General features: G+C 45.3%; 1 protein-coding gene across 4 annotated transcripts; it reads left to right on the top strand.

Moving 5' to 3' along the window:
• Positions 1 to 51,456: 51,456 nt before the first annotated feature.
• On the top strand, positions 51,457 to 143,100 carry VEGFA (vascular endothelial growth factor A). Of its 4 annotated transcripts, none has more exons than XM_069608771.1 (8): positions 51,457 to 52,451; positions 101,354 to 101,405; positions 107,974 to 108,170; positions 110,309 to 110,382; positions 110,592 to 110,624; positions 123,100 to 123,153; positions 126,278 to 126,409; positions 134,637 to 143,100. In XM_069608771.1, the coding sequence occupies exons 1-8, from the start codon at positions 52,386 to 52,388 to the stop codon at positions 134,656 to 134,658; spliced, it is 630 nt and encodes a 209-aa protein (XP_069464872.1). In that variant the 5' UTR covers positions 51,457 to 52,385; the 3' UTR covers positions 134,659 to 143,100. The 4 variants fall into 4 exon arrangements, with proteins under 4 accessions (XP_069464872.1, XP_069464871.1, XP_069464873.1 ...); XM_069608770.1 differs by having other exon boundaries at positions 123,100 to 123,168; XM_069608772.1 differs by lacking the exon at positions 123,100 to 123,153.
• The last annotated feature ends 1,079 nt before the right edge of the window (positions 143,101 to 144,179 follow it).

The raw sequence follows: 144,179 nt of genomic DNA, 5'->3' as shown, positions 1-144,179 counted from the left end.
TCTGAGGGTGGTGACTGGTCGATAGTCTCACATCAATTTGAGCCGACCGACAGCAACTTCGCCAAAAATGAGAAATAAATTGACTACCTCGATCCGAAATTAGAACCGAAGGAAAACCGTGCAGTCGGACGATGTTTTCGAGAAATTCTCGGGCCAGAGTTGCTGCTGTTGGCAAGCCTTTGAGCGGAATGAAATGCGCCATCTTGGAGAATAAGTCCACGATTACTAGAATCGTATTGTATCCGGAGCATGGAGGTAGATCGGTGATGAAGTCCATAGAAAGCGTATGCCAAGGGCGAGGTGGGATGTCAATAGGGCGTAAGAGGCCTGCTGGTCTTTCCTTTTGACTCTTGTTTTGGGCGCATACTCCACAGGACATTATAAAGTCTCTGATATCTTTTTTCCAAGACGGCCACCAGAAGTAGCGCTTGATCTTTTCTGAGGTCTTGGCCATACCGGGATGTCCTTCCATTAAAGAATCGTGATAACAAGAGATTACTTTTTTCTGTAAATCTGTGCTGGGTAGGTATAATCGTTCTTGGAAATACAATAAGTTGTCCTTTACTGCAAAGTCCTTTCCCTGCAGATGCCAATTCTGTATGTCTGCTGGAGTTACAAGTTGCCTGGCTTTATCCTTAACTTCCTCTATGGATTCTGTGGCGATTACACCCAGAATTCTTTGTTCGGGAATGATTGGTACAGGTTTAGGGTTGATCAAGTGTTCTTCCACTCCCATCCGAGAAAGGGCATCAGCTTTACCGTTCTTTGTACCATGTCGATAGGTAATTATGAAGTCAAACTCGGCAAAGAATAATGCCCAACGGAGTTGTCTAGAGGATTGGGCTTTTGCGGTTTTCAAATATTGCAGGTTTCGGTGATCCGTAATCACAGTAACGGTGTGTCGGGCCCCCAGCAGATAATGCCGCCAAGCCTTAAAGGCAGACTTGATAGCCAGAAGTTCCTTGTCAGTAATCGTGTAATTGATTTCAGGAGGCGAGAATTTGCGGGACCAAAATGCCACGGGATGCAACTGATTGGTTACCGGGTCCTTTTGTGATAGAACTGCCCCCATGGCAAGGCTTGAAGCATCAGTTTCCACGATGTAGGGGAGTTCGGGGCGAGGGTGTTTTAAGATTGGTGCAGAGATAAATTTAGTCTTCAAATCCTGGAAAGCTTGTTCCGCCTCGGTAGACCATTCAAAACGTTTGTTTTTCTTTAACAAGGCAGTGATGGGCTGGACTATTCGAGAGAATTCGGGGATAAACCTGCGGTAAAAGTTAGCGAAGCCTAACATGCTTTGCACACCTTTTACGGAGGATGGTGATGGCCATTTGAGAACTGCATCGACCTTCTTTGAATCCATACGCACTCCGCCAGGTGATAATATGAATCCCAAGAATTCAACTTCAGTCACGTTGAAAACACATTTTTCCAACTTAGCGAAAAGTTTGTGTTGACGCAATCTTTCGAGGACCATTTTCACGTGTTTCCGATGTTCAGATTCCGATGAAGAATAAACGAGGATGTCGTCAATGTAAACAACAACACACACATCTATGAGCTCTCTGAGGACATCGTTCATAAAATATTGAAAGGCGGCCGGGGCATTGCAAAGTCCGAAGGGCATGACCTGATATTCAAATAGCCCATACTTGGTGCGGAAGGCCGTCTTCCATTCATCGCCCTCTTTTACTCGTACCAAGTGGTAAGCTCCTCTAAGATCCAGCTTTGTGTATATGCATGCTTTTCTGACTTGGTCCAGGAGTTCAGGGATCAAAGGTAACGGATATCTATTCTTAACGGTGATCTGGTTCAGGGAGCGATAATCTATACAAGTTCTAAGGTCTCCTTCCTTTTTTGGAACGAAGAACAAAGCTGAAGAAGCAGGGGACTTGGAAGGACGAATAAACCCATTTGCCAGGTATTGATCCAGGTATTGTCGAAGGTGAAGGTTCTCAGGCTCGGTGAGGGCATAAATTCTACTACAAGGAGGAGTAGATCCAGGTATCAGGTCTATCTGGCAGTCATAAGACCTATGAGGAGGTAGAGAGTTAGCCTGATCCTTCCGGAAAACATCTTGGTATTCTAGGTATTCGGGAGGTAACTGGGGAGTCTCTGAAGAAATTGCTGCCAGTGCAACACCAGGTGGAGGGTGACAAGTAGAGACACATTCTGGAAACTGGACCGTTCTTGCTCGCCAATCGATCAGAGGATTGTGTTTCTCTAACCAAGGTATTCCTAGAATAATCTGAAACTGAGGGGCCTTGATCACATCGAACACGATCTTCTCATGGTGTCCATCTTGACTTACTAGCGTCACCTCTTGAGTGGTATGCGTTACTGGCCCGGAGGCTATCTCCGTACCATCCACCGTAGTAATGACGTCCTTTACAGCCTTGGGACAAAGAGTTAGATTCATCCTCAAAACCATTTCATGATCCACATAATTGCCGATGGCACCGCTGTCGACGTAAGCTTCAATTGCATGTAATCGATCCGGATTATCAGGGCTAATGAGGACCATAGGTATCACGAAATGCGAGGTCACGGAACTGGTTTTCACGCTCGGCAAGAGGACCTCTATTCTTGTCGGGCGAGGTCGTTTCCCTGCTCAGAGTTTGTAACTTTGGTAACTGCAGCTCCTACTGCCTTCTTGGCAGGTTTCACCGGACAGTCTCGAAGAAAGTGCCCTGAGTTTCCGCAATAGAGGCATAATTGCAACTGTTTTCTCCTTTCCCGCTCCTTTTGTGTTAGAGGACCTTTCAGACCCCCTATTTGCACGGGTTCCCCGGAGTCTACTCCTTTGGAAGGAGTTGGCGGTTTGGAAAATACTCGAGCATCAAACTTGGAACGATCGGCCTTCCTGTTCTGCAGTCTGTGATCTATTTGAACGACTAAGTCTATATAGTCCGAACAATCTTGTGGGGGATTCACTACTTGGGCTAACACATCTTTGAGCTCTCCACGTAGACCTCTATAAAACAGCGTAATCCTTTTGTCCTCAGGCCATTGAGTTTCCACTATCAGTCTGTTGAAAGACGCAATATAAGCCAAAAGGTCTTGATTACCTTGTCGCAACGAAAGAAGCTCATTGTCCAAGGCCTGCCCCTGTGAATGTCTTGCGAACAGTTTTTCCATACTGAGCTGAAAAGCTTGAAAATCATGGAGGACCGGATCATCTTGATTTACTAGAGGGATCGACCAGTCTGCCGCATTGCCACTAAGGTACGAAAGCACGAAAGCTACTTTAGCTTGATCAGTTGGAAAGGCTGCTGGCCGGCATAAGAAATGCAACCGGCACTGATTGATAAATACTGCAAACCTCTTTGGGTCACCAGAAAATCGTTCGGGCAGAGCCAGAGGTACATTCCCAGGTAGGTTGATCTGCACTGGATTCATAGAGGATGTAGAAGGAAGATTTCCCCCAGATGCGGGTAACGGGGTCTGTCCGGCTTGTGACTGTAGCAATTGTCTAGCGAGATCATCTGTTCGCTCCTTGGAAATAATCAGTTCCCTTCTTAGAGCGTTCGTTTCCTGACGGGCTGCATGCACTTCTGCCCTTAGTTCCCCAAGTAACTGGGCTAGCTGGTCGGTATCCGAGGTTTCCATAGCGCCTGGACGGGAGTTTTGTGGTAGGCTTTGCGTTCTGTAACGCTCACCTGATTCCCGTAGAGGCGCCGGTCTTGACTGGGCGTATACCGTATCTTCAAAGGTGATGTGTAACACACGGCTGGCTCTTTGGGCTGGACCTCTGTGCACTGTATGTCTGACTCGAAGGGTAAGATGTCTGCAGATAGAAAATATGGGATTAAGGAACTGGGTTATTGAATGTCTCTCTCTTCTTCCCTTTCTCTTCTCCTGTAGAACCCCAAAGGTTAACGCTCTCACCTTAGGTAAGTGAACGCCGTGCTCTCCATCTGCCTCGGGGCAGGGTGCTGTAACCAGTTTCTTCACTGGATAAGGGGAGCAGGCCTCTTGACTTCAGAGGACTGCTGTCCGTCGTTTACTGCACGAACGGTAAATTTCGAGTAATTCTAATGTCTTTAAAGTCTTTTGTAATGATGTTTCTTGTTTTGCAGGGTTCCGGCGATGGCGGATGACGGGCTGAAGTGAGTTGAAGATGGAGCCCGTGTGATGAATAGAAGCGCCTGGAAGCACGTAAGTAAGCGCTTGTTGCCTGCTTCACGATGCGCTCTAACTGTCTTTTTATTTTGCAGGTACAAGTTCGGAGCGGCTGCAGGGTGCCGGAATACCCACTGGGTTAGATGTGGAAAGGAGAAATGGCACGTGAGTATTAAAGTTCCCCAATGTCTTTAAACGCACCTTGTTTTGTCTTTCAGATGCGGGATGCAGCGCCGAAGGCCTCCGGAGCGTGCGAAGAGTTGGTAAGCTTTTGTCTTTCAGATGCCGGAATGCAGTGTGAAGACCTCCGGAGCGCACGAAGAGTAGGTAAGCCTTTGTCTTTTAGATGCCGGAATGCAGCGCGAGGCGTTGGTGACAGCCGATGGACCAGGTAAGTGAAGAACTGTCACTGAAGACCGTAATGCTAACCTGTTCTTTCTTGTCTTTATAGGTGTTGCTGAAGACTGGATTCAGGATGGTAAGCCTTTTTCCTTAGGCCCAGGATCAGATGCAGAAGACACGATGAGCGTTCTGCTGCAGAGGATGCAGAATAACGCAAAGCAAGATTCATCCATCGGGTGTGGTTTAAATAGCCTCCTGTAGTGCTTAGGTGTCTCCTTCCACAGCCACGCCTAGGTAAGAAAAGAGTTCCTGCTTTCCAGAAGAGTTCCAGTGTTCTGAATCTAGGGAGTGGCTCCTGCCCCACCCAACAGGAAAAGTAGTTCCAAACAGAAGAGGATCAGAGGCTCAACTGGCAGGCAAGTAAGCAGCATGGTCTGCTGCAGGTAAGTCCACCCAAGCATTATGAGCCCGGCGCTTCCAGCGCTGGGACTGGGCATATTTATGAGCCTGGTGCCACTGGCGCCAGGACTGGGTCCAAAAGGTCCCAATTGGGACTGGTTGGCACTCGGAACCTGGGTTATGGATCTGCTTCCAAGGGAGTTGGGAAAACCCTGACCTTTTGGAAGCAGAGATCATGACAAACCACCAGGCCGACATGCTCTCCGACTGTGCAAACATCTGACACGTGGCCAACAGATCCGCCATTCTGTCCCCGGTCAGGTACACTCTGCAGTCGATCGTGTTCCAGCGAAAACCCAGGAAAATCAAGTCCTGCGAGACCGTCATGGAAGATTTCCGCCAGTTCACCGACAGCCCAAGATGGAACAGGAGCTGAAGGAGAGACTGAAGATTGCACATGGCTTTTAGCGGGCAAGGGCTGTGTAAGAGCCAGTCATCCAAATATGGATATACATGGATACCCTGCAGACGAAGATAGGCCGCAATCACCAACATCATCTTCGTGAAGACACGCGACGCCGAGCTGAGGCCAAAAGGAAGCATCCGAAACTGGAAGTGCTCCTCTCCCACAGAGAAACGGAGATATCTCCTGTGTGGATTCCAGATCAGAATATGCATGTATGCATCCTGAATGTCCACCACGCTGAGCCAATCGCCCATCTGCAAAGAGGACCGAATCTGGCTGGGCGTAATCATCTTGAATTTCTCTTGGGGTAGGAAAAGATTGAACTGGGAAAGGTCTAGGATGGTGCGCAGGCCAGCCTGGTTGGGTTTGGGCACCGTAAACAGCCGGGAGTAGAAGCCCTCCCCTCGTTCCCCGAGGAGAACGGGTTCCACAGCTTTGAGGTCCAGCAGTTTCTGAACCTCGGCTATTAGGGAGGACGAACCCAACTGTTGGAAAGGAGGGTTGAAGGGCGGGGTAGGGGGTAAGGGTAAGCGGAAGCCCGCCCGAGCGACTGACAAGACCCACCGGTCCTCGGTGATGGTCTGCCATGCCTCCCAATGAGACGCAGTGCGTCCTCCCACCGGGGTCTCGTGCGAGCGTGGAGAACCCTCATTTGGCAGGCTTTTCAGTGGTGTTACCCCCTGAACCTGAGGAAGAGGCTGAGGAGCAGGAGAAAAACCGAGTCCATTGCTGCCTCCGGCGGTTATTACCCGAAGGGGTATCCGCTCTGCGGGATTTCTGATCTAGAAACCCTCAGAAGCCAGAAGAGGGCCGGCTTTGCGCCAACGGTCTCTGGGTTCTAAAAGGAGTTTTAACCAGGACGGACAAGGACTTAGCTGTCTGGGTGCTGTCCTTCGTTTTGGTCAGTTCCTCATCCGTTGTGGAATGGAAAAGCTCCTTACCATCAAACAGCAGGTCCAACACCTTGTCCTGCACCCCCTTTGAGAACTTGGTGGCATGCAACCACGCTTGTCGAGAGGTATCAACTCCCAGCATAAGGCTGCGAGCCGAAGTGTCGACGTGATGAGCCGCGGCCTCCAGGAGATCCTGGGCCAAGACCCTGGCATCGGACAATCCCGCCTTAAAGTCCTCCAGCTTCTCGACCGGAATGAATTCCTCGAACTCCGACAGACCTTTCCACATTTTTATATTCGCCCTCGCTAACACCAATTCTGCATTGGCCTGCCGGAGCTGCTGTGCCGAGTTAGAAAAAACATTCCTCCGGAGGGAGTCGTGGAGCTCGTCCTCTTTCCCCAGGACCTGAGTAGCCTTTGTAGAAGAGGATGCTGCAGGCCTGGACAGTAAAGTGGCCGCAGCCACCACCGTGGAGGAGGGGGGCGGACAAGTCACTAGGGCCACCTCTTCCGAAGAATGCACCCTGTATCGTGCATCAATTTTCTTATTGACGAAGAGTCCAGAATGTGGCTTCTCCCAGACTCCATGGACCTCGGCCAGAACGTCCTTCTGCAAGAACAGGCCGGTACGCTCCGAAGGAGATAAGGTGAACGCCTCCAAAAGCACACCCTCCTGCGGAGCGGGTGCCTCAGGCACTGGGACATCCAATAGACACATCATATCCAGTACCCGGTCGTGGCAAGCTCCAATAGAGCGTGGCTGGTCTTCGCTGTCCTGATCACCCTGCGCATCATCCGACATGTCAGGGTCTTGCTGAGATGCGTCAGGCACTGTCTTGTCCACCGGGGACAACAGGGGTAAGGGCGGAAGGGTTGGGGAAGAACTGCAGGCAAAGGCGGCGCCGGCGGAACCACTGGGAGCGCGGGTGGAGCCTGAGGCGCAGGCGGGCATATTTCCCTAAAAAGACCCTTAAAATACTAAATCATGGGGTCGGTGCGCATGAGCGTCTGAAACTTGCCGAAAAAAGCGTCCTCCGGAGAAGGCTTTGGAGCTGCCGGAGGAGGCTTCTCATGAGGAGGATAGTTCCAGGGACGCAGAGGGGAGGGTTGCCAAACAGGCCCATCCCCAGAGGTGTCCACATAATTCAAGGGTGCCGAACCCACAGGCAGCGAGATGCTGTGCGGAATAGGCATCCGAGCGTTCCAGTTGTAAACTGGACGAAAAGGATGCGCACAAGGAATCTTATGTTCACCCAAAGGACCAAACCCTACACATGTGGCCGATGGCATAGTTGTAGGGGAAACGCCCAAAATGGCCGCCGTGGTTGTGGCGGGAATGGCCGCCATTTTGCCATCACCTGAGGGGAACTGCGCCACAAGTGGAAGTGAAGCAGGGGTCCCCCCGGATGGATCAGGGGTCTTCATTTTAGCCTTTATACAAGGAAACTCGGCCGAGCCGGTACTATGCGGCCTGGAATGTTTCTGTGACATACCAATAGCCAAACTAGCCTTCACAGGAAGGACCTGCGCACTGCCGGTAAAGGAGGAACTTCGATTCAAAAGCTCACTCCTTGCCCCCTCATCGGTTCTGGTGTCGCCACAAGAGCGGGACCGGTGAGAAAGACCTTTCACCGATAAAGCCTCCTCAGGCTTCTCAGAACTGTTGGTCACCTTAGCCTCTTTATGAGGGACCTCGGACCTGAGTCCAGTAGAAGCCTCTTCACAGCGGCCTCCGAACATACGTTCGGTTTTAGCAAGCCCAGCCGAGGCCTCGGGGTGCACCCCGGTACTTTTGAGGGAAGCCGATAAGGAGGCCACGGAGCAAGCTCTGGTACCCCATGACTCAGTAGAGCTAGGTCTACACACACCCCCCACAGGAGGGGCCTCGGATTGTAATCTGGTGTTCACAGGCCCCTTACGGAGCCACTCAGAGAAAACTCTGGTAAACTTTTTAGGCCCAGAAGGCACCTCAGGGCAAGCCCTGGTGACAGAGCGGTCGACGCTCCTTCCGGTCCGGGAAGACCCCGGGAAGGAGTCCCCCGGCCTGGGTGCTCTGAAAAATAAACTACTCACCGGGCGTTTCTTCTTTTCGTCGATGAAGGATTGAAAGTGCGTAGGAGGAGTGCGTTGAAAAACCTCCTCCCACCGCTCTAACCGACGTTGAAGGGCCCGGACCGAAGGGAATCACAATAGAAACAGGAGTCCCAATGGTGATCGGGACCCAAGCACTCTAAACAGAGAGAATAGGGGTCCGCCCTCGCGAAGTTATAATTTGGAAAATCTAGTTTAAACGACATAGACAGACTACTATGCGATCGCTAGCGAGAGCCAGAGAGGAGGAAAAAAGGGAAGAAATTCTCCCGCAGATGCAATGCGTCCAGTCCCGAACGAGCGGAGAAAAGGACTGATGGGCGATGCGCGGGGCGGAGCTAAGATGGGCGGGGTTAGGGCCGGCGTGCCGTACCCCGCGTAGAAAGAGAGGAAGGACTAAAATGTTTGCAAACATTTTTTTGATGCTTTTACAAAGTGCTCCGGTCCCGTCCCAAAGGACGGAGGAATGTCCCATAAGTATGGAGGAAAGGGGACGGGACGTAAGAGTACTCCAAATTCCAAACATCTCCAGCCTAGCAGATGCATGCTAAAAATGTCCATTGGCGTCAAGATCATAGAACACAATTGTTGGTTTTTGAGCGGTGTCCCCTCCACCTTTTAAATAGGCAGTGGCATTCTCAATTGATTCACAATTAATTTAGACCCAATTAATAACAAACCCTGGTCCCGACTGGGGGAAACCCCATGGGCTTTGACAATACTGTGAAAGCATTTTGGTCAGCTCAGTTGCTGCCGTATGCGGTTAAAGTTCAAGTGAGAGAAGAGGTTACCATCCCAGGAAAGGTGCGACAATTTACAATTCCTCTAAAAATTAAGCAAGAACTGAACCTCCAAAACAAGGACGTCTACATAAATCTGAATTATCATCTCCAACAGCAAGGCTTGTATTTACATCCGACACCACTAGTTGATCTAGAACATGACACCATTAAAATATTGGTAGATAACAGCAACCCTCGAAGTATCACTTTGGGAGCATGCACCTTTATTGGAATGGAGGTTGATGCCCAACATTATTCTATTGATTTAGGCATTGAGATCACTGGACCAATTCCAAATGAATGCTACAATTTTAAAGACGATATTACTCCGGAAAAGATTTTCACCAGGCAAGGGGGAATTTCTTGGTGTACTCTTCCTGCCCTTATGGTGGGGAAGAGGTGACCTGTGCCATCCGGAAGGATGAGATGGTATTCTGAGTCAACGGTGACTACCTCCCATCCTTGGAACCTCACGTCCAGGTCAACACCATAACAAGAGATCTCTCCAGCCCACTGGAGGAAACTGCCGAAATTGCCAAGCCTGAGGTCTTTTCAGGCTTTAAGCAGATGGTCGAAGAACAAATCAATCTCGCTGATGCCTGTGAGACTGAGGAGCAAAAGCAGAAGCTGAAACAGGTGTTCTTGGATTTTCAGGATATCTTTGCAGTAGATTCTTATGATTGGGGACGCACAGAGATACATTCAACCATCATACCCACGCACCCCGAGATGGCTCCAGTGTTTGTGAAGCAATACCAGTTGCCTCTCGCTTCTATGGAGTCCCTCACATAGATTATAAAAAATGTAGAATCCCGTGGGATAATTTGTCCAATCCACAGTACCTTTAACAACCCTGTGCTGGGGATAATCAAACCCAATGGCCAATGGAGACTTTGCGCAGACCTTGAAGAATTAAATAAACGGGTCCACATGTCAAGATGGCCCCTTCCCTACATCAGGGACTGGCCCAGATCCAGGGGCCAAAGGTGTATACCGCCACTGACCTGACCAATGGTTACTGGACAGTACTCGTGAGTAGGGAGGACCAGTACAAGTTTGCCTTTACCTTCGGGGGGCAGCAATACATGTGGACCCGAACCCCCTTTGGATACATAAACTCTGGCAACAAATGTAATATCTTCCAACATAAAGCCAGGCCCTACTTGGGCAAAATAGGAAACCTGGCCTATGTAGATGATGTCTTAATAAAGAGCTCTACTGTGGAGGAACACATATCTGAGATACGCTATGTGCTGATCCAGTTGCGGAAAGCCAAAGTAAAACTGTACTTTCTGAAGGCACAGTGGTGTTAGACCCGTGTGAATTTCTTAGGGCATGAAATCACCCGAGGGTCTGAGTCCCCAGGTGAAAAACATGAAGCATTATTGAAATTGGAAGACTCCACTACTCTGTGAGAACTAAGAAGCATTCTTGGACTCACTAATTATAGTCGAAGGTTCATTGAAGACTACGCAGAGGTCACACGACCCTTGGTCCATTTATTAAAAGTCAGGGTCAAGTGGCAGTGAGGTCCAGAACAATCTGAGGCAGTAAAACAACTAAAGATAAGTTTGGCTTATCCCATAAAAAAAAAGGAATTCTTCTTGGAGACAAGGTTCTCAGATACTTGCTTAATGGCAGTATTATACCAAAAGCATGACAACGTCAACAAAGTAATCTCGTACGCGCAAAACACTTTGTCCTCTGTGGAGAGAAAATTCAATGATTGACAATCACGGGGAAAAAGAACTAGTGGCTGGCATTGGGAATGCCTGGGTGAATGAGGCCCCAGAACCCTCTGCTGGGTACAAATAGGTACACGAAGTAGTAAGGTGGCAGAGTTGATGGCTGTACATCAAACCATCCTCACTGCCATGCAACACCAACTCAAAGAACTGGTCATAATCACTGCTTCAGATTAGGTCAGGAATGGGTTTGTTGAGCACCTGATGAATTGGAAAAGTCAAGGCATGCTGTGTGCAAATAACAAACCGTTCAAGTATGGGAAATTAATTCAATCAGTTGATGATCTGGTAACCTCTAATGAGATGACCATCTATTGGAAAAAGATCAGAGGTTGCTCCAAAATAGAGTTTCCAGACAAAACTGGAAATTACTTGGCTGACCAGTTGGCCAAAACCAGAGGCACTCACAGGGATCTCCTAGAAACCGAATCCCTGTTGGGGAAAATCCAGGTCACTGCTGTCACCAGGTCCCAAACCCATGACAAAAATGAACTCTCAACTGCCCAGTGTTGTAAAGAAACCCCAGATGCAAATTTGATTACTGCAAAAAAAGAGGGCCCACTTATTGGAAAATTCTATCAACATATTGAAGACCATGTGAACTTTCCTCTCACAGAATCCAATCATATCACGAAAGAGGATCTCCTGGTGTTGATGAGGTTTTCCAAAATGTTCCAAATCCAAGACGGTTTGTTGGTAATGAGATCCATACCTGGATGTGACCAGTGGGTGCTACATACCTCATTCCGAAGCCTGATGTTAAGTCATGCCCATGGCATGCCCACTGCTGGTCATAGGGGGTTTCATACAACCTTAGAAATATTATGAGAGGTTGCATACTGGCCACACATGGGACAGGACCTCGACATCTACTTGAAGGGGTGTCTTTTATGTGCTCAGTTCCAGCCAAGTTCCCTTACACGCAGAGCTCCCCTACAGAAAAGGGGAATGACAAGGCCTTGGATGGATTTGCAAGTCAATTTCATTGTGCCAGTGATTCGCTCCTCTAGAGTACATGTTGACTGTGACATGCTTGTTTACCAAGTGGATAGAATGTCTTCCAGCCCCGAATTGTAAGGCGGAGATAGCTGCCTCACTAATGATCAATCACATCTTGTCTCATTTCGGCCTTCCCCAAAGGATTGAGTCGGACAGAGGAAGTCATTTTACCAGTGAGGTAATGACCAAGATGTGGGAGATACTAGGGGTAAAGAGAAAACTCCACATTGCCTACTGTCCAGCCTCCAGCGGGGGAGTTGGGGAAACTTGAAGAAGTTTGTGGCAGACTCTGGACCTAGTTGCTACATCCAACTAATGCTTGTTGTGATGGCCATAAGGTCCACGCTGTTTTCTGCAACCAAAATGTCTCCATTTGAGCTCATGATGGGACAGGAAATGGTGCTACTTCGCATCTGCTCTACCGAACTCAAGAGCAGACCCTGATCAATGTATCAATGAACCATGAGTACATTGAAAATGTACGGAAACACCTTCAGCACGCTTTTGCTTACGCTTAGCGCAATTTAGAAATGTCGCCAGAGAGAATGAAAACCCACTATGACTTAAAGACTACCAAGAAGGAGTACGAAGTAGGACAAAGGGTCTACCTGTACAATTTCCAAAGGAACCAGACCAAAGAGCAGACGTTCCACCCCTCTTGGCACGGTGCTTTTGAAATTGTAGATAAAATCTCACCTGTCGCCTATAAGATCTGCATCCCTAAAGGAGAACAGATGGAATAGAAATGGGTCCATATCAATCAATTGAAGGGCTGTCACCCCAGACAGACTTTATGACTTATTGAAGAACCCAGTGAGGGTAGAGCGCAGGCACCAACTGAAGAATGAAAGGAAAGGATGGAAACCCGGATGGAAAATATCACACATTTACCAGGAGTAAAACAATGTATACTTATAAGGAATGTACCAAAAGTAAAAATCATGTTCGGAATTGTATAGGTCAAGTAAAAAGTAATGTGTGACTTGTTATTTTTTGAAGTCCAGGCCAGACTGGCTGAAGCCTTCCCAGTGACTTTATGTTGTGGGTACACCCTGTGTGTGGGACCTGGGTGAATGGAGTGTGTGACCAATATGCACTTCTTGTTGTGGATGTCTGGTTTCTAGTATGAAACACAATGGCTGAGACAGCCCTGCCCGAAACTGGTATGAATGCAGTGTGTAGTGTTGAATGGCTGGGTACTTGTCCCAATACACATTCCTTGTTGTGAGTGTCTGAGCGGGAGGAGAATGGCCTGAATGCACTGCATGCCGGATTGGCTGACTGACTGCGGAATGCCCTTCTGAGTGATTGGTTGCTTGAGTGTGACCTAGCAGAATGAATGGGAGATCAACTAGTATATTTGGGGGCCTCTCACTGCTAGAATTCGTTCAGAAGCTGGAGTTGAAACTGATATTGAAACTGAAGCTGAGCCCGAAGAAGAAGATTGACTGCTGTTACCTTCACTGCAATCTGAAAGCCACCGTGAGGTTGAGACTGATCCAAGAGAGGACCTGGTTAGGCGACCTCTTCCCAGGCTCCGAGTTACCATCAAGCACCTCTAACCTTCGCCAAAGCTCCCTGGAAGTCAGACCCTCGACAGGCTGCTGACCGGAGACGGGGACCGCCGATGAGAACGAAGAGAAGCACCGGACATTCCGTCCACAGTCGTCGACAAGGGTTCGCAGGTTTGCTATAACCGCTGGAGGTCCATCAAAGCCGTGTTGCCCAGAAGCGGGGACCGTTTGACGCCGTGCCATCGACGACTGGAGCTGCAACGCTCCATTGATTAAGACTTTTCTGATTCCCGGACGCGCTCGGCAACTCTTTGCGGTCCTGAACCCTCGACATTGAGGTGCTACGCACAAATCTTCCTTGCAGGACGTCTCTGACTGTCGCCGACGAGCTGAGCCGGGACCGAAGCTGCCGCCTCAAAGCCGAGTTCACTTTCTTCGAGGGATCTAAGCGATCCATGGCTTCTGCTTTATAGGGAGCCGCTCAAAAAGGATCCGTCGACGACCCTTTAGAGGAGGTCCCAAATATGGCCTGCACACCAGCCACCCCTTTTGAAGTACCAGGAATGTTCACACCGAGATATGTGACGTATGATGAGCAAATAAACGGCAGAGAGCCGCATTAGGACTCTGCCCAGTGCCCATCAGAAGAGCAACACCTATTGAAGTGCCAATAACCAGACAACCACGGACAGTAAGGTATCCATTGAGACAACCCTACCAGCAAATGACACGAAATGAAGGTTGCTTAAATACTGTCCCAGAAGAAACTCAAAAGGCCTTAATTGAAGACGAATGGTGACGACTCAAGGGCCCGGACAGACTCACAGATGAAAGGAACGACAACCAAAAGATGACAAACAAAGACGAAATGTCCTGAATAAGAACATCATAAACTTAGAAGGAGAGACAATGTTGAAATATAAAGAAACTCAAACTGTAAAGCAGGATGAAAATATCCAACCAGTTAACGCCTGTACATATGCTTGAAACGCAAGAAGCTAACAGAACAGTGCGGCTTGCTATGCTTAGTAGGAGAATAGAGCGGCAAGCGCCAACTATATATATCTACCTCAACGAAGCACACTGTATAAGTGCATGTCCACGTTATACAAAAGCAGAATTAACCCAGGTTACTAAGGGTCAAACAGGACAGGATTCTTATTCCAGCTAAAACAAGAAGAGAGACGGCAGAATCGAAACTCAGCAAGGAGCAGGCCGTGCCTGGGAAATCGAGGTAAACCAAGAAGGGGAGGCAGAAAGTAACTTCGGAGAAACAAAACTTAAGAGCAGAGCAGCCTGCCCCTTGAAAGTCGAGATAAGGAGGCCCAGGCAGGTGGCAGGCCGAAATGAGAATCAAATGCACAAATAGAAGGAAAACAAAGCCGATTCACGGTGTACTAACACGTCACCAGCCAAGCACGAAGAGGTACCAACGTCTGATGTCACCCAAAACCAGAAGATACCATAACATTTCCTGACAAGAAGTGTCATGATGCCTACCCCCGGGCATCCAGACCCAGCCCAGCAGCCTCGGGAGCAGGCATCCAGACATTTATTGAGACCCCAGCAGCCCCGGCTGGGGGCTATCTGGTTTCAGTCCTGGCGCCTTAGGCACCAGGCTCATAATGGACATCAGTCCTGGCGCCATAGGCGCCAGGCTCATAAACATTACTTACCTCCTGCAGACCATGCTGCAAATGAATCAAAGCCCACGTGAGGCCTGGATGGGACTATTTTATTACAGGGACTATTTTTTTACTTGGGTGTGGTTCTGGGGAACTTCTTACCTGGGACTACTTTGCAGGCTATTTAAACCACGCCCGAACAGCAGCCCATGCTTCGCGTTATTCTGCACTTCAGCAGCGTGACGCTCACCGTGCCTGCAGCATCCAGTCCTCTGCCACGCCCGCCTCGTACCTGGACACCATCCTAGAAGAAAGAGAAATAAGAACAAGAACTTACCTTTTAATCTTCATCTGTTCCCGAATTCACCGCACTTCAGAATTGGAAAAGACACGTCGGAAAATAGAAGCATTGCATCGCTAGCAGGCGCGCCGCGCCATACTTACCAGGCTGCATATTCCCGGTCCAGTGCTGCAGCCATCATTTCATCGCGGCATCCGTGGAACCTGATAGGGAAAAGAGAACAAGGTGAGCCGGGTGCTAACAAAGACAATCAAAGCAACCATATTATACTCACCAGACCTCTTTAACGCTGCACCTGTGGGAGGAAAGAACACTTGTTAAAGACATTTATTTCGCTTTTACCGGACAACGCTGGGCAATACAGACTTTTACCCACGTGCAACCTGCAGCACTTCAGGTGAACTCTTCTCGGATTAAGCTGCAATACAAAAGGGATAAAAACAAGTGAATTCTATAGACATTATACTTACGGCTCCTAGCCATTTACCACAGAGTACAACACGTCTGGAACTCGCCCAAAATCTTCAAACCAGTGAAGCAACTGGGATTCTACGCACCCCTGCGCTCGGTGCAGGATGGAGAGCTCATCATTATAAACAATAAGGTGAGACAACAAAAGGGGAGTATCGGGGTGCTTAGAGGGAACAAATTAAACAAGTGTTTCCTTGCATCCACTGGGTGGCTAATTCCCCTCCTCCTGCTTTTAGGAAACTACTTTTACGAATCAAGCAGACGAAGCTAGGAAGGCCGGTCCAGTCAGTCGTCTCTCATAATACGAATAACGCTGGTGGAGACCTTAGCAGTCCAGTTCCGATCGACGCCCCCGTGGGAATCAGGTGAGCGTTACAAGAAGCTACAGTTTCGAGGCCAACCACAGCCAAGTAATTGACACATAGCAATAAAGTACTGATTGATGGAAGGGAGGCTGGGTGAATCTTGGGGCATCCTGCATCTGAGCAACCATTCTGCGACCATGCTGCTAATTAAAGTAGAAATTTATGCTTGGGGTTGTAGCCAACCCAATCACAATGGACCAAATAATCTAGGGTCCTATAGCTAGTAGAACCAATGAGACGTTGTACTTTTAGTGACGTTTACATGAGTAATGTTAGAGGGAAGGGCGTAGACGCCCCCCAGATAAGAGTTATCTAATCCTCACACACCATTACCATATACAGATATAGCACCTATACTTAAGTTACCTTTTCCAACCAATAGAATTGTATGACAAACTTATGAGTATTACACATCAATGATGATGAATTTTGGGTATAACTGTTACTATTGAATGAAGATTGTTGGGAGTTGAAGCGAGACGGGCTACCGCATCACTGTTGATCTCCATGTTTCCCTGTTTTTTGTACTTGTCATTAAACGGACTCCCCTTTGCCAAACCATTGAGTTGTTCTTATTGATTGGTGTTGGAGTAAGAGAATCCCGCACCCCTTCCACCTCAAGGTGCAGCTATCTTGTCTTAAAGTACTCAAGGGTGAGCTCTGACTCTATGGGCCGGTCAGGGGTCACTCCCCCTCCCGTACACTTGGTAGCAGAGGATGGTTACAAACCATCTATTATTGATTATTGATTAAAATAAGACACCTATTGACCGTCGACACGAAGTAACTCTAGGTCTTCGGCAATAGCACAAGTCCTTCGCCATTCGGCTGAGTAGACTGTGAAGCTTCCCGTGAACAATGGTAGTGTAATTGACCCAAGACTGCAGTCGGGGCATGAAGGGACCCGTTTTAAAAACATATCCCTTCCCAGTACTACGGGCAGCTGATTGGACGAAAAACCTGAAGGAGGTGGTAACGAAGGCGGTGATCCCGAGGGTCCAGAGACGAACGGTGCAAACGGTAAGTGAAGCAAAAGAAAAAATTGAGTGCTTTGGCAAATGACGAAAGCCTTAGAACAAGTAAAGGGAAAAGATAACAGAGGGAGGAGGAAAAACAAAGTAGTCAGAAGTAGAGAAGACTGTATATATATATATATATTTAAGGGGATAATGACTCGAGAATAATTGAACAAATAGAGAATACCGGGGTGGACACCCGAGAAGAGAGAGGATACCAGGGCGGACACCTGAGAAGTGAGAGGATACGCCTTATTCCTGCGCTTTAATATAGCGGTCAGAAGAAACGTGAAGCCAGAGTCCCACATAATGGGGAACAATTAGGCTACCACCACTTTTAAAGACGTTGTGAACGGGGTTCGTTTAAATTCCATGTAGGGGTAATATTAGAGGCAGAGATATTTGTGTCCAGCTGGTGTCTGTCTAGTATGTTAAGTGTCTGTCCTATATGTTTTATGGGGCATCGTTTTGTGAAATTGTTATTACGAGAATTGGTAGAAAAATTGTTGAGCGATTCGATAATTGAGACTGAATCACAACTGAATTAAATGTTTTTGAGCAACGTGGAGATATAAGAGATTTTTGTTTGGTGGACAATTTGGTTTGGAGCTTGCGGTGTTTGGTGCTCGCTCATATTGTTACAAGGTGTTCCTATCACAAACTATTGACAGGTGTTTACAAGAGGAAAGAAAAAAGATATAAACATGGAAGACATAACTCCATTAGCACACTTATGCAAACAATTGCCGAAACATGGGTCTTTATCCAAAGCCCTCTTACAACACATGACGACATATTTGCACGCCACATATACAGGCACAAAGCTAGAGAAACATCTTGCTGTTCTAGAACTTTGGAAGATGTTTGAACAAGCAAATGAAGAAGAGCCACCTGCAGATTGGATATTAAATGTATGCACAGAGGGGGGTGAGACGCCTACCGCGCCACATGCCCCGCCTGAAACAGAAACCGAAGTAAGTAAGGCTGAGGGACTCTACCCATTAAGAGAGCTTAAAGCAGCCACAGGGTATAGTAACCCCGCATATGAGTCACCTACATATAGTAGTGATGAAAATTAAGGGAAGGATAAGGACAAAAATCTTACCTCCGTAGTCCCGAGGGACAAGGGGAGACAAGATGATGAAAGAAAGGATCAGGCACAGACAAGTGCATCTCTCGACAAGGAGAGAGAGGGAAAGAAGTGGAAAGGAAGTGAAGACAGAACTGATGAGATAGTATTCGCAAAAGACGAATGGATGGGAGGACAAATCTTATTGAAACTCAATGGGAAAAGTGATGATGTACGACCTAAAGAGAGGTTAGATGAGGCACAGAGAAAAGAGAAAGAGAAGGAGTTAAGGGATGAAAGGATAAGAAGGAAAGATAGGCTGAGGAGAGAACAGCTATATCGTGAAGAGCAAGAAAAGCAGCTCGATGGCAAACAGAGAGCAGCCTATGATCAAGACAGACAGAAACAGCAAAGGTTGGAAGAAGAGCAAAGGGTACGTGAAAAAAGGATAAGGAGACGAAGAGATGAGGAAATACGAAAGGCAGATGAACGTAGAAATGAAAAGAGAAGGGAATAAGATAGAGTCAGAGAAGAGGCGAGGAAGCGCAAAGAATTTGATGATGATATTGAACGTAAGCCTAGACAGAGACACGCGATCTCGAATATTTGGAAAGGGAAGTTAAAAAACCCGATCCAGTTGTAGACTGGGAAGACATTGAATCATTCTTTCCTGCGTATGATTCAGTACCAGGCACGTCTAGGGCAAATATTGAAGATGACTTCGACACCAGAAGCATCAGGGAAACGATCAATAAAATATATGATGAAATGGGGCTAGAACAATTACCCAAAGGGAAGGGGGAGGACGAGCGCCTAGAGAGCACTCAGCTGTATGACACAGAGGATGTCACCCGAAGTAGTGGGAGTAGGAAACTGTCCCTGGATAGATTAGAAATCAGTAGAAACAATGATGACATAAGGAGTTGCGTGAATTGGGAACAACCAATGTCCGACTCCGAAGAGAAGGAGCACGAGGCAAATGAAGAAGGGAGACGGCGCGAAAGACGACTCCCAAGGGAAAGAGGGGTACGATGGTCAGATACTAGCGAGTCCGCACCGAGGACATCAGAATCTGCCGCAAAGTCTGACCGGCCTGAAGGAACACCCCATGGCCAGAGGGGGGTGTCGTCACCAGCCTATGTAGACAGATTGAGGACATTGCCAGGTAGACGGCGATGCAGGAATATTACCCCTGCGATAGACAGGAGAGCTATGAGAGAAGAAGAGAAAGAAGGTTGCACATTCCAATTTCCGCTACTAGAAAAGGGGGGAGCAAGACCACAATATATTCCATGGCCACACATGGATCGAGAAAACTTGAAGAAGATGCTTCCGATGCTGACATCGGGAGCCGGAAAATGGATACATGAGTTAGAAAAAATGACAGGAAGAAACACGCTAGCTATAGGGGACATTAAAGGTCTCCTGATCGCCATACTTGGTGAGAGAGCAGACAATGTTTGGACACGGGTAGGCTACCCTGGTGTAACCATAATTAACACTGTGCATGACGGAGAGCCATTTAACAACTGCAGAGCGACAGTATGGAAAGCGCTATGAGTGCTTTACCCAGACACTTCCGATATGGGAGCAATAATGACTCGGAAAATGAAGGAGTCGGAAGATCCGTTAATTCTTATCCAGAATTTCCAAGACGCGTGGGTGTTCGAAACGCATGAATCTTGGACGAAATCAATACCAGTGTTTTTCCACATATTGTGCCAAGGGTTGCTAGAGCCGGTGCAGAAACAGCTCAAGAAATTGGTAGGAGTTGAGGTTAAACCTTGGGCTGAAATACAGTTGACCATCGCACAGTACTGTAGACTGTTGCAAGAAAAGAATCGGAAAAAGAGGCGACTCGAAAGGGTGAGGAAGCGAAGCTGGTGCAAAAGAAATTATCAAAGTATGCTCTTGAAGGAGCCATGCTAACTAACGCAGCTGAACAGAGCATGCAGCAGGTGATTAACCTGCAACAGAATAACCAGGGTAACGTAGGATTTTACCCGAGGGGAAGAGGTTTTAGAGGAAGAGGATGGCAGAGCAATCAGGGAGGTTTCCAAAGTAATCAAGGAGGCTTTCAAAATGTGCAAATTGGTAATCCAGATATGTCAAATGGACAAATAATCCGACCACTGCCAGTATGTTGGCTGTGTGGAATGACACGGTACTTGGCGCACACGTGCAGAAGTCAAGGCATGTTGCAGAATGGCCCAGGAATGGGAGCAGGCACAGCAAATCCACCTGCAACCTCACAACAGGGCGTTGCACAGAATCACACGGTGCAACAGCAAGCGCCAGGAGTGCAGCAAGGTGCGCAACAAGGGGTGCAACCACAGAACATGGGACATTTTCCACAAGGACAATCCCAACAGACACCGTTGCACGTGTCACACACGATGAGCACAGGGCAGGTCCAGAACCCTGGAAGGGGAAGCAACACTGGGAATGGGAAAAAATTGCAAGTGAACAGTGGGCCAAACTTATATATAAACTAGGATAGCTCACTGAGTACCCTGATGTGCTCTATCCTATCAGTGACACCAGACCCTCATAGGGAACCTAGGGTAGATGTTGTTATAGGGGGTAAAGAATATTCCTTCCTGGTGGACACGGGTGCAACATGCTCGTGCATACGTGAAGGCAAGTTTTCCTTGTCCGGCAAGGCCATAGATGCTCAGAGTTTTACAGGAGCTCAGAGTCGAGTTCCCTTTACAGACGCTCTCCCAGTCTCCATAGGAGAGTGCGAAATGAATGTACCCTTATTGTATTCACGTCAGACCCAGTAAACATTTTGGGTCGAGACTTAATGACAAAATTGAACATGACGATTTCGTTCACGGAGGAGGGCATAGTATGCTCCACTCCAGGAATGCACTATTCAAATGTATGCAAAATGATTATAGCATACTCAGGACACATAGCCATGAGGGCCATACCATTGGAGCCAGAAGGTTTCGCATATGGCATGCGTGTGCTTATGGCAGGATTGCCAGGCCTTGCAGATGGAACTATGAGAACCCCTGATGAGTTTTTATTCCGACCAAGAATACCTATGCATGAGGAGGAGGGACAAGTGTTTCCCTTGATGATACTCACAGCTGCAGTGCGAGGAAAAGTAGCATTTGTTGATGGATACGATGATGAAGGCAGACAATGGTGCTCGATTATCACCATCGAGGAAGGATATCGAGTGACTGACGTCACCGATGACGATCTGTTTGAAGAACAATCAGACACGGAAGAGACAAGGGTGGAAGTGAGTCTCATATTTTGTGTAAAAAAGATCAAAAGAGAAGTGCCCCAGAGAATGATGTTGGCACTGAAACGCCCAGAATATTTTGATGAGGATATAGCTAAAATATAGCTAAAGTACCTGTCTCAGTGTGGACTAAAGGACCCTATGACGTAGACCTCTTGAAAGGGGTGGGAGAAGTGAAAATTAAACTAAAACCAGGAGAAATTTTGCCGAGAGTCCAATAACATCCCATATCCAGAGAGGCACACAAAGGGATTTTTAAGACAATCTCTGCGATGACGGACCAGGGCATCCTAGTGATGTCAGAATCGCCATGTAATACGGCGGTTTATCCTGTCAAGAAATCAAAGGGGGGGCCTTGGAGTTTAATCCAGGATTTATGAGCATTAACGATATTGTTGAAGCCGAGTTCCCTTTAGTCCCTAATCCATCTACAATTCTATGTAATATACCCATCGAGGCAAATTATTTCACGGTGATTGACTTGAAAATGCCTTTTTCTCAATCCTGTTGCACCGTGAATCACAAGATCTGACGTCATTCACGCTCAGACAAATACGTCTGAAAAGCACAAGGCTGCCACAGGGGTACTGCGAGTCCCCGTCCATTTTCAATAGAGTCCTGCAGATGGACCTAAGCAATATTGCATTAGAAAGTGTTGTCTTGCAGTATGTGGATGACATTCTAATCTGCAGTACCACAGAAGAGCAATGCAGGCACGATTCTGTTCAGCTCCTGACTATACTGGCTGAGAAAGGCTATAAGGTTGACAAGGAAAAGTTACAATATTGTCGACAGGAAGTGCTGTACATAGGCCAGCGGATCTCTCATGAAGGAAAGAAGGTGACCCCAGAAAGGGCTGAAGTAATATTGAACATGGCCAAGCCACACACGATAAAGCAAATGCAGAGCTTTCTAGGCCTGTGCAACTATGTTAGGGCATGGGTTTTCGATTACAGCTCGTATACTAAGCCTTTACTTCAGGTCCTAAAGAAGGCCCAAGTGACAAAGGAAAGAATTGAATGGTCTGAGACGATGGAGAAAGGGTTCACTGAACTCAAGAGAGCGATTTGTACAGCTTGAGTTCTCGGAGTTCCTAATTATGCAGAGGAATTCTACCTGTTTTCGCACACAGATGGCAGCGTTATGACGGCAGTGCTCGCTCAAAGAACGTCGCTGGGGTACAAACCCTTGCATATTACAGTGGGAACCTGGACCCAGTGATGAAGGGACACTTCCCATGCGAACAAAGTTTAGCTACCGCAGCGTTCGCCAGAGAAAAAGCGACAACCATTGTAATGGGCTGTTCCATGACGTTATACATCGAGCACTCATTATTTGCCATTTTAGAGAAACCAAAGGGCACATTGACATCTCAGAGAGCTTCTGCTTATGAAGTGATCATATCTAATCCATCGATTAAAATAGTCAGATGTAAGATAGTGAACCCAGCTATGTTTATAGCAGAGCCAGTCACTGAAGGAGAGCCGATACATGACTGCACAAATTATGAAGAATTCTATGATGAAATCCCCAGGGCAAAGGAAAATGCCTTGGCGAGAGGAGAGATGGTCTTTATTGACGGATCTTCAAGGATCGACCAAAGTGATGGACAAAGGTACACAGGCGTTGCCGTGATGAAACACAAAGCAAATGGAGAATTTCGAGTACTTGTTAGTGCGCAAATACCATCTCATTACTCAGCACAGGTTGCAGAATTATTAGCGTTGATACTCGCCATTGAGAATCACGCAGACCAGGAAATAACGGTGTATAGAGACTCCGCCTATGTGACGTCAAAAGTGCACGCAGGTTTAGCGCGCTGGAAAAGGAGGGGCTACCTGTTGCGAAGTGACTTGCAGGCGTAACTTAGGTTATATATTAGGTTTATTCAAGACACTTCAGTTACAGTTACAAGAAAGTAAATACAGGATTATGGAGTATAATCAGCACTGGCCCCATCACCCAGGCAGGGGAGCTCTAACTGCCTGCCTCAGTATGGAACCTTCAGATCAGATCAGCATTCCATCATTTACTCAACAACATTCCATATGACATCACACACTCACATATGGCAGACTAACACAGACAGTCACTATATAACACACCTCCTTCCTTTTCCAAAGCCACACACACACAGGAAGTCACAACGTAACACATCTCCTTCCTTTACCAGACCCACACATATACACAAAGCAGTCACAACAAGATATTTTTCTGAACCCGTCTCAAACACGCATTTAATACCAAACCGAAAACAGACACACTCACGACGACACAACACTACTCACCCATTCAAACATCAAATAAACTCATCCTGTGTGTTATGACCTACTTAGCCAATACATTCAAATACTGAGAAAAATCTGAGACACTGGCCAGACATCCCAAACCCATCTGCATACCCGGCAAATGACCACAGGCAACCCAATGCAGTATTGATAGAAACTGACATGCCACACCCCACAAATTTGGATGAAACACAGGCTTTAACACAACTACACATAAGAAAATATCTCTACAGAGGGGCTACCTCCTTTAAACAATTGTGGAAACAATCTGACATGGTACTTATCCACTGAGGTACCTGTCCTACTCTACAAGGGCTGAGGCGCTACCTCACGCACATCACTATGTTCCACAAACCTGAGGCGCTATCTCCCTCATATACACTTGTGTCCATTCACATCAGAGGCGCTACCACTTGCTAACACTAATAGTGACACCTACCGGAGGTGCTACCTCCCTCATATACACTTACGTCCATGGCACATCAGAGGCGCTACCTCTCTCTAATACTATACTTCGCATAAACCCGGAGGCGCTACCTCCCTAAAATAACCTAGTGACACTCACCTCAGAGGCGCTACCTCACAAAAGAAACATATTGTCACCCTAACTGGAGGCTCTACCTACCTAAAATACCCATTGAGCCACACTCATCAGAGGCGCTACCCCATCAAATGTGACCAACATATCAGAGGCGCTACCTCTAAGTACTACCACAGTGTCATTCACCTCAGAGGTGCTACCCCTTGCTAATACTGATGGTGACACATACACATCAGAGACTATCTCTCATTCCTTACACAATGCCATTCACATCAGAAGCGCTACTTCTGCAGTTACTGCCTGATCCATACCATCTTCATGCCCATTATTGTGCATCTATTTCACTTCCAACTTTAACTGAATCAGGCTAAGACATTTTACATTTCACCATACAATGTTATAAGTGTGGTGTAATTAAGTGAACCAACATTTTTGTCCTAGACGTCCATGGTCATCTCTTGACCCTAAGATAGATACTATGCTCCTAAAAGTCCATGTTGCTTGTTAGCAACCTACACCTGAAAATCCTCAACAGGTTATGTTAGCTCAATCTTCCACACTTCATGGAGGCACAAACACACTTCAATCACTTACTACACACTTTTAGCACAACCTAGTTTAAACTACAAGTTACATTGTGTAAAAGAATAACTCTAATAGTCCATGGTTAGTTGACACCCTTAATCTGCAAATCCTCTACATGTTATAGCTAACGCACCGTAATAACACACAGTACTTCACTTAAAAAGGATACATGTCGTCTTGACTTTGCTTGCACCGTCCCCCTTTAACTCTTTTGCTGTGCAACTAACAAAATCCTGCAATGCCCCTTCAAAACGCTGCATCTCCACCATAGGCCTCAAGTCTGCAATGCCTTACCGTGCAGCTCTATAACTTCTTGATTCTTTAGCAGGATGTTGCGTCTTTTGTTATGGTGCTCCATGCCCTCTAGACTCTATTGAAAATGCTGCCAAACCTCACCACGTGACGCCGGCCCAACTTCTTTCTTGCGGCACTTGCGGCACGTCACGCTAGTGCACAACAGTTCCACAGCATCTTCATATCTTGACTAGATTTGATTTCTGCAGATCGAAATGAGGAGAACCTTATTCCCTTTCCGTACCATGTCGAGCTCTGAATATACTCCGTGGATGGCTCTTCATTCCTCTTGCTTGTTCACTCATCCGTGCACTCGCAATTCGCATCCAACGCTCTCCGGGTGCCGCCAGCATCATGTGATACGTTAGATACGTTAGCTGCTCCCAAAAGCCTGTTATTGGCTTGTTCTCCCGTGACAGCTGTTCATATCCGACGCCTTCCGAGGGCTGCAATGCAGCGCTGCCACGTGATACGTCCGACTAAGCAGGTTATTTTTTTAAACTCTGCATTAGCCAACAAATTATCACGTATACGCTGCGTCTCTAATCATTACGCCTCAAAGAACATCCTTGAGCAGTCATTCCTTCAAACGCTACACTTGTGTTCCTTTTCATCGCCAACACCCCAGGGCCTTCAGTGACGTCATCATTTCTACTTCAAGGCCGGCACCTAACAGATCTCTCCGTCACCAACCGCCACACACGCACGGTGAGACTGGTTACTGTTACTTCCAGCAGCGATCAACTTCTACACCATGTGCACAGCGCGTAATAAGCAGCAAAGAGTTATTTAAACATTTCTAAGAAACGGTCAGTTCTTGCTCTCTCATGACCTCCCATTTTCTCCGCCTAATTTTGTAACAAATCTACGCACTTCTAGTGCATTGGGCTTCTCATTGCTTTTCCCCACTCCTGGTATCTGGCGGCCTTTCAGGACAAACAGTCTTCACTTGCTCCCCTTGTTTGATGGGACTGTCAACATTGCCTGGTGGGGCTGTCAATACGCTGAATGTCCCATTACCTCGCCCCTTTTTTTTTCCACAAGACCATTGCACTTAGCTGCTTCTTCCTTCATTTTGTTACGCCTACAGCAGCTGTGGAACATGAGTGGGACCTCTCAACCAGTCTTTCCCATTATAACGATCTTGGCTTAACTCTACCTGGGGTTACTTCATCTTCATGCTGCTTCTTACTTTAACCCCATGGATCCTCCCACTTTTGCTGATCCCTGATGAAGTGGGGCTTCCTTACTCTCACCCTGGGTGATGGGTCTCTTACTTGTTTTGTGGGGGAAGTGCTGATCTCCGCTGTGTCCTCCTGTCTACTGCACCCCCCGCAGCAGGGTCCTTCATCTTCAGTTACTTTTTCAAGTGCGCAGATTCTTTTCAAAAGACCAACTTGTCGCTAATGTTGCGAAGTGACTTGCAGGCTTAACTTAGGTTATATCTTAGGTTTATTCAAGACACTTCAGTTACAGTTACAAGAAAGTAAATACAGGAGTATGGAGTATAATCAGCACTGGCCCCATCACCCAGGCAGGGGAGCTCTAACTGCCTGCCTCAGTATGGAACCCTCAGACCCGCATTCCACCATTTACCCAACAACATCCCATATGACATCACACACTCACATATGGCAGACTAACACAGACAGTCACTATATAACACATCTCCTTCCTTTTCCAAAGCCACACACACACAGGAAGTCACAACGCAACACTACCTCCGAGCAGACGGCACACCAGTACAGCACGTAGCCTTATTGGACAGGCTGATTGAGGCACTACAGCTCCCAGTGGGCATAGCGGTCGTGAAATGCGCCGCCCACACCAAGAGGACAGATTTTGTGTCACGCAGAAACCACGCAGCAGACACGGAAGCCAAGCGTATGGCATCCAAAAGCGAGACGGTTGTGGAAGTGGCGTGCACCCATGAAAGGATGATGGTAGCACGAACCACACCAGAAGCCTACAGCAATCTGGGGCAAACACAACTGATGGAACTCCAAGGGGAGGCACCACAGGAAGAGAAAAACCTGTGGAGACGTCGAGGGTGTTCTTTAAACCCCTCTGATAGCATGTGGTGACAAGACAGCACTGGTAAACCAGTAATGCCTGTAGCCCTACTAAAAATAGTATTGGAACAATTGCATTACCTGATGCACATGACAAAGGAGAATTTAGCAGCAACGCACGCGGAACACTAGTTCATACCGAATTTAGTTGAGCATGTTGCATTGTTTATGGTGAGCTGCATAATCTGTCAGCAATTCACCGCTCGGCACACATTAAAGGTAAGGAGAGGAGTCATCCCCAGGCCAAATGAGCCTTTTCAGCACTTGCATGTCGATTACATCAACATGATTCAAGTATGCAACGGGTACAGGTACTTAATTGTCGTGGTGTGTCCATTCTCTAGATGGATAGAAGCAGGTTCAGGTACACACCCAAACTCTGCCTGTGCGGCCAAATTCCTTGTGAGAGAAATGTTCCCTAGGTGGGGGGGTGTGTGAAGTAATGAGATCAGATAATGGGGCTCATTTTGTAAATGCAGTCTTTGAGCAGGTTAGCTTGTTGCTTGGTATAAAGCACAAGTTCTCGTCGACGTATCATCCAGAAGGTAATGGGATCTGTGAGAGGCTCAATGGCTTGTTAAAGGAAAGGATAGCCAAGGTGAAGCTTACTCTAAAGAGGGGATGGTTTCTCTGCCTTCCACTGGCCCTGTATGCTCTTCGGAACCAACCCGGCTCCGACCATCATCTTACGCCACACGAGATAGCCACAGGAAGACGAAGGCACACTCCCCTGAAACCCCGAGATAGAGCTAGATGTGATGCCCAGTCAACCAGGGAGATTCTGGGAACTGAAATGCAAACCTATCTGAACTGCATGACATCTTGCCTTACTGTAATTTCAGACCAGCTGCAGCGACGACAAACAGGGTGCAAGGCAGCGCAGGAAACAGAAAAAAACAACACTTCAGTCACAGCTCAGGGTCTACGTGTTCCACTCGTCTTCCCTGGAGATACTGTTTTGGTGAGAAATTTCACAAGGAAAAAGTGTGATGAGCCAAGATTCAATGGACCATTCACAGTTGAAGACATTACTCCATCCACAGTCAAGTTACAAGGGAGAAGAGCGTGGATCTTCCTGGACGATATCAAGCCATACGTCAGAGGAATCCCCCTGCCTGCACCCCACCGCGAAGAACCTACAGACAACGGGGAAGAACCACAGCACGTGCAGACGAGATCCATGATGAAGAAGAAGGACGCATGACCAGCAAAGCAAAGACAAAGAAACCTTTTGCAAGTTGTGGTTTAACGTGGACATTTAATCTAAACAGAAGGGGGATAAGGACATTAAAAAAAATGGACACTCTGTGCATCCTAGTTGCAGGGTGAAGAAGACAATTGCGCATATAAGCCACAACACGTTTGATGACGCAAACTTTTTGAACCAAGTCTCACTTAAGCCTTGATGAGGAAAAGACTATAACAAACTTTGATCAAAGATATTTACATTGGAAACAAACACAGCATCCTGATTTATCCAGAACCGAGACTTTGTTTGACAGCAATTATTGTGCCCCACAGTAGAGATATCACAAAGGACGTGGTCACGTACTTCCACTTAGTGTTAAGATCCTACCCATCACTGGTAGGAAGGATCACCAGTGTCACAGACTTTCTTCAAGACCCTGACAACGAAAAAATAATCAGACACCTGCTTACTGTCATTGCGGAAGCGTTCATCGTACTCCCGGAGTACGGTGAGAAGGACATAAAAGCTTCCACCACAGGTGATACTAGATGAACTCATCAATACACTTTTCTTTCGCATAATCGAAGAGTGCCCATCTATTGTCAGACGAACCACGGACACGTTGACCTTTCTTCGAGATCCAGCAAACACTGAACATTTGAGTCACCGGTTAAATAAAATTAGCATTTTGGTCGCACTCCACGCGGCCGGACAGTGCAAACATTGTTCACCTCAAAGAAAGAACACATAATCCCAAATCTCAACAAAGACTGGACGAATGTCCCTATCACTAGAAGACAGCAGAATAGTGCACAGTGTCTTTTTTCACATAGTTCTGACTTTCCTGAATTAGTGGGGAGACCTATCGAAGTTGACGTCCTCACATTCATCCGAGATCCAGCTAATATCGCACAATTGTGAATGCTTCTGCATGGAATAATCCTCCAAGTGGAACTTTCAAATCATCAGAGAGATTATCTGGGGAGATTCTGAAGAAACCTTCTGCCGAGGGACAGATCGAGGGAGCAGAGTCAAGAACCTCATTTGTTATATCTGTTGTCATTTTTCCCATATTTCTTCATACTGACCAGTGTCCAACACATACTCAGGGCTGAAACAGATTAAAAGAGTGAACCGAGAACTCGCACACTTTGGACTTGCACAGTGAAGGTGTCTCACTGAAGTGTTATTTTAATCTATTTTTCCCATACTAGCAAAGGAATTGAATCCTGTATTGAGGGACAATTACCTGCCGCAAGAGGGGGGACACGCGTGAAGCACCAGACACTTTCTGACACTAAAACTGTCCAAAGAACGATATTGTGGTGGGGGATAACAGTGACATTTGGCGAATGATCGAGATGGGGGCCCAGAACAGTAACCTGGTCCTCCCACAAGCAGAGAGGCATCCCCACTTCTCTGGAAGAAAATGCTGTCGCCTTACATATCGAACTATAATGTACTTATGCATTGTATTTATCATTATTTTGCTGCCATTGACGATCAGAACTGCATTTTTTATTGGTGCACGAAGCATTCCAATCTCAGTGCACCCACCTGATGATGTACGCATGAAACCCACAAAAACACCCAGACCGTGTATAGTCATTCCAGTCCCTAGGAGATCTGATGGTAAAGTAAATGAACTCGAAATTAATGTGATTAGCAGTAATACACACACACTTGAGGTAATGAATGAAGAGAAAAGCTGGAGACAGGGTCAGCACGAGATTAATGAAAACAGAGCACTAACAACTACACGCACACACACACTGAGTGCACACGAATCAGGCCAAATGGCAAGAACCACAGAACCTCAAACGAAAGCAGCAGAGAAGAGGAGACTGCCTACCGAAAGAACGTTCGCAGGAGATAGTGAGAAGAAACAAGAAGAATTAAGAGGAGAACCAACAGAAGCAGTCCTGTCAGAAACCCTAAAGAAAACAGAAGCGGCTGCAGAAAGACTCTCTGCAAGCACACAAATGTTAGTAGACCTACTATTCTCGCACCTAACCAGAGCGAGAAAGCGACAAGAGGAACTGAAGAACAGAACGACAGAGGATGTATTACCCAGCACGCATATTCCAACACAATGGACAAGTACCAGGCCTATCATACAGCCATACACTGGGCCAGCTTCGGGCTGGTGGTTGATAAGGGCACTTATAAATGGCAGAAAAAGGATGCAAGAAGAGAAGGAGAGAACTGCAAAACCTCCACCTACCCCATTGATGCAGATAAAGAGACCTGCACCATGGATCAGAATACCTGAGAGTCCTCCAACAAGAAATAGCTATACAGATGCATTTAGGAATGTAGTTATAGCAAACTACAGGAAGACACTAAGAATCAAAAGAAGCCTACATGAAGATAATAATGAACTGAACGATTACCTGGACAGCACAGCACATCTAGGGAACAACATTTGGTACCAGCACATGAAAGAAGTTGGAAGGCAAACTTCCGAAGGAGAATGCTTCGTTTGTGCACTTCTACCGTACAGCATGGGGAAATCCAAGATCTTCGTGGCTGTAGAAATTGATGTCCCAACAGCACATTGTCTGTTACATGTAGCAATGTGCAACACCAGAGGCCAGTTCATGAGAAGGATGCCTCATTGATATGGGCAACCAAGACAGATTACCCAGATGAAGATGATTATGTTCAGGACATTAAGACGAGAAATAGAGCTCATACTAGGAATCAAGTGATCAGGTATGAAAAGCCTGAAGTTAAAGGAGCAGGAACAAAATGGGAAGTAAACTCGAGACTGACCATCCAAGGGAAAACCCCAGAAGAGGCTCAAATTTGGAAAAACAGAGGCCAAATGCAGATTTAGGCAACAGTGCTTTCACCAAACGGATGGGAAGAAGGAGTGGTGATCTGCCGAGCATGGATGGTCCTTGGAGCCTGCAAGGAAGCAATATAAAACTCACAGAGATTGCGCAAACCTTTATGGCCGAAACTCACAAGATTACTGACATGGGTCGAAGACAGAGGAGGACCCCTGCAGATAGTGCCACTGGAAAGCCCAAAATCGTGCTTCAGAAACAATGGCACAAGAAAGATGGGAGAGAATCAGAACTGCAGACAAATTTTTGAAGCTCCAGCAATGACGCATGGAACTGCAGTAATTATGGATCATTATTGGGCGTGTGGATCAAAGGCATACATCAGACTGCCAAAAAATTGGGAAGGCATATGTACAATAGTGAATGTTCACGTTCCAGCACTAGTGATCCCGAAAGGTGACCTGAATATTGATAGTTTCCTGAAAGCAGATGCTCACCTGACGAAGAGGAGATCTGTGGAACTGACAACTCGAGTGAAAAGAGAAAATTACTTTTCTGCCAAATCAGAAGAAGCATTTCATGCAATCCCATATGAACACATGCTGTTCAGCCTCACCTCATCAGTGTTCACGACAATCCTCATGCCAAAATTCCAAGTTGGAGAAAATACCAAATGGTTGCAGATAACCAAATGGGAATTACTGCAAACCATCAACTCAACAATAAAAGGATTCAATGCAATCAAGGAAGAGTTAAAATCAATCCGACTGATGACTCTCCAGAACAGATATGTACTTGACATGATCACAGCTATGGGTGGAGGTGTTTGTGCAAAAATCAGAGAATCATGTTGCACATTTATACCTTCTCATGACGAAGAAAACTGAACTTTTACAGAAGCCATAGGTATGCTGACATACCTACAGAACCAGATGATCAATGAAACTGACGAAGTTGATGATGACAGTTGGTTTGGATCACTATTCTCGTGGGTCCCACAATGGATGGCAGACATATTAAAGTTTCTGGGAGCCCTTCTATTGATGATACTACTAGGATTTTGTGTTATCAAGATAATAATCTTGCAATGCCAGAAAACTGCAAAGAAAGCCATAGGGATGAGGATCATGATTGATGTCAAACCAGGATGGAAGCCCAGAGATCTAACTGATGACAAAATAAGAGACTTTGTGAAAGAAAGCGAGCATGCACCAGAAGGTACGAAGTTTCTGTATCCCAGGAAATGCAGAAATTATGAAGGAAAATGGATCTATTGTAGCCCAAATAGACAATATCAGCTAATGACATGCAACAAGGATGAACACGTAAAGACAGCAGGAAGCCTAAAGGAGTGATAAAAATATGGACTCCAAAGAGACACTCCTTCACACCATCATGTACAAACCCAGAAGAAGAAGAAGAAATGGATACAGAAGAACCAAGTAAGATGAATCCAAAAGAGGAAGCGGAAGTGGTCGATAAACCAACCAGAGGGGGGAGTGTAGAGGAGGTCCCAAATATGGCCTCACTCCAGCCACCCCTTTTGAAGTACCAGGAACGTTCACACCGAGATATGTGACGTATGATGAGCAAATAAACCAGCAGAGAGCCGCATTAGGACTCTGCCCAGTGCCCATCAGAAGAGCAACACCTATTGAAGTGCCAATAACCAGACAACCATGGACAGTAAGTTATCCATTGAGACAACCCTACCAGCAAATGACATGAAATGAAGGTTACTTAAACACTGTCCCAGAAGAAACGCAAAAGGCCTTAATTGAAGACGAATGGTGACGACACAAGGGCCGGACAGACTCACAGATGAAAGGAACGACAACCAAAAGATGACACACAAAGACGAAATGTCCTGAATAAGAACATCATAAACTTAGAAGGAGAGACGATGTTGAAATATAAAGAAACTCAAACTGTAAAGCAGGATGAAAATATCCAACCAGTTAACACCTGTACATATGCTTGAAACGCAAGAAGCCAAGAGAACAGTGCGGCTTGCTATGCTTAGTACGAGAATAGAGCGGCAAGAAGCAACTATATATATCTACCTCAACGAAGCACACTATATAAGTGCACGTCCACGTTATACAAAAGCAGAATTAACCCAGGTTACTAAGGGTCAAACAGGACAGGATTATTATTCCAACTAAAACAAGAAGAGAGATGGCAGAATCGAAACTCAGCAAGAAGCAGGCCGTGCCTGGGAAATCGAGGTCAAACCAAGAAGGGGAGGCGGACAGTAACTTCGGAGAAATGAAACTTAAGAGCAGAGCAGCCTGCCCTGTGAAGGTCGAGATAAGGAGGCCCAGGCAGGATGCAGGCCGAAATGAGAATTAAATGCACAAATAGAAGAAAAACAAAGCCGATTCACGGTGTACCAACACGTGACCAGCCAAGCGCGAAGAGGTACCAACGTCTGATGTCACCCAAAACCAGAAGATACCATAACTTTTCCTGTCAAGAAGCTACAGTTTTGAGGGCAACCACAGCCAACTAATTGACACATAGCAATAAAGTACTGATTGATGGAAGGGAGGCTGGGTGAATCTTGGGGCATCCTGCATCTGGGCGATCATTCTGCATGCTGCTAATTAAAGTGGAGATTTATGCTTGGGGTTGTAGCCAACCCAATCACAATGGACCAAATAATCTAGGGTCCTATAGCTGGTATAACCAATGAGACTTCGTACTTTTAGTGACGTTTACATGAGTAATGTTAGAGGGAAGGGCGTAGACGCCCCCCAGATAAGAGTTATCTAATCCTCCCACACCATTACCATATACAGATATAGCACCTATACTTAAGTTACCTTTTCCAACCAATAGAATTGTATGACAAACTTATGAGTATTACACATCAATGATGATGAATTTTGGGTATAACTGTTACTATTGAATGAAGATTGTTGGGAGTTGAAGCGAGACGGGCTACCGCATCACTGTTGATCTCCATGTTTCCCTGTTTTTTGTACTTGTCATTAAACGGACTCCCCTTTGCCAAACCATTGAGTTGTTCTTATTGATTGGTGTTGGAGTAAGAGAATCCCACACCTCTTCCACCTCAAGGTGCAGCTATCTTGTCTTAAAGTATTCGAGGGCGAGCTCTGACTCTATGGGCCGGTCAGGGGTCACTCCCCCTCCCGTACAACCCGACATTGAACTATGCTATTCCAGGTACATTGGGGTGGTAGAAACATTGTAGAAGGAAATAAGACTAATTGAACAATATATGGACTGGGCTTGTGATATATCTTTATTTTACAGGTTGCCCAGGTGGGGGGGTCTCCACACAGAGTTGTGACTTAGCAGCTAAAGTACTATTCTGCCAATTGTTCTAACCAACTGATTTTCCTCCTATATCAGTAGTTGGTTACCTTTATTAATTGATTTGTGTGACATTTAACTAGAGTACAGTTGATGCACTTTAATGAAATCTGCTAATAATTGTGGTACCACTTAGAACTGTATATATTTGCCATTGTAGATTAACTGAGCACAAATTGAGTTGTTGAGATTGTGTACATAACCGTGAACCTTAATTAAATAAAGACTGTGCTTTAACTAATACAGTGTGTAGACATTCCTTTGTGGGTGCTTGGGGACTACACTGTACTTAAGAACCAGCCTGCATCACCTCCTGAGAAGCTAGGCCTTGATTGCTTGACTACGTTACCAATAATAGAGAATCTTGGCTGGGGTCCTGTGTGCCTCTCCTCTGCCATATTGAGAGCAGGAGTACAGACACGCCCGCCAGTCTTTACAAGAGTGTCGATACTCTTACCTTGTATAGACTTGACATTAATCTACATACTGAATCTGTTGGTTGCCTCCATGATAACCAGTCTGGCTTCATAGCTGCCAGAAGCCTGGAAACTGCTCTCCAGAACACCTGTGCTCAATAATCTTGACTCTAATCTCCCTTCTGTTCTCATTCTCCTTGATCTATCCTCTGCTTTTGACACGGTCAACCATGCCATCCTGCTCAATCGTTTCCTAGGATAGGACCGCCTACCAGTCCTCCCTCCTCCCCCTGGCCAATTGCTTCAGGGGAAATGACATCCTTTATGTGTTTGCTTTCTTTGTCTCTCCAGTCTACTTTTTACCAAAAATTAGTTATAGATCAAAACTTCAAACTTATACTAGCCACCGCCATGAGAAGTAGATATGCGGATTCACTAGGTCACAAGGAATTGGACAATCCGATCGCCAACTCTGTGCGAGGTCGTATCGCCCTTTGGCACATTTTCGCTGTTTTTAAGAAATGCATAGTATTTAAAATTCTGCCAATGACTACACATATTCCTAATAACAATTTGCATCTTCTCACCTAGTTTCATATTTGTCCCATTTATAATTAACCCCGAAATGCCTCTTTCATGGCCATTTCAGTTCATCAAGTGCTAGAAACATGTACTTGGTCTCTTTACATTCACCTAAAAATCACATGGAAAACTGGCATACTGCAAAGTTATTACTTATTCAGGGTGCTGGGAAAATGTCTTAAAATACAGGAGTCCTTTAATGTCAATGGGGTGGATTTGTCACGTGAGTGGGCGGTGCTGCAGACCCCCACAGCAAACTGTCACTGCCAGGTTCGGCTTACAACAAAGGACTTTTATGATGCCCTTTGAAGTTTGACAGCTCCTCTTTCAGAGTGGGTGCTGGAGGAAATCGCACCTCTTGGTCATGCACCAGCCCCATTGCTCCTTCTTCCAGGGCTGCCTACTAGTCTAGCAGGGCAGTAAATCCTCACACCCTCTGTCTTTTCATATGTCATTGTGGGCCGGTTCACTTATGGATGTGACTTTTCTCAGTGGGAGGCAGGGCTGGTTCTTTTAATGCAGTGCCTGGGTCAAAAACCTAGTTTTACTGGTTTCTGAGTCTTTTCTAAGTAACCAAGTTTTGTGGGGACAAATATAATATACATTATGTAGCAAAACCCCCACCTCATATTCAATCACATTTCTGTGCGAGCAAAAGCTGTCATTTGACTTTTAACCTTTAAACAGCATTTATTTTCCTTATTTTCAAAAGAGCAGATTCACACGTGTGTTCATTTCCTTTCATTTCAAGTTTACAAATGCGGTTTCTGCAGACCACAGGATGGTTTCAATTAATCTTCTGGGGGGGGGAGGGTTGCATTTACTGTTGGTTCATGGACACAAAGAATGCTGCACAGAATTTCTTTGATATTGAAATGGAAAAAGAGACACCACGTTATTTCTTTCATTTACTGCAATTTGAGCACGATGGTTCACATAAAAAGGATACAAAAGCTGTGTTGAATGAAAAGTAGACCTCTCTGCCCCTCATGTGATTTCTCAGTAGACAATGCCGTTCTTGGGAGGTATTGCCTAATGTTTTGGCAATCGGATGAAATAAAGCATGCAGGGGTATGTTTCAATGGAGCGCACAACTTTGTGATGTTTTAAATGAGAGAAAGAAAAAATGCAGGGACGTCTTGAATGCTGTGTGCTACTTTAATATTCAGAGGACAGAACAGCAAATATGGTGCCGTTCTGAATGCAGGTAATTTTCTTATGATTCAACTTGAAGTAAAGAAAATGCAGAGCCATTCTTTGGGTGTCACTGTTCAATGCTGACCACACATGCGCCAGAAAGACACAAACACAGCCATTTTTGTGGTACTGTTTCAATGCGGTTTTTGCTTTAAGGGGACTACTGCCAGGGCCTTAAATGTACCCCACAAGGTTCACTTATGAATGCAACTTCCAGTGGAAGGCCAGGCTTTCAATTGAGCCCAAAAACTAGTTTTACTGGTATTCTGAGTCTCAAGGTGATTGAAGTCTTGTGGGGGAGAACATAATGTACATGTGTAGCCAACCCCCACACACAGACTGACATTTCTATGCAAGCAAAAGTTACTGTTTCACATTGGCTTTTAAACGTAATTATTTTTTGTTCTTTCACACATGTGCAAGCCGTATTTCATTTAGTGTTTGAAATGCGGTTCTGTAGGTCATGGGGTTTACTTTTAGTTTGACCTTTAGAATGGGTTTTCAATTACTGTTGTTCATGGACACGGAGGAATACAGCACAGGGTTCTTTGATGTGACATGAAATTAAAAGGAAAACCAAGCTGTTTTTTTTCCATTTGCAGTGTTTTGAGTGCTGCGGTTTACATGAAAGGGAAAACAAAAGCTGTGACGGGTTGCATTTTGATGAAAACCTTGCCCCTCTTGTGAATTAACAGTCGGACAAGGCAGTTTTCTTGATGGAGTACATACTTTTTGACATACAGATGGTATAAAGCAGAGTCAGGGCCATTCTTCAATGCAGTGCATACCTTCTTGTTAAGCAGATGAAAGGGAAGCAAGCATTCAGATGAAATACAGCAAATGCACGGCCATTTTTCAATGCAGGGTTCAAATGCTTGCCACACATATGCCAGGGAACAAAGCACAGACGTTTTTAGTGCCAATGTTTAATGTCGTTTTTCAAGTGACAGGGATTTCTGTTAGGCCCTGTAAATGCACCCCACATGATGCACCTGACTGCTCTGTGCGCTGGTCACTGCTACAGATTTAAAGACACGGCACACTCCAGACCAGGACTCTTTCCACTGGTGAGGGATGTGGCACACAATAAAAATGCTTTTAATTTATTGATTTTGGATTCTGCTTTCAGAAGGCACCCAACCCATCTCACACTAGGGGTGTCACGGTATTAGTTTTATAACGGTACGATAACCTTCTTGCCAAATGACGGTATATCATGGTTATCGCGGTATAGCAAGTGGAGTTAACTAATCTTAACAAATATTTTCTAAAAGGTCATAAATTGACAGATTTATCATCACAAACAAAACCAGGCACCCAGGGCCAGAATTGGGCTTTTCAACATACTTTCCACTGAAATGCCTTGCTTCCACCAAACAAAAACACACGTGTGGAGAGGAGGAGGGGGGGGAGCCCTGCTGCAACTGGCAAAGCAAACTGAATAGCTTTTCTTAAGTGGTCATTTAGGCTTTATGCTCCCCAACTGGCTACTGGTGAAGATGAAAATGTTGCCATCATGATAACCTGCATGCCACCGATGAATGGAGGCTGATGGTAGTATACGCTTGTGCGCATACACACACACACACACACACACGCACTCTCTTTACGTTACAGCCTTTAGTTTACTTGCGGGCCAAAAAGTGTTCAGTAATCACAGACATGTTACCCTTTGGTATGGCAGCAGGGAATATCCACAGAGATGAGTGAATATCGCAGTGTGACTTATTATATGTAAATTCAATGATAGAACCAGGGAAATCCCCCATTGCCATATGTTTAGAGAACATTATCCATTATAAATATATAAACCCCAAAGCCCCCAACCCAAAGTAAACCCTTTTCCTTCTTGGCACTGTATCTATTCTTCCTATTGCTAACATATTGATTTTGTGTCAGGCACGTGTGGTTTATGTAATGGCATTAAAAACTGCTCCAACTGAAACTACTTGGCAGACGGCACATCCAACAGTGCAAGACCAAGACTGCGCAGCACTTGCTTACCGCAGCCTTTCCAAATCAGATTGAAAAGCACACTTTACGGTATGAACGGTATAAAGGTATAAACAATGTGACGGTTATTATTGTTCAATTAAGTGGTTCATGGTATCTTTAACAGTATACCGTTATACCGTTACATCCCTATCTCACACCCCCCTTGACAAACACCCTGTGTCACAATGAACCATGAACCAGGCCGGTGTGTAATAATACAATATTTATTTATTTTTCAATTCAAATTCAAAATCAAACAAATCAAACGTAGGCAGAAATCGCCAGTGTGGTGATAATATACAGCAAAATGTTATGATACACTTAATATAACTTTCTGACATTTGACACATAAGTTTGAATGGATGTGGAAGCAAAGTCACTTTTTGGAAATACTTATAGATGGCACAACTGTTAGGCACTCCCCCTGCAACAATTCCCCAAACACCTGCTGGCTATGTTTTGTGTGGGTGGCAAAGAGTCACAAATAAGAGGGAAAAATCGGATAAAAAATTCGACCTACCAACCCAGAATGGGAGGCCAAAACGACATGAAAAACCCTTGAAAAATGAGAAAAAATGGCACTTGGAAATCACTGGATAGTTAGAGGTCAGTTTACATGTGCGGTAGAATGGATAGGACAAGAATTTGTGTGGCTGTACTAAAAGGCAAGAAAGCTTATAAACTACGAGGCAGGGAACTACAACAACATGAATACAGGTAAGAAAATCGACTTTGGGAAGGAAAGCAAGTCAGCAAAAATCACGCATGGCAGAATTGCAATTTCTTCTTTTTTTCACAGATTTAAACAAGCAAACAGCTAAGGAAGTAAGCTAAACAGTCAAATCGAAAATCGTTTTTTTTCTGATGGGGTACCAAGGCACATAACAGATAAGATACTCAAGTGAAAGGATGACTTTTTATGGGAAGACAATATGGGATTCTTTTTAGGAAAGGTAAATCAGATTTTATAATGAAAACAATTTCACTGGCAACTCGGTTTTGTTAACAGAAATGATTAGTTCTACTGAGGCTGTATTTTAGTGACTAGATCATTAAAGAAAGACACTGCATGGAAGGAGGTTAATTTGCAATTTTAACCAATTCACGCCATGTTCCTCTTTATATGGGAATTAATTACTTTATCTAAAAATGGAACTAAGGAATTTCACAGATTGCTGAAATGATTTGAACATAATTACACTAACACATGGAGACTAACACGGATTAATCTAAGGACAGGATAAACAGAGGATGCTGACAATTTGGGGAAACTACTAGGGTTTCTTATAGGATTTTTATAGGATTTGGACAGAATGCAAGATAACAGAGGGCCTTTCGACAGCGAGGCCAGGGTCTGGTCACTGGCCAGCAGCTGGGCTCTCCTTTATGGGAACAGCTGGGCAAAAGGAGTCAGGTCACTGGATTCTCCCAAAGGGGATGAGCGGCCTCTCCTCTTTTCTCCCTGGATTAGTGGTTCTGCCTGGTTCTAGATCAGGGTAGGTGGTTCTGGATCAGTGGTTCTGCCTGGATCTGGATCAGCTACCTCTGGATCTGGTTCTTGAGTCTTGCAGGGTGAATTTTGAATGTCTGGATTTTTGAATGTCCGGATTCTTGAATGTCCTGAATCTCCCTATGCCTTCTTCTTATATAGGCAGGGTGACATCAAAGGATGTTTACAATGTGGACAGAAGTAATCTGAACATACCCCTTGGAGGGGATAGGTAAGGCTATGGGTGTCCTCTCCTCCCGGCGGGTGGATTGGTTCCAAGGAAGTGACATCAGTTTAAGTGTGGGTGTTTTATGACTGGCTTTGTTTCACCACAGTTACTTTTACCAAAATAATTTAAGGGACAAAACCCTTATATTTACAAATGTCATCATTAGAAAAAAATCAGATAGGCAAATCCAATGTTTCACAAGGAATATGCTGGTTCAAACACCCAGTCTGTGCAATGCTGCTTCGCCCTTTTAGCACTCTTTCACACAATTTTTCATGGAAAACATTTTATCTAAAATTCTACAAATAGCTACACATAAGCCTACCAGTGTAGGGCATATCTTCATCAAGTTTCATAGTTGTGCCATTTACGCTTTCCTCAGAAGAACAAGTTACTTCTTACCTTGTAACGTTCTTTCGACGGGATGTTCCTCCGACGTATTCCTCATCTTAGATATCTCCTTCCAGCTCTGCTGGCCTCGGAAAATGTTTTTCTCTAGAGGGCGCTGCGCGTCGACGTCCTCCGAGTCGATGTCCCTCGACAGCCGCCGTATCGACGTCGACGTCATCCTGGCTATAAAGGCCGCGCGCAGCGCCCGTTGCTCAGTTCCGTTTTGTAGCCCACAATAATGCTTTCTGGACTAAACTAATCACCCTGAAGGAGCGTAAGCTGCAACAACAAGGGAAGTAGAACTGCGGGGATGGATGGGAGGGTCGATGAGGAATACGTCGGAGGAACATCCCGTATAAAGAACGTTACAAGGTAAGAAGTAACTTGTTCTTCGAAGGGATTGTGTCCTCCGACGTATTCCTCATTTTAGATAGGCTCCCATAGCAGTATTCTAATATTGGAGGAGGGAGTACTGACTTCATGCTGTCTTCTATTGATGAATAGAATATAGTACAGCCCTTTCAAACCTAGTCTCTTGACTGGAGGAGGAATCCAAGTTGTAAAATCTTGTAAAGGTATGGACAGACGACCATGTAGCGGCCGCACAGATGTCTTTAACCGGCACACCTCTTTTGAGGGCCGATGAAGCTGCAATACCTCTGGTGGAATGAGCCCTAAGGTTTTGAGGGGGCTCTTTTCCTGCTAGTTTATAACATTCCAGAATGGCTAGAATGATCCATCTGGAAATGGTCTGCTTAGTTATTGGTAACCCCAGCTTGTGACCTGTGTAACCTACAAACAGCTGGTCTGCCTGTCTTATCCTGGCTAGTCTACTGATGTAAAAACTTAAAGCCCTTCTAGGGTCTAGCCTGTGTAACCTCTCTTCCTCTTTCCCCGGGTGAGGAGGAGGATAGAAAGATGGTAGGGTAATCTTCTGAGTGATATGGAATTCAGAAACCACCTTTGGGAGGAAATTAGGCTTCACTTGCAGGACAACTTTGTCTTTGTGAAAGATAGTGTGAGGGGGTTTACAAGAAAGAGCTTGTAATTCGCTCACCCTTCTAGCAGATGTAAGTGCTATTAATAAAACAGTTTTAAGGGTAAGGAATCTTAACGAACAAGAATGGAGTGGTTCGAAAGGTGTGCCCATCAGGAAAGTTAGGACTAAGTTTAAATCCCATAGGGGAACTTGGAATGGTCTTGGGGGATTAACATTGGTTAACCCCTTTAGAAATTGTATTACCAAGGATAACTTGAAAAAGGATGGTTCTTCCGCAGTGCGCTTAAAGAGGGATAGCGCTGCGAGATAGCCCTTAATGGTGCCAACTTGAAGGCCTGAATTTGCCAAATATAGTAGGAAGGACAAAACCATTGGTGTACCACATGAAAAAGGGTCGATATTCTGTTCTCTACACCAGCTGCAAAATCTGTTCCAACGGCAGCGGTATAAAGACTTTGTTGCTGGCCTCCTTGCCGAAAGCAACACCTCCATAACATCATCAGGGAGGTCCCAATCCTTGTACCTCAGCCTTTCAGAAGCCAAGCGTGAAGGTTGAGGGTTTTGATGTCTGGATGGAGAACCTGACCTCCCTTCTGTGAGAGTAGGTTCTCTCTGAGTGGAAGTCGAATTGGAGGGCAGATGGACAAGTCTAGAAGGTCCGGGTACCACGTTCTCCTGGCCCAATCCGGGGCAATTAGGATCATGGTTCTCCGGAATCTTCTCAACCTCCTGATCATTTGAGGAATGACAGGGACCGGTGGGAACGCGTACAGAAGCGGAAACTCCCAGTCCACTATGAACGCGTCTCCCAGAGCTCCTCTCGGGGGAAATTCCCTTGAGCAGAACAGATCGCACTTCCTGTTGAGGCTGGTGGCGAACAGATCTACCTGAGGGGTTCCCCAAAGGGCGAAGATATCTTGAAGGACTTCCTGAGCTAGCTCCCACTTGTGGGAGACTGTGCTCTGCCTGCTCAGAGCGTCCGCTGTCAAGTTCTTCTCTCCGGCTAGGTGAACTGCCGATAGAGAGATTCCTTCTTGGATTGCCCAAAACCAGAGCTGCATCGCCTCTCTGCACAGGGGTAGTGATCCTACGCCTCCTCTTTTGTTGAGGTAATGCATGGCCACCGTGTTGTCCGTCATTATCAGGACGTTTTTCCCCTGTACAGCTGGCAGGAACGCCTTCAGCGCAAGTCTGATGGCTCTCAGCTCTACAGGTTGATATGTAGTCTGGACTCCGATGGAGACCAACGACCGCTGATGGTCAAGTCGTTGGCGTGGGCTCCCCACCCCATGAGTGAGGCATCCGTGACTACTGTTATCTCCGGCCAGGGTTGCCAAAACTGTTCTCCTTTCAGAATGTTCTCCTGACAGGCCCACCACTGAAGGTCTCGAGCCACCCTGTCGGGAACCTGAAGAAGATTTGTCATTCTCCCAGAGAATTGTGACCACTGAGTCCTCAGTGCCCACTGGAGGGATCTCATTCTCAGGCGAGCCTCTGGCACTAGGAAAATGCAGGATGCCATGAGGCCTAGCAACCTCAAAAAGTTGAAGGCTGGGAGACGTTGGGCATGTTGGAACTTGGTAACCATCTGTAGAATATCTTGAGCCCTCACCTCTGGTGGCGAGGCTTTTCCCAGGGAAGTGTCCAGGATCGCTCCTATGAACTGGAGTCTCTGCGATGGTATCATTTGTGACTTCTTTAAATTGAGGGAGAAGCCCAGTCTGTGAAGGGAGTGGCACACGTGATTTAGCTGGATCTGAGCTTGTTCCGAAGAAACAGCCCTGATCAACCAATCGTCCAGGTAGTGGTAGACGTGAATCCCTTCCCTCCTTAGACTTGCCGCCACTACCGACATTAACTTGGTGAAGACCCTCGGGGCGGAGGTCAGCCCAAATGGCAGCACTCGAAATTGATAGTGAGAGTTGCCAATTGCGAACCTCAGGTATTTCCTGTGTTTGAAATGGATAGGCACATGGAAATAAGCATCCTTACGGTCCATAGATACCAACCAGTCCTGGAACTGAAGAGCCTGGAGGATCTGAGAAAGAGAGACCATCTTGAATTTGTCTTTCCTGAGGAATTTGTTCAATTCTCGCAAGTCCAAGATGGGTCTCAGTCCTCCGTCTTTCTTTGGAATGAGAAAGTAAGGGGAGTACCAGCCCTTGTTCCTCTCCGCTACAGGTACCGGTTCTATGGCACCTTTCTCTAGCAGGTCCAAAATTTCCTGCAAGAGGAGCGGATCTGGAGCTTTTTGAGAGCTGATCCCCGTTGGATGACTCTGAGGTATACGTAGGAAAGGCAGGCAGTAACCTTGGGCAACTGTCTCCAATGCCCAAGCATCTGACGTGATAGCCTGCCATACCGCCAGATGTTGACTCAACCTGCCTCCTACAGGTGTCCTGTGAGGGAAGTCCTCAGAGTGGTTTTGGGGCGGCTGATGCAGATGCCGATGGTAAAGAGGCACCTGCTGTTGCTGTGGCTTTTGAGTATCTACCCCGTCCACCTCGGGTAGTTCTTCTTTGTCCCCTTTGAGCCGGTCGTCCTCTACCTCTTCCGAATGCGGAGTAGAAGCTAAAGGACTTGCCCCTCGCAGAGGTTCCTGTGGGACGAAAAGGTGTCTGACGGATTGCAGCGCCTAGGGATTTTGCTGCTGCTTTTGAAGTTTGCAGTTTCTCTAAACTGTCATTCGCCTTTTTCCCGAACAAAGAAGAGCCATCGAATGGCATGTTCAAGAGCCTGGCTTGCACATCTGGGGCAAAACCAGACTTTCTCAACCAAGCGAATCTCCTGGTTGTTGTACTTGCCGCCATTGCTCTTCTGATACTGTCAGCCGAATCAACGCCCGTCTGGAGGGATTCGCACATAGCGTCTTTACCGTCCTGTATAATATTCAGGAACGCATCCCTTTCTTCTCCCTCCGGGATGCAGTCAGCCGCTGTAGAAGCACACTCCCAAAGTGTATGGCTGAATCTAGCAAGGGTGCAAGTAGCATTAACAGATTTTAACGCCATGCTACATGCCGAAAAAACTTTCTTTGCCATAGCATCATATTTTTTATCGTCCCTGTCCTGTGGGATGGTAGGATAAGCCGTCTTGACATCGGTAGAGGATGCTGCCTTTACCACCAGACTTTCTGGGGATGGGTGTTTAGACAAAAACTCCGGGTCTGTAGAGGATACCCTGTACTTTGTAGACAGTTTTTTATTTACTGCCGGTACGACATCTGGGGTTTCCCAGTTCGTCATAATCTTCCTCTGAAGAGCTTTATGAAAAGGCACCACAGGATCCTCCTGTGGGCCTTTGTCAAGAATATCCGTGAGGTCATCTTGTTGGAAAGATTGTGAAGGTGTAGACCACCCCATAAACTCTGTGATCCTGGCCATTAAGGCTCTATAGGGGGTTTCAGCATGTTCCCCCGGGTCTGGCCTAGCAAACTCCACCTCAGGGGAGGTGTCTAATCCACTTGCCTCATGTAAGGAATCATGAAGATCCTTTAACCTGCGTTCTTCAGAGGAAAATTCCTCTCTAATTGGGGTTACAGGTCCCTGCAACTCAAATGTGTCTTCCTGTTCGGACAATTCACCCTCTACCATAATTGAGGACATAGTTCTCAATTGTTCTGAACTCATAAAGGGTGTAAACCCCATTTCCAAGGCAGAGGGTGCCAAACTTGTCATAATCGGCCTCGAAAACGTCAATGTCGTTGACGCCGACGTCGAAGGCTTCGAGCGTGGCGTCGAAAACAAAGGCAGAGGCCTCGAAGACCTCGACAGAATTGGGATTCTGCTCGACAATCTCGAAGCCATCGACGTCGAGGACCTGGGGATAGTCACTGGGTGTGTCGTAACCGTGACACCGGTGTCGAAGCTGGCGTCGAGTCGACAGACTCGTGTGTCGAAGGTCCCTTCGACAACGGCGTCGAAGACATCGACGTCGACGGAACCTTCGTCGACGGCGTCGACGGAACCTTCGAGGAAGGTTTGGAGGTCATAGTCCTACTCGAGGGTTCGTGACGCGCTCGAGAGGTTTCCTTCGCCGGGTACTGCGACTCGCGGCGTTTTTGACCTTCGGGTCTTTCGACCAGAGCATCGCTCTCGGCAGTCTTCGAGGGGGTCGAGGCCGCTTTCTCGAAGACGCTCATCATGTTTTTGCGGAATTCCTCCCATTCAGCCCGGGAACTATGTTTCGTGGGGCACGGGATTCTCTTTGGTGAAACAGAGGAAGAGGAAGATGGAGAAGGGGATCTTCGACGTCTCCTCTTCGAGTGCCTCGATCTCGAGGAGTGATGAGACCCACTCCGAGATCTGGAGCGCGAATGGTGACGAGGAGACGAATGTCTCGACTTCGTCGACGAAGAAGAAGCTTTAAAAGTCTTACCTTTCTCCAGCTTCCCCCTACGCTCCTTCAGGGCCTTAGCTGTCATGGACATACAGTCCTCGCACTCCGAACAATGGTGTTCAGCTCCCAAACACCACAGACAAACTCTGTGAGGGTCAGTCAGCGACATCTTTTTCCCACAATCTCTGCATTTTTTGAAGCCGGATCGAGGAGTTGTCGGTTCCGACGAAGAAGCCATCGAGTACGGATCGAATAACTCGAGGTAAATAGGTTTAACCTGACAAAACTGAGCAACGGTATTCCGAGGCACTGAGTAAGCGCGGAAAAACGGAACTGAGCAACGGGCGCTGCGCGCGGCCTTTATAGCCAGGATGACGTCGACGTCGATACGGCGGCTGTCGAGGGACATCGACTCGGAGGACGTCGACGTGCAGCGCCCTCTAGAGAAAAAATATTTCCGAGGCCAGCAGAGCTGGAAGAAGATATCTAAGATGAGGAATACGTCGGAGGACACAATCCCTTTGAAATACCTTTTTACTGGCTTGTTACTGCCGTTCACATTACTGCTTCTTTAGATTACTGAAATAAATGTCTTAATGTAAAGTTTTTTCAATCAAATGGGCTGGATTTGTCCCCAAATGTGGGCGGTCTTTCCCAACCCCAGCTACATGTCTTCCCCTGGTCAGCTAGCACAGGGCTTGCTATGACTCCCCCTTTGAAGTCCTCCAGTTTGAATGGAAGGGAACTCACACTTCTTTGTGAAGTGCTAATTCCCCTTGGTCCCTTTTCCCTTGCTGGGGAAATGCTGGTCAGTCTGACAAGGTCGCGAATTTCCACACCTTGGCCCTTTCACATTCGTAAAGGGGCTTCCTTTCCCATGGGGCTGGATTTCTTTGAAGTGCCTGTCTTGCCAAATTGGTTCTGGAGTCTTCAAACATTGTTTTTTTCTTTTTCTCTCTTTCTTCCCCAGAACCCAAGTGCTTTTGAAAATAATATAATATACATTTATTTATTTACACATTTAGCAACAAGCTTTGTGTACAGCAGAAAACAATACAAGTTACAGATTAAAATATCCACATAATACATCACATAAATCATTTGCAAATTTTTAAAATTCAGGATTGCAATAAGAGAGCTATAATTAAGAACAATTAAAATTAATATTTTCATAATTTACTTACACTTCCAATAAAATTTTACAATGTAAAAAATCAGATTTAAATCACATCCATTTAAAAAGGCCGGACATATATTAAGATAGTCAGCTGTGTTTAGTTTGTTGTCATATTCTTTGAGGTATTGCCAACGAAATCCAGCCAAACTTTCACATTTGATTAAAAGATGTTCGAGGGTTTCAGGTGTATAAATTACACATAACCTACAATAACGTTTATCACATGGTAACCCCAACTGAGGACCCATGGTTTGTAAGGCAATAGTCACATTAAATTTAAGTCTCATATATTGCCTTGCTATTGCACTATTCGGATATGCAGTTAGATATTGAGGCTTTACTTCTTTGCTTATAATGTATTCACAAAACTCAGTGTGATTTTTTAATGCAAATTAGTTGGTTAGATATTGTTCTTTAATAAGTTCCAGCAACTTATTTTTTATGTGGGGTTGGATCATATAAACTACACCGTCTTGCCTCATACCACAGCATCCTGCTTCCCACTTCATACACGTGCAATGCAACTTCCCTAGGGTGCCCAGTTTTAGGTAATTATCAAGTCCACAAAATGCATCTATGAATTCCCCAATCATGATGTCATTTTGGATTTTCAGCATTTTGTCACAGAAGCACATGATTTTCCTAGTTACATCATATGTTATACCAGCCATTTGTAATTCCAAATATATTAACTCAACAGGTCCAAATATATTAACTCAACTGGTTATACATTTAAACCACCCCAGCCAAACATATATAATACTGTTTCTGTGCGAATATTGGGATGATTTCACATTTAGCTTTCAAAAGAGCAGTTTTCTTGCTTTTGCAAAAGCAGATTTCAAATGTGTTTATTTCAGTTCATTTTGAGATTCCCAATGCGGTTTCTGTAGCAGACATTTTATTTGGCATTCTTTCTAAAAGCTTTTCATAGCTCTGGTCAGTTTCTATATACAGCGATATGCTTGGCAAATGGGTTATTTGAAACTGACACATAGCAAGTGAGAGAGAGCTTCTTTTGAAGTACTTTGTGTGAGTTAATTTGTTTCCAAAAGCAAATTCAAGTCGTGTTTCAGTAGAAATCCGCATTCTTGGCCTTTCAAGTGGTTTCCCAGCACATCAGCTGCTCTGGGAATGCTTTGGCCTCACCTCTTGCTACACAGCGGAAATGGAACATGCCAGGAGGGGTTTCCTTGAAGGTCACAATCTTTGTGGAAAATGAACCAAGCGTAAATTTCAAAGCCGTCTTGGGAGTCATGTGCGCAGTTTTAGTATTCAACATGACAGAGCAGAAAAAGGTGATGCCGTTCTGAGCAGAGGTCATTTTCTGCTGGATTTAGATGAAAGAAGCAAATGCAGCCATTCTGTGTAGTGGCAGTGTTGAAAGCTGGCCACCCCTGTGCCAGGGAAAGAAAGCACAGCCGCTTTGGGGGTGAAATGGGAAATGTGTTTTTTGTTGGAGGGGGGTTTTTGTTGGGGCTGACAAATGTACCCCACATCACCTGGTCGCCCTCTGAAGCCGAGCCCAGGCTCCTGCATGTCCAGTTGCCCTTGCACTGCCTGCGGGCTCCCCAGCACTTAAGGGTCTGTATCTGAAACCCTACGGTCCCCTCTCTCTGCACTTATGAGTTAACTGCACTTCCCCCTGGCACGTCTCCCCTTTCCTCTTCACCGCACTTGCGCGATCTATTTGACACAAGGCCTAGTAAGATTGTTATTTTGTCCTCCCTTGTTTCCTGCCTGCTTGTCTTGTCACGCCTAGAAACACTTGTGTACAGGCGCGTTATAAATGCCACATTATATCAGAAAATAATTCATATGGTTAGTCTAGTATTGCCCCTTGCGAAATACAAGTGAGGTGGTACGAACCGAACACTTGCAACACAGGGTCAGTGGCCAGTGGGACCTCAGACCCAAGCAGGCTGGTCACACCGCAGTGTGCCAGTGTGAACAGTTTGAAACTGCATTCAGGCAAGGCCTTCTCTAAGAACAGATGACAGAAAAACCATTTACTTGGGCAGCAAAGGCTGTGTTTTCACATTAGATGTCTTCGGTGAAGTACTTGAATCACAATGTAATAAACCAGCTTCATGTATATAGCAATTATTTATAGATATTGAGGGGTTTTGTCGCCCGACACAGAGGTGTAGTTTGGGAGTCGTGTGCCAGTCGGGGCGGGGGCCGGGGGCGAATTGTAGTGTTTCGATCTGGACACCAAGTTGTCTACAAACTGCGGTGCTTCAACTCGTAGCACTCAGAGACTAAATGTATATAGTTCAGATGCTTGTGAAATAAAAACCCAGGACTGATAAGATCGTGTCTCTAGTGACATGCGTTCATTCCTCCTACAGCCCTAAACGGCGTGTTACACTAATTACGTGCTTACTAGCACGAGTTTGGGGTTCCTATGAGATCTGAATAGGAGTCCCGCTGCCCTGCTCGGAATAAAGACCCACCACAGCGGAGGGTCCCGGGTCGCCAGCAGAGAGAGCCTTGGAGGCAAACGCAGAGTGAAGGCAGCGAGCCAGTGGAAGTGAAGGTGACTCCCATGGCATGAGAGTGAGCCGAGCAATGGGTCCGCCTCTGCAGTGACGTCACTCGGGTCCGTCCCCTGCCCGCAGACAGGGCGAAGCAATCAGCACGCTTGTAACACTGCCTCCCTGGCAGGGGACTTGCTAGGTCTGGAAAAGACCCGGGGCTACGCTGATGTCGGGACTGGGGGCTAGCCAGTCTTTTGGCTGTAGCTCCTGAGATTCTATCCGGGGCTACAACCAAAAGATCAGGGGCTATAGCCCCCTAGCAACGCCCCTGCTCCCTGGCAGCCCGACCTTACATAGCATGGGGAATGCTGAGCCCGGAGGTTGGATAGTGTCCTCTACGCGCCTCCAGGCTTGGCCGATGAACCTCGTTTTGTATAGTCTTTAAACAGTCAAACGGTTAGTAAGCACCCACCAGTTCGTCAGATAGGGGAACTGAGGAACAGGGACAAAAAGCGAACTGCCTAGGATCACACATGTTTAAGATCAGAACTGTGTTAAGTCGATAATATATACAATGCGCACAAGAGATCAAAAGAAAAGTGAAGAAAGTGGCACACTGTTGGACACATTCAAGTCGTCTCTCATTAGGTTTGAGACTTGGAGCATCCCCCGCCCTCCCTCTGCCTTCGCAAGTAATATGTGATTTAAGCGCCTGCTCTTCCTGCTGCACCACACGACCCATCATTTGCATTGGGCGCTTTATTCGGGGCTGGACCCACTGCAGGTGCTCAGACGAGTGTGAGTCCGCGAAAACCTGTCGGTAGAGTGCGCAGGACCCGGCTAGCCTATGTGGCAATGCCAGAATCTGGCCCAGCGGCATGGAGTGTGTTTGATGGTGGGATTTATAAAAAACACTAGTAACCCAATATGCAGGTAAATCTGCCACACACTTTACTGCTCAAAGGCTTGGTGACAAAAATAACAAACATGATTTCGTGATATGCAGCCGCTTTGTATTGATTACAGAAGCGATTCCTGTCCCAGTCCAACCAGCCACTGGATAGTAGCTACACCCAGCACATTTATTATAGACTAACACTTCCTTTGAGGCCGGCTGAAGAGTGGACTGTATTGGGTTAAGGGGCAAAACCCCTTTGCCCTTTACGGTAACCTACGCTTTCTACAGCGTTAAGTGCCCCTGGGCCTCATTCACTGAGCGTTTTCCAATGGGGTTTGGCCATTATAAAAACCCTAAACTAGGCCCAGGGTTCAAAGCACTGCGGCTAGCGGGTGCAAGTATTTACTGCCTCTAGGTATCATGCCCGAGGCACTATACACGATAGGAGAGTGATGATGATGATATGTAATACCTAGGCTGATACCTAGAGGTTTCAAATCATACATACAAACGTTGTTACATTGAGGCATGTGTGCCTTGTACTGCGTGGCTAGTAGCTTTCTATCAGGCGTCGTACAGCCGAGCGGCGGCTTCGAAGCACTGTAAATGGCAAGTGTTAATATTCTGAGCCCTTGCCCTATGGAGGCGGTTTGTCTGTCGGAGGGGGAGGCGCCGGGGGCGGTACCACAGCGGATTCGCCAGAGTGAAGGCTGAGGGTAGAGTCAGAGCGGGAGAGGCAGCGAGCGAGGCCGCAGCAAAGCAGTGCTCAGTCACCAGGGCCAAGGGATCCGTCCAAAAGGGGGAGAGTGTAACCCGCAGATCATCCACCCACAGATCTCCGGAGCCAGCGCGAAGGCAGGCGACCTCGGCAGAGCAAAGGGAGCGCGGGCAGTGAGCCGAGCCCTGCAGGAACCAGGATCCCCGCAACCTCCCCCTCCAGGATTACAGAGCTCCGAGCAAGAAGAGGGGAACGTGAGCCGGTCTTTACAACTCCAGTACTTCTTCACCCTCCCGGGACCCCTATTTATTTATTTATTCAGGTCGGCAGAGTCCTAGTATACATATATATAGATATATAGATATATATATAATACAAATATATATTCATATATAGATTTATCTGCAGCTACAAGGATCGCGATTTTATTAAACAAAAAGAACCCGTCCGGCAGAGTAAAACATGGATTGAAAACTTTTGGTGTGTGTGTGCGCCAGTTTCCACGAACTTTGTGTCCTTTTTTGGGGGAAATCTGTTACAGCACGGTTTTGAATCCCGCGGATTGTGATTTTTTTTCTTCGCGGGTTTGATTGCATCCAATTGCTTTTCGTCCCTTCGGCGTGCTTTCTCGGCCTTTTTGTGGGATTTCCTTCCGAGCCCATGGAGGGCCACTTGCACCGGCGCAGCTAGAGAAGAGGGCACAAGCGGCCAGAACCCCGAGCTCGGCGGAGAAGCCGGCTGGCCGGTCGAGGGGCCCTACTCGCATCGGATCTTGGCTGTCTAGGGAGCTCGGCCTTTCTCCCAAGGGGGCCGGTAAACCCATCTGTTCCCCGGGGATCGGATCCTTCCCCTCCGAAGCTTTGTTCTTTTTTCCTGCCCGGGATCGGATTTTCTTCCCCGGGAGCAGCCCAGGAATCATGAACTTTCTGCTCACCTTGGTCAACTGGAGCTTAGCCGCGCTGGTGTACTTCGGCAATGCCAAGGTAGGTGGCATGGTGGGGGCCTGTCCATGACAGGGGCTGCGGTGTCTGCTAGACCCGAGAAGCACAGCGCAGGATTAGCTGGGCTAAACCTAGGGGACACGGGACGAGATTAGCAGTCTTGGAGACACATGGCGAATTAAAAGGCATGTGATGGGATTAAAAGGTGTGGACGATACAGACGTTACTGAATTACAGACGCCCGAGGAAACATTAACAGTGCCGAGGATACAGAATACCCACATTTGGGGAGGGAGCAGATTAACGGCTCTGGGTTTGCAGAATGAATGTTTGTAACCAGGGAGAAATATGGAAAGGGGGCGGGGGTGCTCAAGTCTCAGAATACATAATGTGCAGGGATTTCAAAGTGAAAAAAGTGTGTAGTAATGTATAGCAGGAACGTGTTTTACTTGTTAGAGTTGTGTTGCTATCTGGCTACAATATGCTATTTGAATGCTGCTCGGGATGATGTAAGGCTGAGTAACTGGGACCTGGGGGTTGAAGGCAGATCACAGAAGGGAGCGCTCTCTGGCCATCTATATAAGGGAATCCAGACGTGGGATGTTTGGTGAACGCTGGACGTGTTGTGAGCTTCGTCCAGTAGACCTGGCCGAACACACAGGTGCACGCATGCACAGCACATGCACTGCGGGGTCTGGTGGAGAAAGCGCGCCACCTTGGACTCTCTAGTAACCCGAGTGGTGTCATGAAGCATTGGGCCCTTTTACTCATGAGCAGGTTCCCAATTTGGCAGATAAGGAGACTGAACAACAGTGCAATTCAACTGCGTAATCCAGTGGGGAAGCACGAACTAGAACCCATCTCTGCCGCTCCGATCTTGACAGTTGTGGGAATTGAAACACAAGGAGATGGGAAAGGTTTGTCCAGGATCACAAGCGTGGTCAGGCGCCAATTCTGGGATTAAGGGCTCCTGGGTGCACAGTAAACCGACGAATAATAACGGAAAGCCAGACTTTCTTTTTACAAGGACCCAGTGAACTCTCCGCTTTTTACTCCAGGGACTTGACAGACGCCCCTCCCCCACATGGTGCTTTATTAAAAGTTGTGAAGGGTATTGTATTTCGGCTCTGCAGCGGTGTGTGGTTTGTTGGCTCAAGATACTTTGCTTTCTTAATACCCACCTACACCTCCATCTGGGGTGTGGTGTGACGCTTGGGCCACCGTTCTATGTCGACAGCTGCAGCCCTTCGGTATTAAAGAGACAAATGCAAACCGGTATAAGGAGAGAAACTAAACAAACAGCCACACTGGCCAGACACCACAACGCCAGACTTGCTACCCCGGACAGACGGGGATGCACCCTATCGGTCGGGGCCCCATTTTCTCTTGGGCACTTCCGGTGGGTTCATTTCCAGGTCCGTGGGGGTTCGGGGGGGGGGCTGACACGTATTTAAACCCCCTATGAAGACTATTTAGTGCTAAAGCTGAACGTGTCGAGCTATGAGTCAGTTCGACCAGTAAACGCACCTGCTGCATAGAAGTCTACGCAGCCATAGAAAGAACTCTAATCTTGCTGTGGCGAGGTTAGGCGGGAGAGAGGTGGGAATTGAGACTGTGGTCGAGCTGTCTGCATCACATGCAGGGGTGGGAAAATGTGACCCTGCAGAATATGACACTGCCTTGGGAACGAGTGCTGCCAGAAGTGCCTCGGGAGGCAGGTTTAGCTGGTGTGTTAGAGAGGCAGGCTTGCATTGGCTTGTCCGCACGGAGGGGGTGTGAATGAACTTGCAGCCGCAGCCTTGGAGAAGAGTTCAATGAACTCTAGCTGAGAACCCTCGTTGCCCTGCCCCCACCTCTGCTGGCATGTGACCCAGGGAGGAGTGGATCCCTGGCTAGCATGACCCGAGTTGTTGTACCCCTCGGCCTTGTGGGGGTGATATGCCCCCCTTCCACAGTGCGGGTCGCTTTATTCGCCTAAATGTAACATAAGGTCGACCTTTTCAAGGCTAATATAGTTGCACTCTATCAACTGTATCCATCCTGGAGAGGGGAATTGGTCCTTGAGGGATTCCAATCCGCAGAATTATAGTGGCTAAATCGCAAACTGTGTAACTAGGAGGCTCCTTTTCCATTCCGTGCACACTCAGGTTACCAAGATCTGTGGTCCTGGGTAGATGTCACTGAACATTAGTTTTCGTGTCTGTTAAATTTGGGAGCACCTAGATGGCATTACGTGTTCACTGTGTGCGAGACGTAAAAGCCCCAACTGCAAGATCACACACTGCCAAACCCACTGAGTTAATTTACTGAGAGTCCACATGCATGTTTTTGACAGTTTCTAGCTACAGATTGAAGTCCGCAGTTTCAAAGTCTGATCCTCGACACATTTGAAAACTCTGCCCGGCAGAAGCGCCAGGCTTACAGTTGCCTCATGGGAAGGCAGAACTAATCAGTACCGCAGCGGCCATTGGGCAAATCGTGCTTTAGCGTCCGTCCCCCAGGCCCCTGACATTTTGGGTTATGTTGGCTGACCTACAGTGCCGTGAACGATGCCCGCGGCTTCGGTTAACGTTAACTACTAATGTAAATGGTTGCGCCCCTTCATAAGTTAGTAAGTTTGTGTTTTTAGACGTGAAGAAGAGTGTTAAATGCTTGTAACATTAAAGATGCACCACAATAGTCTCATTAGAATGTCTAATGAAGTTACATGCGCCCCAGAAGTGTGTTTGCCCTTCCCTCACCGTCTCTGAAGTTAGGCCCTCTCCCAACATTTAAAGGTTTAGCTCTTCCCTGAAATGCTAGCCCAATTGCACTACTGATGCTGATCGCTCGTGAATGTGTCTTGTCAATCTATGCTGGGTCAACAGATAGGTCGCCTTTGCACTATTGGCTCAACTCCCAGACTTTGATTGCACTAATGCATTCTGGGCGTTGTTATCTTTGTGCATTTTGATTGGCCTAAGGTGTTGGAAAGCAATAATGTGTCAACCGGCAATGCACTCTGTGACCTACAGACACCTGGTCACCTTTCCTTAGTACCATGCCTGCTCTTCATCGAAAAGCGCCTAGAGGCGGTTCGGTTCTCTTTGGTGTGCGGTAGAAGCCTTCTCGTTCATTGGTACACGGAGGGAGAAGGGGCTGGCGCTCATTTATTTATTTCTGCGCTTCAGGAGAACATAGAGGCTTAATTTCTCTGTGGGCACCTGAGGTGTGACGGACAGGCCGCCTAACCTGCTACCAGGCAAATCCTCTGCGAGGTCCGGGGACTCGGCAGGAGTTCTCGCATAGTTCTCACTTTTGCACTGAGTGACCCAGTCTTATGACAGCTTTTAACTTCGAGCCCCTAGATTAGGCTGGTAGGAAATGAGGGGCTTCAGGGCGGGTTTGATGGTCAGTGGGCTCCAGGTTGGAGAGCAGATTTGATCGCTGGGCGCTCTGGGTAATAGTCACGTCGACTCCCGGACTGTCTAGTTTTTACATGATCAGACTTGCATGTCAAATCAATTCAATAGAGGGTTTGCCTCTAATTGGCCATTTCAGATGCATTTGTAATGTCAAGGATGGTCCTCAGTTGGGGTGTTTTAATGAGGCACACGAAGTGTCCTCCTTTTCTATTCTGGTGCTTATCTGGAGCCCAGTTTATGATTAACCTCTTTGGTGGTACAGAAACCGGCTCTGAAATGCTGGGTGAATTAACGAGTGAACGAACGGCTGGCTGCAGGGCAGCGTTAACTACCAGTTCCTTCTTCAGTATAGGCCTAAACTTAGGGAAACTAACTTTCCAGCTGGCTCCTGTAGAACACGTGTCAACTAGAGCGTGAAGACGGGAAGGGCGCTTTAATATGACTTGGGCGAGTTATGCACGTTTTTGTTAAAAGTAATCGTTAGTAATTTTCCTAGGCCTCAAAAAATACACAAAACAAGTTTCCCAGTACTCAGTTGTGATTTGAAGATTTTTATTTTTTTAAGCGGCCTCTCTAGTTCTGTCCATGCCTTTTACTTGATTTCGATTCAGGATATGCAAGCAGTGTGGCTTAATCACCCTTCTATACCGTGACCTTTAGCGGCCGCCACTTTTTCACACGCTAGCCTCCATTTCATCTGTCACTGCCTGTCGCCCCATCTCCCACAACCTTCCCTCCATGTCACCAGTTTCCCCTTAACCTCTTTCACAGCCTGGACTTCCCTTCCACTCTTCCACAACCTGTCCCCATCTCACCTGTCACCCCTCCTCCTGCTTTGTCCATCTCGTAGCCTGTTCTGCTTTTCTTCTCTCCCAGACCCGCCAGTCTCCACTATCTCACTTTCTGCCCTCCATCTCCCCTTGACAACCTGGCATGTACCTCCGTTAGCCTTATAACATGTGCCTACTGTCTCTTTCAGAGCCTTCCCGACACTCTCACAACATAGACTACCTCCCTTGATCTGGTTTGCCTCCACTCCTTCACAATCTGTTTTTGTTTCCTTTTCGGCTGTCCTGTTTGCCTCCCCTCAAAACCTAACACGCCTCTCTTCTCACGGGGCCTAGACGTCCTGAAAGATGGGGCGTGGCGAGCCTGTGCCACCCAGTCCCCATCACAATCTCCTCCCCTGCAGGCAACCTGCCCCCTCCCACCTCCAGCTGTATCCGGGTAGCTAACCCAAATTTCAGCCATGAAAGAGGATCTCTTAGGCCTGGCGGCTCTTGGCGTGTACAAGCAGTGATTCCTCGGGAGGACGGCCGATTGGCCTGCTTCAGGGGGGCAGAGAAGACCGCACGCCCCAGGTTTGTTAACCTTGCGGAGAGGGGGGCGGGGGTTGTAGAAGAAGCAGACTATGCTAATTGCTTCTGCTGACGTTCACAGCTCCAAACTAATGAGTCTGCAGGGAGATTACAGAGTGAGGGTCACTGGTATCAGGTAGGGGAAAAGAGGGAGGTTACAGCTAGCCCAAAGATCCTCTCCAGTCCATAGCGGGGCTAACCCCTACCATGGCCCCCTGCATAATAACAGTAATAACAGTAAATGCATAACATTTCATACCCTGCTTTCCCCCAATGATGAGAGACAGAGACCTTCTGAAAGTCGGAAACATATTACACTTTATTGGAAACATATGGTTGCATTATTAGAGTCATCCTATCGGGCAGCCCCAGCCCCGCTCAGGTCTTATGAATGCCTGGCCCAACACATAGTCCTTTCCCGGGTGGCTCCGGCAATCCCGTCTTACAAAGTCCTGTGTCCAAACACCTGTGAGCCCTCTCACACCAATTCTGTTCTTGCGAGAATGGCCCATCCTGGTAGCTGACTCCCATTCGGACAATGGAGCGAACCCAAGGCCACTGTATCAGTTGTTGAGCAGTCCCAACCGTCCCTAGTGGTATCAGTGCCTTTGTCACCCCATCCTGACTGAAGCAGCCAGGGGTTGTAGCTCACAGACCAGACCGCAGCGTGTCTCCTTCTCTGGGACCGCCCTGAAACTCCGCCTGCGACAGACAAAAATGTTAGAACATTTTACCACCATCACCTATGTGAAGGAATCGGTTAATACGAGATAGCCATGCATCAAAACAAGTACAGTATTTACACCTTCCCTACTCTGCCTTGTCCTCCTGTCCAAACCCTGTCTCTTCCCTTCATGCCCTTGTCTTCAACTAAAGCTTGGGTGGGAGGGTGGTTGCTGCTGCCTGGGCTGGAATAGAGACCTTGCTCTCTCAGCCCAGGCTACGTTTGCCCCTCGAGGTGCTGGCCAGTCCCCTGAGGGCACCTGCACTACGCCCTCCCCGAAGAGGCGAGTCCACGGAGGGGGTGGCCAGAGGGGCGGCCCGCTATGTGAGCTGCACCTCTAGCGCCCCCTGCGTGGGCTGGCGCACCTGCTTAACCCTCAGTGGAGTGACTGGGGGCGTAGCAGAAACCCTGAAGGGTGAAACGGTGGAGAGGGACCCTGCGACTCACAAGACTGACTGTGAGTTAAGTCACCCTTCAAGAAAAGGGTAGCACAGAGTGAGGAAAAAGAGTGGTGCTACGATCCACACCTATCATAGCAGTGTGTGTGTGGGGGGGCGGGGCGGGCGCTGGGGGAGCTTTCATACCCCAAAGAAAAAATGAAAGGACTGTCCAGCCCGGAGAGGTATGTGGAAAATATAGGAAACTTTCAAACAACCCATAGTGGGCTAAGGGGTGATGTGGCGCAGTTGTGCGCCAGGCTTCCCCGTCAACACTGAATGCAAGGATGCTTGAGCATCATGTCTTTTCCTGGTGCAGTGCTAGAGGCTGGGGTTGCATACAGGGTCTTGTAGGGCCTGTAATTACAATTGTTCTTTTATAATGCGTTCAATATCAGAGATTGTTTTTTAGGAACACGATCGGGATTCGAACCTGTGTTGCGCATTGCCCCTGAGCTATCCCCCTCACCAAGGGAAGGTTGCATACTTTATACAATGCTTTTTGGTGCCTCAGGAAAACCCCAAAGGCCACCTACCAATCCTTTTACTCAGTGTGCTCTGCTCCTGTTCACGGACCGGTGGTTGGTGGCTGTGTCCAGAGCCAGGCTGCACTTAAGCAGAGCGAATTGAAGCACGCAGGGAACTTGACTATAGCTGGAGCAGCTAAGAGGAACCGGATTAGTAAAACATAGAAACGTGCATTCAGTACAGACCAATGAAGAGGAAAAGTTAATGCCTGCAGGTCACGATTCTGCTGGAATCACAGAGTGAAAGCAAACATGGCCACTGTGACCGAGATCCTTGCTGGAACATAACGAGGACCCGTCTAGATAATCACCCTGGGCGGCAGACCTAAGGCTCGGAGGCGGTTTATTTAGTGAAGCAGGTATATTATATAAGTATCATTACAGCCAGCAGGTAGGTAGGGTGAGGGTAGGCAGTTGGATGCATAAAGGGCTAATAAAGCACGGATAGAACATATTCATGGATCCGACCGACCGTGCAACCTTTCGTCAGGGAAATTGCCACGCAATGCCCTCCTTCTATCTGCCACCCGAGAGCAGGTGTACAGACACTTGCACATAGGATTCACTGCACAGAGGTGCAATTACATGTTAGATTTAGGGGTGCGTGTACGCAGTCAGGGTTCCGATTAACTTAGGGGCGCGCGCACACACAGTGTAATGTGGTGCAGGAATGGTTTACGGGGGTTAGCACGCTGATTTTTCAGAGTTTTACCTGAGTTACAAAAATCCGTACGCATGTTGTAGGAATGCTGGTAACAGTTACCGGGGACTCTGTGCAGTGGCCAGAGGAGCAGATCTAGTTGCCGGGGACACCACGCACTGTTTGTTGGGTGCATGTGTTTGCATCCGAGGAGCACGCAGAGGTAGCTGTTTCTGGCTGTTTTTGCTTTGTGTGGGTAAAATGGAACGAAATGGCAATTTCTTTCCCCACATTTGACCATATGAAAAAAAAATGGCATTTCTGCCAGTTTGCCTGCTCAGCTCCCCTGTTTCCCGCCTCCCCCTGGATGAGTGGAGGCAACCTGCTGGCCAGAAGGGCAGCCCACTATGCCCACTGCCCCTCTATCGCCCCTTTGGGGGCTGGTGCAGTTACTGAGCCAGAGCACCGGGCACCCCACACCCAAGATGTTAAACTCAAACTGAAAAACAGTCGCACACAGGCAGCAAGACAGGATATGAAAGTCTTCTGCTTCTGCACTTTTCATGTGAGGTAAAGAGAAGTCCTGCAGTGCCACTACAAAGGCTATGGGAGCTACAGTGAGCTCTGCAGTGGCTCAGAGGGAAATCTACACTGCTTATGGACAGTCCATGGAAGGTAGCGTGACGCCATGCAGATTTCATGGGAGGTACAGAGAAGTCCTGCAGTGCCACTGCAAAGGCTATGGGAGATACAGAGACTTCTGTAGTGCCAAAAAGTCTGCACTGCCCCAGGACAGGTCATGGAAGGTAGCCTAACACTCTCAAGTGTACAGAGACACTACTGTGCCACTGTAGAGGCCATGTGAGGCAGTGCCATGTGAAGGGGCACAGAGGGAAAGCCTACATTGCCCCGACAGTGAGTTCTTTGGATCTGTAGTAACCCCTGCTGAAATGGATGGATTGGAAAGTCTGGACTAACTCTGCAGCTAATTCCTGGGAGATACGGTGGCCGCTGTATTAACAGCGTTGCTGCATATAGTGACTCCTGCAGGAACACACAGAGGAGCAGCCTGGCAAGGTTAGAGAATCCTGTATGTATTAGAGGTTGAGCATGCACTCCTTCTACACTGAGTTCCAGGAGGTTGAGACGTTCAGAGACACAGAGGCTCTGCCCTTCCTCTGCAGACATTTGTAGAGGGTCTAGGCATTGCAAGGCCTGCCCCCCCCTCTGAAAAGAGTTCTGTTCAGTAGAGACATGTAGGGGCACAGAGAGGTATGCTGTACTCCGGCACAGAGTTCTGGTGAGTAAAGGTCTACATAGAGAAATAGAGGCCCTGCTCTCCTCCTGCACAGACTTCTGGAGAGTAAAGGCCTGCAGAGAAAGAAAGGACATACCCTCCTCCTGCACAGAGTTCTGACGAGTAAAGGCGAAAGAGAGGACATGCTCTCCCTCTGCACATAGTTCTGAAGAGCGAAGGCCTGCAGAGAGAAAGAGGGGCCATGCTCTCCTCCTGCACAAAGTTCTGGCGAAGAAAGGCCTGCAGAGAGAAAGAGGGGCCCTGCTCTCCTCCTGCAAAGAGTTCTGGCAAGTAAAGGCTTGCAGAGAGAAAGAGAGGTCCTGCTCTCCTCCTGCACCGAATTTTGCCAGGTAGACACACAGAGTGGCCTGTGCTCCCTCTGCACTGTGCTCTAGAGGGCAGAGACCCGTCGTGGCAGCAGGGATATGCTCTCCGTGGGGGCTGGGGGAGTGGGTAAACATAGAGGGACAGAGAAAGGATGCACTTTGTTCCGGCGGGAAGAGTCATGCAAAGACATTGAGAAGGTTGCCTTCCCTCTGTATTGAGTTCTGGGGGTAGAGACCTGTCTGGGCACAGAAAGGCCCTGCCCTACCTCTGTGCAGAGTTCTGGGGGCTAGAGACATGGAGGCTCTACTCCCTCTGCACAGAGTTCTGGAGGGTAAAGACGTGTAGGGACAGGGAGAGGGCAGTCCTCACTCTCCTCAGAGTTCGGGAGGGTAGTGACATAGAGGCTCTACTCTTCCTCTACACAGAGTTCTGGAGGGTTAGAGACATGAAGGCCCTGCTCTTCCTCTCCACAGAGTTCTGGAGGGTAGAGACATGGAGGCTTTGCTACCCCTGAACAGAGTTCCGAGCCATGAGGGGCCGGTCCTCCCTCTGCACAGAGTTCTGCCGAGTAGAGCCATAGAGGCCCTGCTCTTCCTCCAACAGAGGTTCAGAGGGTAAAGACCTGTAGAGACAGGAAGAGGTACTGCTCTCCCTCTGCACAGAGTTCTGGATAGTAGAGACATAGGGGGACAGGAGGCCTGCTGCTCTCCCTCTACACATAGTCCTTGTGGTTGGAAAGAGATAAAAAGGGACTCAGAGAGGACCATCTGTGCTTCTGCTTATAGTTCCTGGAGAGAAGAGACCTGCGGGGACGTATGGAACTGGCTAAGAGGCACTGAGGGCTAGGGCGGTTCATGTAGTAATGCAGAGTTGGCTTGCACTGCTTCTCCACTAATTTCCCTAGCTGTAGAATGACTCGGGCAGGAACACACAGAGGAAAGATGTACTCTAGCTGTAGTGACTCCGGCAGGAACACACACAGGGAAAGTCTGCACTAGCTGTAGAGTGACGCCTGCAGGAACACAGACAGGATCAGTCTGCACTAGCTGTAGAGTGACGCCTGCAGGAACACAGACAGGATCAGTCTGCTCTAGCTGTAGAGTGACAGCCCCAGTGACATACACAGGAAAAGTCTGCCCTAGCTATAGAGTGACTCAAGCAGGAACACACACCTGACAGGTCTGCCCCAGCTGTAGTGACTCCTGCAGGGACACACACACACGGGACACGTTTGTCATAGCTGTAGAGTGATTCCAGCAGGAATGCACACAGGAAGTCTGCCATAGCTGTAAAGTGACGCCCACAGGGAACACACACAAGAAAAAGTCAGCCCTAGCTGTAGTGTGTCCTGCAGGAACACACGCCGGAAAAGTCTGCCCTAGCTGTAGAGTTGACTCCGTCAGGAACACACACACACACACACGAAAAGTCTTGCACAGAACTCCGAAGAGAGACCCTGGGATCGGCATTGCCCTTTCTGCACAGGGTTCTGAAGGGCAGAGACCCACTTTTATGGGAGGGCGGGGGTTACGTTGCCCTCCCTCTGCGAAGCGTTTTGGAGGGTAGAGACCCGCATGGAAGGGGGTGAGTGGTGGAGTTTTGTCCTCTCTCAAGAGTTCTGGAGGTTTGAGAAACTGGAAGGGCCAGCACTGCTTCGAGTACCTGGGAGGTAAACTCATCTGGGCCACAGGGGGGACCTATACTGCCACCGAACAGCGCTCCCGGAAGGTAGCAGGAGGCATGGTGGAGGGCGAGACCTTCATCTGCATTGAGCGACCTTCACAGGCCCAGAAGGTCACACGCTTGTCGCTGTCAGACACCCAGAGGCCCGGCCCCGGTTTTTGTTGACAGTTACTCGTGGACTGTGCCTTGCCAGTCCCTGAACTCTCCTCCTCTCTCGCAACCCTCGCTTTATTAACTGTTTCCACGTCTGTACAAAGTATGTTGTTTGTTCTTGGTTACCCAAGAAGGTGCACAACGGCGGCAGTGGGAAGATGTGCTGACATACAACTTAAATCGACTCATGATCCTTGTACAGCTTAGTGTTCATTTTTATAAAGATAGGTATGCCTTTTTATTAGGTGCATCCGGTCGTTTTTATTTGTCACTCAATCACTTGCTGGTACTTTTTTCTATATATTTCCTGTGTGGGTGAAACTAAGTGTGCGTTTGTGTAACCTTTGTACCATTGCCTTGGGCCCAAGCCAAACGGTGGCATAAATACATTCTGTATGCTTTTACTCCTAAAAAGATGAACTGCAGAGCAACCGCATACAGCCGAGCACTCTCAGAATCTGAGTTTCTCTGGAGGTGGTTCGTGTGATGAGGTGCCCACGAGATACACGTTTTAACAGGGCCATGTCTTTACATCTAGCACTTTAAATCGTTATGTTTTAGCATCTGTGCGGTTACAGATTTTTTTTAATGTGCTTCTTTTTTTATTCGTTCTAAACCCCTTACCTTTTTAACACCTGCTTAGCTTGTTCCTTCAAAACTTTGCAAAACCAGTGTAAATGCAGTAGAGGAGGCCTGTACAACCTTTTTGAATGTGGGGGCGAAGTCAAAAGTCAACCTCACCCAAAGCAGTATGTGTCTGATCTTTGACACAATAGCATCATAGGAAGTGATAGCCATGCAGTCCAAAAGATAGCTTTTGGGGTCAGGGATCAAAGGTTAGTTGCTTATAATTTCTTTCAGTGTGTGTGTGTGTTCATATTTTTCTGAAATAGTGGGGGCGACAGAGGGTAGCGAGGGAGCTACACCGATCTAGGGATGGTTTGTGGGGGTGCTCCCCCTACAAGAATATTTTTTTCAAATATCGGGTTGAAATTGTGCATTTTACAGCAGAAAAAGGGACCAAAAAGCCATAAATTTACAATCAGTTGTAAAGTGTATGTGTTATCTGAAACAGTGGGAGCGACCGAGCATAGCGAGGGAGAAATTAGGATCTTGGGAGGGTTACCAGCCCAAGAATTTTTTTTCAAATATGGGGTTGAAATGGTGCATTTTGCAGCAGAAAAAGTGACCAAAAAGGCATACATTTACAGTCGGTTCTAAAGGGGAACATGAAAAATTCCATGTCACCAACAGCAAACAAGAACATTTTACAACACAACACATGTTAATGATCAATGTGTCCACAGTGTAAGACAGCATTGTCACTGATGTAACACATTGTAATGCTGGTTGTGCCCAAAATATGCCTGTAGCAACATGTCTATGCTGGCTGGTCCCAATTTAGGCCAGCATTGTCCTGTACACAGCATGATTGATGCTGCCTGAGCATGTGCAGTATGCCCAATACATTTGCCAGATTATCTCTGTAATACACATTAATTACTTCTGTGTTAATGATTGATGCAGCCTGTGCAGTGTTGTGCCTAATACACATGGCAGCTTATCTCTGTAATACACATTCATGACTTCTGTGGTAATGAAAGAAGCATAATCCAATTCAACAGAGAAAATGTGGAAAAGCCGTCACCCAAAGGTGAACCTAATTGAGTTACTTCACTATGCAGATAATAGTTTTGACCAGTGTTGCCGAGTAAATATTCGTTAAAATGCACAATTTGCATCCCATTATCCTAAACAAAACCTCCCCCTTGGGTACTATTCAAACCGGGTGATTTCTGTTCTCCATAAGCAATGTTTTCTTTTGAACCATGCTCAGCACAGCTCCTGCAGCTCCCCTCTGAAAGCAGTTGGGTGGCTGCATGTGTGTGATGTTAATATGGGTATTTATTTATTCATGCAATGTTTGTGGGATATAGGTATCCGACAAACATTGCATAAGTAAATAAATAATCCGGGTCCATGTATCCGCCAAACATTGCATACATAAATATTAACCGGGTCCTCCGCCACGAACCCGTCCTCAGCCACGACCCGGTTTATTTATTTATGCAATGTTTGTCGGATACAGGTAACATACAAACATTGCATGAATAAATAAATCTGCCCCGCGTGCCACATAAAATTGCTTGGAGGGCCGCATTGTGGTCCGTGGGCCGTATGTTGTACAACCCTGCAGTAGAGGGACAGTGTGCTTTGCTCCGAGTGGGTCTCAACTTTCACCTTACATGTCCCATGTGTACCTGCCCAAGGAAAGGGGAATTGTTCTCTGCCCTCTGTGTACCTTCCCAGGCAAAGGAGAATTGTGGTAGAAGAAAGCTTGCAAGAAAGATAACTTTTGCCCACAAATTCACATTTTCATATTTCTCTGTTGCAAACCAGTGTGCACTCTTATCCGCCATCAAGAGGCTTGACCTCAGTTTGATGCCACATAGCCCTCTTTCCTATGAGAAGGTGCTAGTCGATAAAATCCTAAGCTTACCAACATGGTGTAGCTATGTGACAATTGTGAAATCCACCTAGCACAAGCTCAAGGGATAGGACCAATTGCTGCAGGGAATAGTTTTTGAGACAAAAACTCTTCTCCAATAATTTCAGTGAAACTTGCAGGGCAATGGACTGCATAATGGGCCAGACGAAGTGGTTGCCACAGACTGCCATACAAAAGCAGATCCACTTGAAAATGTTGCTTTCGTTCTATAAGGTCAACAATGATTTGTAGAAGCTAATCCCAGGTTTGTAATACCAACCCCCCACCCGTGACAAAGAGTTGGCAGCCACCTAAAGTTAAGGTTGCCGTAGCTGGCTTTGCAAATGTTTGTTTGTCTCCATTTATTCCCTTGTGTAGTGTTTGTTGCGAGTGAAGGTTTGCGTGGTCTATTACCACAAGCTAATCATGTGCAAGTGCTACCAAGCAGAAGAGACTGCTCCATCTTTTTGACATAACGCTTCTGTTAATACTTATTCTGTCTGGAAGAGCTCCTAATTTTGGCACGAAAACAGGAAATTAGGCATAAGGAGAAAGCATGACATGCCCAGCAGCAGTAGGTGACGCAGTCAGCAGGGCCCCTTCCCCAAACTGGTGCCCCTCCCTCCTTGGCCCACCTCCACGCCTCCCAATCATTACGTACTTGATCGTGGAGGCGTGTCCATTGGCCTCCCATGCTCTGGGTAGAGCATGAGGGGGACCCTCTCAACATTGCAAGGGCCTGAGAAGCCCGCTCTATGCACCCCTGGCCTTACACCGCACGGTTCCTCGCAGAACCTAGGACCATAACCTGAATCAAGCCCTAAATCTCCCTTCCCGTGCTTACAGCGACCTAAATGGTTGAGCCCATAGCTCAATGCAATGCAATGTGCTCCAACCTACCGCCACAGGGCCAGGGGCACTTCCCTCTTACCGAACAGTACTTATGCTTTTATCCTGAGACAAACTACGACCAACCCCCTGACCTCCGACCCATTGCACCCCGATCGCCATCAGAACCACATAATCTCTACCCTGATACACCCCTCACCTATGAGACGCCGCCAGCGTGGCCCATCATTGTATATATACATGTATAAACACATTTTCACCCATTCTTCAGGAATTCTTGTATGCGCCCCTTGGATTGGGCGGAGCAGTGTATTCCTATTCAAAACTCTGTGCCGACGGCAGATATTCCCCCCACCCGAAGCAGTACCCTTCCTCGCACTGCTGGCAAATCCACCAGCCACGATGCCCAGGGTTTCTCACCCTGTTGTTAGGTGTCATCTGGAGATTAAAAATAAGATGGGTTAAACACATCATCTCAGATGCTAACCGGCCAACCCAGAGACCTAGCACACCAAGGAGCTGGGCGCTCTCGCCCTGGCGCTAACCCGCTGGCCATCCCAGAAGGGAGAGGGGCACACCTGCAGACTGCTCCTCTGACCATGTCCAACAAAGCCTAACACAACGGTCCTCAAGGCCTATGAGAAACCCCAGTCAGTGGGAGATTCCACCACACAGCCACAGTATTTTTCATTTTTTATTGATTAAGTTGAACAAAATCAACCTTTCAATATACACATTTTGACAAACATTAATTTTACAATATATTAGCCACTGTACCAGGGTCTGGCCCCCACACCCAACCCTCAAAAAACCATACCCAGGGATCCTTCCAAGCCCAGGCTGTGACCAGTGGCCTCGATCCCCGTCACCTGACCTTCTCCGACCCCTACTTGCCTGAGTTCCCTATGTCTTTCTTGAAGTGGGACTGCTACGGGGGGGGGTGTCGTATCTTGCCTGTGCGTCCCCCCATGAAACCGCAATGGACACACTTGTCTTTCAGTATGGGCCCAATCCAGCTGAGGGGTGGGATCCCCTCTCCTGCCACACCGTCTGAGAAACGATACCCAGAGAGCCCACTGACCCTCTCTCTGCCTGCATCCAGCACCCTCAGGTCCCGTCCTCCCAGACCCCGCTAACCCTCCCTGTCCAAAAAACCCTCCAGCCCAGCTCGAAGTGGGACCCCACACAACCAATTGGTTCTGGACGCCAGGAATGCCATCCGGGAGCAAACATCAATCACAACAAACCCCCAAGAAACCAGGACGAGCACCTGTCCTCTACCCTAGGCCAGTGCCGATCTGACAGGTGTTGCCAATTACCCAGCACACCCCACGAGCAACGATACCCAGGGAGTCCACAAACCCTCTGGTCACGTCCTCCCGGCCCTCGTAGACCCTAAACGTTCAGGTCCTCCCCATCCAAAGCCCTCCAGCCCTGCTCGAAGTCAGACCGACACATAAATGTTGCTCTGAACGCCAGGACTGCCACCAGGGGGCAATCATCAATCACCATAAACCCCCATGAAACCACAATCAAGCACCCTTAATTTAACCTGGGACAATGCCCATCAGACAGATGTGGCCCCTTACCTGGCACACCCCACGAGCAACGATACCCAGGGAGCCCAAAGACCATCTGCTTGCGTCCAGCACCTTTGGGTCACATCCTCCCAGCCCTCGTAGTCCCTACGGGTCACGTCCTCCCCGTCCAAAACCCTCCAGCCTTGCTCGAAGTGAGCCCGACACAAAAATGTGCCTCTGGACACCAGGACTGCTGCCAGGGGGCAAACATTAATCACCATAAACTCCAACAAAACCACAACCGAGCACCCGTCATTTACCCTGAGCCAATGCCTATCAGAAAGGTGTGGCCCCTCACCCGGCACCCCCCTCAGAGCAATGATACCCAGGGAGCCCGCAGACCCTCTGCCTGCGCCTAGCACCCTCAGGTCCCGTCCTTCTGGCCTGCGCAGATCCTCCCCGTACAACGCCCTCCAGCCTGCTCGAAGTGGGCACCACACAGAAATTTGGTTCTGGACACCAAGACTGCTGCCAGGGGGAAAAATATTAATCACCATAAACCCCCACGACACCACAACCGAGCACCCGTCACTTAGCCTGGGCCAGTGCCCATCAGAAACCTGCAGCCCCTCATCTGGCACAGCCCAAGAGCAACGATACACGGGGGCACACAGACCCTCTGCCTGCGTCCAGCGCCCTCAGATCCTAACTCCCGATCCGTTCAAGCCCCCACCTGCCCAAAATCCTCCAGCCCTGCTTGGAGTGGGACCTCCACCCAATGGCTCCGGACTTCAGGACTGCTGCTAGGTGGCAGGCATCCATCACACCAGCTCTGAGAATGCACAACTGCACCCCTCATCCCTTAGCAAGGGCCAATGCTCAGCAGAAAAGGCGAGACCCCAGCCACCCCACCTGAGAAACGGTACCTGAAGGAGCCCACAGAACCTAGAGCTATGTCCAGCACCCCAAGATCCTGATCCCCTGGCCCCTGCAGACCCTACTTGCCCGAAGCCTGCCGCCCAGCACAAATTGGGACACCCACACCTCAATTGCTCCGGACTCCAGGACTGTCGCCAGGGGGCAAGCATCTGACACACAAGCCCAACCACGATCACCTCTGAAAAAGATTTGCCTCTGCCAATAGGTCCAATGCACTGCAGAAAACAAGATGTGGCCCATCTCCCAGTAACCCAGAAATGATATCCGGGAAACTCCACTGACCCGTTGCCACCAGCAACCCCATGTGAATTCCCAGCACCCACAGACCCGAACTGCCTGAGGCCCTCCAGCCTCACTCCAACTGGGACCCCGGCCAACCAATGGCTTCAGACACCAGGGCTGCTGCCAGGTGGTGAGCATCGAATGCCCTAGCCCCCAAAAACCACCCCCACTGAAAACCAGTAGCAACGACTGGGCGGAAGACCTGCAGAACCGGGTGAGGGTGGGGGGGGCCCACTCCTGCTCCATTCTCCCCTCTCGTGACTCCTTCCTCTCCTGATCCGTAGCGCTTTAAACTACTAGTGGAGGAATACGTGCAACACAGGTAACCCGAAATAATGCGGTCATTGCGACATGAGAAGAGGAAAAGTCTGAGTGCGGAACTAAAATCGTATTAAAGTTAATTTCTGGAAAGCATTAACGAAAATGAAACGATTGTTTCCTGTCTAGTATTTGAGGCTGGGCAAATTCAAGCACTGTACCCGCCAGGTTTGAGAACCGCCACAAAAGCGTGATAATGTTTTATAATTGAAGATGTAACAATACAAATCTGTATATTCGGGCACAGGAGGTTGCAATTTGAGGCTGGCGGGACCAAGCCGAGCTTTGGACAGAAACGGAACTACGATATAACAAGAGTAAGCAAGAGTGACGTTGGAGAACTTGTAGGTCTATGCCACGAACCTAGCAGTTCTTGACTGCTAGCTATTCCTTTATTGACCTTTTCCGGGCCCACTCCCCGGACTAGGCACTGGCTTCCTGGCTCTGATCACCCGAGCTTAATTCATCTATCCGAAAGGGTGAAAGGGCCAGGTTTCGGCGGTGGACTTGCCTGGCCAAAATGGTGTTTTCACATTCCAAGCGTGTGTAAATCAAAGTCACGTATTCTGTTTGGCGAGGAGGCATGCTTGGATACCAAGTGTCTCTCTCAAAGACAATCGCTCCCCGCCTGCGGCGAACTTTGTTGGTGTCATTGTGTCCTGGCTTCACACACACATCATGCTAAAGCAAATTTCGGAGGAGGGGATACTTTGAAGGCGTCAATGGAAAGACAGTTTGTAAACATCAGGCGCCCTCTCGGTGTCACTTCAAAGTACCTGTCACATTTTCAAAGATTAAGCCTTGAGTTTGTTGGGCGTGTCCCACCCAGTCCTTTCTCGCATTAGTTACTGTAATACTGTTGGAGTGGGGGTCAAAGGTTAGCCGCCCCTGGGTTTGAGAGCTCCTCGGACCTTAAGCCTTTCCGGGTTGTGTTTCACGCCTTGATGCACATTCCATGCCATGCTCTTACTCCAGTACTCCTGTAGGCCTCTATTGTCTACCCACCTGTTGTACAGCCCCCTGAGCACCTGTGCTGCGTAGATGTATGGGAATGTTTATATAGTGCATCACTGTCACTCCTGGCACGCCCTGCTTCCGGCTCACATTTCCCTTACTCGCCAGCTCTGATCGCGCGTGGTGGCGTGTGCACTACAATACTTTCGCTGCTTCCCTGTGGGTACTTATTTCTCTTCCGTGGTGGGGCATTGGTAGTAACCGAAAAACCGGCTTCCTGTTCTTGCATGTATACAGGAGTCAATAACGCTTCAACTGCCCTTGTCTAGCTCAACAGATTGGGGACATCCGTTTCTTTCCCCCTTCCACGTGGAAGCAAAAGGACGGGTTTGGTCACTGCGAGTCTAGGATGTCGTCATTTTATTGTGGGTAGATCACCTCAAAGTTTCCCCCTCGGTATAAATCCGCCCCCCTCCCCCTCAAATCCAAATGATTTCGGGCAGAATGTTAAAGGTGGGTTTGGGAGAGGCAGTGACCTGGGATGTTACATGACACATACCGTTAAAGAAAACCAAGCCTGCTCGAAGGCACAGCATTGTGGTTAAGACCAGTCATGAAAGAGGCACGGTGCCACATGACGCTGGTCTAATAGAAGCTATGCCTCCAAGCAGCGAATCATGTTCGAAGCAAGCCTAAAATATAGCGTGCCTGGCAGCACCTGCGTGGAGTTGTCCCTGTGCCAGGTAGAGAAGGCAAGGCTAGCCTAGAATGCACCCCTCCAGTTAGAATCACAATACAATGCTGCCTTGGCGTTCAAGGCAGAGTGCCAGGCCAGGAAGCAAGCAACAAGTAGTTCCCCCACATGTGCCAAAAGGTGCCCTGCCGGAAGGTAAGCGCGAGCCTTCCAACCAGGGCTTGCAGTCCACTATACCGTCATAAAGCACATAGTGGCACACAAGGTGGCACACAGGGAGGCAAATACATTTCTGAGCCAGCACCCTGGAAAGGGAACATGAGATCTTGTGCCCGAAGGACAGACACTTCGTCCAAGACGCCAATCCTTTTAAACCTTTAACTGTGCCATCTCGTGAGTACTGTAATGCCTACTGTTCCCTTATATTTTCTTTGACTTTCCTAGTTTAAAATCAGGACTGCTCTACAGCCCGTTCATATTGCACATTATTAATACTTATGGTAAATAAATGGTTGGCAGAAATTGCTGAAGTACAGCTCTGTTAAGTCTGTGTGTAGTTTTCAAGCGAATAGATGGTCCTGGAGGGTTGTGTGGCCCACTTCCTGTGAGGTACATCTGCCTTAAACCATACAAAACAAAGACTGAGATAATATAGGACTGGCAAACTGGCGTACTGCCCTAACTGTTTAAAGTGATGGAGATATTTTAGCAATTCGGGATTTCCATCCTATACTGCATCCTAATACTAACGGGACATTGTGCCAAAACATGCTCACACATAAGGTCCAATCACCAACAAATAGTCATGTGTGCGGCAGTGGGGAAAGGTTTCTAAACACACGTTTACATTTTTTTTTATTATTTCCTGGTTTTTGGTTGGGTAACCATTCACACCATTAAAGAATATGTTACAGTATATAAAACCTTTACACAACATGTGTAACATTATAAATAATATGAAATACCATGTCAAAAATGCACACAATAACGCATTCAGAATTAAGCCGGTTTATCCTTACTTACGTTTCTCTTTTCCAGTAACTACCAAATATGAAAAACTGCAGCACTCAGAATAGACACTACCCCAGAGTAAATATAAGCCCAAAATTGGCAATTCTGTATACTTTCCGTACTGTGTATTAACTTGTTATAACCTTTTTTGTATTCAGCTTCCAGGGCCTTGCATGAAGTGAACAGATGACAAGTTGTTTCCACCTCAAACCCACAAAACCTGCAGATTCTCAAGTAGCGCTTAATTTTTCTATACGCACCCAAATTAACAACATAGTAGGTTGCTGTTCAAAACGTAGTCTCACAATAGCGCCTCATTTTTGGATTACTTGTTTTAATGACATAACTAAATGGTAGAGTAATAGGAACGTCTTGCAAAACATATTCCTTAAAAGAGAATTTAATTGATAATTAACATTACTTCTATCCCAATCCAAAGGCCTTACAGTTCAATTCCTTAAAAGCGAGGGCTACATGTATTGGGTCGCTTAGTGTAAGATCTATTTCATCATAAAATTGCATACTTACTTTTGTCCATTCATCAAAAACATGCTTCCTCATATCGCTTTTAAAAAGTTTGCTAAAATAGGAATAGAGCTTTGATTCACTCTCCTTCTGTAACATGTTTTAATAATAATATGCCGTAAGCAATTTTCCATCTGGTAAGTAATGAGGTGAAACCCAATTCAATGCGGATGGCCTCGCCAGGGGTTGACCTTAAAAGTCCTAAAGACGAACGCCACAGTATCCCCTCCAAAACATTGAGCCACCTGACCTCTTTGCTTTGGAAGGCCTATAGATTCTTAAAAAACAAAGTAGTGTTTAATTAATCATATATTGTATCCTCAAATAAATATATTTTTGAAGTAGAGAAACTCTTGTGGCCTGTAAGGCCACGGTGTGGCTCTTCGGATATTTAAACGGTGAGCCCGAGGTGCTGTTCTGGTGGCTGAGGACGCCAAGAAGAAGGTGGCTCTAATGTGTATCGATTAGAATTGTTCTATGTTTCTTGGCGCTCACAAGCATTCCTGTTTAATACAGGACTTTGACTTTGTGAAGGGTAGACACTTCTATTGATAAAATCAACTTCTGATTGTAAACCTCTGGTATTTCCGGTGTTCTGTTTTGAGAGACGCCAAACAATCCCCACCCATCTAGAGAGATTTAAAGTTGTCTGGAATCTTTGCCATATAGATGGTTTCCAAAAGAAGGAAAGTATTTAGAAATCATGAGTCCAGAATGGATTTTTTTGGAGGGGTTGGGGCAGGGAAGAAGTACAGGGAATACAATTGCTGCCTTCTTTTTTGTGTTCCCAACAAGCTGGGAAGGAGAGAAAGTCTAATGGGTGTAAGAGTAATAGCAAGGTAAGCGTGATGATACCTTTGCATGACACAGTAGCCCGAAATATTATACTAATCTCCCCCAGCGCCAGTGAGAAGAAGGTTCATAACAGCTTCATCTTGACACTGATCTCTTACGGACTAGCTGGGCAGCACCTCTGATAGCTTGTTCTCAGTTGTAGCAGATTCAGCGTGAGTTATGAAACTCATTTCCCATCTCGACCATACAGTGTGAGCCTTGGCCAATGACTTTACGTCTATGGGTGCCGATTTTCAAAACTATCAACATTGAGAGTGCTTAAAAAGGGTCTTATTGCCGGTATCAAGCACTATACAAGTACCTAGACCGTTGTACAGTGTCCTGTTTGCAGTTTCCACCGATCATGTGAAGCTCCCTATGGGCAATAAGTATTTGCCATCACTCCCCACCCCAAACCCCACATAAATTGAATGTGGCCTGTTTATTATGATCACGGTGACGTTCTGTTATGCCAGCCCGAGAACCTCTACACACAACCCCTGCCCTTTGCTGCTTGAATGTCTTAAATTTAAATACGCACAGCCCGTGCTACCTTTTCTTAGTATGCAACACACTTGTGTTTATGCATCTCAGTTGTAGCTGTCAGTGTGCCTCAGCCACAGCAACTCCTCTATGTTTTAAATGTGGTTTTGTTCCTGGGTGGTCGTCGCCTGTCATTCAAATTCCTGCTGGAATGCTGTGAAGGCTCTCCACCTGACGGGCCAATCGTTGTTTCTGTCGGACGCCCAGCCTGGGGCAGGCCTTGAATGATCTGCGATTGCCGAATCCGACCCTCTGACAAGACAGCTCGGCCTTTCACTGGAGAAGACCCAATGCTAACCCGCTCCCGTCACATGCCAGTGAAGCGGCCGCCATGTTTACAACAGTGTGCGGATATGTGCATTGCCTAGTGGTAGAGCACAAGAAACACGTTCTCGTCCTGATCTATCCTTGTAGAAGACACAAAGTTACCGTGACGCTATAGGGTGAGAGCCAGAAGCCATCTGCCAGAATCTGTCTCCCGAAAAACAAACTGGGTATCTGACGCAGCTCCTGTCTTTGCCAGAGAAAATCACTGCCATTGATCAGGGCAATAATGTAGCGCTCGTACATTCAATATCATGTGCCATTTTTGCCCACTTTAACAGTGTTCAGGATAAAGGGCTAGAATATAACTTGCTGAGGTAAATTTCGGGGATTCCGTCCAATTTCAAGGAATCCCCCAGATCCAAAACTTGGCAGTAAAGCAGCTTCAACACTTAATAGGTGCCCACTAAATTCCTGAACAGGGGTAAAATGTAGCAGCCCCTTGCCATTTAGGTTGATCACCCATAATTCCACCATAGATCTATAAAGCTCCCTAAGGAGCATTCCTTTATTATTTATTGGCCATTTATATAAAACTTATTGCTTCTAATTCACAGGCGGGGATTCAACCTATGTTACATCATCTTCATCTTATTCTGAAGACAAGTACATTGCCCCTGAGCCACCTTCCAGACTTCTTCCTATATTCCTTTATACTGTAGCACCCTCCACCACTGCCCTGTCTCCGCTTACGAGGACATCTCACCCAGACCAATAGCATGTTGTAAAGGTCCAGATCCTAATCCCTAAACAGCCTGAGCATCACAAGAAGGAATCTGTGCTCCTAGACGCCAATGAGCCAGAATGTCTTGTGTCGCGCAAGGGCCAGAGGCTGCGACAAAGACACAAGATCACCTTTTGTTGGTTTAACTTGGGCGCATTTAAGAGCAAAATGCAGCAGGAACAAATTCTGGACTCGGCCATTTTGACTTCTTGGGGATCAAAATCCAGTCGGGTATTCAGAATGACCAACTTCTCCAACTATCTGCCTCGTGCTTCATGAACATAGTGTAGATCCTGAAAACCTAACTGGGTTTTTATTTTTGATAGACATTGGCTATCAGAAGGGCCTACAGACGAGAAGCCGCTAAAGCATTGAAGTGCACGCAAACAGCAATTGGTCACTTGGCCAGGCAATCTTTGGATATGCTCTTTGCGTGATGCCAGGCCGTTTGGCGTTCTGTATTTGGCTCCCTCGATAGTGGACAAAAGAGGGGTTTGAACGTAAGACAAAACTGCTCACAGGACCAGTTGCCACACGTCCTGACTTTGTAGCCAACAGAACATGGTGCTGGGGCTTCTAGTCTAGTTTTGCTTTCTCCATTAGGAGCATGGGCTGGCTGATGGTCAGGGGACTTGTTGGCAGTGCTGTGCCTGTAGGATTCTGCTACTCCTAGTCCACAGAGATTTCGAACACCTATCCTCTTGGGGGCAGATAATGAGGCTCCCCCATTTGTAATGAGGATTGAGGCGTTATGAGCATGTGAGGCTGGGGCCAGTTACGCAGGAATGGCTCACAGAGCCCATTTTCACTAAGTGCCCTGCTATACAGACTTTGAGAGCCGGGGTGCAGTTTCCGGTTGTACCACAAGGTGGCGCAATGATACTAACTGATAACTATACGGAGGAGCAGCAGAATCCTGGTTGTCGGGACTTGCTTCAGTTGCTTCTATTGCTTTAAATAATGTAAAATGTGAAGGCCAGGGTCCCTTTGCAATGTATCAGTAGTTTATCTAGTCCAATTTGTTTCATTCTTTGCATTCTAGCATTTGCAGTTTTACTCAATTTTTAATTTAGAGGTTCGAGAGTCAGAATGCAAAGAAACAAAAAAACAGACCTGAATGACCTATGAATGAGAATGCATGGAAAGAGGAAGAACGAAAGAGCTTTGGGAATGCTTTATTTTCGAGGCGTGTCCAGTTAGGTAATAGCATGCAGAGCTTTCAGTTGACAATGAGTGACTAATAAATGTCCTCACGCCCCTCTGTAGCAGGATACGCTGGGGGTTTCTTACTTCTCAGGATGGGCTGGTTTCACAGGGATTACCTCCGTGCCCCGCCGATGTTGACTGTATCTACGATCGGTTGGATTGGGCAGATGCTGTGCAGGGATCGTGAGCAGCTGGGTCAGTGCATTCCAGTTACCCTGTACAACATCTGCAGAAACTGAAGGAAAACACGTTCTCTGGGGGTCAAAACCACAAGACGAAACATACTTGTCCAGTTCCAGGACTTTTACAATACATTTTTACAGGGGGAGCGAGGGGGTTACCTTGAGTCTTAATGCGCCCAGTTCGGGTAAGTTATAAAACTGTGATCCTCAGCAAGTCTCTACCTCTCCAGATGCCTCAGAGTTTGGTCAAGTGTGAAAGTCGGTATTCAAGCGCGGTTCATCTGCTTCCACAGTGGGTACATTGCTGGTTAGGCCCCATATCTCACCCCACGTCCAAGTCGTGCAGCGGTTTGGCCGTGGGAACAGCAGTGCTATTACCATTGTTCAATGAGAACAAACATATGGATTCTATGTAAAGGATTTCGTGAGCCGTGTAGACAGTTTTACTGACGGCAACTCTGGGACAGGCCAACTTGCTACGCTCTGTAGGTCACTCTGGGAGTTTGTTGGTACGTTACTCTCTTGCTCCATTTCAGTCATTGTATCTGCACTTGGGATGGCCTTTCAAGGACGACATGCAATGCCTTGCACAAGACCCTGCATTGCAAAGTTTTGCAAAACGGAAATCCAAAATAGATTTTGAGTACAATTCTCTTGAGTGACAAATTCATCCAAGATTTGTACATGTCACTGTAGAAAGGAAACCACAAAATAATCTCCACGCTCCACATCCCCAGAAGTACAGGCCACTTACAGTGATATCTTTCCTACCTCACATTATACTATAAAACACAGCGATTTCTTCTCGTAAAAGGATGACATTAGGCACGAGTCAAAGCGGCAGAAATTATTTTCTTATCCTCAGAAAGTGGCTTCTGTGGCACGCTGTTCCATTTCCATACTGGCTCTTTGTAGTCTGCGGTCAGGCATAGGCTGATTAGTCATTGGCAAACATTACTGTCCTGGTAAAGTGATGCATGGTGTCGGTTAAACATGTTTCAGGATACAGTGTTGAAAGGGTTACAAGAGTATGCTATCTCATCATGGTCCTTCCTTTCCAAGCCCATGATTTCTATTCGACAAATTATTGATATCTCATTAGCAGGGTACAATTTGTACCACTGACGTTCATTATGACTACAACCCCTAGAAGGATCCATGTATTTACATTAATGCCCAGACTATCCATGGTCGCTGCATCAGTATAAAGGAAACGCTTTAAAGTATCTTTATTTTTTTGTCCAAAACCGAGTCGGGGAGCAGATGTTATATTGTATATTTTTTCGAATCCCTCTTCATTCAATTTGTTTTTTGTTAAACCCATATTCCCCTTAAAAGAATGATATTCCAACCCTTAAGCAAAAACATAGCAGCAGTTCTGCAGTAATGTAAAAAGACATGTTTGGAATCCTGGAACTGGTGGAGAGGAGTCCTGGTGTCATGATATCAACTGCTCCCTAGACATAGACTAACTAGATGATACCTGCTTGCTGGGATACAATGTTCCCAGACATGTCCCATCCTTTTGGACAACATCCTGAGTGGTTCCATTGAAGTTAACTAGAACTACAACCTCCAGAATGCGAACTGTAATGTTCAGGGTATGATGTATAGACTCTGGTGAAAAGGAATATTCATCAGCATGGAAATTAAGATTAATTTGGTAGAGATGTGGTCAAGCTCTGCCACGCCCACTGTGGACCAAGGAAGCACAGCTTTACATTAAATCCCTGCTTCCATACTTGATCACATTTTGTGTGATCCTGGGAAAATCCCTTACTCTTCCAGTGGCTCAGTTCTCTTATTTACAGGCAAGAGTAGTGCTTAAAAGCTGCTATCAAGTAGTATATACAAAGCCATACTAATGCAGCGTGACAAAATTTGTCCTTTTGAGACCCGTTTACTTCTTGGCAATAGAAAAGGGGTGAGAAGCGCTACTTACGTGTTTTGTGGCACCGCTGACTTCTCACATTCTTTGGGTGGGCCGATGGCGTGCATGTGTGTGTTCCAATACCCTGTATGCACCCTGTATAGGGCTTCAGGGGTTAATTAGGGCTCTTCTTGGCAGGTCCCCAACTCCCCCACTTTGACATCACAAGTGACATGTAAATAAATAGCTGGGAAAAATAAACAAAAAAATACCAATTAGGCCTGCTCTAAATTAAAACATGTGTTGGAACAGCTACTCGACGCCCCACCCTGCTTTGCCCCTAGGTCAGTTTAGAATTGTGACACCTCGCTTTCCAGAACTGTTTTTCTTGGCAATACATTTTCTGTTTTAAATTAAGGTATGTGTGAAAAAAACTGGCGGCTGAGAGGTTGCAGGTTTGTTGATCAGAATGGTGTAGAGTGCAATGTCACAGCATTTAAAGTAAGAAAAGCTGTTCTGCTCCTTAGTGTGTGATTAATATAGTTATGAAAGTGCCTCCCAGTGCCATCCCACAGCTGCGGGTCAGCCTGATTCTATGTTGGACGCCAGAGTTTCCTGTACTTGCTGGTCTTTGTGTCCAGCGAGAAGCTTATGGACTTATCTGGAGGATTTGTCTCCTGAAACACTGGTTGGGTTTGAAGAGTCGCCCACTAAGCCATTGTGGTCATCTTTTATTATCCCGTTTTTCTGACAGGAAGGCCGGTTGCAGGCCCACCATTCATCTTAAGCAGTGGGCCTGGAGATGAGCTTTGTTGCCCAACTTATCCCACATCCAGCATCTGGAGTGAGTCCCAGTCCTGAGTCTTAAGATGTAATTGTGCCGATCAATAGTCCCACCTCAATGATATGCTGACCAAGCCTTTCATTCCACCATGGTGTGCCATTTCTGAGACTGGCATCACTTTATTAAATCGTTTGGTGTTAAAGTAGAAAGATCCAATTATAATGGGTGATCATGTTTGTATAGTATGTTTAGGGGGGGCACTGTGCATAGAGCGAGCAGAGTGCCCTATGTATGAAGCGAGTATAGATCCCTATGTATAAAAAAGCATAGGACCCTGTGTAAAGAGCAAGTATGTTTGTTTTTTTAAAAACATTTTTTATTAGATTAGCATTAAGCAAATGGTACAAGAACAGGTAAACCATTTAAAAACAGTTATATGATCTTAAGTATCAGAACAAATATAGTTGATCAAAAACAAGTTGAGCAAGTTAGGATCGATGAACTTATAAAAGTTGAATAGTAAATAAGACAAAACAGGGGGGACATAGACACAGAAACAGGACATACGACAATAGGAAAGGAAAGGGTAGGGATAATATAACCGAAGGCTGATAATATTTAAGTATGAGTGTTAATGTATTGTACAAACATATTAAATTTTCTGTTAAATGTATGCATACCGTAAAAAAAAAGAAGCATGGCATTTTTCTATTCGATCGGTGGAGCAAATAGAGTTCCACCAAGTACAATAATATAGGCTAGTTGCATTCTTCCAATTATATGTAATATTTTGAAAAGCAATATTTATGAAAAGATTAAACAGAGAAGGGGAATCAATCTGACTAACAGCTGGATTAACAATAGTGCCAATCATTAGGTGAGCGAGTGTTAGAGGTTCTGTTAAATGGAAGATTGATTGTAAGCGTGACCAAATCATAGACCAAAAAGCATGAACATGTTTACATTTGAAAATTAAATGAACAAAGTCTGCATTAGGTTCTTTACATGACCAACAGTTGCTGGATAAATTGTGTACAGCTTTGGTGATAAGCGACGGAGTAAGAAAAGCTCGGTGAAAAATGAAAAAATAGGTTTAGGTGAGATTGGCGGTAGTGAATGTTGAATGACACATTTTCCAAATTTTGGTCCAGTAGTAAAGGGTAGGTTGTAGGTCCCAGTCAATTTCCCATTGTCTAAAAGTAGTAATGTTGAGTAAATTGGGAAAAGGGGGTTCATATAGGAACGTATATAGTTTGGAGGACCTAATAGAGGGACAACTAGTCAAGAAAGGGTGAAGGGGATTTTGTGTTGAAAGTAGGTAGGGATTTAGTAATAGACTTGATGAGGGATGTATGAAAAGGGAGATCTGAAATAGGGATTTTATATTGCAAGCAAATCTGAGGAAAGTGTATTACTTCTGAATTGTGAAAGAGTTGTTTAACACATTTGATGCCAGATGAGTACAATCTGTAAATAGTGACGAGATTGGATTTGGTGGAGTTTTGTTTATTGAACCAGAGGAAAAATGTCATCTAGGTTGACTTTCGAGAAAGAAATGGGGGGAGCTTATTCCAGATAATTTTAAAGAGATGTAGAGTTGGGAAAGTAGTGATATTGGGCCATGAAGAGGTCATTAAGAAGTGGTAGAGGGAGAGCGGAGAATTAATGCTAGCTGCAATATTAATCCAAAGGGGAGCACTATCAAGGTGCGGTTCATGATGTTGGAAGATGATTAGTTGTTTTAGGACAAAAGCTTTATGATATAATTGGAAGTTAGGGAATCTGACTCCTCCCGAGTACTTGGGAAGTCTTAATTTATTGATGGCAATGCACAGTACTTTGTGATTCCATGGGAATTTAAGAAGAAGGGAATCAAGATTTTGTAAAAAGAGGTGTAAATTATAGTGGGAATCTTGGATAATGAGTAGAGGATAATGGGACTGATCATCATTTTAATAGTATCGAGGCGTCCCCACCAAGATTGGAAAAGACGTGACCATTATGGAGTCATTTCTGTAACTCTTTCAATTAGAATGTTAGTGTTAAGGTCCATAGTAGTGTTAATATCCTTAGCAACTAGAAGTCCTAAATATTTTATGTGAGAGGGTTGCCAAGACAAGCCAGACAAGGGGGTATTGGAAAGATTGCAAGCATTAGTGAAAGGCACAAATTCAACTTGTATCCAGAAACGATGGAAATGTTTTTTATGGTAGATATTAAATGTTGGATGGAGGAGGCAGGATTAGAAAGGCAATGTATGATGCGTCTGCATAAGCAGATCATTTAATTTCTATATTATTTATAAAAATACCTTTGATGCTAGTGATCGTTCTAATATTTTGAAGAAGGGTTTCTAAAGCAAGATTGACTAGTAAGGGAGAAAGGGGACAACCAGGGCGAGTTCCTCTTTCTATTTGGCAGGAGGAGGAGAGAGAATTATTGATAAGAATATGAGTGGTAGAAGAAGTGTAAATAATTTTGACTAGATTAATAAAGTATGGATGGAGGACATGCCAGGATAAGGAGTGGAACATGAAAGACCAAGATACACTGTCAAATGCTTTCTCAGCGCCGAGGACAAAGGGGGTTAAAGAGTCATGAGTATCTTGAGAATGAAAGAGTGTGTTAAATAAGAGTCTGTAATTAGATGAAGCGTAACAATTTTTGATAAAACCAGATTTATCAGGGTGTATATGTTTGGGAAGTTATAGTTCTAGACATTTTGCAAGAATTTTATTAATAAGAGAAATAGGTCTGTAGTTTTTAAGAATTTTATTAATAAGAGAAATAGGTCTGTAGTTTTTAATTAAAAAGGCGTCTTTGTCAGGCATGGAAAACAGTAAAAGAAGAGCCTCACCAAAAGAGCCAGGGCTTTGACCAATTTCAGCGTAGTAAGAATACAATTCTAAAGGTTTTGGTGCAACGGAGTCAATGAACGTTTTGTAAAAATCTGTGGTGAACCCATCGGGGCCAGGGGCTTTATTTGGTTTGTGGCCAAGTATGGCTTGTTTGATTTCAGTAAGGGAGATAGGTATATCTAGGGGAGGTAGGTCAATCGGATTGGAGAGATTTTCCTTTTCATTTTTTTCAAAGGAAGAATAGATTTCTGAATTGTTAACAGAAGGATCAGAGGCATAAAGATTGGAATACAAATCACAAAAGGCATCGTTTGTCTTTTGGTTAAGTTAATCTGTTCCCATCAGAGGAAATTATATGGGTAATACAGGATTTTTCTTTTTTCTTTTTAGATAAGCATTTTACCAGCTTTGTTGGATTCACAGTGGAGTATAGTTTTGTTGAACTCGATACGTTTAGTCATAAGAGTTTTCATGGTGATAGGATCTGGGTTTGCGTAGTAAGATTGTTCAAGTTTTTTAATTGAGGCTAACAGATTGTTGTGAGTTCAGTTTGCCATTTTTTTATGGCAACAAACTGAATTATGAATCTATGAAGGGTTGCTTTGAAAGCATCCCAGTTGTTGTTCATGGAGGTGTGCTCAGGGCGGTTATTAAAAAATAATTCTTTAATAAAGGAGTTAATTTTGTCGACAAAGGATTTGTCTTTAAGCAAAAACAAATTATATCTTCATCTTGGAGAAAGTTTAGTAATGGGTATCCATTCAAGGGTGGTGGAAACAGGTGCATGATCTGAAATAGTAATGGGACGAATGTCAGAGTTTAAAATGGTAGAAGTTAGAGGAATTAACAAAAATATAATCTAATCTGGAGAAGGATTGAAGGGGAGGAGAATAGAACTAACAGCTTCAGTGTCAGAATGACAGAAACACCAGGAATAAATTAGATTTAGATTTTGTAATAAATTTAGGAAACTGTTCCAAGATCTGGAATTGATAAAGTTCAAGGAGGATTTACGTTCAAGGGCGAAGTCAATACTTTGGTTCATGTCACCACAAAAAATAAGTTTGTCTGGGCTCTTTTGAGAGAGCTTTGTAATAAAATTGGACCGAAAAGGGGGTTGAGTGCATTGGGGCCATAGACATTAACAATGGTAGCAGGTAGGTTGTTAATGATTGCGTCCACAATGATCCATAGGCCTTCAGGGTATTTTTCTTCTTCAACTAATGAAAAGTTCAAATGTTTATTAATGAATATAGAGACTGCACCCTTCTTATCCAAAGCAGTCGAAAATAATGTATGGCTGATCCATGGGGCTCTAATCTTGAGGTTTTCACTATCAGAACTCAAATGTGTTTCTTGGATACACACAATGTGGATTTTTGCTTAGCAAGTTGGGAGATAATCTTACTCCGTTTGATAGGGTGACCTAGCCCTTTAACATACCATGTGACAAATTTATTAGACATTTGGAGAGATGAGAAAGATAATGGCAAAAACAGAATAAGAAGCAGAGATTAATACAACATTCAAATACTGCCATAAGTATGATTTAAAGAATTTCTAAACGTCAATGAACAGAAAATGACTAACAATAGTGGTAACAATGTAGTACAAGGGGAAGGACATATGGGAGGGAAGATGGAAAAGAGAGAAGAACATATAAGAGTGCACAAGTTGGATAAAAAGGGATATATAAGAATAAGTAATGGCAGAAGGATAAAGATAAGGTTAGCTGGAAAGTAAGTGAACGAGAACCTCATGGGGGATACCAGAGTACGGAGAGGGAATAAGCACAGGCGAAGAGAAGCAAGAGCAAGAGGTGATAGTAACATCTAAAAATGAATAGGAATGAACACCAAGAATAACCGCTACAACTACAAGGAAATGGAACCAAATGATTAAATAAGCAATAAATTGCAAGTCAGATAAGACCAACTATGAAGTATCATCTAGCTTTGGAGTAAATCACGTTTGTAAGGTTGAGAGAGAAGGGTCAATAGATTTGATGGGAGGTCTTGATTTGTCCCTCAGATGAGTTGAAGTGGATGGAGCATCAAATGGGATTGAAGAAGTTGATCTGCTCCGTTTGGATGTATTTTTGATGTGTTGATTCTTGGGTATTTTGAAAGTCGGCAAGTGAAGTGGAGGATCCGATTTGGAAGTATTGACCAGAGGGTGCATGGAGGTTATTTCCATTGGTGATGTTTGTAAAGCTTAAAGTAAATTATGAAGATCATTTGGGTCCATAAATTCTTTAGTGGGGCCATCTGGAATGGTAATAATTCTCCTTGTGGGGTCCAACAAGCCATATCTGATGTTGAGGTATTTCAAGAGAGGTCTCATATCTAGGAATCTCTTTTGGCTTGGGTAATCCTGGAAAAGTCTGGGAGATAAAGATTCTATTATTCTGGAACAGGATGGGGGAATTTATCCTGACAGTTAGTAGGATTTGATGCGCTTGCCGATGTCACAGGAAGCAAGCAATGAAGGGTCTTGGCGAGGAGTTGTTGCTGGAAAAACGGGGCCTGATCCTGTGAGCACGTTGTAGTTCCAATGGGGGTGAGAAGGTGACCCCTAGGGCAGAGGGGATCCAATTGACAAGAAAGCAGATAGGGTCATCTCCTTCCATTTTTGCAGGGATCCTGTAAAAGCAAAGATTATCCCTTCGATTCCTATCTTTTAGCTCTGTGACTTCATTTTCCAGTAGCGCAAATCTTACTGGCATATTCTCGAGGCCCTCCACGATTCCGATTCTTTCTTCTGGTTCATCAAGTCTCCCTGAAAATGTCTTGAAATTGTTTTTTAAGTCTTTGAGCTCTTCTTGTATAGATGAGGAGCGGGAGTCCAACGTGGAAATAGATGACCGAATGTTACTGAGATCTTGTAAACATTTTTCCATACAGGCATATAAAGGTGCGTTTTCAGGTGATGTAGTTTTAACAATATCAGCCATGTTTAAAAGGTATAGAATATTAGCGATGAGACAGGAGAGGAAAGAACAACAGTGGCACTTAAAAAAAAAAAGTAGAATGTGAAATTTTATACTACTGCTATCAAATGTCAGTAGCGAGCAGGTTGTATTAAGTTAAACTGAGTTGGCATAATGTGATTGAGAGGTCGGACAGCGCAATGAAAGCTTCCACTTCAAAGGAGACAAAGGGCACAACCATTTATTAATTCGGTGGTACGAAGATGATGGATTCCGCTAGAGTTTATGTTAAGAACAAAGATTGGCTGGAATCTTGTAAAACAATTAATAAAATGTCCCAAGAACGCTGTGGCAGTTGATGATAAGCCATACATGTATTAATGTCTAAAAAATATCCATCTATGACGCAGTCATATTTCTTGGCAGAATGTATACAATTATGAATTAAAGTGTTTAAGTAATTTTCCATGCGTAAAGTAGCATACTTATCGGCTAAAGCTCCCATTTGCTATGAGATTGAAGAAAACAGGCTGTTCCAAGTCGCAACTTTCTGAAATGCAGGATAAGTAATGAATGCACATGATGCAGAAAGTTACTAAAAAGTGCTGCCATTTATGTAATGAAGAAAGTTTATTTTATAGTGTGGCAGTTAGTGATCAAGAATCCTAATTAAACTGCTTAGTTAGGTAATTAAGAGGAGTACATTGCATAAAATACACTTAATGCTGAAAATGCCTGCGTGTTTAAAAAGTGGCAGAATCCTTCTGGAAATGCTAAATAGCGCTTACGGTCTTTGTCGTGAAGGAAACAAGTACCCTAACGCAAGCGGGTCATCAAGCTGGCGTATGCCCATCAGCTGACAGAACACGTCGGCGAGGCCGCCGCTGCTGCAGGCCTCGCCCACCATCCAGCCGAGCAGTCTGTTCACGGTTCACCACCAGAGTCGCATGATGGAGAAAACAGGAGTACATCGGAGAAAGCTTCCTGGGAAGCAGTACCATCAAAGAAATGCCGACATCCGAAGACAAATGATGAAGTGAGAGGCTTCAGTAAGGTAAGCCGGCCGGCGCCATGGAACGTTACAACAGAGTCAACGGCAATATGAAGAGGAGTAGTATAATGCCACAATCGCGCCTAGATTTTAGATACTAGGTTCCGCTACTCAGCAACCCCCAGAAATTCAGCAACTCGACTTTATGAAAAAAATTGATATTATGTTTCAGATGCTGAAAGTGGCATGGAAGAATAGACTGGCTTTGAGACTTAGGGCCTGATTCATGGAATTTGTAGCACAGTGCAAAGTGACTTTGCACTGCCAACAAACACCCTGTTTCACGGAGCAGTGCAAAGTGCATTTTTGCAGTGCAAAGTCGCTTAGAACTGCAAAAGTACTCTTCACTGTGAATTAGGCAAATTTTGTGCGGTGCAGAGTTACTTTGCACCAGTGCAAACTGATTTTGTGCTAAAAAGTCTATGAATCAGTCCCCAAATAAAGTGTCTAGCTGCATATTGCAAAAACTGGACATCTGGACCCAAAAGGACAGAAAAATGAATGAGTGGGAGGAAGGGGCAAAGGGGGAGAGGAGGCAATAGCCCAGTTTTTTTCAAAATGTATTCATTTGATGTTTTTAGCCTCCTTTTCATGAGGTCTGAACCAAGTTTTTCTGCCTAGTGCAATGATGCCATAAAGTGATAATGGGCCTCATGAGTATGGGAGTACGGTAAAGAGTAACAGTAACTGAATAAGAGACACTTTTAAAGCACCACCTCTGGCACTTGGCAGTAGGTTTATCCTCCTCATTAGCGCCAAAAAATAAGTATTTAATGAGGCTAGAATTACCATCCACAGTAAATTCTCTAAGTCTCGAAATGAAAATTCATCCTACCTGATTAATTTGAATTTATAAACAATACTAGTGACGGTGATGGTAAGCGGGTGGTGGCATTTCTGGAGAAAATCCTGCCAGGCTCGTATTGTCCCTTACTTACTTGAAGGGCAAAGGTGAACATTTCAAGACTGGCTGGAATACTACATGTTGCAATTGTACAGCCCAGGAAGAGCCCTGCTCCCGCCCAGTGAGAGGACTAATGCAATGGCAAAAGCTACTGGGTGTGACATATGCAGCTCAGCAGGGTAATTTGACTGCTCCAGACAGATGTGCACAGCTGCCACGTCACAGGTTCAAATAGCACCGGGCCGACTCAGGTTATCTCTGGTCACTATGTTAAACTGTTATTTCAGCTTAGTACGCACAAGTCCTGTATCAGAGGGCACAGTGCTCTGCCCCATCTCCTCCTTCTGGATAGGCGTCTGTCATCTCTCATTAACTTGCCCCTCTCTCCCTCCCTCTGCCAGCCCTCCTGCTCGTTCTGCTGTCAAACACTCATCTGACATCTGTCACCTCCTTGAAGACCTTGACTTCGAGGTCCTTGCTCTCACTGAGGCATGGTTTAAGGCCAACTCTGTTACTGCTTTTGGCACTCTTCTCTCTGATGGCTATAAGATCCTCTCCAATCCCAGGCCAAACCGGTCTGGGCGTGGAGTTGCCCTTATTTTCCCCAAATAGGTCCATGCTACCAACATACCCACTCAATCCTACTCTTCTTTTGAATGTCCATCTGTAGGTTTGGGGTCTCTCCTTCCATCTCCCTCACTCTCGCCACCATCTATAGGCCCCCCAGCTCCCACTTCCTTTCTAAATAGGCCGACTTCTCATCTTCTCTACTATCCGCCTCCTCTAAGTTTCTCCTCCTCAGAGATTTCAACATTCATCTTGACTCTCCTGATGTGGCCTATGTACTCTTTGGCGATCTCTGTGACTCTCTTCCCTCACTATTCTCCCCTCCAGTCCGACACACTCAGCCGGACCCACCTTGGATGTGCACATTTCCGCAGACATGCCTATCTCTAACCCTCTCACTAGTCCTCTATCCTGGTCTGATCATGCTCTCCTCTCCTCCCATCTGGAGCTCCCGGGGCCTCCGGCTATGCCTCAGCCCTCACTGCCAGTCTCCTTCTCTGTCATTCGACGGATGAAGCAAGTGTCAGTCACTGCACTTGCTGTCAGCTTCATTCCTCCTCCTATACCTTCTATTGACTCCCATACTGACTCTGCTCTTGCTAACCTTAATCTCTCCATCTCCAATATCCTGGACATCCTTGCCCCTGTCATGAGGATCTGCATGAAGCCTGCCTCCAAGTGCCATTCATGCTATGACTCTGACCTGGCTGCCCTGAAACGCAAGTGCAGAGTGGCGTAGCGGAGGTGGCAGACCTCATGTACATCCTCTGCAACTGGCATGCCGCCTGCTCCAAAGGCAATACCGACTTTCCATTCGCTCTAAGAAGAGGCCCCATGTCCAAGCCTGCATCTCTGGAGCCACTAATAACACAGCAGAACTTTTCAAAATCTGTAGGGAACGTGCCAATCCTACTGCAGTTTCCACCTCTCTTCCGCCCTCCCAGGCCATCTGCACCGCTCTGGGCTCCCACTCCACCATCAAAATTCCTATCTTCTTTCTCTCCTCTTCTCCCCTCCCCACCCTTCTTACCTCCCCTGGGTACCCTCTCTCCTCCCCCTTTACTCTCCTCTTTCTCTCCCATTTCACCAGATGAGGTCTCTAAAGTGTTCCGCTCTATGAAAGTCTCCTCCAAACAGGAACCATCAAGAACAACATCTCTGCCCTCATCCCTGCCTTGGCTGATTTCTGTAATCACTTTTTCGCACTGGCTCTTTTCCACTTCCCCTCAAGCACTCCCTTGTGCACTTCTAAAAGATCTGTCTGCTGACCCTTCCTGCCTGGCTAATTATCGCCCCATCTACATCACCTCTTTCCTGGGCAAACTCCTGGAGAAGTTGGTCATCCCCCAACTGATCCACCACACTGAATCTGTTGGCTGTCTCCACGACCACCAGTTTGTCTTCAGAGCATCCAAGGGCACGGAAACTGCTAACCTGAACCCCCGTTATGACATGCTCTCAAATCTTGATTCCACCTCCCCCTCAGTTTTTATCCTCCTCGATCTCTTCTCTGCCTTTGACACAGTTAATCATGCCACCCTCATAAATCGGCTCATTGACAAACTCTATCACGGACCAGGCACTGGCATTGCTGACCTCCTTCCTATCTAACCGTCCTTCCCAGGTACAACTGGGCCCTTACCTCTCCTCCACCTCTCACTCTACCTGTGGTGTCCCTCAGGGCTCTACCTTATCACCATGGCTTTTTAACATCTATCTTGCTCCTTTGGCCCACTTGATCTCCACCTTCTCCCCTCACTTCCAGTGCTACGCTGATGACACACAGCTCTCCTTCAAGCTTCTCGCCTCTTCCTCCCCTTCTTCCTCCCTCATATCTGACTGCTGACTGTTATTCAGGCATGGTCTGCTGCTAATGATCTCTGCCTTAATGCCAGCAATACCGAGATCCTTCTCATTGGCACAACTGCTCCACATTTCCCTCCCACTCTCTGGCCGCCCTCCTTGCCCCCCCACCCTCTTGTGAGGCAAAAAACCTTGGTATCATCTTTGACACCTCTCTATCCTTCTCCCCTCATATAACGGCCCTTGCCAAGAAGGCCAACTTTCAACTCTTCCTCATCCTCAGAGGCATTCTCCCTTTCCTCACCTTCTCCAGAAGGTCAATGTCTCCAGAGCACTGGTCCTCTCTATGCTGGACTACTGCAACAGCCTCTTCCTCAATCTCCCTCGTGCCTCTCTCCGCCACCCCCTCCAACTAATCCAGAATAGGACTGCAAGACTTATCCTTGGCCTCAAGCCCAGGGACCGCCTCTCTTCAGCCTGTATATCTCTCCACTGGCTCCCGGTGGCTGCAAGGATCAAATTCAAGACCCCGTGCTACATCCAACTCTCTTCCCAAATACCTCCCGGCTAGAGCACTGCGGTCTTTCCAACTCTCTGCAGACCCGTTGTTTCTCTAAGCAGAGAGTGGGGGGTAGATCTCTATCTTCCGCAGGAGCCTCCCTCTGGAACGGCCTCCCTGCCTCTCTGACTTTAGCCGGATCTCCATAAGTTCCAGATGCTTCTCAAGACCTTCCTCTTCTCCTCCTTCCTTGCTAAGGCCCACCCAGCTGCTGCTACTGGCCACCTGGTCCGTTCTGAGTCATACAGGGGCCAGGCCTTCCCAGGAACCAGTCTGTCTCAGCACCTCCCTATTAGCACTTGCCTTCAGGCACCCTCCCCTGACTTGACTACTGAGTCCAGTTCACCCTTTTCACGCACTAGCTTACCCTTATTCTGTCCCCTAGCACACTTGCGCTCCTAGCCCCCCGCAGCACGTACTCAGCCCTTGGCGCCCCTCCTTCCATCATCCCTCTTGCTCCCCCTACCTCCCTTCACACTGTTCCTTCCCTACCCCCTGCACTTCATGCTTGCTGCGCTTGCACGATCCGAATGTCACAAGGCCTAGTAGGACCGTTTATTGTTTATATCCCGTCTGTGCCCCCCGCCCCCTTTAGTCTTGTGGCGCCTGGAAACACTTTGTGCTGTAAAGGTGCCATACAAATGTTCAATAAATAAATAAATGCACGTTTGCTCTCTGCAATCTATGGAGAAAAAAAAGAATTTGATGCCATCTCTCAGAACCCCTCAATCTCTTTCTTGCTGCAGAACAGTTTTGTTCCGCAAAGAATCACGAAATCTCCCATCTTCCAGGCCTGCTTTTGTCAACCCATCTGGCGAGTAGCGAGAGATGTCACTGTGTATTGATGATTAATTATGCTGACCCTGCACTCTGGACGAGGGTATTACCGAACCAGAATCCTGTATTGGTGACCTGTCATTCCAGCTTTGCAAATAAGTCTGCACCACTACTACGTAGTAGCACTACATTGCTAGCCAATCAAGATTCCAATAACAGATGGTGTGGCACATTGCACAACGTACGTTTTTTGAGTTAAGTAAACTGGGCACGATTCCCACCTCCATCCCCCACTTGCTCTGTTGATAAAAGCTGCTATTTATACAGACCACACCACAAACGGCATAATCCCATGGCACTTGAATAAAAGCTGCTAGCATTACCAAACTCAATGGTATTCCTGTTATATGGATGGGTAAAGGCATTGAACCCGAAAATGGCAAACCGCCACTGGATAAACTCTGTTAGCTAGGTCTAGTGCAATCCACAAACTGCATCGTGCATGATCCACAAAGCGTTCGTCAATGTGAAAATCCTGTTGAAAAACGTTTTGTGAATCGGCCCCTTTGTCTCTTGCTATTTAATTATTTGTTTTTGCTACCAAAATAAATGGCACTCTTTCCAGTGATGGAACTATAAAATGCCAAGCTGACCGTCCTAAGATTAAACTTGGCGCTCGATACACGCAGATCTCACCACTGGGTGGACAACCAACCGAGCTACAATTCCAGCTTGATAGATAATTCTTTATTTTTGCAGACCTACTGGCTAACCACACTGGTTTATTGCATGTGTTAAGAGGGCATTCAGGATTTCAGAGAATCTACATTGCACCCTTTTGGAAAAATGGCATACATTTCTCTGCTTGTATGCGTCTGTGATCTGCCGCTATGTATAGTGTGGAGATGGATACATGATTTTGTAAAAATATTGTGAAGCGGATACACAAATTGTGTTCTTTCTCCTTTTGAAGTCCGTTACTTTCAAAAACCTTGAATCCTCTCTGACATGCAAGGTCACATTTTTCTTTTTTAGCTCAAGATACTGGAGCAGAGACTATCGCTATGGGTAATGTTAGATGGCAAATATACATTAATACGCATCTCTGTTAGTGATGTTCATATTTCTGCCTTTTCTATCTTTATGGCATAGCAATTTCCTGGAAGATGAACATTCTGGACGTGCCTTAGTTCCTATTCATTGCCTCTACTGTTAATTTAATGGAAAGCATCAGAGATGTCCAGAGCTGGGCAAAACAATGGTTTTCTCCATCTTTGTGTGTGTGTGTGTGCCTGTTTTGTGTTGCGATTTTGTAAAGCACACCTCTCGTTTTCATGACCTTGCAGCACTAATGCCCTTTATGTATGATTGGCCAATCCCGACCTGTGCCAGGAAGGAAATGTGTGAGAAGTGGCTGGATGTGAAGGTCTTTGCATGAGATCAGATGGCAAGGGCTCTCCATATTGTCTAGTTTGGATTTGTGAGGAGCTGAACCTGGCAGGAGGGTGGGCTGTCCAGGGTTGGGAATCTTTTGCCTTGCAACTCACATGTGTGCTTCTGTCTCCATGGAGATAGATCACATCTCCAGGATCAAAGAATGTTGGTATGTAGCTGAAGTCATGACTACCAATCAGTTCTCCAGATTCTGCAAGTAAGAATTTAGCCCTGATGCATCGCTCTAGATATTTTGCACTATGGTAGCTAGGCCAGTAGGCAGTGCACTAAGTGGGTTAAGAATATTAGATGAGGGCCCTGAGTGGTCCCAAACAATATTTGGGCCTACGAAGTGTCTGGCATTATCTAAGAATCTTAATTAAGGGACCATCAAAATGTGGCCTTTGTAAACATAGTAGTGCCCGAACTAAGACAGTTCAATTTCGAGTCTGCATGCAAGGGAGTCAAATAAGGCACACTAAATATAATATAAATAACATGCAGCTAAAAAGAATATGCAAAGAGGAAATCAAAATAGATCAACGCAGGTTCAAATACGTCTGTACTTTTGAAGGAAATCCATGATTCCTATGTGTTATTACATTGTATTCAATCATTCCAATGGCAAGACTTCAATATAACGAATTGCAAAGATCAGACAATGTACTCTCTATATTATTTATTTATTTTTTATTTATCTATTCCATTTTATTACACGCCCAAACCCTTAGGTATCACGGCATAGGTTACCTACATCATAGTCATCTTAGGCAATTACAAATATCTTGTGAATCTTAGGCAGTTACATACAACTTAGAAATCTTAGAACATTTTACATAAAGCTTGGGAATCTTAGTCATTAACATGGGTATGCGGAGGACAAGTAGGTTCCTGAAACATAGAGGCAAGGTACATGCCGAATTAGGCAATATATTGGATGGGGGACAGGCTGTGTTACTCTAACACCGTTAGTATTTGTTAAACAGCCAGGTTTTTAGTTGTTTCTTGAACTTGGGGACAGATGTTTTGTTGCTGAGATAGGAAGGAAGTGAGATCCAGATGCGCGGAGCTGCTATGGGGAAACTAGTATTGCCTGCTCTGGATGTAGTGAAGCGTGAGATGTGGAGGTGAGTGTTGGCGCTGGATCTGAGTGTTCTGGCTGTGATTTTACGAGAGATGCTTCGACTGAGATAGATAGGGGCAGTGTCAGAGATGCATTTGTGGGTGATGGTGAGAGTTGTGTGGAGTATTCCTGCTTGTATTGGAAGCCAGTGGGCATCTCTTCTGTGTTGAGAAATATGCTCTCTTCTGTTAATGCCCAGGGCTGCTCTGAGGGCTTTGTTTTGGAGGAGTTGGTAGTTTGGTGAAATTATTTTTGAGGTACCTAGCAGTAGAACGGTGCAGTAGACTATTTTTGTTAGGATAAGAGCTCTGGCCAGTGTCAGGCAGTTTTCGGTGGAGAGGAGAGGCCTACTTAGAGTAATTAGTTTGGCTGTGTATGCCGTGGATGAAGCAAGAGCACTAATATGGTTATTCATGGTGAGGTTGGAGTCAAGGTGCACTCCTAGGGTTTTGATTTTGTGAGAAAAAAAACTAAATGGTATAACTACAAATGCCTGATTCAAAACATGGGTGAACGAATAGTGACATCCATCTGCTGATGAAGAGCAATATTGTCCCTTCCCATTCCAATGAATGAAAGGAGTGGAAAATCAAGTTATGGAGCTGGGCAGAGCCCTGGCTCAAGGGCAATGTTTGCACACGCTTGGAGATTAGGAGCTCTGGTCCTCTTACAAGCCTAATGATGGGATTTGTAATCCAAAACATCTGGAAAGCAAAAGGTGGCAGACCCCTTGCACTAGAACATATCCGCGTGCCCTGTTAGATCAGTTGTACTTGTGAGTGTGCTGCCCCCTTGAGCGCAAATTACTTGATGTTTTAACGACTTGTGTTCAGTTACTCTAGAAAAGCAGTTAATGCATGGTAGCTGTTGTACTAAGGCCAGGCACCAAGCCGAAATCATTTTCTTTCATGGCCAAAGACCAGACGTTGCAGAGGTGCGCCTTTGTTCTTCACACCAAACACCAACCCCATTGCCTAACTCTTTGGCACAAATGTTTATGTGCTAACAAACCCTGCACCCTCCTACTGACTCAAAAGTAAACCGTTGGGGGGGAGGACAGGCCCGGCTGTCCCGTATACACAACTGAACACAGAATAGGCTCTTTACTGTAATAAGATTATATAACAAATCTGCGAAAGACAGTATTTTACGAGAACATGTTCTTTAATGAAATATTTTGTTCTAACTGGAGGCCCTCATCTTTTCCACTGCCTCCTGGTGTCATGACTCCTGTTACAAAGCATCAATAACCGATAACTACAGGACACTTTGGGCAAGCAATGGCTCCAGTTCCAACATATCAATAATTGGTTGTCTATTATTGATAGGTTGCAATAGCAGCATTTTATTTTTGCATTTTTTTAACAGCCTTAGCATCTCGTTGTTGTGGAACGTGTACTATGGCATCTGTTGAGTTTATATTTGATACATTGTAACAAGATCCAGAGCACCATGAGAGCAAAGATGGCAGCCACAGGAGTCCACTTTGGGCATATTTTTTTCTGGCTGTTTAACTTTTTTTATACTAGTCTGTTAGTGTTCTCAAAGATGCCTTTGGCATTGCTTCAAGGTTTTAAAATTAAACATTTCATGACATTTCTTCTTTAAGTGCAGTCAGAATTGGAAACAGAAACAATCCCTGGTAGTTAGAGGTTTCCCGAACGAAATGGAGACTCTGACAATCTAAATATGCCCTTCCCCTAAGACTGACGGGCACTTGACACAGGTTGTGTTTCGGCCACATAACCCCTACCAGGTTCCCGTGCGCCTTGAACCAGAATATTATCCACACCACACCAGTGTAGGTCTGTAGAAAGAACCACCCACTTCGAAACTGGAACTTGCCCACAGTCATGTGCCAGGTGGCAGATCGTGGATTTGAATTTACATATATAGATCCACGGATAATACCATTTCTCATTAACTATCGCCAAATCCCAAACTGAAAAGTTATATCACTGTATATTTATAAGGCTCTGCTTATAGAGGTCAGCCTCTTGTCACTTGAAGGATATCTGTGGTTCGCTTGCAAAGTGTCTTCTAGTTGTGGGTGTTTCCCTTTGGGAGGGAAGCCAGTAGGGGATAGTGCATCTATATTATGTTATGTTGTTTTATACTGCACACCGTTATCACCACTTGGGTGATATACTGGTGATTATGTGGCTCTGCAACAAAAAAACAGGTGTGGTCTGTTAGTGAGGGTATAATTATAGGATAGGTTCAGAACCAGGAGACACTAGTGTCTGTGTCTGTTGTCTTTTGTGTGAGTTGGTTGTGTGATCTGATTGTTGTATCAGTGAGGGTAGGACTCAGTGCCTCTGAAATGTACTAGTGTTATGTTGGGTGTGTGTATGTGTGCTTCATGTGTGGTTTCGGTGGTAGTATAATCGTACGCACTGGCCTGTTGTACCCGTAAGAGGAAAGCCCTGTGTCGTGTTTGTTAGTTGTATGCAGGAGAATGTTATCTTGGTGTGTGTTTTAGTGCGCTTCATGTGAGTTTGGCTGGTGTTTATGGTTGTATGCACTAGCTTGTTCAGTCCTTATGGGTAAGGTCCAGTGTCTGGGATTGTTTGTTGTGTGCTGATGATAGTTAAGTTTGATGTGTGTTTGTGTAGTTGGCTAGCCCATAGGCGTGTATAGTAGTTGTGAGCCATGTAGTAGGGGAGCAGGAGCAGGATGGTTAGTCAGTACACTATATCCTCAAAGCTTATCCAGCTGCAACTCAAGTACCATCCAATTCTTCTAGCTTCGGTACACTGGCTACCCCCCCACCTCTCTAAGCTCAGAGCACTAGCTCCTCCCATATATTTCTCTGAGTGCAACACACTGGCTACTCCCATTATTCCCTATATGCACAGCAAGAATTATTAGATACAATTGTGCTTCAGTGTGTTGTACGATTAACAGCTAAAGTGATGCATGGCTAATCTTCACAGCTTTCTAGAAGTGATGCATGGCTAATCTACCCAGACTATCTAAAGTGACGTATGGTTGGTCTACATAATTATATCTAATGTGGTGCATGGCTAAATCTTCCCAGATTATCTGAATGTGACGTATGGCATGTCTTCACAGATCTGCCTAATATAGGGCATTTCTAGTCATTGCAGATCTATCTAGGTTGGGCGAGGAGGAGTGGAAGAGGTGGATTGGTGGTTAGGTCCTCACTGGTATCGCTGTTGTCTCTTTTGTGCTGGTCATTGGCCATTGAATAGCCATGTTTTCAGTTGTTTCTTGAAGGTGAAGTGTTATTTTGTGGTTCTAATTTCCTTTGGCATTGTGTTCCATGGCTTAACAATTAGGCACGAGAATGCAGTTCCTCTGAATTTCCTTTTTTTTTCTATTTCGTCTCGATTTGGAGGTCGTTGCTGAATCTTAGATCTCTTCCTGGTTGGTAGCGGCTGATCTTGGCCTGGAAAAATTAATCTCCTTGTCTGTGTAAAGATTTGTGCACAGTACAGAGGGCCTTGAAGTTAATGTGTTTTTTTTTGAGACAATGTAGGCTTCTCAGAGCTGGTGTGATGTGGTCTCTTCTGTTTAATCTCGGGAGTATCCTTGCTGCAGTGTTATGGATGTGGTAATACTTTTTGGTGAGCCTTTCTGGCATTCCAAGGTAGGGGCTGTTTGTGAAGTCGATTCATGACAATATCAGTGAAATTATTGCAGGGGTTCTGTGTGGAGAGGACAGGTAGAGGAGCAGCCTTCTGAGTAGTCCCAGGAGGTAAAAGCACTTCTTTGTGATAGCGTTGAGCTGTGGTTCCAGAGGTAGTTCATTGTCCATGAGAATTCCAGGTTGTTTATCACACTTGAAGTCTCCGGTTGGGTGCCCATGCCTGGCAGCCAGTCAATTTGTGAATTGGTTTTGTTACCCTCTGGGGTTGAGATAATTATTTCTGTTTTAGTCAGGTTCAGTTTGAGGTTGTTCATTGTTATCCATCTGTATATGTCTGTGAGGCAATTGTTGAGAGTGTTGTTTGGGTCTTTGGTTGTGGCCATCGTGACGATGAGTTGTGTGCCCTCTGCGTAGTTTTAGGCAGTTAGTCCGTGGGTTTGAATGACTTTCATCAAGGGGGACATGTAGATTTTGAAAAGGAGGGGGAGAGGCTGGAGCCTTGTGGCAGTCCGCAGGAGATATTTTTGGTGTTTGAGGTAAAAGGCGGCAGGTAAGTCCTTTTGGTGGGATTTGTGAGGTAACTTGTGTAGGGAGTTAGCAGTTTCAAAGAACTTTTCTCAAACTTTCACCTGTTGGCACTGATATTTCTGATGGTTGGGATCGTCTGCAGTTGAATTGGTCTGCAGAATTAAATGATGAGACACGCCAGGAAGAATGGGAAAGGGCGAGTAGGAAAGCAAGCCTATTCAAACTAGATCTTAACCTGCGATTTGTATGGCAAAAATGTTTAGGTGGATTATATTGGACCTCGGACAGAATGTGTTCATTGGGTCTCCTGGTTGATGAACGATGCTGGGGATGTGGGGAAGAGAAGAGGATATTATTGCATATTTTATGGGGCTGTTCCAAAATTGATGTATTTTGGAGAGATGTTCTAGATTCAACAGATTTGGTGGTGAACTTTAGTATTTTGGATGTCCTGAGCATACAATACTGTGCTTTGTAGGATACAATGTAGGAAGCAAGTATAGTTTGCAAATGTGGGTTTTCAGGGCATTAGTGGTTGCTCAAAAGCAAATCTTAAAGGTGTGGAAAACCAGGAAAGAGCCTAAAGTTGACGCCTGGCTAAATGATTTGCGTATACGTCTATGAGAAGATAATGTACAAAAAAGGAACGTTTTGATTTATATGTGGATGAGTGGGTATCTTTTAACGATTTACATGGCTAGTTCTGTCGATGATGGGTCCTTTGATGTTGGGTTAACATTATGTGGTTGTGTATAGTTAATGTATGTCAATGATTTTCTGTGTATTTATTTGTCATATCCTTGAAACTAAATTCATAACTGTTATATGCCTATTGAATTGAACGTATATGCCACTTGCTTTGTTATATTTTTCACCAGTTATGGTTATATTGTTGTTCTCGTCTAGCTTTCGAGTTGAGCTGTGTTTTATTGGGAATCATATTGGGTTTTTCTATTTGACATTTACAGTTAATCTGAAAATAATAAAGTTGTTTAAAAAAAAAGGAGGAAATACCTACTTTTAAAACCACGTGTCAAAGCAGGGAAGAATTTTACAAGGTCTGTCTATGTATATCTAGCCTCTGCTCTGGTGGCTGACATTAAGCCGAGTTCTTCTCCTGCCTGCATCGGGCGCCAGAAAGCGCGATGGCTGAAACTGCATGGGACAAAAAGACACTGCGCAAACCGAGGAGAAATAGGGATGATGGCTGCAGGGGGCTTAGGGGATGTCAGGTTCAGGACTACCCCGAGAAGCTATCACGGGGCCCAGAAGCTGGCACGCGTTTTTTTTTATTTCACTGTCACAGCTGGATGACGAGGGAACAATGCCCTTGAGTGGTAATTAATGCAGTGGAGGGAAATGCAGAAGCGGTACTATGCTTAAGCATGGGGTTTTATTTAACATTTATAAAGCGCTCACAAAGCCCACAGGCATCGAGGCGCTGTTACAGGAATTGTTTGTTTTTCTTAGTTGTGTAATTGTGGTGTTTTTTTTTTTTGTCTTAGTTACGTATTTATAACGCGCTTAAACACCCAGAGGTTTCTAAGCGCGGACCCGGGGATCGAACCTGTTGTTGCTTCGTGTCGTCTTGCTTCCAAGACGCGCACGCTGCCGCTGAGCTATCCTCCCGGGGTCTGTCAGTGCTGTGCGACCAGACCTGTTTGCATATAGCCCAATCAGGGCCGGCCTTAGCAGTGGCAGGGCCTCGGTCAATGAAAAGAAATTTGGCGTCAAAAGATCATACGGGGGTGACCTCAAAAGGGAGAGGAGAGGGCAGCGACATCATGTGCCACGAAGGGCGGTCTCTGATGTAGCAAGAAAAAGAGGGGTGCTCGTTTACTTTAGAGACGTGAATGAGACATGAGGTGGAAAATAATGTCACAATATGAAGCAGAGTAGCCACTGATGTCATGAGACACACCTATATGTTTACGTGTGTTTGAAGATAGCGCCACGAATGAACGCACCAGATCAAGTGAATTGAGTGTAACTTGCAGCTCACGTGTCCAAACTCCGTAGCAGATACTCCAGTTAGTTTCTGTACTTTTTGAGGTGGCACCCAAAGCCAATCTTTCATAATTTTGACTTCGACAACAGGGCCAGCCCCAGCCTGGGCACGGGCAGTCTGTGCGGGACCTCGTGCCAATGAGGGCCGCACAATCAGCTCTGACGAAGCACAACTACTTTTGCTGGTCGTGAGAGCGAAGTCTGGAGAAGTAGCTTCTCGACACAATGCCTTTCTTCTTGCCCTCCCAGCCCTGTAAGGACTTGCCTACTACACATTAGCAAAGGCGTGCTAGATCCGGCCTCGCAGGAGTGGGCAGAGCCAATTTTTCAATTGTGATTAGAACAGCAATGTCACCATTTTCAAGTACAATTTCCACAAAGGTGGCTACTCAAATGGTTTATTTCTCACAAAGCGATACACAGTCGTCACAAAATACACCTCCAGCTTTATTTCAATGGTGTATGCTTGTTGGCATACACTAACATCCTTATTAAAGAAATTAAAATCAGTAAAAAGCTGCATGTCTGTGCAAAGCAATGACTGCAAGAAAGTAATCCTATCACACTGCTTGTTTTGAGGAGTCTTAAGTTTTAGAAGCACAGTTTTGAAACGCTGTAGCTTTTTAAGGCTCATGTTACTTTCCCTATGCTGACTGCAAAAATACAACTGCAATCATACTCATTTTTGTTTACATGCTGCTATAAGGATTTGTGCATTTAGTTTAGTGTGTGTTTTGTGTCTTTTTCATGTAAATTCTATAAAACAGTCGTTTTATAACTTGGAACTTCTAACGTGCATACATATATATAAAGACCACTTAATATGTGATTAAGTGCCACAATCATAGACAAGGCACGATGAGATTGAATGTGTTGAGCAAGATCAAACACTTTAGTTCAATTCCCAATCTGCTAAAACTAGTAAGGCCCTAAATGTTAAATATTTTCACGGTGTTCCCTATTAAACATTGAATTACTGTAAAGCACTGTGTATACTGACAATTGGTGCAGTACAGGCCACAAAGCACAATTTCTCAATCACAGAAATGTGCAAATGGAGCAGTCTGGAGCCCCTTGTACACTGTTCTTGTATGCAATGTAAAAATACACTGGGTGCAACTGCCAAGCCACATTATGTCTGTCAATATTTCGTCCAAGTTCAGTTTGTATATTTTTCATTTTTTTTAGTGCATATTTCAGCACTGCCAGACAGACTTCCCGGAGAGCAGCTAAGAATACCCTACTACTGACTCAGGGTAGCTGGCAGCCCTATATTTGCATGGGTTGGGCACAAGACCCTGGTTTCCTAATAATATCTGAAAGTGTGAAACATATTCTTTGGGAGATGTCCTCAAATCAGTCTTGCGTGATGGGCTGGGTAGAAAAATTACAAATCACAACCGAACCCATTCCCCGAAAGGGAGTGAAAGGCCGAGCTGTGCGTGTGTATTGCAGTATGTGACTGCAGCCTTACCCCCACATCAAAATCCCGTTCTCCTGTGTGAATGGGTAGGTGCTCGGCAGATTTCACCTCCTGATATCTGGAGGGAGGTGAAGGAGGGGGGGTTGGAATTGAGGTTGTCCTGGGCCAAACATCTTGGACGGACGCTGTCCTAAAAAAAATAATTAAAAATAATCACTAAAATATCCCCCATTCCAGCAAGGATGGCGAGGGATGTTCACTAGTAAAACAAACACTTGGTGAAAATTCTACTTGGCTGTGGTTGAGCACCATTTTTTATTGCTTTAGTGGTAGGGTATGGTGGAACGAGATTGCTCAAAATAGTAACGCCTAAACAGTGCCGGGAGTAACTAGGACTGGTGTGCCCATCGAATACCACAATATCGGAGTACTTCTGGCCTAACTACAAATGTGTGAGTACTCACCCCCTCCCCAATGGTCATCCCTTAATGGACCTGGAGTCCAAAAAGGCCTCCTAACTCCAATTTCTTGCAAGTCCTACTCACCCACGTTGTCGCAATTTTTCATTTTTTGTATTGTGTAATCGTTTTTTTCGAATTGTCTGAACATGGCTGACTGCAGGGAGGCAAGCACCATACACATTTCCTCGGCTGGAAGTGCCAGTCCTGTCATAGTGCTTAAGGCTCACTATACATATTGTCTTGGGAGGTAGGACTGCGGTGGAATCACTGGTTGCAGAATCTTAATTATTGTCTCTCTTCTCCTTCACAGTGGTCACAGGCAGCTCCAGCCTCAGGTGACGGAGAGAGAAAACCAACAGAAGGTAGGCTGGGGTGGAGACACTTCACATTATAGTTCTGTCAAAAGGTCTGCCCATGTCTTCATATGTGATTCTCTGAGGTTGTGATGCAAGGGGGTGGGGTGGGTTAGTTAAGTGGGTTCGGGGTAGAAATATGGCGGGGTAGATTGTGAGGGTGCTGCATTAAATGGTGCTAGCTGCTGCATAGAAAGGTAACTGAAGGAGATGGTTTTGGGTACTTGTTCACATGCCTCAACTACATTTCCTGTAGGCTGTCCATTTCCCATATGCTGTCCATTTCCCATATGCTGTCCATTTCCTGTACGCTGTCGACAAACAGCATCCACGCCCTTCACAACTCCCACCAATAATACGTAGTCTCCACTATGGGAAACGAAGTGGTCGTTTTTATTATGAGAAAATGAATTGCATGAAAAATGGGAAAATCGGGTACATATCTATAAAAAGCATCTATAAAAAACACTACAGCAAATGCCAATAACAGTTCTAGCATAAAAAGAACAAGATCATAACATTCGATGATTGGCGTGTGACGAGCATGTTCCCAGCAGAATCGCTGTGAAGAAACGGAAATTACCTTTTACTTGACCACCTACAAAATTGTTGTGCAGTGAATTTTCGCCTTGGTGCCCTACTTAGCCACCTACACCCTTCAGAGGGCGTGACAGGGCTATAAACCCCTAATCCCTCCTGCCAGATCCCATCCCCTCACGCCCCAAGACTAGACTGCCATTAGCTCATGAGCAGCACCTGAAGGCATGCTGCCTGACAATGACCACTCGACCCCTAGCCCAGGGAAAACTTTCTCAGTATCCAATGATAACAACAACCTCCCCAATTCACTTTCTCAAGAGCCAAGTCAACCGGCTAGTTCCTTCCACTCCCTCCCCGAACCCTAAAATACAGACTGGGAATACAGGAAAGCCATCATAGTCTGTACCCGCAGACTCAGGACCCAAGATTTTGCAGTTCAAATTTGGACCTATAACTCACTGCACCATTCATCAGACTAACCTCTCTTTCTAAAGCAGTGACCCAAGCAAGGCAGGGAAGTTTACCATCCAATCTGCAAACTACAACCCCTCTCCATCACAGCCAACCTATATGGGTACGGCCATGCTAGTAATACTGTGCTCAGTTACATTTTCAGTTATGTTTTTAATTGTGTTCATTTAATTGCAATCAGCAATGGCCGAGATCTCAATATGTTTTTTTCTGGAAATAGTCTGAAAGGATTTCAAGGGGTAATTTATTTTACCAACGTACTTTCTTGAGAGTGATGGGTCTTCATGTGGCATCCAAAGTCCACATTATACAGTTGTGTCTGATTTCTTCTTCTTATTGTACGTTACATCAAGGAAGTTCCAACACGTAGTGACTACTGTAACCCTAGCCCCCTTTCCTCCCCATTTGTGGCACATCCTGCTCTTCAAGGACTGGGCCATAGCATAATAGTCCTTCTGTGATATGTGCATGAGGTCGGGTGCAAGCACAGACAAGGCCCGCTTCCAGAAGCCCACACCAGCCCAAGGTTTGATCCCTTAGACCTTTTCCATCCGTGTAGGTTATTGCCTAACTGATGCTTAAGTTTAAAGATGAGAAGGTGGGTGGAGAAAGGGGACTAAGGACTAGTAGTACAGTAGTCAACTGGATGAGAACTTTTCCTTACTCCTACGTTCCACATTCCTTTCCGTCCTTATACTTTGTGGACTCCACAGCACCTAGAAACCAAGGGTGGATGGCTTTCGAATTCAATTAGCCAAGCGTCCGAGAACAGGGTGACCAAATTGAGCATCAGCTCAGGTGTTGCTGTTCAGGCAGTAGTGCTTGCAAATCTACCTTTAAAATACCAACCCAGTGGATGTGGTGCTGAAATGCCACCAATGTATTGTACTGCATGTGAATGCAACCCTTTGTGAGAAGAGACACCTTGATTTGAGTAACTTTGCACGCTGCAAGAAACTTTCCACCTTGATATTGAAGCCTTTGAGGCCTCTGCTCCCCTACTGTTGAATACAAAAGTGACAATTCCATTTACTGAACTTCGTCCTGTCAAGGTAAAACCTAAATACCCTTTTCATGAACAGTGAAGAAGACTTTCTGCACCTGATGCAGGACTTTTGGAGGAAAAAAAGCAAACAAAGTTCCTGATTTAGATGAAATTTTGAAACAACTTTGAGACCAAAGGATGGGTCGGAAGGACAACCTTATCTCTATGGAATACCATAAGGAAATGGCTTTGAGTTTGACAATCCGCCGAGCAGAGGTAAACAGCAACTAGAAAGGCCATCTTCCAATCTGATGTCTGTTATAGCTATTGATTCAAAGGGTTTCTGGCCCCATTGGGAATGCTGAGCTGTCCATGGGAAAAAAAGGGAAGGACAGATAACACATCCCTTCAAATTGAGGCTTCGCCATCATACTGAGAAGAAAGCCGGTTCAGAGTCAATATAAGCTCCTATAGCTGACAAGTAGGTCCTTCATGACTATCTGGGGCCCGACAGAGGCCAGATGCTAAATAATTGAAAGAAGGTTTGCCAAGGACCTGATAAGTGGATGTTTTCATTATACAGACCACAATAACAAAATCTACTCTGTTTGCTGTTTTACTGTGAGTAAGTGGAATCCTTCCTTGCTGCTTGAATAATGTGCTTATACCCAACTGGTAACCCAAGATGTCTTCAGGCAGGATATGTTCAGGGACCAAGTTGCTAACGGAAATGACTCAGAGGAGGTGGAAGAGAATCAAATTCCTCACTCTGAGACAAAATATCTTTCGTTATGGGGAGAAGCACCAGCTGGATAGTCAATACATTTACCAGATATAAAAACTAGAGAACTGGGCAGCTGCCATGGGCTATCGGAATTATGGGTCAATGTCCTAGTCTGTTTGAATGTATAGGGAGTGCAATAAATGATAGGACGAGGGGAGATGCAGATGCATATTTCACCTCCCACAAAATCTCCATATCATCCCCTATCAAGTTTGGCCCAGACCCTAATGGGAGGTCAAGAAGGGACATGTCTTGATAAGATGCACATCAATTAGAGTTATTTCATGCATCCCCAGAGGTTGAACGGCTCTCGTATGAGCTCTGGATGCAACTGTCACTCGTGATTAGCTGACACTAATTGGCTTAAAGGGTCGTTGTACAGTCTCAGAAATTGAGTGGCTGCTAGCACTAACCCTGTGCAACTGCCGATTCTCACACCTCTACTACTATGAGGGCTATATGGCTTACATGGTGCCTCCCAGCTTGTTCACATAGAACACTGATGCAGAATTGTCTATCCTACTCTGAACAACCCTGTTCTGGATATTGGACAGCAACATTTGAGGGCCAAAAACATTTCATGCATCTACTACACATTTATATGGTCCTTGCAATCTCATGAAGACCAGAGATCATGGGCTTAAAGATCTCCCAGAGCTGCACCCCACCCTAAACGGGAAGAATCTATTGTAATGATCACGTGATTCGAGAAGACCACGTGCGTCCTTCAGATCCACAACAACATTCTGGTCTCCATGATGAAGAGCAGACCAGATTGGTGCGTGTGTGAACATTACAAACATTTCTTATGATCATGAACGTTTCGGCAGAAGATGTAGATAGAAACGGGAAAGATCAAGGATAGTCGACAGGTTAGACTAGTTGGATTTTGACACCACGAATAAGCAGCAATAGCCAGAGCCTCCCTCTGCAAGAGGAGCTGGCTCAATAGTCACCATCTGGAACAGCTTCTCGACCTCTTCCATCAGAGCAGGGGAATCAATCTGCACCAAAAGGGGATTCAAGGGAGGAAGTGGAGAGAATATGAGCCAAAAAACCCTGTTAGCAACTGAGAGGACCCACATGTTGGATGGAATGACCCTCCAAGCTTCCATTTGGTTGGTCAGCGCTCTTTTCATCCCCACTGAAGTACTATGGAACCTGACCAAAACATCACTTTTATGATTTGTTGTTGGAACAGTTAGCAGAACCTGACTCCAAAAAGATGACTGGGAGAAAATTCCTCTTGTAATCCGCTGTTTCATTTTATGGTTGGGGACTGATGGAGCTGTTAGGCGTTTTAGTCCCGAACTCATGAAACGCCCAAAATCCTGAAAGCAGCAGTGGTATTTGTAGCAAGAATCACAAAAAAGTGGCTTACGTGAGGGGGCCTTGGTCAAAACTGAAAGTTTTGACTTTTACATGCTGGTCTTCTAATTACTAGGCTCCTCATCTGTAGAACTATAAAAGATATCCATCCCGTCCAAGGAATGCTCGAGGACTTTCTCCTGAACTTCTATTTAGTGGCATGAAGCCACGTTTGCATGCATACATCGGCCGAGGTATCAACATGGTAGGATAACGATTCTAGAGTATTCTTTGCAATAACCTTCACACCTGCAAGACCCGCTTTAAACTGTTCACGTTCAAGTTTTCCGGAAGGTAAAAAGTTTTGAATTCTGCTAGCTCCTGCAACCCTTTCTGGTTGGAGGCTGCATGCAATGCCTCTGCATTGGCGAGTCTGAGCTGATGGACTGAGTCTAAGAACTCCTTTGTTCCAACCAACTCAAGAGCATTGTCTTCCTCACATAGGACTTGGGCTGCTGTGGAAGAAGGTTGGAGTTAAGGGTGGCCGTGGCCACAACTGAGGACGAAGGACAAGAGGTGTGGGATATACCTGTTCTGACACTAATGGTGATACCTCATGTCAATCCTTTTTATTTGTAGGCTGAACTGAATCGGGTGTTATCCATATTTCATGCCTCTGACAAAACATTTGCTTGAAGGGTCACGTTCACAAGTTCAGATTCCGTCAAAGAGCGAGCTATGCCCATCTCAGGGCCAGTGGTTTTCCGGAAGTGGAATTTCTAACATTTCCATTAACCCAGTTAGATGTTTGTGCAAAGATGTGGCCGATACAGGCATCTCATCCTTAGCCCTCCCCCTTCCACATATTCTGAATATCATCTCCTTTAGTGGGGGTTAATGTGGTTCTTCCTGAGGGGGATGAGGAACCAGTTCAAAAGATGGCTGAGGAATAGGTGGACTAGGCAGAGACGGATGAGACACCAGAGGAGCTCCTAGCAGTGTAAGTGGTGGCAAAGGAGGAATTGCGGGCAAATGTGATACTGGAGCCGGAAGCAGTTTATTTATTAATTAGCCTGGTTTGGACAGGAGTGCATTTGATTTTTAAACAGTAATACAAAAATCTGGGATTCGATGCTGACTTTCCGGCAGGTGCCGCTTCTTCTACTAACATGTGAAGTATGTCAAAGGGACCTTAACCAGATGGTGAGCATTAGCCGTCTGGATAGAAAAACTAAGGGTGGACCCTGGTACCAGACTTAGCCACATATCATGGAGCCTCAGACGATTTGGTGGAAATGTTTTTCCCCTGACAGGGATTCTCGGTAGCGTGGTGCATTCCCCATCTACAGCACTCTAATGATTCCCAGGTCGTTTTGCGCTTTATGAATCCCTTACATTCATACATACTGACGGTAGTCCTGTTATTTTATTGCAGCTACACACACTTTTTTTTAAATTAAAAACATTGGTAATCAGCTTCTAGTGGCCTGATGGCTGACAATATAAGTTTGAAATAAAGGTCCCTTTGCTTTCTGATGTGACCTGTACCTTGTGACAACTGTTTCCCCAGCAACTGGGCTACTCTTAGTTTGGAGGGAGATGGTTGGCTTTTTGCCCCCACGGTGCCCATTTACCCAAAAGTCATGTTCCCACGTGTAAGCTCCTGATTCTGCATGTCTAAATAGTCTGTGTGCCATAAATGGCCAGCAGGCATGTAAAGGCAATCGAATTCTGCAATATTTCGGTTGCAATGTTCTGTGACTTTCTTTCAATGAGCTGTCCTCATACAATGCCCACCCCTTCCAGAAGAAGCAACATGTGAAGTGGTGGGTGACCGTATGAGGAAATGCCACAGTCTCACTTGATACATCCCACTTCCTCTGCTGGCTGTAGCATGCATATTTTCAATCAGCGTGAAGACAACTCGAGATGTTTTGCATGAACCCACATCATTAAACCACATCTCAATATTTACCTGCCTGAGGTTAATGTGTTGCTACAAGCTGGTTTCCCGTTACAATGACAGGAATTACGGACGAAGAACAGACCCGTCTTAAGCCAATGACTATGAAAAGAGCCCAGATATGCGGCCAGAACATCTGCCATTCCATCCTTTGCAGAAGTATACTCTGTAGTTACGGGTGGCAACACGGGTGAAGTGTAAATGAGCGCAGGAAGTGAGAGCGCATAAAGCATAAAACAGTAGATGTTTACATATTTGGCCTCTAAAACAATCTAAAAGATGGGTAGTCATTTTTCCTTGTTGCCTGCTATGCATTTGTCAAATTGGGCCGTATTTCTATGCAGTCTTATTTCCTTTCACATTGTTTTGAATCTTCGGTGAGTCTTGTAATCTCTGTTCTCTAACCCGCTGAATGTTCCCACAGCTTCTTTCCCCTTTTACCTCCATGTCAAAGATAAACATAGCACTTAAGTAAGTGAATTCTGTAGAACAAACCCATCTCTATTTGTCTATCCCTTCTATGCAGTAATTAAATTCATGGAGGTGTACGGGCGCAGCTTCTGCCAGGTGCGAGAAGTGTTGGTGGACATCTACCAGGAGTACCCTGACGAGGTGGAGTACATCTTCAAGCCTTCCTGCGTGCCACTCATGAGGTGCGCAGGCTGTTGCACGGACGAGAGCTTGGAGTGCGTCCCAATGGACGAGTACAATGTCACGATGCAGGTGAGTGGCAGGGTGTGCAACAGCCTGACACTAAGTACTGACTGACTGACAACGCTTTGTACCAATGCAGTCCTGAATGGGTTTTTTCTTAGCCTCCTCAATGGAAAGGCCCTGTATGTACCTGCTATTGAGCAGCAAGTGATCGAATTTATGTGTTTCCTCCAACTGGAGAGGCATAATTATTTAAAAAAAATGCGAACTCAATATGCAACAGGGCTCATGTATCCAAGATAATTAGTTTTCCTGGATGGAGAGCAGCAGCAGATCTGCTTAAAATGTGCATATTTAGGCAAAGATAACTTTGACCACAGACAAGGCCTATCAGTGTACTTTGGACGGTGTTTATTTTTTTGGGTGAAAACCCCTGTTTAGAATTGTTCATACTAGACAAAGCAAATGCTTAGTTATTTACCAAATTTGCAGAATTGGGTCCCACTTACATAGGAGCATTCAGTAGTAGACAAGCAGTACAGCAGGCTTAACCAAACCTTTCCGGGAAGGGTGGTAGCCATTAAGAAGCACCTTGAATGTAAGCTGGAGTGACCAGAAGGATTGCGAATGGGCAGCAACATCCCTGCAGTAGCCCTCTGTTCAAGGCTAGCAAACTGGTGGGTTTGAATTTCACAGCTAGCCTTCGGAGCAGGTTTTCTGTATGCGGTGGAATTACTGTAGTAGGCATGCTGGACCACGCTACTGGAATAGCAAACGATGTAATGAATGGTTCAAACTTGAATCTCCTGGAGGTTAGCAAGAAATTTAATTTTTTTAGTGCACACCTTCTGTTCTTTCCTTGACCTTTTGGGATGATTAGCGCTTAGTTTTCGCAATGGTATAGGGCTGACAAATCCATAATATATCAAATCAAATTAGTAGTAGCTACAATGTTCAAAACTATATTTCTACCTGAGACTAGCAGTGTATATACCCTTTAGTACAAGGACTAAAGCATAGCATTAGGGATTTGAATCCAGTCAGAACATTTACTGAAAAGAGCTAAACCTGATTCCGTTGAGAAGCTGGTTAAGGCTAGGATTACAAATATTGTTAACAAGAAGAGCTTAAACGATGGATGCATTTATAACTATATTTGTAGCATTGGACTGACTCTTGTAGGCCAAAGGCAGTGCATGACTATATAATATGGGGTTATTTATATAGTGCTTCATGATGGATTATTCCGGCTTCGAAGCGCCCTAATAACTGGTGTAATTGCAACTCAGTGCTTTGGAACTCAATTAATTGACCTTGGAAGGCTGGAGAGCTGAGCTGGCCCAACTTGAATTATTTGAAGGCGTAAACAGTTATACGAGGACAAACCTGATCACAATGTGATCTTACTAATTATTGTTGCATTGAACCAGTGGTTATACTGTTTAGGGGTTTTATTTGACCAACTAATTTACTATGTGAGGGCTACAATTGAAGCAGTAAATAATATACAAACGGCTGGGCCTTACACTGAATCAATACACACTGTTTTGGGATAGAATTTAAGAAGTACGTTTAACTTTTGGGGCTTGAACTAAAGTAGCGCCTATAGTGTCCGATTCATGGAATTTTTTGCACGGTTCAAATTGACTTTGCACTGCTGAAAATTAACTTTGCACTGCCGACACAAACCCTGATTCATGGAACTGTGCAAAGTGTATTTTTGCAGTGCAACATTTTTATAGTACAAAATGACTGCACTGCCAAAAGTTCCATGTGTCGGCAATGCAAAGTCACTTTTCAGCAGTGCAAAGTCACTTTGAACTGTGCAAAAAATTCATTCCATGAATCAGGCCCATATTATTTAGAACTAGAATTGAAGAAGCACCTGTACTGTCTGGGGCTAGAATCGAAGACGTATGTATGCTGTTTAGGGCTACAACTGAAGCAGTAAATACTGTTGAGAGCTATAGTTAAAGTAGTAAATGAATTGTTTGGAGCTCAAACTGAAACCTGAAATATTGCAAAGCAGTTAATAGTTGGGGGTCTGGTTAGCAGGTGTGTACTATTGCATGCTAGAATCGTTGCAATGCCTCTACTGTTGGGATTACATAATGTCTAGCTATACCATTGCCGTGTGAGGCTTAAGTATTCTTTCTTTTATCTCTGGATGTGTATGACTTATCTATTCATGCTTTGTCTCCTTCTAGATAATGAGAATCAGACCTGGACATGACGTCATAATTGATATGAGCTTCCGGCAGCACAAACACTGTGACTGCAGGTGAGTACTACACAGACATCCCTTTGCCCCATACCGACTGGGGATGGGAGGGGCATAAATACTGACGTCACATAAGGACTGCTGCGCCCACCGTTGCCTAGCATGTGACAGTTCTAAGGATGCATTGACAGGCTATTTATGTAGGAACCAATGTGTGCTGAGATGCATCTTCCCAGTCTCTAACCACACTCTCATCCCCTTCCTTTCAGACCAAAGAATGAAATAAGAGGTAAACAAGAAAAGTAAGTGTTCCCAAACTTTTTCTATACTATTGTTTGACAAATGTTATTTTGAACTTTTTTGCTGGTTGTTTTCACAACAGAAGCTGCTAAAAGCCAGGATAGGTGAATAATAAGACACAGTGGCCTTGACTAGTATCCCAATATCATTCCATAGGAGTCTCTAAAAAAAATCAGCGGTCTACCAAAAACAGGACAGAGACAGGGGCTACTCGGAAGTAGCCCCTGATAGTAGCAAACGGACTGTTTTTATCAATTGTTCATGCCCAAGAAATCTCAACGATTCAATATGGGCACCATAGCTCCAATTTCCAGCCCCATTATTGGCTTGAAACCTCAAGAGATGGTAGTGAAATGCGACTGTATCACAAGTAGGGCTGTAAGGATAATTTTACACTGCTGTAAGGTGAAGGCACAGGGGTTTGAGTCTAGACCTCTATGGCGTACCATACAACTTATACCTGAACAGTGATTACAAAGGAACATAAAAGCATGCATGTAAAGATGTACAGCCATATTTAGCAGTTGCAACCTTTAGCCATTCTATAAAACTAAAATATACCCACTGGACCTGTGCCACTGTACCCCTTGGCCTCCCTATAGAATACTAAATGTTTTGAAGAGGTGACGTCCTGCCCTTGATAGAAGAGCCTAGGAATTGGTGACAAGAACAGACAAACCACTTCCAAACATTTGTCTTGATCCTTAGTGTTGATTTGAAGGGTTCATGCTATGCTCGTGTCCTAACAATAGTGTAGTGTTCAAATGCTAGGTCCTCACTGTGAATATTTTTAATTTCCCTTTCTGTTCTGCCTAAAGGCAAAGCCGATGGTCAAACATCTTAAAATTGTGGTGTGACTAAATAATTTGCCCAAAGTCATGAAGGGGCAGGAAACTTTCCATCCATGTGACGTTATATTAAGTGGCATTTCTAGAGCATATTATCTGGCATCGTTATGGCCTTGAAGCGCTGACTGGTATCTTGAGAATGATTAATGTACAAGATGTTTCTCCATGCGAAAAGGCAACCAGAAAACAGCCAAGAGACTGACTCATGTTGGCGTAGTTTGGGTAGAGTTTAGTAAACAGGTTTAGATTTGTGGCAGTGGGTGAGGTGTATGATGAGGAGTGGGGCTAATTGTTGGGTAAGGATTGCAGTGGTGCGTGATATTTGATTGTACATGTGTTTATAATGGTGGCTGAGTTGTTAATGCATTTGGGGGTTTATGTTGGTGGTTGTGCTTTGTGATAGCAAATGGTGTTCCAGACTGTGGGAAGGGTTAAAAATGCCTGAAAAGGTTTTTGGTGGTGGGTAAGATTTACAATGCTCGGTAAGTGATTTATGAAGGGTAAAGTAGCATAAGTAAGTCCTTTTCAGTGGAATGAGAAAAGGGTTGCAGAAGAGGACGGGAAAGAGGATTGAGTATTGTGACTGTCACCTTCCATGTGGCACTGAAAGTGACAAGCAGCTTGGTCGCTGAGTTGCAAAGATGGAAGTGATCATGCATTGCTCAGGCTGGTAAAGGTCAAGCAATCTCTCCCTCCATGGAGTTGGTAGGCAGTCTCTTGTCCTTCTGTAGTACTCTACATTTGGGTGGGGATAAGGATCCCCCCAAAGCTCCTCAGACTATCAGTTATAGGTTTCCTTCTGCCTAGTTAATATTCAAATTTCATGAAGCGCTTCACGACGACTTAGTACAGATTCTGAGCATTTTAGATCTTTGCAATTAAATAACCAAAGCAGCTCTCATCAGTGTGAAAATCAATGAATGGCAAATAGGTTCATATAGTCGAAATAATATTATTATGTATAAGCCCAGTGAAATATTTTTCTGAAATTGCCTGGGGCGCTGCCACTGCTAATGCCAGCACTACTGGTACCCGTACACGCCTGGATAGTGGGGGTTCTAACTTGCCCTACACTGACTCAGCATTCACGTCTCTGAGCATGCACGGGCGCGAGTGTGGAATGGGAACATTCCAGAGAGTTCATGGAGTTACAGATGTACATTTTATAGTAGAACTTTGGGGCGAGGTGGTGACTCAACCTGGGAGTGTGAAAGGGGAGAGGAAGCGCAGAAAATGGAAAGAGCAAGGAATACACAAAATGCGGGGTGAAGCTTACCACGTCTCTTTTGTTATTTCACTGAGGCGCACTAAGTGGCACGAGTTTGCCAGAACTAGGATCTGAGTGTGCTGTGCCTAGGGTCCAAAGCAGCTTCACGCGGAGGACATCGAATTAGGCCAAACCATGTGAGGCGTTGTTTGCCCTCTTGTGCAGGTGGGGTGTGACCTAGCAGCATGGGCTGAACCACTTTTGAGGTCAAAATGATTTTTGAATGTTTTCTCCTTCTGTAACGTTACAGATTGTCTAAACACGGTGGAAAGGAAGGTTGCATAGAGGATGTCCAGGTGGTTGTGATCCATCACATTTTGATTGTTTCACTGAGAATGACAGACTCAGTAATGTAGAGAGTGCCCAAGGAAAGGAGGACCTCATATGGAAAAAATATCAGTAAGCAAGAGGAAGCAAGTCTGAGAGAACTAGTGAAAAGCTGGATGAAGGATGGGTTGAATTTCACTCCTGAATGACAGAAGCGCCATCAGCAAGAGACTTTACCAATTAGCATGTATGTTTTCTCTCCACGTGCACCTACACACAAACACCAAAATCCTTGCTTTTTCTACCACGATGTATGAGGGAAATATGTACACCCTGGGGCAGATGTTTAAGCTACAGTGCCCAGAATAGCCTGGGGAACACCTTTCACGTCCAGGAAACTTCTGTTGTACAAGAGATGAAATCCTTTACTTGCTCTATCACCTGTCGTGTATGGTGACCAATGATGACACCTTGTTCCGCACTCCATGGCCTGAAATGCAGTCTCAGGCTTGTATTAATGGAACATTATCTGCGATTAATACTAGGCAGTTTGTGTGAGAGTTCATATATTGAGTGGAGGGGGGGCACTGTCTCTAAATATCCCAGCAGACAACCCACAACCCTCCACAGAATAAAGGAGGGAGATCCCCCATGAACACCACAATACGTTAGACTAGCAGGGACGCATATCACAGGTGGCCACATCATAGAAGGTACGATGGAGCGGCACCACTAACCAACCCACTAATAATCTCATCCCTCTGCTCACCCCTCTCAAATTCTAAACATAGCACAACCATACCTTAACTGCACAACAAACCACACACACTTCACTACACCGCAACAACAAAACAAACCACACATATCCTCACACAAAAGCACACGACATCTACCGACTGAAAAATCACACCCACACTCAGCGAACGGTGTTAACCCGAAATGAACCTGCCAACAGCACATCACAGCTCCCTGGAGCCTTTTCTCACTAAGTCCTAACTTACCGTACCCCCTTGCTTTTCGGATCCACCAGAACACCAGGGCCCACTGCCGTGATGATGGTGCACCGTATAAAAATCCTTTAACATAACATATTACATGGTTCAGGAGTCTAGTCGGAGTATGAAATGCCATTCTTTTATCTCTCAATAATTTAACACACATATTGAATAATGTTCTTGGAAGCGGATGGTAACCTGTGCTAGAAATGCCTTATTTGTAATGAAAGGTATGATCTCTTGGTTTATAACTGACAATTGGGGGGTTCGAGCATTGTTATAAAGTTTTGTTGTGAATGATGTTACTGGTTGTGTGTGGGTGCGGTGCATTTTATATGTAGGGATATTGTCAGCTTTTTCAAAGTTAAATGTCAACTTGCACATAAAAATAATATATGAACCATTGTTTCCCCTCCCCGCCTTCTCCATAACCTCATATGTACCTTGAGATCCTGGGCAGAAGATTAATACCTGAAGATCCTGCAGACCTAATGCAGTGGCAGCTATCGGCCAAACAATGTATGCTAGTATGAATGATCTGCATTTACCGCATGCTCACTCAACCTATCTCATATACTTAATGCACAGGAAGCAATGGAATCATGACATAAGTATGCAGGGAGATGTACAATGCTTGTTCTTTTATTAGCACCTAAACCGAGTGCGGCAGTGAATCAGGATGCTCCCAATCCACGCTGATTCATACAATCCAAGGTGGGTTTGGAACAATCTGTGCGCTGACCACACCCGCCCCACATCTTCCATCCCCTACCTTCAATCTACTCGCCGCATCGCATCCATTCACCCCGAACCGGCCCCCACTCACTTGCATTTCTTGGGCGCTCCTTCTTACATAACTCCGGGGCCACAATGGAAATGGAAGCGTTGGCTCGACATGGAGTCCTGCCTTCCATTTCCATGATGCGGTACCATCCAGACTTCTGGTTATGTTACTAGCATTTATAGCATACACAGCTGCCATTTGCATGGTCTCTAGGTGCTCTGGCGGATCTGAAAGAGAGGTTGGGTATGGTTAGTGCAAAGAAAGAAGCAAAGATGCAAGAATACTGTGCTCTTGTGTTGATGCGTGCAGATTGGAAGCGTCCAGAGCTCAGCATGTGTACGTTTCTCTGTGATTTCTGTCACGAGCGATGATTTGTTTGTGTCTAGAAAGGATACCTTGTGTGCACTGCGCATTAGGCAGCTGTGGCCCCAAGTCTGTGGTATGCAAATTGGTTGTAGGTGTGGTGTTCCATTGTGTGGCGTCTTTAAGAGGGGTCATTGCAAAGCTGTATGTGAGCAGCGGTTTGTTAGGCTGGGTCTAGTAGTGGTGCATTAGCCAGTTAATCTGGCAGCAAAACGACAATTAAAAATATCTGCAAATGAATTAATCTAGATAATGAAGATGATCAGATTATACAGTAAATGTATATAACTTCAAACATATTAGTCTAGCTACAACAATCAAAGTAGCTGTCCATAAAACTAATTTAGCCTCCACAACAACAAAAAATGAGTCTACCTCTCCAATTAATTAATCTGGATCCGGAAGTAGACCTGACAATAACAATCAATTAATCTGTGCATAAAATAATTCTAGACGAAAAGGAATTAATCTAGCTTCGAAAGGAATAATATAGCTGAAACAGTCCATGGAAGAAGGTTGTGCTGTGCGAAAGTTTTGATTGGTACAATGCACTCAAAACACTGCATGCAAGTGTATTGTTTTCAGTTAGACCACTAAAATGCTTAAAATGTGTTATTTTTATAAATATAATTCAAACTAAATGAAAAAAAGAAGATCATGCATGTACAGAACCAAATCTGGTGAGCATCCGCACGGCAATAAAGTATCTGCAGCTAGCTGTACAACACGAGTCAAGGAGCATTTCTGGGATGGCGGTAACGACTAAAGAAACTACGATTCAACTACCAGGATCAAGTTTCATTAGGAAGTCCCACCATGCCGTAGGTTAAGCGGCCATGCACCCGACCTGAAGACACAAACTAGTAGAATCTCAAGGCAAGGAACACACACAACACAGAAGAAACGCCTACACTTTGCCCCTTCCTTTAATATCTACTTCAGGACCATGTCTTGTGTACACAGCCTTGCTCCGTGAGTAGCACAGGCTTCCCTGACCGTCATCTCCCAATTAAATGAATGTGATTGAAGGGGTGGGGTGGTGTGGGGTAAAGAAAGTGTGTCGAAAAAAATCTATCCTTAAAGCACACCTGTTTCCAGTAGTTATGAGAATAAATCAATGATATATAAAAAGATTTAGGGAAAGTATAGGTGTGGGGGAGGAGAAAAATGCAATCCTGGAACAACCGTTGCAGATCAAATGTGAAGACAATGAGTGCTCTATATTAAAGGACACTCCCATCTCCTGCACACTGGCTACGGCTTAGGAAGCCAAAAACTTTATTGAGATCTGTCGAATATCTTGCGTTGATCCTAATGCCTTACTACTGAATGATAGATCTTTACAAAAAAAGAGATATTAATTAGTTCATATCATCATAAATCAAAAAACGGTTCTGCATAATGATGACATTTCAAATAAAATCAGCTCAACGCATTTCGGGATATGTTGATCCTTTTTGATTCATGATGACTGCATTTACATTACTAAACTAAACATAATATGTTATGAATGTATCCTGTCATTCAGTAGTAAAGCATTACAATCACCACAAGATATTCTACTGAACTCATAGAAAGGTTTGACTTCCTAGGCCGTAGACAGCGTGCAGGGGACGGGAGTGTCCTTTAACATATGTGACGAATCTAATATCGTCAGGGATTCTCTGAAGGGAAACTTCCCTTACGTGGCCAGGGAAAAGCAGAATCTAGGGGTGGCTATGTGCGGGAGGACCACATAGGGGCTGTTAACTCCAGATAGACATAACAAAAACCATTCACCTGTATTTCTCACTGACACCCATTTTCCTTTTCAACATTCTTGTATATTGTAATACAAATATAGAATCTCCATGTTTACCCAATCAGCAACCTTATTTGCATTTTCCTCTGCTTGACAGTACTGAAACGAGGACGAGGGATGGAGTAAGGTAGATCCTCATAGATCAACATAATCTGGCAATCATAAATCCCCATGATGTATGTACACCTTTACAACCCACTTGTAGGGCCTATTGTAATGTGGAGGAATAAACCCCAGGCTTTTGCCCCCCTCCCATTTAAGTACTGATATGAGGAAGAGAGATGGAGCAATGAAGATGCCGAGAAGTGGTAAGCTAACGTAGCATTCTAGTCTTTGGAAGCTTTTGACTAATGCCGGGAAGTTTAAAACAGCTACAGCTATAACAATGAAGAGAGGGTTTGGCAGAGTCCGAGGTTGTCAGTAACGCGTGCAAATGCAGACAAGGACGCAAGAAGTGAGAAGCTTGTGAATCGCAGCGGAGAGGCTCAATTGTACAGTGTGAGGACGAATTGAGCCAAAAGCTGCCTGGTGACCGGGAGCAGCAGGAGCCGCCTGGACCGAGAGAAACCAGAGCGAAGACGGACTGGCTGACGGGACAGACATCTAGTCAGCGGACTGAACGAGAAGCCAAAGGGAGGACGCAAGGACAGCCAGAGATGCCCGATAAGCACAGGGATATGGAATGGGTTACTAGGGTGCCTAGGAGCGCATGTCGCATCACGCAGAGTATGCGAGATAAAGTCACTAAAAGCAAAAACAGAAATGATATAAATGAGAACATTGGTGAAAGGGGGTCGGAAACCCAATATTCCAAAGGAAGGAGAGATGTGTATATGAACATTGTTAAAAGTGAAACGTAAATCCAAAACCATATAAGAGGAACTGCGATACTTAAGAATAGAGTAGAAAAGGGGTCAGAGACCCTACCTTTTGAAAGGAGAGAAAGTAAATACGAACTATGTTGAAAAGGTGTCAGTGACTCCACTGTGGAAAACCACTGTGAAGTGGTTGAAAGAAAGAGTAACTAAAAGAGAGAAAGCCCTAGCCGATTAGTGCACCAGACCGACAGAAAGTGTGACACTCATACCCAGAAGGGGGAGACAAGAAGCAAAGTGATATCCTGGCAGGAGAGAATACCAGGAGTAGGAAGTGAAGCAGTACCCTGGCAGGAGAGTATACCAGGAGTAAGAAGCAAAGCAATATCTTGGGGGGCCAGTCCAAGAATAAGAAGTGAAATGATATCCTGGCAGGAGATTAAACCGGGAGTTAGAAATAAAGTGATAATTTGGCAAGGAAGTAAACCAGGGATGAGAAGCCAAGCAATATCCTGGCAAGAAAGTAAACTATGATTGAGGAGTGAAACAATATTCTGGAAAGGGAACAACCCAGGAGTGAGAAGAGGTAGAGCGACATCCTGGCAAGGGAGTAACCCAGGAGTGTAAACTTGAAGTTGTGGAAATAAAAAGGAAGAAGTATACCCCATGTAAGGATTGAAGAGAGAGTCATAAATACCCTAGCAGGAGAGAGCACAAGGATTGGAAAGTGAATCAGCTGGAGTAGTGTAAAGAAGCTGCACTTTTGAAGGAAACTCAAAGGAAGGCTCATGTCCTTGTGAGGTACTATTAAAACGTGATAAAGAGACACTTTGAACTGCCAGAAGGAGTCAGGGGATGGGAGACCCCTTTCCTGGCAAGACACTGTTTTATTCTTATGTTCTGCACCTTAAGCCCTTATGTTGAGAACTTTTGAAACAAACTACAAGTATGTAGCATACCAGATTATCCCGATACACATTATATTGAATTTAGAGTGTAAGGTTCACATTAGTATTTTCGGACACAGGACAGAGGACGCGCTTTTATTTTAATATCCTTACAAAGGGGGTCCTTAGTTTGATTGACGCAGGGAAACCCCTCTTAGATTCAGGGATAGATAGGACTTTCTCCAATCCTACATATTATTTTCTGGAAATAAGTCTATAGCAGCCAACAAACATGCCACTGTGTCTGAGTCTTAAGCTTGACCCCTTCCTTATAAATAGGACACCCTTTCTCTCCACATTTGCTCCCAACTGACATTTCATTCTCTGCCTATTTTCCAGCAAAACAAAACGCACCCATTTACTTTACCTTCAATGATTCAGCCAGCAACCCCTCCTTCCTCACATCTATCCTCCACCTTGCGATCCGTCTTCAAGCCCCCAAAGAAGAAGCGACTTGGGAGAGCGGATGGCAGGGTGGGGGGAGTGGTGCCTAGAGATCTACCAGAGCGGCAAATGCACAAAGCTTAAGTTTTTTGTATCATCTTCCACCCCACACCACTAAGTTCCCTCACTCAAGAATACCGCCTCCACAAATAGTAATAGTACCATGCGTAGTAGAGCTGCTATTAGTAATAGTGCTATTAATAGTAATAGTGCCGCCATTAGCAACACACAAAACGTCATTGTAGGATTTGGTTTCGCAGAGCAGCATTAAGAGTCTGTGTGACCTCAGCTCAGCCCTGTGAAACATATCCTACGCAAAGGTCATGTTCACATGATACATTCTTGTACTGGGCACGAATGAAGAGCTTTGAAAAGATGCAACAGTTTGTTTTTCAGCTTACTGGAATATGTGGGAAAGGCACTCATTCTTCAGCAATAGTTGTTGTTAGTTTAAAGTTTACATGAATTTACAGTGCATTAAGTGCACTCAAGTGAAGTAGTTTAAAGATAACATGACTAGCAACTGTTTAGATGGTTGGTTTACTGGAGTTTCGTGGAATAGCCTGGGAATGTACGTTCAGAATATTTAAATATGAGGCCTCCTCCATGCTTTGAGGAAAATACCTGAGAACCTAGGGTGATATTTATCTGACGTATGTTGCAGTGCACTCATGCAGAAGTGGGCTTTCTCATAAGGGCAGAGGGAACGCCCCTTTATTGCCACAGTTCTTGTGCATTTGCCAGAACACATACATCTGCACGCTGTTATTGGTAACTTGAGATCCTTAAGGAAACCTCTTATTTTAAGAGGTTTAGTTGAACGCAAGGCTGCATGCCAGGTTTTCCAGTCTTGGCTAATCATGTCTTTGGTTTAGCACTGTGGTTACAATGGAGCGTAGGCCGATTTCTGAAGGTCTGCAGTCTATATCAGCAGGCAAGTTGATTTTGGTTCTCATCCATGGAACTGCGTCTAGAGTCTCTTTGATTGTTAAGTCTGTCCGAATTAGAATTGATAAACAAAGCACTGCCTCGCAGGGGATGGCCTCCAACTATTAACGAGGTTACATAGAGATACAATCGTGAGCCATCATGATATCTGAATAGAGCTAAGTGTGGAACATCATTCTGACAGATTGGGTTTGTCACCCTCTTTGGAGGGCTGTCTCCTTTCTTATCCCCAAAAAGTTCTTTGCTCAATGGGTTTAACAGTCACAAGATACTTTTCGGTAATCGTGATATTTCTGTGAATTGTGTTTTCAGTTGATTTGTTATCCATACTATTGCAACATGCTCTCTGTCTTATGCCTGGATATAAACCCATATCAATTAAAGTCGAAATGGTGCATTATGTGATCTCACACCTCATGTTTCCCATTTTCAGTCATTGGGCTGTCTTGTAGATTTACAAAAGACACATTTCCAGCACCTGATTGTCAACAGCAAAAATCACTTAAAATCTGAATTGAAAAGTTTTAGTTGGCAATTTTAGAGAATTTATAAGGCCAAAAGATAGTATACTAGGTCTTCATGGCAGTTTTACTGGTCAATTTAATTGAGTATTAATGATTTTAAAGACAATGAAAACCTACACACATCATTTTCTAAGTTATAGAATGTATAAAGAAAAATGCTTGGCCTTTTCAGTGTGTTATAGCTGTGATGGTTCATGGCTAGTATTGTGGCATGTTTTCTTCGGTTTTCCAAAACATTTCCAAGACTTAAGTCTGCACATTCACACTTATTCAATTTCCTCCATGTGTTTTCCTCCAGCAGGGCGTACCTCGAGAGATAGTTTTAATTTAAACTGTATAAATTCCATAAATAATTTACTGAAAATGCACTGTGCTCGGAATCCGCTTGTTCTGAATCTATCATTTGAGTCAGAGTGTAGCTGAAGGTCCTATATTTGATTCATAGATATAACTACACAGAAGGGAAGGTGGTGCATGGTCTTAGATTAAAAACAAGGCGATAGATTGAAATATTGTTGAAGGGGTGGGTGACATTAGCATTACAGCAGCAGAGCCACAAAGGAAACCTAAAGTGCTGCGACTCTGTACTAGCCATAGTTGTTACTTTTTAATTTAATGTTAAAAATATATATTTCTTAACCTTATTTTGGTGAACTGACTCTTAATGGTAGCTTCCAGTGAACATTACTTTAAAACCAATTTCGTATGTCTGAAGAAAATTTGCTAATTTAGGGTAACGTCATTTGCATTTCAATGTTAGTAGAGAAATTGGATGGACTTTTCCATTTTGTTCGCATGTTATGTTAGACACAGTGGTGTTTTGAATGAAGCACCACGTTAAGGGTTATTAGAACTGTTGACCTATTGGTTTAAATATAAATGAAGGAACACACTTTATAAAATTCTTATTCAATTTGCTCTTCAGTGTAGGCATCCCAAATATATATCAACATTCAAACACCTGTGGCTGTTGCTATTCACTTTCCAAACGCTTTTCGGATTGTTTTTTCCCTAGGGGAGCGGCGGGGGGGGGGGGTCAGGGGGGGATATCTATTGAATATCAGTTATGCTTATGTACTCAGAGGAGAATGGCGTTTTCTTCAATGGGCCTGAAAGGGAAACTCACATCAAAACACTGCACAAAAGGGAATATACACTGACCTACAGTTCGTTCAGCCGAATTCAGAACAGAACCATGCCCCCACACAAACTGGGACCTACAAGGGATTTAAATTAGTGTTCCGAAGCAAACCAACATGTTTTATTGAAAAACATAGTTGCACAACAAGGTCATGTTGTTACTTAAAAAGTTCCTGCACTGGCCTGCAGCTAGTAGCTTTACCACTTCGGAAAAGGTATACTTATCCTTTTGGTACTGTGTGCCTTCAGATTCATGCCTGTTGGTTTATTGCTTTATGGGCATATTTCTGAGCAAAACTCCAAACTCTGCATGTGCTGAATAACATTTTCACAAAAGCTACCATAGTCATATGTTTTGGTACGATTTGACATTTTAAGTTATGCATAACTACTGGAAGTCATTATATCACTACAAAACCGTTGCATTGGTATCACTTATCCAGGTATCTAGTTGACTACTAACCTCTCTACTCAGAACAGACGTAATACAGTCCACAGTAACAAGAACGCAAATCACCTTCGACATGCATTCCTTCTCTGGGCAAATCGACTTTTACTGCCCTTTCAAATGCAATATTGACTGTTACCTAAACTGAAGGATTCATTCATTTTTCACCATAATTATGGTCCCAACATGACTGAGTGTGGTTCTCGGGTCTCCATTCTGGAAGTATAACCATAAAGATGGAGTCACGATCTGCATGCCAGAGCCCGATAGATCCTACATATGGATTTGAGATGACTTAAACCCGTTTCGCCTGGGTAAGAGTTGCTTAAGGAGAGATCCAACAGTAAAACGTAAATGCATCCAAGAAGGCAACGTTTCAGCTGAGATGTAGCTCTAGGACACGCGGTTAGTGAGAGAAGTTGTCAAGTGGAGGCTAAGGAGAAACAAAAAAGTGCTAATTTTCTTCGTGAAAGGGTTTCAATTCAAATGTGCCTTGGAAGTGCCACTGTACTGATAGTAGAAACTGGCCTGGGACCATGCAGTAGATTTAATTTTCGGTATTAGAGCAGGGAAGAAAATAGGTTGAGCAGGTGGACTTGGCGCCATGTCTCTGTTAACCAGGTCTGAGACCTTTTGAACCTTATTTTTAGATATGAGCTAAATTTTTGCAAATGAAGAGAATTCTTGTAGTTAAGATGGGAGAAAGTGTAGTTCAAACTGGCAATGTCAATGCATGTGACGAGCAATCGGGTGTCTCAAGAACTCTCTCCCGCCCTCTTCAGTCTTTTCACCTGCTGTTTTGACCATTGCACGCTGACTTTTACTCCTTTCTTTTTTTGTTTTGTCCTTCTTCGCTGTCTCTCGCACTCTTTTGTTTTTCTTCCAGAAAGTCAAAACGAGCAAAGGGAAAGGGTCAAAAAAGAAAGCGCAAGAGAAGCCGGTACAAACCACGCTTGTACGTTTGTATCGTGTCCCTTCCCATACCCCAGTGCTGTTGCACCCCATTTCCCTTCCCCCTGTTCCAAACAGACTCACTGGAACACTTATCTCACTTGTCTGTGGCACACGCAGAATTAGTTAAAATGGGGTTGAGCAAATCAAAAATTGCCCGTGGGGGAATTGTGGTGGCAGAGGTGAAGGTGGATGCATTGCCTGTGATAATGAACTGTGTAACTGAGGTTACTCATGCCAAGAAGCGTTGATTGATTCTTTGGTGTGGGTGGCCTCCCTAACTGCAGTGGACAGGGGCCCCTCTCTTAAACTCATTCCTTCCTTGGCAATTTCCTCCTCCAGTGGAGCACTCCAGTGCAGCAGACACTTCCTCCTAAAAAACAAGTTTTCAATGCAGTACGACACACTCCTTCCGTTTAACAGCTTCTGTCTGTGTTTGGTCACTGTGGCATATTTTTGTGTGGAAATTTTGTTTTGTTTGCTGTGGGTTCTTGTTTTGTTTGCATTTGACATGGGGCTCTGCATGGACTCTGTTAAAAATGTAGCTTGATGTTGAGTTATCATGATTGAAAAAAAAATTCCTGCTGGGATGGCTTGCTTACCTTTTTTCTTTTTCTCACAGCTTGAAAAATCCTGCATTCGAGGGGGAGCGCTTGCTCTACCTATAATTGATTGCTCTTATTTGCAAGAAGATCACTTAGTTCTTATAAGAGCAGCATATACATAAATGGACCAATAGCTGACGTTGAGCAAGCTGATTTCTTTTAGATGAGCTAACAATCTCTTATGAAAGACATGCTATGACAACAACTAATGGCCTAGGAATCGTAAGGTGTTTTACACAATGACCTGCAATTACGTTCAGACATATGCCTTCTGCTTCCAATCGAAGAATCGAACGGCAGCACTCTTAAGATGAAACGTCAGATTGTAAAAATGGAGCCTTCAGTGTGATAATTGGTGGCTACTCAGTGATCCTGGTAGCTGCATAGTTAACTGAGCCTTTTTTCACCTCCACTTGCATACAATCGGTTGCTGTACAGGGAAAGCCAGCAATCGAATCGTTGAATGAGGCAGTGTGCGTGCGAACTTTGCTGCCAAGTTACTTAAACGTTGGCAGGTTCAGGATCTTGTGAAGAGTCCACACACTGTAGAATTGTACCGAAGCCATCAGCAATCTCTTACTAGACCGAGAAGCCATCCGCAATCTCTTACTAGACCGAGCACCATTCACCTGCGCTGTATGTATTGTTAGGGCTTATAAATACTGTTCAAAAGCCACTGATTATCCCAGGGGTTCTAACATGATCACAGTCACTGTAGAACATGTCTCACTGTGGTCAATGAATAGTGGTACCATAAATGTATGCTGAGGAAGGTGTAGGAGACAAAAGGCCAATGTCCAGTGAAAGCACATAAAAACTCATGCTCCAGTTTGAAGCATCTGCAAAGTAAACTTGCATATAGAAAAAGCAACACTAGAGGCCTTTCTGATGCAGCAGAGACTGCTTCAGAAAATTTAAGGAAATGAATGATGCCAAAACCAATGGCGCAATGTATGGTCGAATTTGACTGTTCCTCTCGAGGAACGTTGGGTGTGGGCCATCACCACTGAAAGGGTGAGTAGATTTGTCATTAGATTCTCTACCAGGTTCTTCACTACCCAGTTGTGGGTGCCTTTGGTCAGTACTGACTCTGTAGTCTCCATCCAAGGACGATAACTCATCTCTTGCCCTGTGTTCAGATTTTCTTCAATTACAAAACCAATGTTTGTAGCCAGAAAACCAGACAAAGCAGATGTAGAATCAGCAATCACAATCAGCCAAAACTTTTGTCAACTTGAATGCACCCGTGGGGATTAATCACCCAAAAAACATTGTAGATGCAGTGTTAAACATAAACCACATTGATGACCAAGATATGTTAAACGCCCAGCACCGTTTTGAGTTATGCCATGGTTACATGTTGCATTCACAATAACAGATTTTCAGCCAACCCATGAAAATGCAAAGGACCGTCACACTTTTTACTGTGCCTGTTAAGGATTCAGCACTTTAGGGATTCTAGGTCTTGTGGCCCTTTCCCAGTATAACCGAAGAACCATCATTTAGCCATCTTCTGAAGGGATGACTTCAGGGGACCCTAAAATGATGAAATAGTGGATGCATTGTGTTCACGGCATTGCTGAATAGTGATGAAAACACCACCACAGATTCTGTATAAACCAACACCTTGTGCCTAGCTATTTCTTGACTTAGCATGATGGTGTAGCCAGTATCTGAGCGCCGAATGTTTTAATTGCAGCCTCAGTTCAAATCACGCAAGCCCCCAACTTGTTTAAAGAATATTCACCAGATCAAAAGTAACAGTCTGATACTATATGGGATGTTCCTGCAATGCTATCCAATTTCCATTTCTTAAAGCTATTATAGAGTTACTGAGCTCACTCCTATGCGACATCTCAGTGTGATGCAGAGTTGTTAAAAAGTGTACATAACGTAACCTATCATCTGACTTTTATATTTAGCCCATTGAATTCACGCATTCACGTCATTTTCGTCCTGCATTGGGTTATGAGGCACCTATTATTTCAAGGCCTAGCACTGTTGTTTATAGTGATGAATTGGCCCGTCTAGGAACCGAATACAGCACAGCAGCTTAAAAAATGTGCATGTAACCAAGTAGAAATTCCATGGTTGTGTTGATGTTAAGCACGGGCGCACGTCGCACACTACACGTCTTCAAATGCAAAAATAAAATTAATTGTGTGAAGCCTTGTCTTATTTAAGTGCTCTTTCAAGCCTGCTCTGCCACCCTCCCCACCTGCCCACAGTCTACGTTCCTCAAAATGCAGGATTTTTGGCAGTGCTCTGCTTTTGTAAGCCTTCTATCCTCTCTCTCTGCCTCTGCTATCTTTTTGGAAATTTGGTACAAGTGTTTTTTTCTTTGCAATGGGTTCAGTCTGGCTTGAATTTGGGAGGTTGAGAAGGCTGTGGGGAGGGGGTGGCTGAATGGCGGGAACGGGAGGGAGCTTGATGTTATTGCATGTTAACGTTTCTCTCTTGCTAAAGCTGCTGTAGCTTAGAATCTGTCTCCCTTTTGCCTTTTTGCAGTCATTGTGAACCTTGCAAAGAGAGGAGAAAGCACTTGTTTGTCCAAGACCCCCAGACTTGTAAATGCTCCTGCAAATTCACAGACTCACGTTGCAAGTCGAAGCAGCTTGAGTTAAACGAAAGGACTTGCAGGTTGGTTTAAGTTTTGCCAGAAGACAAAGTAGATTTTTTTATTTAAAAAAAAAAAGAGGATGCCATTTCTCAGAAATAAGACAATGCTTGCTGCTTTTTTGCAATATTGTTTCTTGCGCAGAGGAAATCTGTTTCCTGGAGGTGTGGGGTGGGGTGAGTGAGGTTCATTTTATACTTAACATGGCTTTCTAAAAAGGTCAGATGCTGCTCAATGTTGAAGTTCCATTGAGGGGAGGGCGCTAAACAGCAGCTAGATGCTAAACCGTCTATGCATCCTATTGGGAGGAACGTAAATGATGGCAATACTATATTGGTTTCAGAATGACCAGCAGGTGTTTGTGGCACTATTAATATTAGCAGGTCATGGCTTCCCGTTTTGAAGCAAGAAGTCCATTGACCTTCAGTGCAAGGTTTCTTGTCCATTTCCTGTGAGCGTAAAAGAAGCTGGGAGAGAAATATGTATTGTCTGACTCTAAAACTCCCCTATAGTTACTCCCTAGCAGTGGAAGAAGCCTCCATTTTTGTAAGAAATCTGTGCTCAACAACACCAAAAATGTTGACGAGGAAGCTCTGTCTATATTCAGCCCATTCTACCAGCTGGAATGTGTAGGGTGGAGGAGAGGCGGCTCTTGTGATGATCCATAGTTAATGTGCGTCTACATTGGAGGCAAGATCAGCAATAGAAATATTGTGTTGATGGATTTGCTTGCGCCAGACCAAGCTTTGACACTCAACATCCTACATTTTGCACAGCTAGTTATGTTCAAGGTCGTGCATCTTAATCCAAATTCCTATGACAAACTTCAGTGGATGCCTTTCCTTCTTCCCCATCTTCCAAACTTTCAGACTACAGCTGGAGTGCTGTACTTGCTCAAAGGGATCAAGCACATTCCCCTCCATAGCAGTTGTTACATAGGGGACGGCATGGGCCCACTAAACTAGGTTTGCAAACTCTTCACTCTAGGTAATTTTTTAATGGGAGTTCCATTGCAGCTATTTGCCAAGATGCACATGACTTGTGGGTGAGCACTGAGGACCCATTCCAAAATATAAATATATCACACAGAAGCCTTTTAAAGATAAACCTCTGACAACTTTGCTGGAATTGAGAAAGGGGAATTTCGCCAAAGAGAAAATCCGATACATTTAAATTGAATTTGCTCTTAAAAAGCCTGAACAAAACCACACTGTTGGCTTTCTCGTTTTTCTTGAATGTTCACATTTTGCCCCAGGCACTTTGTCCTTCCCACAGCAGCAATGTCATCCCATAAAACGAGGTTCCAGTTGACAGTGCTATTGATATTTCTTGTCCAATAAATGTGCAGGCATATTTGTGCTGGCTGTTCACCACCACAAGAGTGTCACTAGTGTTCATGAGAGACTATGATAGAAGTGGCACTGCCTGTATCGGGCGATCACCAGTTTTGGACAATTATTGATGGTGACTTGCCAAAGCTCAAGGAAAGAGGAGTATGTGTTTGAACATCACCATACATAGGAAAACACAAGAAAGCTTGTTTAAACCAACCTGCATTTTGGTTTGCACCCATGGCCTTGCAAATAAGAAATGTGGTTTGGTATTCGGTTCTATATTTTGTTTGGAAGAATTTGGATCAAGTGTTTATTTTATATTTGTAGATTCACTTTAGCACTCTCTGCTTATTTCCGACTTCTGCTACTCTTGTCTTGTCAATGGACCTGCTTGCTTTTATCGCCAAAGGGAAGGGAGTAGTTTCTTACCTGTAACTCCATTTCTCCAGCGTTGGTATCTTTCATGGATTCACATGCTTAGAATATTCCCCGTCGTCAGACTGGGAACCCTCGGTACACATATATAGTCGTTTCCTATAGGAAAAAACTTCCGACACTTGTGTGTCCTATCCATATCTACGTCCTCCCCGGGGACGTCCACGCACGCCCCATAGGACGTAATGGTATAAAAGCCCCGCCCCCGCGGGTCCCGTCAGATTTCGACCCCTCCAAAGAAGAAAGGGGGAAACCTGTTTATGCACATATCATGCACATTGCATTTCGGGGAGGCTGGTGGGCGCATGTGAATCCATGAAAGATACCAACGCTGGAGAAATGGAGTTACAGGTAAGAAACTACTCCCTTCTCCAGCATTGGATCTTTCATGGATTCACATGCTTAGAATAGATTGTATAGCAGTATCCTAGAAGAAGGAGGTGAGAATGCAATGCAACATACATTACAAAACAAACCACTCCCAGTCCAAATATATATATATATATATATATGCACGTAAGCAGTAACATATTTCTGATATAAACATATTCATAATACATACATATATATATATATATATATATATATATATATATATATATATAAAGGCGACACATCAAGGAAAAAACCAAACATCGGCAAGGTAAAGACAACAGTCTCACCATTTGGCTTACCTCATTGAAAAAGATGGCGCAGCACTGCCCTCCCCATCTGTACTTCATCCGCATGCTGCCTTTCCAGGCAGTAATGGCGTGTGAACGTGTGTGGGACTGACCACGCCGCCGCCTGGCAGATGTCTGTCAGAGGAATTCCTGCCCATAGCGCCGCGGAGGAGGCTGTCGATCTCGTGGAATGGGCTCTAGGGTGCCCTTGTAGGGGTCTCCCGGCCTTGGAGTGACTAAAAGCAATTGCCGACGAGACCCATCGAGCCAGTCCTTGCTTGGAAATTGCCCTCCCTCTCGTCGACGGACCATATGCGATGAACAGCTGTCTGGTAGTTCTGAGTTCTTGCGTTCTTTGCAGATAAAACTTTAACGCTCTTTTCACATCGAGCGTATGAATAGCCTTTTCCGCCGTCGACGACGGGGTCGCAAAGAAAGTAGGGAGAGCAATGGTCGAGTGCTTGTGATAGACCGTCGGTACTTTTGGGATGAAAGTAGGATTAGTTGATAGTATCACTTTATCTTTAAAGAATCTCATATATGGAGGGTCTATGACTAATGCCTGTAATTCCGACACTCTTCTAGCTGACGTAATGGCAATTAAGAAAGCCAGCTTCCACGATAGGAACTGCATGGATGAAGAGGACATTTGTTCGAAAGGAGGCTTCATTAAAGCCGCCAACACCACATTTAGACTCCACGATGGTGGGAACCGCTTCGTAGGGGGAAAAGTTCTAAAGAGACCCCTCATGAAATGTTTTACCAGTCTGTCGCTGAATAACGGTGCGGAATGTCTCCTTCTCGTGAACCTTGAGATGGCCGCCAGGTGCACCTTGATCGATGACGAGGATAGCCCACTCTCTGCTAGGTGAAGAAGATACGGTAAAATTTGTTCAGGAGTCACTTCCCAAGGCCGTATCTCGTGCTGTGTTTGCCACCACATACAGAACCTTCGCCACTTGCATATGTATGACTTGTTAGTGGAAGGAGCTCTAGCAGCCTGTAGAATTTTCCGGCAATCCGACGAGACTTTCAAATTGCCAAATTCTGCAAAGTCAGGAGCCATGCCGTCAGGTTGAGGCTGTCCGGATTGTGATGCCACACCGTTCCCTTGTCCCTGGATAGGAGATTCGGAACTTTCTGGAAAGTTATCGGTTGTTCCAACGACAGGTGTAGTAGGTCGGAAAACCACGGTTGTCTCGGCCAATACGGTGCCACCAGAATGACCCGGCATTTGTATCTGCGAATCCATTGTATTGTCCTCCGTATAAGGGGAAACGGAGGGAAGGCGTACAGGAACTTGTCTGTCCATGGGAATGAGAACGCTTCCCCTAGGGATCCTTTCTGAGGCCATCGGCTCGCGAACTGCTCGCATTTCTTGTTTTCTTTCGTTGCGAAGAGATCGACTGAGGGGTGACCCCACCTTTTGAAGATTCTTTGCAGCTGAATGGTGTCCATCTCCCACTCGTGTATCTGAGCCATGCTCCTGCTCAGGGAATCCGCTTGTATGTTCTTCACTCCTGGGAGATGGTGAGCCACTATAGATATGTTGTGTTTCAAAGCCCAATGCCATACCTTTTGAGCCTCCACAGAAAGGGTCCTGGATCTTGTGCCGCCTTGTTTTATCAAGTAGAACATGGCTGTCGTGTTGTCTGTCAGCACTCTCCCTCTCGACCCCTTGATATGTGGGAGGAATGATTTCAAGGCCCATCTCACTGCCCTCAGTTCCAGTACATTGATATGTAGGCGTGATTCGGTGGGAGACCATCTGCCCTGGGTTTGGTGGTTGTCCATGTATGCTCCCCAGCCCGTCAGGGATGCGTCCGTGATGATGGTATTCTGAAATTCGTGTTCTTGTAGAGGAACCCCTCTGTCCAGGTTGTGAACGATTTTCCACCATTGGAGGGCTCAGATCATTTCGTCGTCGTCGACGGTTAGCCTGTCTGACCACCGACCCGTGGACTGCTTCCATCTGTCCGCTAGGAATTCCTGAAGTGGCCTCATGAACAGTCGACAGTTGGCTACTAGATGGATGCAGGAAGCCAAGGAACCTAGGATTGCCACATACTTTCTCACTGAGAGTGTGCCATGGAGACGTAGTTGACTCGTCAGCCGATTGATCTTTGACATTCTGTCTAGGGAAGGCTTCACTATTCCCGACTGGGTTTCGAATTGAGCTCCCAAGAACTTTAAGTTCTTTGATGGCCTTAGAGAGGACTTTTCGAAGTTCACTGCGAACCCCAGTCGTTGCAGAAGCTGTAAGGTAGCCTGTACGCTGTCGTTGGTCGACGCCGAGGAGGATCCCCTCACAAGCCAGTCGTCGAGGTACGGGTATACATGATGCCCTTTCTTTCTCAGCCAGGCTGCCACGGGCGCCAAACATTTTGTGAACGTTCTTGGGGAGGATTTGAGACCAAACGGGAGCACTGCGAATTGGTAGTGTGTCTGACCTACCATGAACCTCAGAAACTTCCTGTGTTTTTGACACATAGGGATGTGGAAGTACGCGTCCTGTAGATCTAGAGATGCCAAAAAATCTCCCACTTGAACAGACCTGATCACTTCCCGCAGCGTGAGCATTTTGAATTTCTGGCTCTGTAAGGTCTCGTTGAGGTCGCGTAGGTCGAGAATGGGACGCCATTTTCCGTTCGGCTTTTTTACCACAAAACACCGCGAGTATACCCCTTGGCCTTTCTGCGATGCAGGGACTAACTCTATGGCACCTTTCTGTAACATAAGTGCTACTTCCTGCAGCAAATTGTCCAGATGTGGTTGGGGTAGGGGTATAGGTGGACACTTTGGAGGTTTGCATTTGAATAGTAGAGAATGTCCGTACCTCACTGTGTCCAACACCCACTGATCTGTTGTGATGTTTTCCCATTCTTTGACGCAGCTTGACACTCTTCCTCCCAGAACGGTGCGCTTTCCGTCATTGCTGGTCTTTCTGTTTGCTCGTCGACGACTAATAGGTCGGTCGTCTCTTGGATGACTGGAAGTTTCTGCGCCGGCTTGAGTTTTGAGAGGCGCGTCTATATCCTTGGGAAGGGTACGCCGATCTGCCGAAGGATCTATCCCTGGGTGTAGAAAATCTTGAGTTGCCAGATGCCCCTCTAAAGGGACGAAAGGATCGAAAGTGTTTACCACCCTGAAGAGCACCCAACGACCGTGCCGTATCCGAATCCTCCTTCATGCCCTTCAAGGCCTCGTCCACCTTTTCTCCGAAAAGAAGGTCACCTTCGAAGGGCATGTCCAATACCTTATACTGCACCTCGGGTCTGAAGTTGGTGCACTTAAGCCAAGCCTGGCGTCTTAGAACAACTCCGTTGCTTATCTGCTTAAAACCCGAATCTGCCAGGTCCACCGCTATGTTAATAGCATGATTCGACGCCTCTTCGCCCTCTCGTACCAGAGACATCGCCGTTCTTCTATGTTCCTCCGGAAGGTGGTCCAGTATAGGGGCCAGTCTGTGCCACATCTCCCTGTCGTACCTGGCCACAATAGCCAGAGAGTTGGCTGCTTTCACAGTTGCAGCACCCACGGAAAGAACCTTCTTACCAAACACGTCTTGGCGCCTTGCCTCATTATCCGGAGGGGTAGAGCACTTGTGTTGAGCCTTGGCTTTCCTCGTCGCCGCTGCCGACACCACTGAATCAGGTGTAGGTTGGGCCGAAAGACACTTCGGGGTAGAGTCTGGCACTTTAAATTTCTTTTCAATGCGGCCTTTGACGGCCGGTTCAGAAAACGGGTGACGCATGGTTTGAACACCCTCTTTCCAGACATGATCTAAAATGGGTATTGAGAATATTGAGCGTCTATTCTTACCCATATGATCGAATAGAAAGCAGTCCTTTTTCTCCTCCTGCTGGGCCAGGCCAAACTCCTTACATGCTTTTTCCATCATTGAATGGAAAGTGCCAATATCGTCTGGTGGCGATGGGTGAGTGGGGCTCTTTGGTGTTTCCAGTTCCACATCCGAAACCCAGGATGGATCCCTAGATGGAGACAGGGAGATATCCGATGCTGACCCACGGTCAGATAAAGAGTCCGAAAGCTCACCCTCCTCCTGGACTACTGGAGTCACCGGAACTCGATCGTTTTGGTTGGACGGTGTGACGGGCCGGGTTCGTCGACGGGGGGGGGTCGATGCCACAGGTGGAAGCCTTTCATCCAACGATTTTAGCAGCGAGTGTAAGGAGGACAGGACTTCCATGGACAGGGCCAATTGAGAGTTTGGAATATTGGTAAACACCTGAGAGCAGGTTGCTCCTGATGGCTACTTGGCTCGAAGCCCAAGGTCTTCCGGGCCCGCAATCCTGAAACCGTCGCCTTCCTTCGAGGAAATCGACACTGCTTGTTCCTGCAGTAACGTGTCCGGCAACCCCATATCAAAAACTTCTGGTCTCCAGGCCAGAACTTCGGTCGACGAGGACATCGTCGCCGTCGTCATCGGGTTGATGACGGGGGAAACCAACTGCGTCAGAGGCAGTGAGGACACTGACTGGTTCGTCGTCGTCGACGGTGGGCCTGCAGGTGGCTTAGGCGGTCCCGCCTTAACGGTGCTCTCCCTGCGTTTATCCGATTCTCTACTCGTGGCAGATCTATGAGGATCGCCCGAGGAGGATTTTGGCCTTTCCTTTCCTTGTTTTTTCGACGATGATGATGATGGTATCTTTTTTGAAGATTCTTTTGAAGAATCCTTGGAAGAGTGGCTTCGTGGAACATCCCTTTCCGCCGGTCGAGTCTTCTTCGCCGGTGGTTCCGACGAGGTTGAACGGCGCGGGGCTCCCGATGTTTTCGTCGAGGCCACGCTGCGCACGGAGCCCACCTCCGACTGAGGGTATGCTCCCGCCCCGTCATTTAACCACGACACCAGCCACCGATTCCGATCTTTCAGGGTTTTCTGAGAAAAACCCTTACATATTTCACACTGGTCTGCGGAATGGTGAGGGTGGAGGCAATAAATACAATCTAGATGGCCGTCCCCCTCGTAAACCTTTTTCAATCCGCATGTGGCGCACGGGCGAAACAGAGGTTTGCCCGACATCCTGGTAAGACCAAAAAAACCTAGAGGGTCGTTCGATCAACCCAGCGAGTAATTTCAACGATAGCCTAGAAAGTAGAGACTACGCGAGGAGATCCCACTATCTTTGGAGACGGTTGAAATCTGACGGGACCCGCGGGGGTGGGGCTTTTATACCATTACGTCCTATGGGGCGTGTGTGGACGTCCCCGGGGAGGACGTAGATGTGGATAGGACACACAAGTGTCGGAAGTTTTTTCCTATAGGAAACGACTATATATGTGTACCGAGGGTTCCCAGTCTGACGACGGGGAATATTCTAAGCATGTGAATCCATGAAAGATCCAATGCTGGAGAACTATCATAAGCAATACAAAGAATCGGGAAATGGAAACTATACAATGTGTAATGTATTTGACGTAAGCTGTGTCTCGGGAGGGAAGATGAGATAAATATGTGTCTCAAACAAGGAATCCTAGCTTTGGAGTCTACAAAGGTAGTGGTGGGGTTATGCAGACATGCTGAAGGAATTTAATAAACACTTATACTGGGTGGGGTTGCTTAAAGGCATGAATTAAATGTCCAGGTGGCCGTGTATACTTGCTCTATGTGTTGAATAGATTTACTTGATCTATCGCCAGGGGAATGGGGCAATCCATTTCCTTTAAAAGTGGGTTAAAGGATAAGTTGATCATTGCCAAAAATATATATTTGCCATGGTAAGAGTGTACAATTTCCTAACAAGCTCTAACATGTACTTTTCTTCTTCCCTTCCTTCTCCCCCAAAACCCCCATTTAGATGTGAAAAGCCAAGGCGGTGAGAAGAGGGAAGGCCTCTTTGCATGGACAGTAGAGGCAAGCTGAAATGAAGGATCGGTACAGAGCACAGCACTTTCAGAGGAAAGCATTCCCTGCGGAGGCACGTCATCCTCAAGTAGATCCACCCTTCTTCGGAAACAAAGAATTTTTATGCTGCTAAACACCAAGAGCCAGAAAGCCAGACCAGGGTCTGTTTTGGATTCCTAATGAATATATATATATACATAACAAATAAATAAATATATATATTTATGTGTCTATATATATGTATGTGCATATATATATATATATATATATATATTGTATGTACATATTATATATATATATATATATATATATATATATATATATATTTGATAGGCGTACACATATTTCAATTTTAACATTGCTAATGTTTAACATCATCACTGGATTATGCCTTTCACCTCTGGGTGCAATGTGGCTACACATAATGAAAGAAGGAAGCCAAAAGGGATCAGAGAGAGCAAGTCTGTCTCGGTACAGGAGGAGATGTCTGTGGCAAGGGGCCTACAGAACTTCTCTGCAGGACTCCCCACATATGCCATACTGCTGGAACAAGGCTCAAAAGGTCTGTTTGCTTTTGGGAAACAGGGCAAAAGGTTCAAGAAACTGTTGACTTAATGAGACATCCTGAGTATGGATGAGTAAGAATACATTCTCCAACCCCTGCCCCTGCCACGTTTTCATGCTTCATTTTGTGGCTTGTTTGCCTTTTGTACAAAGAAGGGCGTAAGTAAAGGGGATTCGTCTGGGACCTGTGGTGACTGTGTATTTCTTTAAAAAGTGAACTGAATGCACCAAAAGAATGGCCATCCTTCGTATCAGAAGAAGAAAGTGTTCTCCCCACCACTTTCCACTCCCACTTCCCTTCCTCCTGCCAAACCCTCCCGGAGAGAACGACGTGGCAGGCCTGGGGTTCCTGTTCAGATGATGAGTTGTGCAAGGATACACAGTACAGAGAAGCGGACATCATCCATTGTGAACTTTTCCAAAAAAGCAAATTCACCCTCTGTTCATAGTCCAATCTGCAACACAACGCAGTACCTTTTGAAAGCAAAACTGCAGCCAGGCAATGGACTATGACAATACTAGTCATCCACGGTGGGCAGAGCTGTCACTGGACAATCCCAGATACATATCAACTAGTTTGCTGTGCTGGCTTGCATATAAACTCAGCCGGACCCCAACAATTCAACGCTACCAACCTTCTCCAACTAGATTGGCTTTTGCATGTTAATGTAAAAACGTGTGCTACCATACCACTCACTAATAGAATCGCACAGGCAGAACAGAATTGGCAAGAACTGGAGTGTTATCAAGAGTAGACTCGTCAATGGGAATGACATTGCTGTTTGTTTTATAGGAGTGTTTGCTGTAGGGGGGAGCACAGTGCATGTTAAATATCTGCCGAGGGTTGCTTGAAGGGCATAAGAGGAGACACTTTGAGTGCATGTGGAAATGAAATATTTTACATAATTTTCCAACTTGCGGGAAACGTTTTTGATGACTTGCTGCAAGTGTTTCTTTACGACTTGGAATCATAGATGTCACAGCATCGCTTCATATCCAAGCACAGGCCACATATTCTAATGGAAGTGGCAATGGGGTGGCCACTGATAGTGGATTGTTCAGTTCATATGTCTTGTGCTACCCACTTAATGGGCCACATTTCCCCTCATCATAGTGATCCATCTTTGCCAGGCTGGTAGGACCCCATCATTGTGTACATAATAAAACCGGACCAATTGGTGACATAAAACCTTGCTTTCCAACCCAGTTTCATCATCCTGTCTTTTGAGAAGGATTACTGGCCAAATGTGCACCTGTGTGAGAGCCATTTATGTTACCTACAAATGAGTCATGATGGTAAATGTAAACGTTTAGCTAAGATTTTAAAATTGTATGGTGGGATCCATACTGAAGAGTCAGCTGATCCTATGCTTACCCATGTCTTGTTGTGCTTTACAAAATCGCCTGTGACACTGTACCGGTTAACTTTCTTCGAAGACTGTACATATTTCCTGCATTAGAAGTTGTGTACATCAATTAGTCAACTCTAAATGAACCCTCAGTGAATCCTGGTTGGCTATGATGCGATATGTTATATCTGTGATTTCATGAGGCTATTTCAGTGTGCCACTTCACTTCATCAACCTATATGTGATAGTCTTGCATTGTTGTGATGGCGTGTCAGGGCAACACGATAGGAGCATTGAGCTAAGAGTCATATGGATAGGTGAAAAGCAGGCACTGTGACCAAATTGGCTATATGGTTGGAGGCGAGAATGGACGGTGGCGTTCAGGTCAACAGTTGTTAAAGAGTGGCATAAATAATCTGATTATCAAAAATTGCATGAACGCGTATTCCATGGTAACCAAGCATTCCTTGTGAGCTCAACAAATGGTGACGTATGAACCCTATTGATTTCCATGCGAAATAATGTTTCACCTGATTAATGATTGCCAGCCTATTAGCTGTGAGTTGCTAGTTTTTATAAAACGCAAGCGGGCATAAGTACACATCTTTAAAAAAGACATGGTAGATAGGGTGGGTTCCTATATTGACTATCACAAGTAACGGCCAAAGATGGACTATGGGAAAGTGTAATTAAACAAGTTGCAGTAGAATATATCACCGCCTTGCAGGAGTCGGCATGAACAAAAGGCAGTTGTGTACTTGAGAGCTGTTATCATGCAGCATGTTGAAATAAGGGAAAAGGGCAAAAGGCCATAATCCTACCCCGAACACACACCATGGGAATGCAAACTCCAATTCAGTCATAGTACGTCCAAACAAATAGATGGAAGGTGTTCATGCTGCATTAATGTGCTGAGTTCAAGACATCTTGCACTTTCCCACCTCAACAAATTGCTGTACTTAGCAGTGCACCACAGAAAGTGGGTTCAAAGTGCAGACGTCCCGAGAAATTCACCTGAGCAAGCACTGAAATGCCATAGTTGCTGAGTATCCTGCTTTGTTGTGTTTTTTCTACATAAGCAGTGATACAAGTGACTTTGACTCTGACGTACAAATACATTGTAGAGAACATCTATACAATCCTGCTCTTTCTGCGTCAGTAATGCTATTTGTTGAAATTATGTGCACTGTTATACTTGGGTGGAATAATGGGCATACACCTCTTGTGATTTTTCCATAACGTTATGAACATGTGAAGAAGGGATCCATAAACTATTTAGTGGCACTGCATTAAATGGAGGGCTTGTAGTAAGTATCTCTTGGCCGTCGTTTAGAAGAGAAGATGACATTTACTTCCATCTTCCTTTTCAACTTTCCCTGAGGCAGCAATATGGATCAATTTGGAAACTTCAAAAATAACCTCATGGTCCAACCATGGATAAACGTAACAGTTTCTTGTGTTTGTAATTTTAAATATAGACATGTGTAGTTGGACACAGATCAGCTTATGAAGCAGTTGTATTTATGCATAAACACATACGTAACATGCTCAGTTACTGCAAGGTAACCAGTGGATTTATTTTCTTAACAGCTGCTGCCTAATTCCGAGCACATTTGCACGCCACCCAAGGAGGCACTACATAGTCTGTTTTGTGACTAAAATTGATATCTCGAACTTCGCACAACAAATAATAATCAGGGTTATAGTGTATTGCCTTTTATTCTGTTTCGACGACTTTTTCCCCATCTACAAATAGAACATGTTTACCAGCAGGATCCCACGCCATGTCTTGCTTTCTTTAAAACGTTAAAACCATGCTCTGAAAATGATCTTGGGCCCTTCAGTAGGAAGGCAGATTAAAACAAAACCTTTTTTATATCCCCCACCTACCTCTACATCCCTATTGCTGCCAGCTGCCACTTTATGTACTACCTGAACCCATCCGCACACAATCCATTGATATCAACAAGATGGAAATTGAAGTAACGAGCCAGATACATTTTGTTCTTAAAGGCAAAAGGATTTCTTTTGTTGCCACCTTTTAGAGTAAAATGGCTGGTGCAAGGCCATGTGCAAGCAACTTTGACTTCATACTACAACCGACTTGAACCTCGAACTCTTGTACGCACACCTCTGCACTACTGTCCCCGATTACTACTGTGCCACGATGCCTGTCTTTTCTTCCCTGAAAAACCTACCATCTAATCCAATAAATAACAAAATACATATAAAATTGCAGACTAAGCGGAAACCGCAGAACATTGTATGTTCAACTTTCCGTACGGACCACTGGAAGGGAATGTTTCATAGGCTAATCCCCCTTCCACCACAATACCAGCCAATAAAAGGCATTTAGAATCTGATATTTAGCTGGGCTAGATGTCGCTTTTCTTTCAGACTTTCCAAAATGAGTTGCTAATTTTCACTTTCAACAAAAACCATGAAACTAATAACCACTTGGATTTTCAAATCCCCTTCACAGCATCATGTTACTCCTATAGGTATGTATTATTTATTCTCTATTGGCAAATGCAAACAGAGATATGGAACAGACTTTGTCTGGTACCATTTTTTACTGATTTCGTATTGGTCAATGGTAAAGTGGTAAGCAGACACCAAGGGAACGATTGTTTGTTAAGTAGAGCAAATTAAACTTCCAGAGCACCTTTGAGTATCTGTGCCACTGCTGCATTATATTCAGCTTCACTGCATTTGCCTGCCCCTGTTCTGCGATCCTGCATTCTACAACACAAATTCGTAGTCTCTTAGGTACATTACAAAAGGTTATTTAAAATATGTGTATGCACCACTGGGCAGTGTAAAATATCAATCACACTGCACAACAGCGATGAGCGAAAAACAACTCACTCAGAGGACAGGCGGTTCTGCTATGAAAATGGTATTTTGCAGTATTCAAAGTGCATGTAACATTTTTGCCATGATGGCCCTTAGTCCGTGGAATTTGAGTCTGATTAGCACCATAGCATGTCCAAATTACCATAAATAATTGGACTAAAATCATTCCTGCCAGTCTGAGAAATGTATGCAAGGATTCATGTTTATTTGTAAAATGTGTTTGCGTGCGCACAAGTGTATATGGATGGAGAGAAATTTGTTGAGAGGAAAAACCTTTTCAAGAAAGTGATCGGAGTATGACTTTTAAGTAAGCCTTTTGGTATTAGAACTGTTAATTTAATTAAACAGTAAGGTTTTTCAGTATTTGTTGGTAATATTTAATTCTTAAAGTTATTTATGAACAATTACAGTAGTGCCAAAATGTTCCCACTTGTCCTGTTGCGTTTTTGTGTTTTTTGTTGCTCTGCCGGTTTATTGCTTAAATTATGGGCGTTCAGTGCCATGTTCTGGCCCCTAAACATATCTGTTACTTTGCTAGACACTCGTTTCGAGTATCTCACAACCCCCCGGTTACCCTGCCAACCCACATCCCTATTGAGAAAACAGTTGAGTAAAAAACACACACACACCTAGACAAACACCGGGCATCAATTATGTCTTTAACTATATACATAACTATATGCATAATATTATTGCAACTCTATTAAAGAATAATCCATGTTGCAGCCTGTCTTCACCGACACATCCACAATGACCAGGTACTTCCAGAGCCTCAAAAAATGAAGAGATTTACTGGTGTGTGAGATTAAGCAAATGTAAAATGTATGCTTTCATGTTGAAATACCTGCATACAACATGTGCAAATGGTTCATAACCAACTGATGAACCCCTCTGAACTGCAGTTTGGTAGGCAAGGTTAAGAGCTACCGACATGTGTTAGTTGGGAGGAGTGCTAGGAGCGGGTTATAATAGGCCATACTTTTCTACGCTCTGAACAGAGATGTTTTTCAACACAGTAGCCCACTTGGGTGCCTATGTGTGTTCCGATAGCATGGTGTGTCATACCTAGTCCTTCACGAAGATGACCCAGAACAGACCAGTTAAAACTCTAGCATTTTTCTTGATGTTACTGGGGTTACCTGCTCTATGTTCTCTATGTTCTTGTAACATCATGTTGCTCTCTTGTGGGACAGAGGTAATGCTTGTGTGTAGTGTCAGTACAGTTTTCTGCATAGACATGCGTGTTTGATGCAGTGCCCCCCTCACTGAAGAAAGATGATGATCTTTCGCCCCTTTAAGGCTTATTTGCCTCCCCCTGTCTCCCTACTGCCTGGTCCTCTCTTCTGCAACCGTTCCGTCCCCGTATAACATTCAGTGCAGGAAGGGACACCCCAGCCACTGTCTTGCTGAAAAAAACTAAGTCCTAAACAAAGTTTCATGAAAGGTGTAAAAATTAAATATACCGTTCCCGGATGGAACGCATATCATCCCTCTTCCTATTTCACCTAGGAGTCTGCGAAATGCCAGCCTGCCTGCCTGCTCCAGGTGGGCCACACTGGGCAGAATAGAGAGTGAGAATCGGGGTTTACCACCCCGACTCCCATCTGGAATACATATATTTATTGGATAGTCATCACATCACAAGTAGTCTGGAATAAAGGTCAGCTTGTCAAGCGGGAATTGCAGTAATATTATATGTGGGGCATATATATACACACACTCCAAACATGTGAAGGAGTGAGTACGCTGTGACACATTGCAGATCCTCCTGCAGTGAGTATCTTAGAATATATCTGGTATTATATGATGTCTTATTCTAGACTACTCATTACGTGCTGCATTAACCTGCCAACCTTCTGTTCGACAGTTTCAATATACTCATTCAAAAAACAGTGTTATCAGGCTATTTCCAAACGGCAAGCAGAAGATGCAGTATTATTCAAATGAACTTTAATTTGTGAGTGGGAGGTGGATAATGGTGTAGGTCATTGGATAGATTTTCAATCATGGGTGGCGAGGCAAGACATCCAAAGAGATTTGGAATGGGAAGTCAGGAAACAATGTACTGTCAGCAACTTATATACCAACATCATGCCTATTACTTGGATATAATCTTTGGGCTTAGAAAGATGCCTAGGTGACACAGCAGTCCTGCGATGCTACTTCTGAGTACCCCCTATACATGTATAAATTGGCCAATGCACCTTTCACTGTAAGACAGAAGGATGTGTGTAAATATATATTGATATTATTACATACATGTCTGTGAGAGCGCATTTTTAACTAGTCTATATTTTTGAGAATGCGCTGTGCTCACTCATCAAACCATTCATTCAACTAAACTAATCCTGTTAATATGGTTAATGTTCTTTACCTTCTATGTTGTATTATCTGTTACATGGGGACGCCACATGAATGATGTGTTCACAGGATATATAAGTGGTAACTGTTTGTATATGGCCAATAATGTTGAGGGGCTCTGGCGACATTCTAAACTAAGACACCGACGGCCGAGTAAGTTGTGTATTTCACCACGCCCTCAAAATGGCATAATAGGGCCATAATACAACGTTTCCCATTATATATCTTTCATTACACAATGCAATATTTTTTTGTTTTTGTGTCCCACGTTACTCAATGATTGCATCTGTAATTTATGTCAATACGTGCATCTCTAGCACCTCAAGTTGATTCCATCCCAGGGAATCACCTGCCTTAATGCCATTTCTAACCCAAAGTGACCACCCCTTTATCATGTAACCTTTATGTTTATATACATATACATTTACAGAAACGTATATATATGTGCTCACATTCTCGTTGTATTTGTATTAAAGCTGCCTGAAGTTGGAGTTGGTGTCATGTGTGCACTACGGGGGGGGGGGGGGCTGCACATCCTCTTAAATGAGCTACATACTAGTGCTATGTCTTAGTGGTCCACAGGGTGATGCCATCCTTTCTCGCCTCCAACCACATTACAATAGTTTAGCTGCAATGTTATATCTGTGTGGCCATAGTTGTTGTGCCTACAATGGTAGCGAAACTCGGATCTCCTGTGCATGCACATGTTTCTGATGGGTGGTAGCATCAGCTGTGGGTTGTTGTAGTGTTGGAGAAGAAAATAAATAGTCTGGCCCAAGCCTGGTCTTTACTAACGGAAAGTGTTGAAGGACTGTGAATTGCGACGGTCCTTGGATCATCTCATTCTTAGTACTAGAAGATCCACATTTCTCTGCTTAAAAGTTGGAGGAAAAAGGTAGCAGAATTAAGCCCATTCTCCAGCAACTGGGCACTGTGCTGGTTCTCCAAAGTATTGCTAAGGCCCATTACTTCTGTTCATTGCATCCCCCACCCTGGTATTTTTTGTAGTTTGCCTCCGTGGGCCTTTCATTGTATTTATACTTGTATATAAATTATGTATATTGGATGAAATAAACACTACAATTTTTTTATATTTAAAAACCAATACGCATACTGAATCTTTTTGTATCTTAATATTTGTTCTTTGTTTATTTATTGGTGCTACTGTCTGTAATTACTGTGGATACAAATATTAACAAGAAAATGTGCCATGATGGGGTTGTATTGTTTTAGTAGAACATATTTATTTTTAAATAAAACAAGATACAAATATATCATTAAAAAACATGTTTTGTATTAAAGACTTTTACTTCCGATCTTTTTTTTAATTGTTATTTTGTTGTGCATTTCAACAATAAACAGCATAAGACAAGTGCTATGAGAATGAAGATGGCCTCAAGGGAGGCCTGTGTGGTTTCTCGGACGGATCTTGAAGATGATCTTTGACAAAAAGGGTTGGCAATCACAGATTCTAACGAAATTATAAGATGGCCTTTTGAGACCCACTGGAAATGTATGCAACTCTTTCAGTTACTTAAACTGGTGCTACATCAGCGTTGGGGACTTTATTTCTCACTTAAACATTTACAAAATAGTGTTTTTTTAAATTTATTTTTTATCTGTGTTAACACCAGAAAAGCATAGCCTTAAGCCCCAGCCTTAGAACAATTACACTCTTCCCCCGTTTTATGTCATCAGTAAAAGAACCTGCCCATCTCCAGTCCTTTTGTTTTTTAATATTTGTAAACGGTAACAGGTTGAGGCTGAGATTTACAGTGCTGTTCAAAAAACATACTTCAGAAAACATGTACATTTCATTTTCCAAACCAATGTCTCCGTTGTTGTTCAATATTTAAATTCACCCTCTTTTGTTTACTCACGTAAAATGTTTTTAATTCCTTTGCTGACGTTACACTTTTTTATAGTCTCAGGACACAGAAGATTTTTGTGCCCTTAAATTTTGTTTAGACATGCTTGAAAGTGAGATGTTGCTTAGTGGCCTTCAATTAAATCCAAATGAAACAGCTTTTTATTGCAGGACATATTCCTAAGAATCATGCCCTGGTCATTATTGCTCCTTCTTTGCTTGGTCTTCCTAGCAGCGCAGGCGGGAACTCTCCACCGATTCCAGAATATTTGGGCCCCAGTACTTGAATAGGACCAGCGCTTCCCCGCCCTGACCTACAAACCCACCAGGGCTCGATGGATCCTGAAAGACCAAGTGATCCCTGAGGGAGACACATAGACTTTGAGGCGCAAAATAGGCGATCTAGGAGGGAGGAATCTGCCTCCGAGGACAGAGGGGAAGGTGCGACGGGGCAGGGGGGGAGGAGGTCAGGAGGAAAAAAGGACTGGGGATCAACATG

This window comes from Ambystoma mexicanum, chromosome 4q (assembly GCF_040938575.1).
Source record: "Ambystoma mexicanum isolate Mex_15411 chromosome 4q, UKY_AmexF1_1, whole genome shotgun sequence".
NCBI classification, from domain to species: Eukaryota; Metazoa; Chordata; class Amphibia; order Caudata; family Ambystomatidae; genus Ambystoma; species Ambystoma mexicanum.
This window is presented reverse-complemented; position numbering and strand designations above follow the sequence as displayed.

Bases quoted from the DNA above. Each gene is read 5' to 3' on its own strand.
- VEGFA (XM_069608770.1), top strand. From the start codon at position 52,386: ATGAACTTTCTGCTCACCTTGGTCAACTGGAGCTTAGCCGCGCTGGTG. The intron at 101,406-107,973 runs GTAGGCTGGGGT...CCTTCTATGCAG, and splicing joins AGAGAGAAAACCAACAGAAG to TAATTAAATTCATGGAGGTG. The intron at 110,383-110,591 runs GTGAGTACTACA...CCTTCCTTTCAG, and splicing joins CACAAACACTGTGACTGCAG to ACCAAAGAATGAAATAAGAG.